This window comes from Onychostruthus taczanowskii, unplaced genomic scaffold (genome assembly GCF_017590055.1).
Source record: "Onychostruthus taczanowskii isolate IOZ18803 unplaced genomic scaffold, ASM1759005v1 scaffold6, whole genome shotgun sequence".
NCBI lineage: Eukaryota > Metazoa > Chordata > Aves > Passeriformes > Passeridae > Onychostruthus > Onychostruthus taczanowskii.
This window is the reverse complement of record NW_024503679.1, coordinates 11,079,087-11,212,864: the sequence shown is the minus strand read 5'-3', so window position 1 is coordinate 11,212,864 and position 133,778 is coordinate 11,079,087. Positions and strand designations below refer to the sequence as shown.

The following is a 133,778-nucleotide window of genomic DNA, read 5'->3' as shown; positions in this document are numbered from 1 at the left end:
GCCAAGGGGACACTGGAGATCAGGCAGCAAATGGGGCTGTGCTGTTCTCAGGGAGAAAGGAGGTGCAGAGTGATGGAGAGCCCATTTTATCCTTTTGGCCTTGAGTTGCCCTGGCCTCTCCTTGGCGAGAGGGATGGGGGAGGCCCATGGCAAAGGCATCACAGCAGGAGTGTCTAAAGAGCCATTCCATTTGTCCAGACGTATTCCCCATGTCCTGCTGTGCAAGGAGCAGGAATGTCTTTGGCAAGCCCCAGAACACAGCCCCTGGGGCAAAGGGCAGCAGGAGCAGCCCTGGAGCTGGCAGCACAGCATAGCTTCTGCAGGGCACCACAGCTGGTTAAAACAGCAGCCACTGCTGGCATGGGAAGAAGAGAACATCACCAGAGGGGGGTTTGCTGCCCCACAGCAGAGACCCTCCCTCTGTCCAGGGAACCTCAGCTACAAACCTCAGCTAGAAAATGGGACGAAAAAATGGAAGTATGAAACTATGGCATGAATCGCAGGGAGATTTCAGACTGATAAATATTTCAGGCTGACAACTATTCCTGTCCTTGAAAGTTCATCCATCAAACTCTCAGCAAGGCCTTCACATCCCAGGACCATAAATACTAAGACCTATTTTAACAGCTGCTTTCATCATGGCCAATACCAAAGGATTGAAACCAGTTACAGATCAACTTACATCCTCATGTACTGTGGTATAATTTACTGCACCTATAAAGACTATATTCAAATATACTTCTTTTTTAATTATAGTCCCTGGCTGTGCAGGATCCATTTCTGAGTTGATTTTACCTTGTTTAAGTCTGACTCCACACCATGATGACAATTCAGAAACAATAGCAGCATCAGTGATGTAAACAGCCTTGGTCTTATGTGCAGAAAGAGTTTTACTGTCTGTCTGTGGAAGGAAAATTTGATCAAAAACTAAGAAAACCTGTTTGCTGTCAGGAGAATAGAAATGCTGGCAATTTGGAGCTGTGATACTCTCCCTTTCTTGGCCCTGACATAGCTTCTAAGTGATGCTGCAGCTGCATCTGGCCCCTGAAATGGGTATCACAAATTCCAGCAGGCAGGCATAGGTCCTACTATGTTTTTTCTAGAAATTCCAGACCCACAAGAGACTAGAGGGACTAGTTTTGGAAGGGATATTTGACAGTCTTCTCCTCAAAAGCATGGGAATTTTAGGTTGCCCAGATGTTCCCCAGGATGGAGCAGAACCAGGAGCCTCTTGCTCACACTACGAGGGAAGCACGCAGCCCTCCACTGTGCCACATCCCTGTTAGCAATGGCCTGCAAGGATAAAGGGGGGAACTTGCTCTGCTCCTTTCAGCCCCAAAGAGAAATTTCTTCCCCAGATCCTTACAGCAGCCCCAGATTTGGACATCCCAGAGCTGAGAAGCTGCTGGGACTCTCAGTTCCCAGCCCCAAGCACCATCTTGACGAGGAGCTCTTTGAGCAGAGCCGTTGCCTACTGGGTGCTCTGAAGCCCATTTCATTCATGAATTAAGTCCCTGACAGGCCATATCTCTATGATCAATATGTTTGTTTATTAGCAGCAGCTGCTGTGTTTTAGCAAAACTGGAGGACTCCAGCAGGAGCAGCGCGCTCTAACCGCAGAGCAGGGCTTGGGACGGGGAGGAGAAGGACCTCCTGCTGGCAAATGGGAGCTGGGCTGGATAAGATTTCACACTAATGACCCTTTAATTGAAATCAGTGCTCAGGACAGATTGCTCTGCTCAGGGATAGCTGCACTGATGGCTCCTGGTTTGGCCACTCCCGGGATGAGTCCATTAACTCGGCAGTGGTGAACAAAAGCAAGAGAAAGGGACAGCCAGGGGTCATCCATCTCCAGCAGAGCTGATCTGCACATCCAAGGAAGCCCAAATCAGCAGCTGGTAAAAATGGAGACCTGCACAAAGGGAGGAGAGGGTGTGCACTCATTAGACCTTGTGCTTCTGCTGCTCTGTGTCTGCTGACCCCAGGTGGATACGGCCCCGTCTCTGCTGGACAGGATTGTCCCTCTGTTGGTCTGGTGCCTAGCAAGGGAAATCAGAACATTAGGATGCCATCTCCAGCTCATGGTGTGACCTCAGCCCTCACTTGGCATCTGCTCCACCTTCTCTCTCAGCCTCACTGCGTGGATGTTGCAAGGCAATAATATCTGCCTGCCCCAACACATGATAGGCAGGAAGATGGACACAGCAGAGCAGAACAGGAGCTGGAGAAAAGGGAAAATCCTGATCTCCTGTCTCCCTGTGCAAGTGGCAAAGTACCCTGAGATTCCCTTTCATTTTGCCTTCCTCTGCTGTAGCCTCAAGGCCAGCACTGCCCAAGAGCACAGGCACAGGTAGGGCTGGCAGCACAATCCAGCAGCTCAGGACAAGGTGAGCTGTCCCCATGATCACCCCACCCATCTGAGCATGGATCTATGCCCTGTAAAACTGGAGACTCTTCCCCACTCCCAGAGAAAGAGCAGAGCACTGCTTTCCTCCACACAGATCCTGGGGAGCCATGATATAAAATTCAGAATTGGCAGAAAGTCCTGGAGAGACACAGAGATGCTGCACAGGCACGGCTCCTGCTCTATACATCAGCCTCATTCCCAATCAGGAGGGAACATCCCTGTCCATGGGGAACCTTTGTATCACAAGGTTTATCACGGGACAGAGAGTGCTAATGAAGCCCAGGCTCGTTAGACGTAGGCAGATCTTTTGGGCCCGTTTTGTAAGTGGAAATGTTGATGTGTGTCTCTTGCAATGTGAAGAGATGTCTGAGTGCACAGAAAGGAGGGTTATGAACCTGCTTTGAATGCATTTATTATTCCCATTAATTACTATGCCTGCTAAAGAGGACCAGCTGTTCTAGGAGGCTGTGGTACCAATTTATCAGGAGAAGATTTCAACAGAAGTCGTAGAGAGTTTTCCTCTGAACTTGGGAGGATGGAAGATGGAGGGTTTTTAATTAGAACTTGTTATTAATGGGAACGTAGCAAATTAAAAATAGTCTCCCTCCCCCCATTCCTATTATATGAAGCTCTGATCTCAATTAGAAAGATCAGGGACTAACCATTGAATGGGAATTACTGAGATGAAAACTGATTGAAAGACAAAAAGTCACAGACAGACACATCACAGGGAGAGAATGGAGATGGGGAGAGGACCAGGGAACAATGAGCAGAGGCTGGCGGAGGCTGCCTGCAGCTGCCGGGCACCAGGACAAGAGCTGCGGGCTGTCTGCCTTCCCCTGCAGCGAGGACACCCTGCCAGGGCTGCTGCCAGCAGGGGCTGTCCCTTCTAGAGCTATGGCAGCTCATCTCTCTTTGAGTTGAGCCTTGAATGCTGGGCATCAATGGTATCTTGGTTTTATGGGCTTGGCAGAGTGGGACCGCAGGGTCTTTTCTATATGGGCACCACTGCAGGAAGGGCAGGACACCTGAGGCCATCTGGGGTGTTTCTGGTGGCTGCAGGCTCCTGTCTGCTTGTCACTGCACCTGCAAAAGTTTCCCATCTCATCTTGCCTCGTTTCCTTACCCCTCATCCTCTCTCACCCCGCCATCCCCACACACTCCCAGCACACGGCTCTTGGCCACAGGCTCTGCCCTCATGCAGGTTGTGAACAAGGCTACATCCCAGCCCCAGCTCTCTGGTCTTCTCCTGCTGGTCCCCAAATCCAGCAGTATTGAGGATGTCCTGAAGCTGCTGAGTTCTCAGCAAGGTAAGATAAAATTGTCCCAAGGGCTCCCCGCACCGGGAGCTGTAGCCCCACTATGCAGGCATGGAGTGCAGGCTCAGTCCCTGCCACCTCTGGGTGGGCAAAACCAGGTGGGTTGGGAAGAGGCTTTGTGCTCCATTTTGGCTTTACCAGTCAGGTTGGGGAACAGGAGATCAGGACTAAAACCTGGGGTGATGCAAAGGGATGTCTGGGTCTGACCAAACCCATCTCCTGCATCCCAGTGTTGATAAAACTTGGTTCATGACTACTTAATGAGATTCTCATCTGCTCCTTTCTCTGGTCACCTGTGGATCAGGGCCCTTGTCTTCTATCCAGTAGATAATCCATGCCATATTCCAGGGTAGACAGGGACCTTGGGCTGAAATTACAGCCTTGCTTACTAATTGCTGCATGTTCTCTCTCCGTAGGTATATCATTGCCAGCAATTAGCACAAAATCCTTTCCCACTCTTGTTAAGTTCCTGTGCTGCAGTTAAATACTCCCAGATCCCATTTAAATGATTTCAAATGCAATTCATTCTGGCTCGTTAAATAATTCCACAGCAGTGTTTGTCGTTTTCTCTCTCTGTTTTCCAACAGACACTTTCTCCCAAGAAGAATACGACTGAAGAAGGGAGAAGGAGGGGGAAGGGGAAGTGATATGAAAGCTGAGAAATTTGGGGTCCATCATCTATGCCCATATTTTCTCTTCTTTTTTCCCTTCCTCTTAGGCTGAGACTTCTCCTGGTAGCTGGATTTGAGATCTAATGGCCCAGGGAGAACAGGACTCTGCCCTTGGCATGCTGCAGCACATAACCAAGCACAGGGAGCTGCTTTGTGTTTCCTGATGTATTTCCCCAAGTCCAGGACATTGGATCAGCAGGAATGATGGTCAGTGAGACAACAAGCAGGTGCTCAGGTCCAACTCAGGCTGTCTTGGGGACAACCTGCCTGTTCCACATGTGCTTCTCCCACTTCCAAGCCTTATCCCTTCTTCCCTCATCTTCTTTTCCTTCCTGCACTCACCTTCTGTCCTACACCTCCTTGCTGCTGGTCCAGCACCCTGCAGCACTGCCCATCTCTCCTAGAAGATGTGATCTGTACCTCGACTCCCGTGGTAGGGGCAGGGGTAGTGGAGGGGGGAGGCCAGCATGGGCTGAACCTGCACCCCAAACACAATCCCCATGTTGTCCTTCCCACCGTGGCTGGATGACATCATCTTTGGGTTTTGTCTCCTGGTGGCATTGCTAAGTTTCCCACATACACTGCACACTTCCCAATACTGGATACTTCCCTTCAAGCCCCAGTTCATGGAGACAAGTGATTCAGCAAGACTCTCAGCTTTTGGCTTACACTGAGAAAAAAAAAAAAAATTAAAAAAGAAAAGTCCTAGTTCTTGTGGTTGGGGAAAAATAAATAAAAGCTGTGAGTGCTATTTGAGTGCAACCTAATGGTTACAGAGCCAGAAGGCAAGTGAAAAGAAAACAGCACTTAATATCTTTGTTTGAATTCGGAGACTGGGCTGGCAAACTCTGAGTGTCTGGGGTCAGCAGTGCAGCATCTCTTGAGCCTCTGTGCTGGAGAGCAGGTGAAGGACTCAGGCCCATCTCCTCAGGCAGATCTTTGTGTCTCCCAGCCAGGACTCTGCTTACTACAAGGATGGACACTGTAGCAGCACAGAGTCCATCAGGAATATCCAAAGTCCCACTGCAATTTTAGTAGCTTTCTTATTCCCTCCTGTATCTGCATGAAATGCTGCTGCCTGCTAAATTTGATGGCCAGCCCATTCCCACCTGGAGACATTACCTGATGTGAACTCCATGTGCTGCCTAGTAAGTCAGAGGCTTTCAATCCATGATCCTTGAGACCCAGAGGTCCAGTGACTGCAGGGATTTGTGAAAAGGTTGCAAAGAAAAGTAATTTCCTCTCTGACATTCAACAGTCCACGTCTGTGTTGCTGCCAGAAAACTTGTAGTGGCCCTTAAGCTAACGAAGCTGAAAGCCACGGTGCTAAATGCATTAGGGATCCTGTGGGATGGAAGGTGGAAGAACAAGAGAGAGCCCTGTCAACAGGCTGGGAGCTGCCAGACTGCCTGTCAGGGAAGGAGGAGAAGGATACGTGAAGCACGGATCCACAGGGTTCAAAACTTGACTTTGTGTTTATTCCTGTGGGCTTTTGTTTGTTTATGCCAGAATGAGTTTCAGGAGAGGTGCGTGGATGATCTCAAGCCTTTCCAGGGTGGGAGCAGGAAACAAGGAGTGCTCACATTTAACAGTCCTCCTGAAAGGCTTGGATGGAAAATGTGAGTTTGGTCAGAAGGGAATTACACTGAAAGGGGTGAAAGCAAACCAAAAATGTCACAGCAGTGTTCATGCAGCAAAGTTTCCTCCTGAAAATCAATTTGGCTAGCCACAAGCCTTGGACTGGGATGCCAGCATATTCCCAGGCAGGCATGGCATTGCAAGGATGGTACTGAAAAACTCCCTCTGAAATAAATGGGGCAATGTAAGGGAAATCTCTGCTTGAAAAATGTGTGTCCCCATCTGTTAAACAATATTCAGGTGCTCCTGCATTTACGCTTCCTCCAGATTTATGCAGCGATGGCTTTAAAGGCAGATTGTCAATGAGAAGAACAGATGGAGAGAACAATCCTCCCATCCAAGCTTTGCACCAGAACTGAAGAAGTTTGTAATCTGGTTCTTGTTTACAGAGCCAAGGCTTCAAATTAAGCCCCCTCTGGTCTGACTGAGTAGCTCAGGGAGCCGTGGAGCTGAGATACTCCTGGTTTTACTTACTTTTTTCTGCTGGTTTCCCATTAAGGGATATTTTTTAAAAGCAGCAGTGGTGTCAGGGATTTTTTCTTCATAGGCATGCACTGAACATGGGCCAAAGATTATAGGGCAGCAGACCCAAAATTTCCTTCTTTCCCATAGATATGGCAGGAAATTTACCAGATGTCTGAGCCAGCTTCCCTAGCTTCAAGGCCAACTGGTGAGCAAAGTCTTTCCACTACCCTGAATCTTTCATCAGCACAAAATTTGCTGTAAAATGAGAAAAGTTATTTCATGGAAGCAAAATAATACTCAGTCATATCGGCACCTCAGCTCCAAATCTCTGCTTTCTGTATCTCCATCGATATTCAAAGGAAAACAATGTGATTGTTAATTACAAACTGTTTTGAATGCATGAAAGAAACTGTTTCAGAGCCAGAGCCTGCCGGAGGCAGGAAAACTGAGAATATGATGTGTGCTGAGCTGCTTTAAAGGGCAGAAAGTCCCTTTGTAATTAAAGCTGATGCAATCATTGTAACAGACACAAGGTGGAAACATTACCTTGCTCAGCTTTCCACTTGTCTCCTCTCTGCCTGTTGGGTTTTGCTTTGGACTAGGTGGAAAATGCTGAAATATCAAGGGAGTGCTTTGCATTTCAAAGAAGTAAATGCATAAGTGATGTTGTGATTCATTAATCATCTATGGATGTATTGGTGTTCCAGGGTCCACAGCCCTTATTGAAAGCCAGCGTTGCCCTCTGTTCATCTGTCCTGGCAAGCTGGAGGTGCTCAGGAAGAAAAAGTCCAGCTGGAACCTGGAAACTAAACCCTGGTGGGAAATAAAACAGAGCTGGAGTTTGGTGCAACAGCTAATCCTCAAAACATAAGTTTCTTTCCCCCACTCTAGATGATCTTTTTAATCCCACCATGGTCCTGCCCACCACAGGGAAAGTAATCCCAACAACCTGATGATGTATAGGATGAAAGCAAAGCTCACAGCTGTAAGCAGAGAAGTCCAGATGTAGTGCATGACTAAGGTAAAATATAAATAGGCACAGAGCGAGGTGTGCAGAGTGTCCCAGTGAACAGTGGGCGAGGCAGGAACAGGTTCTGATGCAGACACACACAGAGTTCTTAGATTCCTAAGCAAAGCAACTGCCTTGCTTTGCCCCTGCCCTGCTTTCTCACCACATCACTAAGCCAAACCCCACTGGGGTGCTCTGCTTTTCCCTTTCCAGTGCATCTCCTCCAGTTTTATCCATCTGTCCTCATGATCACTCAAACCTAGCTCCTCCTCCCCAAAAAGGAATGCCCAGAAATGTGTTGGTGCCATTGCAGGGAAACACTTGTGCGAATCTACCCCTCTCTGGACCTAATTCCAGACACACATCAGCAACTCCATGCACGACCTAGCCCTTCCCTCCTGGCCAGCTGCAATGCTCCCAGGGTGCTTTTTCTACTCCACAGGAGCCGTGTCAGCATCGGTGCCCGATAACAGCCTACTCAGAGTCCCCAGCCAGGCAGCTCCTGTCCCCTCCGGCTCTGACACGGGGAGCAGGACAGCCAGCAGCGACAGGTGCCAGGCCAGTGGCTGTCGCTAGGACCGTGGTCCCGCTGCACGTTGTGGCTCTCTGCTCCTCCTCCTGCGCTCGCAGCCTCCTCCCACGGGCGGGTGAGTAATGCTGGCAGCGCCGCTCCCGCAGCATCACCGCGGCTGTGGGAGGGCGAGGGAGCGGAGAGCGCTCCGAGCGGGGGGAGCCGGGCTGTGAGACGGGCTGCAGGAGCCTGCCTGTGGCACTGGGAGGCAGGGACAGCCCGGGGACCTTCAGGGCATCCAGGTCTCCTCTCCGGGCGCAGTAAGAGCTGGGGATGCAAAGGGATGTGCAGGTGGGACGTTGCTCATCCAGAGCCAGTGAGGGCACAGACCGGGAGGAGCTGGAAGCACCAGGCACACTGGGAAGATGGGGAGTCTCTTACATGAGAAAACAGCAGCAGGCCAGGCAGAACAGCTGAGACACTTCTGGGATCTGCTCTCCCCTCGGGCTGGTACCTCGTATCATTTCTGGCAGCCGTGAACGGGTCCCGGGGGCCCGTGCCACATCTGCCCGCTTTTGCCCATCCTGCCTTCCCCTGCCACCCGCACGTGGCCAGGACAGTCCTTGTCCCCTCCTGTCACTCCCACTCACCTCCTTGTCACCCAGCCGGCTGCCGGGAGGCTGTCCCGAGGGGGGCAGGCAGTCCCTTAACCAGCCCGGTGAAGCATTCCTCTATTTTCCAGGCAGATTTTCACAAACCCACTACAGAGCGGAGGAAGGGGCGAGCTGCCGGGAGCCGTGCCCGTCCCAGCGGGCTCCGGCGCCCCGCGCTGCCAGCCGCATCCCGGCCAGCCCGCGGGAATGGGCTGGGAGCGGCGGGGAGAGCCGGGGCAGCCCGGCAAGGCGAGCCGAGAGAGCTGCAGTGCTCCTCCCCTCGCCAGAGCCGAGCCCACACGGGAGCCCGGAGGGTCTGTTTTCTCTCTTCCCCAAGGAGACCACACTCCCTGAGACCCCGATGGGGATGGAGGGGGCACAGGACCAGGATCAGGCCAGGGAAAGGCTGTCCCACCCTGCGTGCCGCCGGTGGTCGCTCCAGCAGAGCTGTTCACTTCCCTGCGCTTGCCCTGCTGGCTGCACCAGAGCCGCGCTCAGGGACACAATGTCCCGCAGTAGTGAGGAGAGCAGCAGGATCAGGCCTCCTCAGCCAGCTTGGAGGCTGGGAGCCACTTCATTGACTGAGGATTTTAATTACCTGTGCACTGGATAGAGCCCATGGGGGAAAGAGTGATAGGCAGGTGGCTGGACCGAGCAGGTACAGAGCAGGGAAGGTCATTGCTAAAGGTTTTGGGAGCAATATTATAGAGCAAGTGTCACTGAAAGACACCTAACAGGGCCCATGCTGCACACTGTGCATCCACAGGCAGGTATGAGCCATCCAGTGGGACCCTCTAGCCCCTTTCCTTCTGCAAACCTCACCAAGCACATCCTACAAGGGGCTGGAAGCACCACCTCATCCTGGCAAGTTTCCTGAGCCTGTAAAGACTGAATGGGGATGCTGGAAGGCACAGCTCACTGACAGGTAACTTGGGATGGAGAGGAGGAATGACTTCTGATTGTTTGGAAGGGAATGAGAGTGGCAGCTGTTGGCAACTGAGGGCAGGAAGATGTGTAGGTGTAGTGTTTAGGGACATGGTTTACTGGTGACCTTGGCAGTGCGTCTTGAAGGTCTTGGAGGCCTTTTTCAACCTAAACAGTTCTATAATTCAAGTTCATGCTACGAGGAAGGTGGGTTCAGTGATAGCAGCCCTCTCATTTATTAGAGAAGCCTTGTCTTCACAGGGAATGGTGATGGGGAGGGATCCAGAGTACAGAGGGAAGGGACAGAGATCCCTCACCCAAATCCTGCCAAGATCTCACTAGAAATGTGTTATGGGACAACAGGGACAAATTTAGGGATGCTAAAGGTGTTCAAGCCTTTGTTTGCAAAGATTCGAGGTGTAACAGTCAGCAAATGTCAAGACTGCAGAGCGGCATCTGTGTTGACTAAGAGGATTTCTTGAGGCCTAAAGAATCCCCTCAAAAGCCCCCAGACCTCAAACCCCATCACTGACACCATGACCAGCAGTGGCATGTGTCACTGCCTAGCAGCAGTGCTGATTTGTCACATAAACCTTGTCCATTAGCAGCAGGAAGGAGTCCCAAACAGGAGTTTTTACAGGGGTCTGTAAGCAGATTTTGTGGGGTACCTACTTTCTGGATCAGAAACACAGTCCTCACAGGCAGCTCCAACCATAAAAATGGATGGGAGAAGCAATCAGTGTTGCTCAGTCTTTGCCATAAAAGCACAGATAGAGGCAGAATCCAGAGGAAGAATTCCCCAGCCCAGCTGGCAAGGACACAGCATCGCCTGAATCGTCCAGCGCAGGTCCCTGGGCTCAGCACAATCCGTGCCCTGAGCCTCATCCCCCACCCCACACACCCACCCATCTCAGCAGGGACACATTCCCCAGGCAGCCCTCATCTGCAAGGACCTCCAGCTGCTTTTTTGCAGCCGCTGCACCACGGAGCATTCTCCTTCTATGTGAAGTCTCCATTGCAGGAGAGCCCACAAAGAGCGGCAGCGGTTTCGGCGGCGGGGCAGACGCGCGCTGGAAGGCGCTGCCTGCCAATTCAGCAGTGTGAGAGCCTCAGAGGGGGCTGCTGCAGGCACAGGGCTGGCCAAGTCCTGCTTATCTGATGGGATCTACCAACATCCCTGCTCGCAGCAGTACGACTTCAGGTTTTTTTGTCAGCTGACGACATGAGGCTGAAATGAAGATAAATGAGAGTAAAAGAAGAGAAATCTCTCCTCAAGAAACATTTGAATGCAAGATAAAAAGCAACCCAGTGACAAGGACTTATTTTTTTCTTTTCCCCAAACTTTGGGAACTCGGATGTGGGTGTGAATATCACTTTAAGGATTTATAAAATGACACATGGCCTCACCTGTCAGCATGCCAAAATCTGAATGTCGGTTTTAATTACACCGAATATTTTACTTTCTTATGCAGAGGCATAATCAATTATCTTATTTAAAGGCATTACGATAATGTGTGTGTAAAATGGAGCCATTCCCTGTATTGCATTAGATTCTCTAATTATAGGAGAATGTTTGGAGCTAAAATGTCAGCCTGTCATCTGGCGGGTGTGTAATTCATGATCTGCATTTGCCGGCACGGATGGAGCTGACAAAAAATTGTATTCATTCTCTTCCACTGCTTTGGCCTCAAATTTGCCTGGCCTGGAGGTGACAAATCCCACCCTGTCTCCCTTCTGGAGCACAGCAAGTCCATCCCACCCTGTGCCGGGGGATGATGCCGTGAGGAGCTGAGTTTGACAAAGTGTTTTCTGTCTGTGGGTGTTCCTTAGTTAGACCTTGCTGAGCCTGGAGAGCGAGTGTGGGGTTACATACCAAGCTCTTGGGCAGTGGGGAGCTGTTTTGATGTGACCATGAGCTCAGCAAATGCTTCCTCATGTCCCACATGGCGGGAGGAGACCGAGGCGTGAGCAGAGCTGGAGGCAGAAGACAGAACCCACCAGGGACTTTTCAAAACAGCCTCATCTGAATTACGAATAATGAAAGCCCTCCAACTCTCAGTTATTAAAGCAGAGGGATTAGATAAAAATAGTGTGCTTGTTTCTTGGGATCTTAGTCCTTTCTCTAAGCATTACCCAAGTGAAAGCAGCCTGGATGATTTCAGTGCCTGTTTTGCAGGACAGTTCCTGATCACATCCACGATGGCACTTCTAGGTGGGCAAGCGCACAGAGAAACCTCTTTGTCTTGGGGCAGGGGCAAGGAGGAGATTGTGGTTTGGGAAATTATGAAACTTTACCAGTAAATCAGAAACACTGCAGTGAGATTACTGTAAGAGCACTGAAACAGAGACCACGATCCCCGGGGGTGAGGGCAGCAAGAAGCGTCACCTGGAGGTGACACCCTAGCAGCAGCATCCCAAAAGGAAGAGCCTGATGCAGGAAATGCAGCTGGTGGCTGTGGCATCAGCCAAAGGGACAAATCACAAGAGGGCAGTGCCATTGCTGTGTCCAGCTCCAGGCAATGCTGCTTGACCTCCTAGTCACCCAAAAGCAATTGCTGTAGGACCAAACACGCCACCCTTTGCTGTGCCACGGGCTGTGGGCACTGCAATCTCCCTGTGCCCCAGATTTCAGACCAGATCCACCCTCTGGATTTCCTGAAGTGGCCTGGATCGATGCAGCAGAGCAGGACATGGGTCACCCCAGTGCTGCCCATGTCACTCACTCCTCCCCAGCCCTCAGCTCCCAGCACTGCCTTCCCTGCATGCAGGTATCCTAACACAGCCTCATCCCCAGGCTGCCAAAGATGTGCACGATGCCATTAAGAGGCTTATTAAAAAGTGATGCTCCAATTTAACACCTATTAGCCAGCACGGTGCCCTTTAACGGCACGGGGGAACCTGCAAATGGAAGCCCCAGCTCCCAGCAGAACCCTAAGAGGCTGAGTTTAATTTTATGGCTCCAATTAGAGCAACACTAAAGCAGCACCGGCGCTGTGGATTTATTAACACGGAGCCCATCCCAGACAGCTGCTGGCCAATGCCAACAGCAGGCACGAATGCTGTTTTGCCAGCTGTGTCCAGGCCATCACAATGCCCCATGCCCCCCAAAGGGGAGATTTTGGGGAGCTTCTAGGGAAAGGATGGTGTCAAACAAAGGGAGATGAGGGAGAGAACAGGCTGAACCCATCCCTGGTCATTGCTGCAATTTGAGTTTCCTATTTCAGGGGATGTCACCAGCTGGTAGGATGCTAAGGCAAAGCAGGGGAATGTCTCTCTGGGTGTCAAATCTTCCTTTGGTCTGGATGAGCAGGGCCAGAGTGGGAGGGAGAGCAGCTGCCTGCACACACGGCTTGAAGATGTTTGAAGCACTTGGTTGTTCCGGGAGGTTTACAGGCTGCCTTTTCCTAATAAAGTCATTTTTTAGCATCTTGCGTCACCCTAATTACTTGTCACAATAACGAGACACAGCCCTCGTGTGGTGTGCTCCCTGGGCCAGGCAGGGGCAGCAGAGCCGGCAGGACAGACAGCAGGACAGGCAGCAGGACACACGAGCCTGCAGGGAGAATGGAGACTCACGCATCCCCACCCCTCAGCCCGTGAGGTCATTTCCCCACGCACCTGCTGGTTCCCATTTCCTCATCCCGCTCCCCAAAAACCCTCTTGCTGGGGTTGTGTTGCTGGTGGGAGCCTTTGCCAGCTGCGGGGATGGGAACAGTGTTTCAGCAGTGCTTCAGGATCATAAATATCCCCTCCCTGGGACAGAGAGATGTCCCCAGCCCTGAGCCACTAGTGCTTATTAAGGACAGCTGGGGAAAGGCAGGACAGCAGGAGCAGGTCCTATTTTGGATCCTCCAGGATTTTTCTGTGTGCAAACCACCCATGTAGCTGCAGTCATGCCACAGCAGCTACCACATGCCCCAGGGAGCAGCCACTGCCCACATCCCTGCCTGCACTGGCAGAGGAGGCAGCACAGCTCCCTCTGAAACTTTCTCCCACCCTGCTCAGGCTGCTGTGAAAGCCCAGGAAGGATCTCATTGCTGCAGTTTTCTCCCCGTGCCCATCACTGTCTCAGCACCCAGCATGCCCCCACCAGCACAGGCTGTCATTTCCTCACCATGAACCTCTAACAGCTCTTTTTTACTCTTCATTCAGACAAACAAACAAACAAACAAATCATTCCAGGCCTTTGTAATGAGAGGAAAATTAGTAGCAGGTGAAAGCAGATTTTAATGAGACAAAACAGTTCCCAGCATAGCCTAGGAACAGCAATTCCTTCCCCGCCCTTTTGCTCTTCTCTGGTTTGAGTGGGTAAAAAGCAAATTAGCATGGGGAAGGCACAAGGTTTTCCTGGGTAAATTACAGGTCTGACAGAGAGCTTGCCCCAGGTATCTGTGACCCCACTTGCTCCCTGCATGGATTGCCCCATCATCCATCCTCTGTCTGTTCTCCAGGGACTGAATCCAGTCCTTATTCGTGTGCAATGCTCACAATGTGGGAACTTCTCAGGCTGAAAACCAAACAAACTCATTCTCATTCAACATGAAATGTTTGATTTCATTCTCACATTACTTAACTTGTTTTGTATGCTAAAGGAAAAAAAAAAAAAAGAAAGAAAGAGAAAAGGAAGAACAATGGCAAGCACCAAAACCCCAGCACTTGGGAACAAAGAGTCTCAAGTTTGGGTTCCAGAGAGGCTAATGACTGCCTGGATGTGGTCACAGGCTGCCCAAGAAATGCCTCAACTTTGAGCCAAAGCAGGGTGTTTAACTTGAATTCATTAGTTCTTTTTGTTCCTCTTGCCACTATTTTCTCTGCATTTGTTTACATGAAGAAAATCCCCCCTTCCCATTCCCCAGCTCTCCTCACATATTAGAGGAACATTATAGGATATTTATAGCTCAGCTGAGCTTGCTAAATGCCTTCTTCTAGGAAAATAGTTAATCAAACTGTCTATTTTGACTCTCTGTTTATTCTCCCTTTCCCATCTGCTCCTACTTCCGTTGCTGGAAGCTGGGCACCACCTGAGTGAGAACAGGCATAGCTCACTTTGGGGAGGTCACCTGGCTTAGGAAGGAGCAGCAAGTGTGAGCACCACTCTGCCACTGCCTTTTGGACATCCTTCAGTGCCACAGCAAAATGTCCTCGGTGCCACCTCACACCTGGGTACAGCAGGGAGCTAAGCCAGGCTCCAGCAAGCCAGGACTAGCTGAGCTGAACACCCCACCATGGGGCAGCTCAGACGGGAATAAAGGGACTTGCAAAGAGGTTTGCCTCACTCCAAGGGAAATCCCAGTCACATGGAGCAGGCCTGGCTGGAGGTCAGACAATGCACTCTCCCTGCAAGAGGGACAGCAATGTTCCAGCTGACTGCACCCATTCATCACACACTGGGCAGTGCAGAGAGGGGAGCCCCTGGGCACACAGGGCAACGTGCTGCTGCCACCCTGCCTGGGAAAGAGCATCCCCCGGCACAGAGCACTTCACTGCATGGCTCTGCTTTCATGGAAAGGCTGGCAAACTTGACAAACTTTGAAGAAAAATCCTCATGCCCTCAGGCTGCAGAGACAGCTGTAGTGTTTGCAAAGCAGGAAGGGGGATGCCTCTGAGAATCCCACGGAGACACAGTAGGAAAAACACTGTTATGGGAAGACTCCACTTTTTACCACCTGAGATTATTCAGACAATTTCAGAAAGGTGACAGAAGTGCCAGCCTGCTCCCAGCTCCTTGCTGTTCCCAGGGTAGCTCTGGAGCCACATCTGTACCAGCACATCTGGCAGGTGTCCCTCAGAGCAAAAGCTGTGCTCATCACCTGAGCACAGACTGAGGCATCCCACAGTCCCTCTGCACCCTCACCTATGGCCACATGGCCAAAATCTCCTCTGCTCCCCTTTCTCTTAATATATGGAAGGAAAACATCTGAGATCACTGCAGTTTTATTGTCAGATTTGGCAGCCTTTTCATATTTGCTTGGATTGAGATATAAATTGAATTTGGTTTTCTCCCGCTGACTCAGTTATTTGTTATAGGAATAAGCGTGTGGTAATGGATTAGACAGGGGAAAGAGATTTCTCTTTCAGGCGTGTGCACAAGGTGGGATTTGCCATGCCCTGTCCCACGTTTTCCTGGTGTGCCTTTGCATCATCAATGACTTTGCAAGCACCTTCCCCTCATCGTCTGGCCACAGCTGGACATAGGACTCTTTTCATGGCAGATTTGTGCTTCTTTCCCCAAATTTTGCAATGTTTTAGTGTGGAAGAAATTTATCCAGCAGTGAAGTCATTTGCTAAGTCTGCTCCCCACCCATATCCTTCCCTCTTCCCTAGTCCCCATCAGTCACTTTGCTGGAAACAGTGCAAAGCATTTCTGCAGCTCCTCAGTTGTACCTGCACAACCTCCCTGCCTGAGGAGCTGTCAAGCTCCCTTTGCCCTTCCATCTTCCATTTGTGCAGGCCAGGAATGGCACAGGATGCTCCCTGCATCCCAGCCACATCCTTCCCACCTCCCTGCTCGCAGCAGGGCTGAGCTGCACCCCCAGGAGCCCTGCAGGGACAGTGGCAAGGAGAAGGGCAGCATGTGTGGCATTAACCCCTGGATTTGCTCACCAGCTTTGGCATTTCTACAATTCCCATCCCAATATTGCTGCTTCATCCATGGTGTGGCACCCCTGGTTTTCCTCCAGTGCCACCTGGGGGCAAACAGAGCTCTCCAAATCCCAAGCATGTTGCAGGCAGCAGAGCCCAGCTCTGGCTCCTCAGCATCCCTCCTTCATGGCACCTGTGGGAAGCTGTCATGGAAAACACACAGGAACTGCTGTCCCTGGCACTTGACAGGGACGCAGGTCATTGCAGCATCCCTGAAGCCACAGCACACTCTGCAGGCACTCACACCACAGCACCGACCCCAACCCCTCCGCCTGGTCCCTCCCCACAAGCACCACAGCGTCGAGCCCCCAACACTCCAGGTGTCCCCAGGATGGTGACACTGGGCTGCAGAGGAGTCTGGGCCCACAGCCCAGCAGGTGCTGGGAACTGGGGCCATGAGGAGCCCATGTCCACAGATACCAGCAGAAAAAGGCACCAAACAGAGCCCATTGCATCATCCTCCCACCTTCCCCAAAAGCCCTGCTGCCCACTGCACCCCCTCTCTACAAACCACCAGGATCCACTGCCTGCAGCCCAGCCTCACCCCCAGTGGGATTTGGCAGCTGAGGGCAGCTGCTGCAGGGCTTTGCCCCTTCTGATGCTCATTCCAGCTGCAGGGCTCCAGCACAGCACGGCCACGGCTCCGCTAATTCTATCAGCATAAACATGGTTTATAGGGCTGCCACTGCTGCCTGTCAGCTTTTCTAAATCACCCTGTGCTATGGTCTCCAGCCCTCACCAGAGCATCAGCCCCTCTCCTGAGGTCAGAGGCGCCCAGAGATCCCCCTCAGCAGCAAAGAGCACCAAAGGAAAGCTGGCATCTGGCGGGGATGTGACAGGCTGGAGGCATCAAGAGCAGCTTCCAGCAAGGAAACCTCCACACCAGCCAGAGAGCAGGTCAGCCTCTGCACACCCCTGGAGCACACCCTGCAGGGAGGCATTAAGGGGAAAATAAAGTCAAACAAGCAAGCAAACAAAGCCCTCAGAGGAAAGAAAATACAAGCTACACAGCTCTATGAAGTAAAAAAGCACAATGGCCACAGAGCAAGCTCCCCATCCATCAACCCAACTGTTGCCAGTACCTCCCACCCCTGAGCATTTTGGTGCTGGTGGTGGTTTTGATTTTTTTGGTGTTGTTGTTGTTAATATTCTGCCAGATCACCTAGGACATGCCCAGTACTTGGACTGAGCTATAAACTAGGACAAACATTTTTTGAGCTTGATGAGTCCACATCAAGCTGGATATGAAACACCAGTGGCTCCTGACCCCCACACCAGGCCCAAAAAGCTTTCACATCAGTGGTTTCAACTGCAGTGGTTTTCATCTGGCCCCAGCTCGTAGGCATCTCCCTGTCCCAGTGCCACACATCCTGGGGCAGGGAAGGAGGCCAGAGCTTGCCAGCAAGCAGCAGCATTTCTGAGCAGAGCTCTTGCAACATTCCCGTCCTTTCCCACATGCTGGGCAGCAGAAGCAGCCACAGCATCCCCACCTCGGAGGAAAGGAGCCACGAGGCAGACAGAGTCTCTGGGAAGTGAAGCTCTGCAGTGCAGGCTGCCAGGAGCCAGGCAGGATGCTCCTGAAGAGCATCCAGAAAACCTCAATAATGTGAAGCCTGGTGTGGCAGCAAAGCCTTGGCTGGGATTCCCACTGGGAATCTTCTGATGGCCAGGAGAGACGCTGGACTGGACCAGTCACATCAGTAGCTGCTCTGGGGTGACTCTTGATCTCTAAGGAAGCCACCCCCCCCCCAATAAATGTGAGGGGTCCCAGGAGAGAGTGAGGATGATGGGGGCTCTGGGGAGCTGAGCGCTGGGGAAATGTGGCTGGAACGAATCCACATGGGGAAGCGTGGGATGCCAGCTCTCTGCCTGAGGCTCTGAGCCTCCAGAGACTGTGTGGGGGTTAAAACCCACTGCACTTGCTGAAGTGAAGTCCTCAGTGAAGTCCCCCGGGCTCCTGCGTCCTCCCTGCTGGAGTCACACACTGATGGAGCTCAGCATCCTCCTGAGGTCCTCTGTGCTGCTCCCATCACAGCCTGCATTGCCCAGAGCCTGCCACCTTCACTCCCAAAACCTGTCCCAGATGTGGCAAACTAAACAGCAAAGCCAGCAAAGGGACTTTGTTGCTGCAGCAAGGCCTCTCAGCTGGCCTTGTCCACCCCTCGTGTCTTACCTGAGCTGAGTCTCTGCTCAAGCACATGTGCCTCTCACAGATATTTAAAAATAGAAATAATAATGACCTCTTCTCTTTCCTGCCTGGCTGGAGAAATAGCTTAATTAGTTAATAAGGGGTATAATTTGTTGTGTAGCTGTGTGAAGAACTTGCAGAGGGCAAGCTAAGTCACAAAGTCCAAGCAAGGAGCCTCAGAGGTAGGCTGGGGAGGGGAAAGTGCCCCAGCTGTGACCAACCATGTCCTGGGGAGACCCAGCTCTGCCTCCAGCATCACAAGAATTTCCAGGCCAGGCTTGAGGATCTTCTCTTGGTGGTGAAATAGCTGTGTCCAGGGGGAAAGTTGTGGCAAATCAATGTATTTTGTGTCTTAGAACAATTTCTGCCCGTGTTAGCAGTGCAGCTGGATCTTAAGCAGGAGGCTGCTGTGCCCATACACGGGGGGGCCTCCCTTCTCTGCACTGAGGTGTGAGGTTCAGCATCCCCCTGGGATTTCCCCTCTTCTCTTTCCTGGGGAAAGGCAGGAAGGTGACCAGAGGATGGTTCTTTATTCCCACACACTCAAACCCAACAGCAATGAAGATGCTGGCTCCTGAACATGGATTCCAAAGCCTCTCTCTCCAAATGCCCTGGGCTTGTACACCTGGGGACAGTGCCCTTATCTCCTGTGCCCCTGTCCCAGCTGCAGGGGCAGGACCTGGCCACCCAACACCCAGAATAGAGGGGAGCTCCTGCCTGATCCAAAACAACCTGGCAATTGTTTATCCACAGCAACATTTGCAAAGGCACAAAATTGATCTTTCTATGGAGTCACAGCCATGCTGCAGAAAAGGATTCGGTGCTCCTCATCCCCAAACCTGGGGACAAGGGCCCTGTGGTGGCAGCCAGGATGCTGCAGCAGTTACAGCCCTCAGGAATGTCCTTACAGCCCTGGTTTCTGCTGGATCTCTTGAGGGTGAGCTCTTACACTCTCTCAGCCCCACTGAGCACCAGCTGATATCCTACCAAGGGCAAGGGCCAGTGCTGAGTTGCTGGTGGAGTCAGAGACAGGGAAGGCTCGACCAAGAGCCACACTGGGAGATACTGGAGGAGCCAAAGGATTTTCTCCAGCTATCAAAGGCAAAGACACAGCAAATTTGTCTTTCTTCCCCCATGGCAGCTCTCTGCATTGCGTTTGGGTATCATTATAGGTAATTCCCTGCTTGATGTCTCGTCAGAGGTGGGGGAGGGAGGCACCATTTCAAGAAAAGACAAAAGGGCTCTTTCTTCATCAGCATTAACCTCAGGCAGCTCTTGAGAAAAATTCTGGGCAATTAGTGGAGCATAAGAAGATTTATAATTGAAATCTAGTTTGTAGCACTACAGGCAGCTCCCTCGAAAGATATTTCTCAGAGACCAAAAAAAAAAGGGGGGGGGGGGGGGGGGGAGGGGGGGGGGGGGGGGGAAGAAAATAATAGAGAGAGACAGAGGGGGAGAGGGAACTAGTTAAAGAGTTTTAAAATCTAGCTGAAAACTCCATTTAGTTTAACATTGCATGATAGCTTTCATAATTCAGAACAAAGTGCAAAGCTCTTTAATGAGGCCATTAATGACCCTTTAATTTACTCCACCAGGGCTGAATTCATAAAACATTTATGTTCCACTTACACAGGATTTTCCTGAGACTGTTCGGGGCAAGTCACCATCATAGAGCAGGTGGGATGAAACAGAGGATTCTTCTTTTCTGTTCCCACTCTTCTTCACCCCAGCACTGAAGCTCCACATGTGCCTTTTAATTCTGCCAGAGAAGCTGCAGGAACCCAGGAGGGAGGAGAGCCATTTTTGACTCTTCTGGATGGTAAACAGATGCAGAGTGCTCTCTTGGATTCTGCTCTAGGAACAGTGAAATCCTTTTAAAGATTGAGCTGTGGCATCGACAGCCAGCCTTAGAAAATGTTTTTAGAAATCATTACAGCCCAGCTCCATTTCGTTACTGACTTGTGATACCAGATTTGCTCTTGTGGTAGCACTGTTGAGAGCACCTAGGGAGACACGACCCCCAGCTTTCCAGGCTGCTTTCCATGCTTTGGGGGGTGATGGGGGAAGGCTCAAAGAATGCAGGTACAGAGATGAGTGCTGAGGGTGCTGCTGCTGACTGCTCTGCTTGCTGCTGAGGGTGGGCTGGACTGGGAGCTGCTGCCAGACTGCTGCTAGGGATTGTCACTGGGATTGTCTTCTGACATCTCAGTATCTCCTGTCCTGCAGCTGTGGGAAGCTCAGAGAGCTGTCAAGGACACACAGGGTGAGGATGGGCTGGTTCATCGCCCCCATTCAGCACTTTCTGAAAGCCATGTGAGCTGCAGGTCATGCTACAGTCTGGTTGTCCCATGATCCAAACTAAGCTATTTGTCTCTCCATGTTTTTTCTTCTGTAACAGACTGCAAGCAGGGAGAAGCACCTAGGAATGCTTAATTACTTGTATTGGCTGAAACACCTCTTTTTATTAAAAAAACCTAAACAACTCTGCCTAGTTTATTCCAAAGACCTCACTCTCATTTCTTCAGTAAATGTCACTTTCTGAACATCTTCATATAAAAAGAGCCATTAATCATTGCAACGAGGTTCACAGCATCTTAATTTTGCTTTGACCAGCCTTCTCAGCTGCTTGCTCAGCTTCAGGACTGTTAAACAATTCTCATCTGCTTCCCTCTGCAGTTTTAACCTAGGGAGGGTTTGTTGCACCAGCAAACAAAATATTCATGGCAAAACCGGAGATCAAAGGTGCCAATCCAGAAGAATCAGCCCCTCAAAAGCCTCTGCAGAGAGAGGTGAGGAAGATGCTCCAAGGCTCTCAGCATGGTAAGAAAGTTGGAGAACATGTCCAGAGTCAATGTTTCCAGCATCTAAACATAACAGCAGCACTTCACACCTCACAGTCTGGAGCTGGGCCCACCTGCACCTTGTGCCTGGTGAGGTGTGGGGACTGTGGGGACGCGGGCTCAGAGGGAGATGCACTTTCCATCTCACTCGCTCCCTGCCCCTCAGATTCAGGTTCGGTTGTCACTCTCATTTCCTTTCTTCACCCCTTATTTTGCTGACGCAGGTTGGAAACCTGATGGCCCTGACACTGCTTGTGTCAGTGCAGGCCATGAGTCACCCTCCTCGTCTCACAGCTAACAGGGCTGCTGACGCTGATGGCCCCAGAAAGGACACACCAGCAGCAGCATCACCTCTGAAACCATAACAGCAGGCTGTGTGCACTCTGGTTTGTTACTGTAGGGTCTCTGGGTGCACTGGGTTCTACACACGGGGTTTGTGGTTGTAGGGTCATTTCTAACTTCAGGGGAAAGAAGCAGAGAGGAAGATTGCTTGACCTACTTGGATCATTCATGCAGAACTGCTTTGCAGCATAGGGTCAAGTTTGTCAGAACACTTACATCACAAGAAGAAATTATGGCCAAAAGAAACTTTAAACATGTTCAAGGAAAAAACAACAAAACCCCCACAGACATACACTCCGATGGAGAGAAAAAAAATGCGCACTGTTTTTCAAGTATTTCAAAGTATTTTGGAATACTTTGAAAAGTGAACTGAGCTCTAAAGGCACCAGTACCGTGACAGGGCAAAGAGGAAACTGGTCCCAGTTCAAGCCTAAAGTGTCAGCAAGGTGACACTTGCAGGAGATCAGTGAATGAGAGGGGAGGGAACCTGCAGCAAGAAAAGGAGGCAAAGTGGAAGTGGCTGCCCCAGGGACCAGCACATCTGGCAGCAGCAGGTCACTCACCCTGAAGGGATGTTCTCACTCACTCTGAAAGGATGCTCTACACCCTAGCTCAGAGGTAGGATGCCTCTAGGTGGATGCATTTTGTGGACCACAGAGGTAGGAAAAGTCAAATTTTCTTGCTGAAATCACCCTCAAAGGGAGAGGCAGGAGTGCTAAGGGGAGTCCATGGATGGAGCTGTCTGCCTCCAGCACTGGGATCATTCCTGGGATGCTGTGACAGCTGACTGACAGCAGGGAAAGGACAACATCAGGGCAGAACAGAGACATCCTGCTGTCCCACAGAGCTTCCTGCAGACCCAGGTGCTCCAGGGGCTCTTCACTGCCTTTGGCCCAATAAACAAACAGCTCTGGGCAGCTCCAGGAACAAGCTGCCTTATTCAGCTGTTATTTGATTTCCAGAAACATCAATGCAGGGATCCCATCCAAACTGGACCCTGGGTTGTTTGCTAAGCACAGGCTGTCATTTAGTTAGAAACACATGGGGTCTTATTACATTTCCCTGGAAAAAAAACACAATGGTTTAAACTAAAGGGGAAAATATTTAGTAAAAATCAAAACTTGTACTCATACACACAGAGGCTCTGAAATCTCATAACCACTCAATTCCTGCTCCTCCATCCATGCTTCTTGCTCAGCACAACTCTACTCAAAAAGACCACCTCTAGGGAAGCTCACAGCCAAGGGCTTGGGTTTGCTGAGGTTACCCACACACTGACAGTCATGGGGGGTCAGGACTTGCAGGCTATGAAGTACAGGCAGGCTCTTGCAGCTTTCCACATGTGCATCAGGTTCCTTACACCTCCAGGTAGCTCACACACCTCTGGGGCTCCCAGAGCTAAGACCTGGCAGATACTGTCCTTGAGGACATGAAGTGCTCAAAGCCAGCAGACACAGCACCTTTATGAGGATCCTTTTGTATTCCAGCTAAAACCAGAAATGCAGTTTCTGAAAGAAAGTGAAAGACCCCCGCACATATATCCATGAGTGATCCAGCCTCTTCTGAGCAATCCAAGATCTCTCTCCACCATTACAGATGAGTGCAGACACTTGAGGATCCTCATGCATCCACTTTCCTGCTGCTACTTTAAAACCCACAGGACAGGGCAGCTGAAACACTAAAAGCCTCAATGTGGTCACTTTGGCAGGCCCAGGAGGTGGGCCAGTGCTCTCAGGCTGTCTGTCCTGCTGGTGGTGTTGGTGCTGTCTGAAAAGCAACATGTTTTTGAGGCAAACCAAGAGGTACAAACAGGAGAGGATCAGCAGGCTTGCAGGAATGCCCTGTTTTCCTTTGTACAGCTGCTGGGTCTTCTAATCAAGACTATCTGATACACTGATGTCATGCTGGTAATGGTATAACTCTATATCAGCCTAATGGCACAATGGGTTTACAAAAGGAGCAGGATATGCAGAAATATGCATTCATGCTTGCTAATCCTTCATAAGCCTGTAATCCTGATTTTCTTTTCCAAATAATAAGTGCAGATCTATTAAGATCTATCCCTATCACTAGCTGCATGCTAAATTCCCCTTTTCCTGCCTGGGATCTGCAGTGTCCCCTGCCCATGGTGGGGCAGGGGGTGACATGCCATCCCCAATAGCTCACAGCCCCTTGGGGTTTTTCCTTCACCTGTACCAGGGGCAGCAGAAGCAGCCACAGCTTCACTGCCATTCACCTTTCTGGAGGGTCTGAGGATGCCTTCTAGAGGGCATTTCTGCATCAAAATGAAATATATTTATTTACAAACATGCAAATAAGCAAGGGGATAACCAGCAGTGCTTGACAGCTTCCTCCATCCAGCCCTAGCATCCCCTTCTTGCCATTTGTGCCCCAGTACTGGCAAATCCCCACCTCCACCAGCATCTCCAGCCACAGACAGGTATTTCTCAGGAGTCTCGGTATCAAACTACATTTCACAACCATTCTCCAGCCCCTTCATAAAAACAACCTGGAAATAACCCTTTCAGGAGTGATAAAGTAAAAGTCACTAATTACACAATTAATTTATTCTGTGGCACTAATAAAAAAAATTAGTTTGTGTTACAAAGGAGGAGAAAAAAAGAAGAATCTAAGGATTTATTTAATTAAAGCTACAATGTATTGAAAAACCAAGTAATTGTAATGATACAGACAATGCTGAGATTGTATAATTAGTAATTCATTACCTACAGAAATGACACTTCTTTAGAGCTATAAATTTTCCTTTTTCTTGTTTTCCTTTTGTTTTTATTTGCATGCAGCTGTCTTCAGGGCACACAAATCATGGCAGCAAATTGCTGCATGGCACAGCAGCTGCCAGCCTGGTTCTGTGTGCATTTTTACCTGTGGGCAGAGGTGCTGTATTCTCACCTTCCTCATCCTGATCCCCACCGAGCAGCAGTCACAGAACTCCCTGCCTGTAACAACTGCTCACCACACCAAAAGCCCTGCAAAAAATGGGCAGCAGGGCAAATTTTGACTCTAGTTATGAAGAGTCACTGGGCCAGAGCTGACAGGCAGAACAGCTACAGCCTTCTGTGGAGGGAGTCGAGGCACAGACTGTTAGCCCAGTGCTATATATATATATTATGCTTATAAGTCCTGATGTTAACCAATGTTATATATATATTTTAAGTATTCATGTATTCACAGCCATAAAGGCCTTTTCTCTACTTGAGCTAAATTGTATAACCGTGACCTATTGTCCCAGAAGGCTTTTTATTCATGTTGAATGGGTACTGAGATTAGAGCGCTCCTTGGTAGTAGGTACAGAAGTGTTCTGGAGGAGACAGGAGAAGATGGATGGTTGTATTGAAGCTCAGCACAGAAACCAAAAACAGGAGAACCAAGCAGCTCTGCAGTCCAGCTGGCTTGGCATCTGAAAAATCAGATGTGGAGCTGGAGTGGGGACGACAGTGCCCAGCACACACCCCTCACTCACTCACATATCCCAGTTCTGGTAGCTCAAACTTCCCACAGGGATCCCTCACCACCCTCCAGTCCCATCTGTTCCTTGACCTGTGAGCCAGGGAGAGGGAGCCAGGTTGGGCTCTGTGGTGCTGTCCATGGCAATGCCTCACAAGTGCTCCACGCTGCACCTCTGATGGGCTGTCCCACCCTGCCCTGCCCCTCGGAGACAGCATTCCTGCTTGTACTGCCCCTGTTTATCAAACAGCACAAGTGCTCCGTGCCTCTCTGGTAGCCATGGAGCCTCCAGCCCACCACTGAGCACAGATGCACCCTGGCAGCTCCCAGTAAATATTCACAGGGAAACAAAACCTCCCTGGGAAAAACTCTGTGTCAGCATCCTGCACCCTCATCCCTCCCTGCCCAGCCAGGAGATCACAGCAAATCACATCAGTGAGACTGGCAGTTCCCTTGCTCTGATCTTAACCTTTATCCAAGGCCAGGGAACCCCTCTGGCTTTGAGTCTCATGGTCACACAGGCACAAGCAGTGAAATGCTCCCCGTCTGTCTGTTCATTCCCAGTGCGTGCCAAGGCCTCCCTCCAGTTCCTCAGAGACACGTTACTTCCACGTTCTCTTGGGAAGAAATCAGGGCAAGGCAGGCCTGGGTGCTGGTGCCAGGATGCAGGGTGACAGCCAGGGACGCTGGTGTCCCCTCGCTGGCTGTGACACTTCAGTCACTCCGACACAGTCAGGGTGGAAGCGGCAGCGAGCTGGCTGCTGGCTGCTACGCTGGTGCCAGATGGTGGATGAGATTAAAAGAATTTGATTTTCAAATAATCCATAAACCTGGCTGAGCTAATGTCGTTTCATATGCATTATCTTGTAATCCCAAGGAAGAGAACGTTTCAGAGCAAAGAGCCTTATTCTCCCTCCCTGCAAGGACTCTAACAAGCTAAAGATAATCCCCCTTTTGTTGGAAGGTGCTTACAGAGGACCTACAACACCCAGAGTGTGGCACAGCGGCTGTGGCTCTGGGAACAGTACAGCCAGGCACCTGGTACCATGGGTGCTGTCTTGTCTTGAGCTTCACAGAGGTGGGAGCAGCACCCAGCAGGGTCCAGGGACATGCTGAATACAGACCCCTGGCCACTAAAGAAGGGATTTTGCCACTCCTGCCTCCTAACTGTGCATGGGAGCACATGCTGCTGCATCCCTGGGGTAGAGTAGGGTGTATATATATTCTTCTAGGTGAGTCCACTTCTGTGTGTACTTTTGGGGATAAACCCCCCAGCCCAAGCCAAGTAAATCAAAAGCATGCTATGCCAGTCTGGAGAGAGGATCAGGCCCTCCCTAGTGACTAAGCCCACAGACAGAGTCTGGTGGCCACCCTCCCCCTCGCAAGGTGAGGGGCAGCATGTGGCTGAAACCCCCACACTGCCCTCTCCAAAGCAGCTGCTGCACAGCTAGGCTTATAAGAAATTCATCCGTAGGGATTTCTTGACTTCCCCTTGTTTGCATCAAGCACACACAATCAATTTTTGCCTCTATCCTTATTCCACATGGATGCACCCCTATCCCTCCCTAACCCCTGCACAGTGCCCTGGGCAGACCTGCCCTCCATCCACCCTCTCTCCTCAGATGCTGCTTGCCTGTCTCTGCCTCTTTCCCTGCACTAGAAGCTCCTTGGACTCTCCTGCTTCTTGTCAAGCCTCAGTGGAGCAAAACAACCATCTGCCAATCACTTGGGATTCTTCAACATAAGAGGTACAAGCTTGAACACAGCAGTTAAAAACTGTTGATCCTTATTCCATGCTCCAGGTTCCCACGCTGGAGTGAGCGAGAGCTAGAGCAGGAGGTTATTTTAAGGGGAAAGGGAAATAAAACTCCACTGGAAGGATTTCCCAGTCAGTGCCTGCCATCTAGTGCCTAGCACTGAGCTGTTTCACGGGCAGCAAGCAGCATCCACCTCCATCCTCAGGGGAATTTAGCTCTGAGATTAGAGCCAGCGACATTTGAGCATCAAGCTCCCAGCACTGATAATTCCCCACCATGCTCCTCACTCTGGGCCAGAGCTAGAGAATGGGTTTGGAGTCAAACAGCCCAAGTCCTGGTGGGAACTATCAGGGAAAACAGCATGGGAGTGAGAAGAGGTGATGCTGTGTGCCTGCCTGGGTTGTGACACCATGCCCAGCTACAAGAAGCTAACTAAATACAACACAGCTTGACTTGCTGCAAGCTGCTGCCTTCAAGGTCATGTCATCATCGTCAGCAGCTCCGATCAAAGCCCTGCACACAGGCATTGTGTGAAGAGTGGCACAGACAGGCTAAAAATAGGGAGGCAAATGGAAGCATGAGGGAAAAGGGTGAAGGGTGAGGCTTATCAGCTGTGCAGGAGAATGAAAACTTAGAGAAAATCAGTAAACAAACAAAAGAAATCAAGAAACAGTGATATTGTGACTTGGAATATTCTGGTGCTTGGACAAACCTCTGAAGATTCCCACCCAGTTCAATCCATGGACAATCACTGCAGCAGGAACACAGTCCCTGTCAAGTCCCTGTAGCTGGTGATTTTAACTTTGTTTTCAGTCAATCTCAGGAGCTGATGCTCTCCCTTCCTTCCTTCAGCAGGGATGTACCTGGAATCACCTTAGGGGGTGTCTGGCAGCTTTGTGTTCCTCTGAAAGGGTTCAGATAACTACCTACCCACCAGGGCAGGAGAGAACAGGCAAGACAGGTACAGCTCACCATAATCCTGTTAGCAGGCAGAGAAAATTAAGGGATATGAAATCCAGAAAGGTCTGGGACAGGTAATGCCCATCTTGCTCACTGCCTCCTGCCCCTGCTAGCCTCGGAGCCTCCGCCACTCTGGTGGAAGGCATAGTCTGCTGCACCACATTCCCTAAGGAGGGACAAGACTCGGTGTTGAGCTGCGAGTGCTGATGGAGCAGAGGCTGAAAAGTGGGTCCCCACGGGTCCTACCCCCTAAAATGTGGGACTCACTGCCCCTCCACACAGGGCACTGGTGGGATCAGACACCCTGAATGCCCAATTTCCCTCCTCTCCAAACCCCTTCATCTTGGCTGCCCACTCCCCACCAGACCCCTCTTTCCTCAAGCTCATCCAACATTTGCAGCCTGTGCCGCTTGGTAGCAGCCCAGTTTGGGAAGCAGCTGCGGTTCTGCAGAGGGGAGCTTTGGGTCTGACACAAACGGGCTGCACCGGGCATTTGGAAAGGGCAGGCGGGGCAGGGCAGCAGCTTCCGAACCCGCAGAACCAGATTTACTGATTAGCACATGGCTCCGATTTTCCTCCAATGCTTCCAGAAAAGCAATAGGCAACATTAACAAAGGGATTACTCAGAATTCAAAAGTAAATGGGATTTGTGACCCATTATATTAACTGGGGGTTGGGGAAAGCTCTACAGAGAGAGAATACTGCCAGCAGGTCACCAAACCAATTATTAAGAGCTCACAGATCACGAAACTAGATATATACACACATCAAGATAAATTTCTATTTGCCTGCAGAAGCAGGACGCTGGCTGAGCCACCCTCCAAACCCAGTGTGTTTTTTTCTATGTGCCCATTAAACCTGGATTATACCTAGTTTTTTTTCCCCAATAATTCACTCACCCCACAGGTTTACTGCTGAGAAATAACATTTGGGAGGGTAAAACCTGAAAGGAGAAATGTAATGGGTATAATTACTTTGATAGATGAGAGAGAGCAGAAAGCAGGCAGGCAGCAGCAGTGCTGGCCCATGCCTCATGTCATGATGTCCCCAATCTCCCTCTGCCCAGATGCCTGAGAGGAAGAGCAGCCCCTCAGAAGACAATCTGCCTTCAATATCAACTATCATCTTAAGCTCCAACAGAGTTCAGCTTAAAATTCAAACTGTTAGCTGAAAAAACTTTTCCTCACTTTTGCATCAGTTAATTATGAAATTGGATGCTCAGCAGCCAGGTAAAGAGCCAGTTGCTGGTAGTGCACAGTCCTGCTCCTGGAGTGGGCTGTGATGGTGAGTCCTAAAGCCCCACATTCTCTCCCTGAAGGCTTCATTGCTGTGCCTCAGTTTTGAAGCTTCATTTTAATATTGCTGAAAGACCCTTCATAATTCAATTGAGAAATGCCCCTGGGTCTTCAAGCATTGCTTATGAAGTCCTGACAAAGGATTTTATATCCCACAAGATCTGTTAGGGAAAAGCCTTGACAGCAAAGCTGGAAGGTAGCTGGAACTACCTAAAGGGGGTTCCTGCTGTCAGCATTTCACACTGACCTCAAAAATTCCTGGCTTTCCTTTTTGAGGGATTGATGTCAAGGATTGGGTAGTATCAACAAAGCTTCTGGGGAAATTTTACCCTGAGTACAAGTTTCCCAGCAGCATCCCTTATTTTATTTCCATTGTTATTTTTGCAGAGATTCACTCAAGCCTTCCCTCCTGACTGCCCCACTCTGGGTCTTTCCAACATGCTGGTTATACCAACCCACAGGAGTTTCACAAGAAAAGGGAGGAAAAAGGTATCCTCAAAAACAAAAGTATGGGATCTAGTCCACTCATGCCACTGGGGACCTCAAGCAGATTTCCCACCCAACTTTCTGCTGGGTTTCTGGGCTGCCAAGAGCAGAGCAGCCCATGCTGCATCCCCTGCAGGCAGCAGAGCACAGCAGGAAAGGGAAGCACCTGCACAAAAATTCCTTCCAAAGAGAGATATCCCTTCCAACACAAGAATGGGAGCTTGAACATAAAGGCAAAGGGACTGATGCTGCTGGAGATGATTCATCCTCCAGGACAGGGAGTGAGCCCAAAGGCTGCAGCAGCTGGGACAGCACAATTCCCACTGTCCCTGAGTCAGCTCACTCTGGCCTGGCAGTCAGGGATGCCTCAGGATGCTACCTGCACCCCCAGCATGCATCCCTGCTCATGATTGTATTTGGGAGAACAGCATCTCTCCTCCTACAGGTTTTCAGAGAGCAGGAAGAGGTGTAACCTGCGGCTCCAAAGACCTCTCCCAGCTCCACATGTATTTATCTTCCCAGTTTTGAAGTCTTTCATTGCTTGGGGCAATGAAGGAGCCAGAAAGAGCAACAGACAGCAGCTTCCCATTACGTGTGAAAGTGTGAGGTTCTGAACAGTTCAAACTATCACAAAACATATGAGCAAGGCTCTGCTTAGAGAGCACCAACCCCCAAAACTTACACAGACAAGGACAGATATCAGCTATGGAACAATTTTGTAAAAGTAAAGGCTGTATCTGTGAAGCTGAGAAGTGTTTTTATTAGGACTTGTTATTTCTTCTCCACTGGAGGGGAGTGCTAGTGTCAACATGCCACAAAGAAAACCCTCAGCTCTCTCTTCTAACACGGTGGCTTAAGCAATGGTTTAGATGCCAGTGCTTTAGAATGCAACTGCTCCTTCCATTTGTGTCTGCTACTGGACTGCATCACACCAGGATCAGGATATCTTGAGATGCTTCCTTCCCCTTGGAGATAAAAAGGATGAGGCGTTTTGTGTATGATCCTGAAGAATGGAAGCATCCTATGCCAAAAATGGCTTTGAGGAGCAGAAAGCCTCTGCCACTTGAGCAGTCAGGAGCCTCCTCTCTGGTGTGCACAGTCAGGAGCGGGTAACAGCAGCACAGATCTTACCTGGGACTGCTTAGATAACCTCCCATTGTGCTCTCAAAGCGAGGAGTTACGGGTCCTTTCCAAAACTCCTCTCTGCAGTACACACTTCACAGGAGAGCTCTTCAACTGATCTCACCCTGCCTTGCACTGAAGAGCCACAACAAACTCAGTTTCTTTCCCAGGCACGTGCTGCAGCCACAGGTTCTGGCAGAGATCTCATGGGAGGGAATTTTGCTACTGGACTGCATCACACCAGGGTCAGGATATCTTGAGATGCTTCCTTCCCCTTGGAGATAGAAAGGATGTCAAGGTGAGAAAAACCCTCTGGGGTTTGGGTGCACACATGATCCAGCCTCCCTCAACACCCAGACAAACACTCTGGTGGCTCTCCATCACATTTGCAAGGGGAGTTTTGTGTTTCACGTTCAACAGAAGTAAAATGCTCCCCTTGATCTGTGCTGGACTGCAGCAGCTCTCTCACAGTCCCAACTCCACAGGTTTCTTCTGCTCTCTCAAGCTTTGTGCTGCCCTTTCAGCAGTTACCAGCAAAATATATCCCACCAGCCTGCTCAGACTTCTGCACCTCCGAGTATGGGAATAGGTTCACGCTGAGTAGGAAGACAGCCTGCAGCCACCAAGTTCCCAAAGGAAAAGAACAGCCTCAGTGACCTACTGCAGGAGTCTGGGAGTAGGGGAAATGAGAAGATTCAAACCATCCTCAAGGATGCTCCAGCTTCCCTCTCCCCAAGGCTGGGGAAGAAAAGAGAGCACACAGGAGAACTGAGCAAAAGCCTCTGAGTGCAGGATCTGTGATTGTTTGCAGCAACTGGCTGAGTGGCTTTAAATAAAATCAACTACAAGAAAAATAAAAATAATTTAAATAAATAAATAGATGGTGCTGTTCCTACAAAGACTGCAAGAAGGAATTTTTGTTTCAGGTGGTGAGAAAACACTTTCAGCTTTCAAAAAAGACCAAACTTCTCACACACATGCTACGTGTAAGAAGGTCTGAGGACAAGGGAAAAACATTAAAAAATGAAGGATGCTGTTGATTCTGACCTTTCCACTGCTGAAGGAGCTACACATCTCTCAGCACAGACAATGCCAAAAGATTTGCAGCTTGAGTAATCCAGAAATAGGAAGTGCCTGGGTCTGAAGATCAGCAAGGTTTCAGTACAGCCTTTTCTTTCATTTGTGCTGTCTTTTGGGAACAAGCACAGGTTAAACAGCATTTTCTGTGCTTTGAAAGTTTTGTCCCAGCAATAAAAAACTTGCCTTAGTGTGGGAAACAGGGCAGACTCTTTAGCTAAGGGCATGTGTTAAGCCTGTGGCCACAAGGTCTCCACTGCATCTTCTGGAGCCAGTGACAGCCTGAAACAAGAGTGGCAGAGAAAACTTGTACTGGCTGCACCCATGATCCTGCACAGGAGGGGCACAGCCTGAGGGGAAGGACTCACCTCCCCCTGCTTCAGGAGCTCCCAGTCCTGGAGAAGGCAACGGGCCTCCCTTCAGCAGTGCTGACCTCAAAAGGCAGCCAAAAATCTGCAGTCTTTCAGGCACATGTTCTGCTCCACATTTATTTCCTCTTTGCCACTGCTCTCTGCTGCAGACTCAGTCTCCTTGCCAGGCCTGTGAGGATGCTTCCAGGAGCCAAGTTTTGTTGGTAATTTATGGCAAACCTGCAGCTCCCAAACTGTCCAGCATTGGAAAATAGAAGGTTGCTGTGCTACCCTTCACCCCAATGGCTTGCAGAGTGATTAAGGATAACTTTAATTTGAAGCCTAGAGCTCAACAGCTCCCAAAGGATTGTTAAAGTACACACAGCAATCTTCAGTTCCACCTCTGGAGTCCAAACTCTCTCTGGATGATTTATGGCAGTTATTTCCTCCCTCTCTCCCTGCTGTTGGAGGAAGCTCATTCCCTGCGAAGTCCAGCAGCACTCTTGACTACTGAACAGCAACATTTACAACCAGAAAAAACCTCCAACAACAGAACTAGCCCCAGAGGGCCAAGACAGCACCACATAAGCCCAGAATAGATCTTCTAATAAAGAAACTGGGCTAATAGGGTCAGGCTACCTGAGGCAGACCCAGCTGTGTTGGTTAGCAGTGCTGGCCTGATGCAGTGGGAATGGGAGCCAAGAACTCCCTAGAGACACCTTTGAGGCTGCTCCCATCACCTTTGAGGCTGCTCCCATGAGACAGCAATGCTAAAGCACCTTCCCCTCCCAGGAAAAATGAGCCTCCCAGCCCAGAGAGCAGCTGCTGTAGCTGTTATCCTCCCTCACTGTCTGCTGCTGTAACCTGAGGCTCACAGGGAGGCAGTGTGAGCGGGAAGGCAGATGCCTATTCCTCATGGATCCGTGTCCTCCATGGCCACTGTGCATCACAGACTCCCGGCAGAGGCAGCTAACACTAGAAGTTAACAAGCTGTGAATATCCCTGCTTACATCTCTCCAGAAACCCATCCTGTCCTGTCTGGTGTTCAGGAGAGCCTGTTCCCACCTGGACACACAGATAACCCCCCAGTGCTGCCCTTATCAGAGAGCAGGTACCAGTGATAAGCATTAGCTACAGCAAGGAGAAACCCTCTGAGGCTGAGCCTGTGGCAGGAGTCTGGAGAGGAAAGCAAACCTTCTGGGTACCACAGCCCCAGGGAAACACACTCTTGGGAGAGGAAAGGATCACAACGTGCATTTCCAGAAGAGGTGGAGGAGGAGAATTTAACAAGAGCAAAGAACTCCCTCAGGAAAGCTTCACTTCCAAGTATAGATTTTAATATTTATTCAGTACAGGGCCAGCGAAGAGAACTGGGAAATAAAGCAAAGGCAAATTATCCTCCAGAGCCCAAGTGAACATCTCATACACCCAGACCATGCAAAGCAGCAGCTGTGCTCCTCCCTGGAGCCACGTCCCACGCCTTCCCCATCTGCTGGAGCACAGGCCATTGCTCACAAGTCCAGGAGGAATCGATTGACTTTTTTCAGGTATTCTGACTTCAGGTAATCTCCCAGCTCCTTCTTTGTGACCCACAGGCAATCTGCCTTCGGCTCTGCCTGGGACAAATCACTGCTTTGGAGGAAGGCTTTGTAGAAGAAGACTTTGGCTCCCACGTTATTCTCAGTTCTGATGGCCCTGGGGAATTTATACTTGTAAATCCCATATGGTGCATTCCCCAGGACTTTGGCTTGAATGTGATCTCCTGCAAGAAGGCAGCAATCAAGAGAAAGAGAGTAAGACATAAGAACACAGAGTAACAATAACTGCTCCCCGGTATAACAACAACACAGCATAAGCCCTTCCTTGTATGTGGCTCAGACTGACTGTTTCCTCTTTGGCAGAAATACTGACAACTGTGAAAAAAATGGTTTTTTCTCGAGTAACAATAACTGCTCCCCGGTATAACAACAACACAGCTTAGGCTATTCCTTGTATGGTTCAGACTGACTGCTCCCTCTTTGGCAGAAACACTGACAACTGTGAAAAAACTGTTTTTTTCTTATGAGAAAACCAGCTCATTTAGAGACCAGAAAGTCCTCTCAGTGGGAGAGGGAGAAGGGAAGGAGAAGGTATCCAGCTTTGCCAATCTTGAGTGAAAAGCAAGGACACGTGTTTGCCATCATCACCCATCTGCCACAAAAGCTACTACAGGGCAACAAGAGGGAAAAAGAAGCCCAAAGCAATCCCAGACATACAGGGGTGTCTGGTGATACCCCAAAAGGGACCATGATGGGCAGACATGGCACTGCTGCTGCTGGCAGCCAGAGATCCCAACTCCCAGTGTGCCAGCCCTCTGCCACGACATGCTTTTTCCCAGCAGATGGGAGAAGATTTCACTACAGCAGATGGCAAATTTCGCTCAGACAGGGCACTGGAAGAAAACCAGTGGGACAAACAAGAGGGAGGGTCAAGCTACACACCCAAAAACGTAGCCATGGCTCGCTCAGCTGTGCTCCGTAGCGTCTCTCCAGGCTGCCACTCCACTTGAGGCAGGAGCCACAGCTCCTGGTTACCAATTTTCTGTTTCACCAGAAGCATCAGGTTGCTGTCCAGCTTCCTGTTCAACGATGTTCGATCGTTGCTTTTATCAGCATCTGCCAAAAACCAACACGTGCTGGAAACAAAGTCTCCTGGCAGCATGCTCTGACCCCCTTGGTTATCAACCCTCTGTGTCTCACACTCAGAAACAATACACAAATGTGGATACATGGAATAAGACAAAAATCTAGACAGGAATGCGCTCAGTCACTCTAGAAGTCATTGCAGGATTCAGCTGCTGTTTTCCTTTACAGAAGGACTGTATAATAAGCAGCCTGGATCTCCACCTTCACAAAACTCAACAAGAGCACTAAGCAGAGCTTGGGAACCAAATGACCAAACATTTCTCTTGTCTGGAAACAACATCTATTTTCATCGCTTTGCCCTGGTGTACATACACATTTTTGCAGCACAGGGACACTAATTTCCCTGTCAGACTGTTAATTGCACATGTGCTGCCACAGAGTCAAGACTCTATTTAAAACAAGCCAAAAAAAGAGACCCAAAATTGGCTTCCTTTTACTAAATTGCATTCTGGCAAACCATCTGGGTAGCCTCACCCACCATGGACTCCAGGCTGTACCTGTTATCCGCGGGGCAGCTTTGAACTGCAGAAACTTCTGCTCCCACTTCTCCTCCAGGTCTTGAGCCATGATGACCGTCTTGCCACGAGCCTCATCCTCATCATACAAGCTTTCCATCTTCCTCTTGAGCTGCTCCTCCTCCTCCAGCTTACGCATTTCATGATCTGAATACAGGCTCTTCTCCAGCTCTATCTAGAAAAGCAACATAAAGTATTCTTAAGCCACAAGCACTGTAGGTATTAGCAAGCAGAATTAAATTATTTCCAACGCAGCAAAAGCAAGGCAATAGGAATTTCCTGAGGTCCAGCAGCGCTTCTCTGCTTGCAGCAGGAGCGTGTGACAGGGACAGCAACACCACGGAGGTGACCATGGGGACACCACCAACACCCCCGAGAGGCGCTGCAAATCGCACGCAGAGCACTCGGGGAGCAACACCACAGACGGTGCGTGCAAGGCCACCAGCCCTGATGCTCCTCTCCCCTCATGCCTGAGGGCGCCATTTCTCCATCAACACCCCCACAGCCTCCTCTACCTGCTCCATGAGCGCCGCCACTTCTTCCTCCTCCTTTTCCAGAGGCTGCGTGATTCGGGGAAGCCTCAACAAGCACATCGCCCCGAAAAGCTTCCACGGGCGCCGCGCTGCAGCGCTACAAACCCAGCGAGCGCTGCCCGCCGCCCTCGGCCGCAGGGGCGCCGCCATGGCGCGCGCCCCACAATGCCCCGCCATGTCCCCTCCTCGCTCCCGGCGTGCTCCGCGGCCGCCGCTCCCCGCCGCGGGTCGGAGCCGCCGCCATGAGCGCGGCCGTGGCGCTGGCCGGGCAACGCGTGCTGGGCTGGGGGTGAGCGGACAGGGCGGGACGGGCTGTGGGGAGCGGGGGGACAGCGAGGGGATAGCGGGGAGGCCCCCCTGTCGCAGCGAGGTGGCCGCTGGGGGCTTCCCGCTGTCGCTAGAGCCGATCCCCCCAGCGCTCACCGGCGGTTGTCTCCTCAGGGGCCGCGCCGCCGCCCTGTGCCGCGGGCTCCGCACCGGCCCCCCGAGGCTGCGGGACGTGGCGGGGGCGGCTGCCAAGGAGACGGAGAAGCAGAGCGCGACCGAGCCGAGGTGAGAGCCGAGGCCAGGCCGCGCCGGGAGGGCGCTGCCATCTGCCTCTTGCTGCGAGGTTTTATCGCTTTCCGTGGGTTTTCAGCCGAGGGAGGGGAGGGAGCCACTTGACTCAATCAGAAACGCAGCTTGTGTTTTTCGGAGGCTTGATCGCTTCTTTCTTTATTTCCCGATATGAAATGAAACTTTGTAATATTTAAAGAGTGAGGCCTGATAACTCTTACTTTGCTCCTCAGCTCTTTAATCCTGCAGAGGAACTCCATGAGATGGGATGGCAAGGTTTATGAAGAGGTCCCGATAGCTCACATCAAAGCAACGTACAACAAGTAAGCAAATGAGCTGCTCCATTCCTGCTCTCGTGTGAAATCAAAGCTTAGAACCCGGGGTTTGGCCTGTCATCATTTTGATCTAAAGGCTCAGAGAAAAACAGCCAAGGGAGTGGTGTTCATGGCTGGGAAGATGATACTGACTTAAACTTCAGTGATGTTCAGGGAGCATACCTGTTCTTGGAGTGTCTTAAAGCAGTGAGATTGTTTTTATATATTTTGATTACATCCTGATATGAATAATCAGATGCTGATAGTTTTAACAGCAGGTTACTTCCAGCCCACTGCTCTACCACTATTTCTGTGCAGGTGTTGAAAAAATTACCATATTCTCCATGAGACAGTTGTGTTTCATCAGTGATTGCTCCTGTGATATGTTACTGCTTAAGGCTCTTTCAAGTTCTAGAAGTGTTTTGTGCATTTTTTTTAAATAGAAGAGATAAAATGCAGTGAGAGGTGGATCTGGAAGGGCTGAGTGAGATAAAGGACACCTTCTCTAGGAAGGTTCTGCCAGGGTCTGTAAGATGACCAGGTCACTGCTGGGTGGTCTCTGCAGTGGGTTTGAGTGGGATACTTTGAGAGAAGTCCTGCAGTTATGCCAGTAAGGTGAGTGACAAACTGGAGAATACAGCTTTGTTCCAGCTTGCTTCTTCCCTTTGCCCCTGTCCCTCCGCAGCACGCACATCCAGGTGGTGAGCTTTGACAACCAGCCGTTCTCCCGCACGTCCTGCGGCACAGAGGGCTTCCAGAACGCCAAGAAGGGCACTGCCATCGCAGCACAGACCGCGGCCATGGCAGCGGCAGTGGTGAGTGCCCACCCCCATCCCCTCTCCAGAGGGGAGCTCTGGCTGCCTGCCCCTGCACCTGGGCACAGCCCTGGCTCGCAGGCAGCACTGTGGTGCTGGAAAAACATCCCAAGTTTCGTTTGCGTGCAGACAAAGTGTGTTTGAAAGAAGTGTTAGAAATACCCCAAGTGGGAGCTGAGCTGTGCAGGTTGTGATTGGAAATGTATGATTGTAACTTGGAGCCTGTCCTTTCCTAGCACCGCTCTGCATAGCCTCCTAAGTGAACATTTCTCAGTCATTTGGGGAATGTAGACCTTGAATCAGCAGCAGTTCAAGTTTTGCACCGTAGGGGACTGAGAAGTAGCTGCAGTTATTGTCTGGATATTTTATATCTGCTCTCTGCCACAGAACTGAGCTCCAGCCAGCAGTTCCAGTCAGAGAGAGTGATGTTCTTGCACCTGTTCATTCCAGCTGCATATCGTTTATTATAACTCTTTCTGAAAAAAATCATGTGGGTGTCCAGGTGGAGGAGACAAGGCTGGCTGTGTCACGATCCTCATTACAGCAGAATGAGGCAAGGTTAAACTGAAAATCCTTACCCTAAATTAGGTGGAACTCACTTCAGCCTTTCATGCCGGAGGAGTTTGGTGCCACTACTGGCCAATAGCTTATTGTGGTTGACTCAGAGGGATATAAGAACATCTTCACTATTAATCTGTGCTCGTTGGAGCCTCATAATAGCTGTGTAGCTGTGCTTGGACAGATTTATTCTGTCACTGTTGAAGTAGTTAGTACGTTAATTGCATCAGAGCACAATGAGAAAGAGAGCCAGAGGATCTCCCTCCACGTGGTGGCAGCAGGGCTGTGCTGTACAGCAGTTCTTCATTTCCAGTTTGAAAGCCCCTAGAATTTTTGCCCTGGAGGTGCAGACTCCTGCACAGCAAATCTAAAGCTTGCCTGCTCTTCTCATTTGCCCTCCAGAAAGAATCCACTGCTCACAGGAGAGAAGTCGCCACATTAGAGAAGGGCAAACAACTTAGAATTAGTCATTGTTAGTCCCTTGCCACTTCAGTCGCGTATCCATGGATATGTCCTTTTTTGCTCCGGCTTTAGGTCACAGATAGTTTGATTTGAGAGCTCTCTCTGTGTGCAGAGCTCACGGTCTAGCACAGAAGTTCTCTTGAACTGCCATGGCCATACCCTGTACCTCCTTTGCTCTTAGCATCTCTGCAGTAATCCCCATATATGTCTTCTGTATCCATTACCTAATCTTTATTTTTACTTAAGTACTATTATGAAAATGAAAGACACCAGGGGAGCCAGAATTTTTGTCAGAGAGAACATTTACCAGTTGTTCTTTTCACAGAAAGCACGTGGGAAGGGTGTGTTGCATGTGCGAGTCATGGTGAAAGGACTGGGACCAGGACGCAAAGTAGGTGTTGGAGTTTCTTTTCCATACATTATTTTCTCAGCTGTCATGGATGTTTTCTAAATTCAGGCTCGTTTCAATTAACTTGTTTTTTCTGAAGCTGATATAAAGGATTCCTCACCCAAGTGCCCAGTAATGAATTTTTAGAGTCATTATAATTTTAGAGTAATACCATGTTGGAGGTAGAATAAAAGCTGTATTTGGGGTTTCTTATGGCCAAAGTAGGAAAATCAGTAGGAACACTCAAGAAAGGACTAGAGCAGATAAGTTTAAACTGGGTTTTCTGATATGAGTTACTTACTTTTAAGAATTAAGAAGTGAGAAGCATTGGAGCAAGTTGATTTTCAGATGGGGGATGAAACTGTTTTGCCCTGAGCTTTTCCCTTCTCTGCTGTCCTGTGTGTTGATAGCTGTCATCTGCTGTCTCCTTGCAGGCTGCCATCAAGGGGCTGACGATGGGAGGTTTGGAGATCATCTCCATCACCGACAATAGCCCGGTCCCCCACAACGGCTGCCGCCCCCGGAAAGCCAGGAGAGTGTGAGGGGCAGTGCAAGGGACACACAGCTTTCAGTTCATCAGGGACTGAGTTGAATGTTGCTTCTGTGACTGATTCTGGAAGGCCACCCTCCCTGGAAATACTTGTTGAGGGAAGCTTGGAGAGACCATGCTGAGCCTTGAAAATGCAGGAGGCGGAAGCTGCTGGTGAAAGCAGGAATCCGTGTATTCCCTTAGTGGGAAGCCTGTTGTCTACAAAGTTTGTTGATTAAAATGTTGGTCTTTTGACAGCCATTCCTGCTGTGTTCCCAGAAGTATTTTGGCTTATTACTGCCTTTCAACTGCTCTCTTCCTCTTACCACCATATGTGGCTCTTGTCTAGCCCTCCATGCCATTAGTGCTCTTGTCAGGCAGAAGGAGAGCCTGAGATCTCAATCTCCTTGTAGTCATTTGTAGTAAACAACTGCACAGGGTCAGGTCATCTTCCTTCCCTCTTTGTCTCACTGCTCACATTGGGAAAAAACGCATGGGGTAACTCTTTCCTTCCCCCTGGCTCACAGAGCTACATCTGAGTGGCAGCTCTCCCTGTTCACAGAGCACCAGCCTGGATCCATTCCTGGCACATCTGTTGCAGTGCTTTGTTTCACCCAAGCTGTACTGACCTGCCACTGCTCTTGGCAAAGGAAAGCACCTCACTTTCTAAAGGGGCTGCTGGGATGTTGCCAGGTTTGATGCTTGCAGTCTCTTTGGCGCTGCCGTGTGCACCACAAACTGGATTTTCCAGGGTCCTGGGGAAAGCAAGCAGGGGTTAGTAGGCCCAAGGAATAATGAAATGTTGCCAAGGAGATACAAAGCACTTAAGTCTTGAACTGTACCTCTGTGTATCCACAAGCAGCAGGAGCTTGTTGTGGGTCTGTGATGTATTATTGGTGTCCCAGCTCCATCCAGAATTTCTGCCAAGGAAATATTTCAGGAGCATTAAGCAGGGAAGGTAAAAGCAGTAACTGACTACAGGATTGATCTGCTGGACGGCAGAGGCACAGTGCCTAGCAATGGGCATCTCACTGAAATCCCTGCTGCCAGAGAAGCCCTGGCACTATACATGGTGCTCTGGGCAAGTATTTCACCTGTAAACATGGTGTATTTCAACAGCAACCAGCAGTTCTATTGCAAATGCAGAATCTTCCTTTCTATTATTTCTCATTCTGTCATTCCTCTATAGTTTCTTAAATTGCATAGTTAACTATTTTCTTCCTCTTTAGAGAAAGGGTACCATAGCAACAAGGCAGTGAACCTCCTTCATGAGGCTGAATGGCATACAGCAGGTTTTGAAAGAAATCACTGCTTAGAAAAGCCTGTTGAGTTGCATTTGACAGGAGAAAACAAGATTCAGACAAATCTGCTTTAGTCCAACTCTGAATTTGAAGGGAGGATAGGTGATCTTAAAGGGAACTTCCTTGAACTGTCACAGATTTGACAGTGAGGAAGAGAGGCTCTTCCATAGATGTTTGCCACACTAGAAGCCTTTCCTCCTCACTCCAGAAATACGGCTGAACTAGGGACTTAATATTCTGCTTTTTAAGAAGATGGCAGGTCAGCCATAAACTGGCAAGATGAACTCTGAGTATGCAGTCAGCTGGCTGGGGAAGGGGTGTGTGCTGTGGATACAGCAAGGCTGGGCTGCTGTCTGCCCAGCACAGCAACCAGACTGACAAACAAGGGGCACCAGGCTGTGCTAGCAGGTTTGTCTAACACACAGAAGACCAAACAGTGCTGTTCTCTACCACAGCCTGTTCATTGCATCAATGCAGAAGTGCCCAAGTCACATGAAGATGGTAGAACAAATAGAAAAGTAAAGTTGTGAAGAGATCTGGAATTCAGGAAAGTGTTTGTGTAAAAAGTGAATCCAGAGTCAGAAAACAACAAGAATAAATCTTCATCTTATCCACACTTCAAATCAAGGCTGTGTCCTTCTAGACAGTCTTGGTTTCTGGGTTTGTGAAGGTTTTAGGAGGTCTGCCAGTGCATCACCACTGCCTGTACAGTGGGAAGCTTTATGTCCCTCCCTGCCCTGCCTATTTCTGGTAGCTAACCCCCACTTCTTCCTTTGACTGGCAGTCCTGTAGCACCCTCTGAGCTGGACAGAAGAGGCTGACGCTGTTCTCCATGGCTCAGTGGCTGGGATCTGTACAGTATGATGCAGATCTTCCAGACCACCAGCTCCCTGTACTCTGAATTCCCCAGCACAGTACTTCAGTTGTACAGCTTTATACCGAAATCACGTTTTCCATCCACCTTCTCTCCTGCCCTGATGGAGCACTCCCAAAACCATGTCCTAACTTTGTGCACAGTCTGAGCTGTTTATCCTGCAACACATTCTGGATCTCTGGGGCAGTGAGGTGAGAGAGCACAGCTGCACAAAGCAAGGGCTGGGGTTCTCCTTTCTGAACACACTGTACAGTGGAAGGCTTAAAATTCTATTGTGGTTTGTGTTGCAGGGAATTAATAGACACCAATAGTGCTTAACGATTTCCTTACCCGTCAAATGAAACTATTAATTAAGGGCCTGGTTTTAGTCAGCCACTGGTGTTTACGAGTTCTAATTGCTTTTCTTGGCATCTGGGAGGAAAGCTGTTTTCTACTGGCTCACATTCCTCCTGAGCAGCAATTACTTTATTTGTCAGTAGCATGGCCACAGCATTAGCACTCTCATTAGGGTCATATCCTCTCCCTCTGGGCTTCCCTGTTGCTTTTGGACATTTTGCTCTCCATTCCCTCCTAACTTTTGATTCCTTACACTCAAAGATGACTTTTTCTGAGAAACAATCTCAGAAATTGCTGCTGACTGCAAAGCTTCATCCTGGTTCATCCCTGGCCTTTCCTGAGATTCTGCCTTCCGTTCTAAATAAACGGTCACATGGACCTCTCTCCATTATATCCCTCTAAATCCCTGTGTAAAACACAGAACAGTCTCCTGACTTACAGATAAAATGCTGCCTCAGGTCTGTTTACCCCTTACTGAGTGCTACACTACCTTGGGGAGTTAGTCTAACTCAGTTACCCTTCCTTTGGACCTGGGATGGCACCTGGTGGCCTAGAAAAATAGCCCTCATCCATCTCCCTAATAGTGTATTATTCTGCAAAGAGAATACTTCCCTATCCCCAGCAACAAGGACCTTCTGCCCAGAGCTGCAGCTTTATCTGCTGAATTGGTGATTTACTATTTCTTCCATGAGCATCTCAGTGACAAGAGTCAGGCAGCCAATTTGGATCCCTTTGTGAGATTCAATTAAACCATAAAGTGATGTCAGTGTCCTTTAACAGCTGACTGTACACACAAGCAGGCAAGGAGGAGGGGGAGAAGGGGACAGACCCTGCAGTGCTAATAAACTGTAGCAGCAGGGGTGGCTTATGGCAGCCCGGCTGCAGCTGTTAAAGACATCTGTGCAGGTTTTGCTGGCTTTCCCTCTGGTGTGGGAATACCTGGCTCGAGATGTGCACAAAGAAGGTCACTGAGTAGGTGTTTATAACCCTAAAGAACCCCCGGGAGTTTTGAAGCAGTAGCAGTTCAAATCAGGTTATGTTTTTGCACTCAGACTTCGGCAGATAATCACGGTGCTGCTTTCATGCCTAGCATCCCCACCTGGCCCCTCTTCCCCTCCAACCTCAGCCCATGACCTCTCAGACCAAAAAGAGATAAAGGGCCCTCGGATTGGTTTTGTGCTTTCCCAATGTTCTCCTCTCCCTGAAGAGGCATTAATGGGTACTCGATGGCAGCAGGAACTGCTCAGAGGTTTTACTAATGAACAGCCTAAGAGCATCCAAGTCCCCACACTGATGGTGAAGCGGGACTGCGGGGTCCTCTTGGGGACATGTAGAGGGGAGCCAGGTTTCGATGTTATTTGTTTTTTTGAAACCACTCACACCTCCTCTGCTGAGTTCTCCAAGCTTCCCCTGCACTAGTGCCACTTGGCAGGGTCCTTTAATTTCTCCAGAGTCTATAACCCTCCTCCTGTGCCCACATCTACTGAGAGTGGAGGCTGTGCACCTGGACCCAAACATCTGGGCAGCTCTGGAGCCCTAACAGCCATTGCTTGGGAAAGCTGCTTCCAGCAGCAACCTCACCACTTGTTTTTCTAAAAACAAAGTAAGCAAAAGGGAGAAAGGATTGGGCACAAGGGGCTCCTATGCACAGCAGCAGGCCAGGCTTCCTACCCACACAGGGCTCCAGGTAACAAATAAAACTTGGGGCGCCAGGCAGAAGAACGACATATTTCACCCACCAGTCTCACATCCTCTGCCCCCTCTGCAGGTCCCAAGGTGAGGGGAAATAGGACTCATCTCCTCATGCACCAGCCTGCAGGCACAGGCTAATTGCCAGCCAGGCTCTCACACAGCCCCTTGGCAGGATCTGGGCACTGCCTTTCATTTTGCTCCCGCCAAATCCACAGGAATAGCAATTTCCTGACCTGGTCAAACTGACCAAGAAATGCAAATTACTGTAGACTGGTCAGCCCTGTGGAGTTCTTAGTAAGGTCGATGGCTGGAAAGCAGCTTTCTCCAGCACTGGAAGATGCTCTGGGACAATCTTTCCCTGGACATAGTTGTCAAACCAGCCCTGTTGACCAAAATCTGTCCAAAGAACTGATGCTGCCTGGGGAGATCCCCTTCCAAGTGATCCTGCAGCCAAGAGACACAGTCACCAAAGGGCCACTGTAAATCTGGAACAAACCCTGCTTGGCCACAAGCAGCTGCACAGCAGAGCTGCTCTCCCCAGCCCTTATCAGAGCCAGCAGATCAGCACCAACATCACCTTCAAACCTGAGCCCTCTCTGGGGAAGCAGCCGATGGGGGATTTAAGGTGTAGGAGGCAGGATGAGGAGAGATTAACTCAGACTTTGCTGCCCAAAGCCAGAGAGGCTGCACTGCACAATCATGCTGTCGAGATGACATTTGCCTGTCCTATGTTACAGGAGACCCTGTTTAGCTGCCAGTTGCTCCTTTTTCCTTACAAAGAGGGATTTTACAAGCATTAAGTACTAACCAGTCAGGGGTGAACCAGTGATCTACCTACGCTGCTGCAGGTATCAGCACAGATAATCTGGACCTTACCCTGACTTCAGGACCAGCCCTAAAAAAATAGGGCAGCAGCAATGAAAATTATCCATCACGGTCAGAGACAAGGGAGCACCTGCTGGCTCTGCACTGGGGGCAGTGCCAGCACTTTGGGAAGGGAGTCCCACACGCAGGGACAGTGCCAGCACTGCAGTAACCCACAGGATGTGCGCGCAGCCCCGCAGCTCGGGCCAAGGCTGCCTGCTGGTCGCCACAGAGGTGCTGGTGCCCCTCACCTTTCCGAGCTGGCCATTTGAACAGCTCTCCGCAGGCGGCTGGCGGGCACAGCAAGGCCGTTTCCATGCGGATGGGCTGCTTCTCCCCGTTGCTGTGGCGACGGCACTGGGCGCCAGCAGGTCGGAGGCGGGAGGGCGAGGATCGTATCTCCGCGGAGCTCACCAAGGGCACTGGGTACATCTAATCCGGCACTGCTCCATTTTAGGTCTCCCAGGAGCACCGAGGAGCTATCAAATGACCAGCTCAGCGGCAGCGAGCAGGCACTCACAGGGATGCAGCGCTGCCCACCGCTCTTAACAACACCCTAAAATCACATCCAACAGCAGCCAGATGGCCCTGGCAGGGCTTCCCTGCCACCTGCCTGGTTCTCACCCTTCCAAGCCCCTTAAGCAAGTGGTCCCACACATCCCAGCTCCAGCAGCCCCAGGGTTCCAGCCCAGGGCTGATGTCAGCGCTGCCAGGGCACCCTCACCTGCCCTATCCAAGGTGACCAGAAGCTGCTGCCCAGTCGGGCACTGGGACAGTTCCCAAGGGGAACTGCCAAAACATGGATTCCTCCATAGCTTTCTCCTTTCAACCAGGCTTAGTCCAAGGCTGCTTTTACTGTCTGGGGTTAGGGTTGCAAAAACCACAAAGCCCAGAGCTCCAAGCTCACTGCAGCCTTGGGCTAAGGTTGGGTCAAAGGAGAAAGCTGTGGAGGAAGCCATGTTTTGGCAGTTCTGTGTTCCCCTTGGCACGCCTTTTGTAGCTGCAGTGTGCCTGGAGCTCTGGGCTTTGTGGTTTTTGGAACCCCAACCCTAGGCTGAACCCTTACCCTGGGTGAGGGAGTAAAAGGTGCATCGGGGTGAGGCTGGTGCCAAACAGAAAGGTGGGGAGCAAGGAAAACAATTAAAAATAATAACCCATTTCACCATTCCCTCCTCCACAGGATTATTTTACCATAAAAGCTTTTATAACCATCTAATAAAACAAGGAAGCACAAGATTCAGGCACACCAAGGACACAGACTCTGAAACTTGCATAGCAAGGATGAAGTAAACCCACAAAATCCTGTTCCATTGTCCATAGGACATCCATTTGCTCTGCAGCATGTACCTATCTGATAAAGGCTCCCAGTAGGACAACAGCTGTGAGAGGGTCACATGTCTCATTGCTGTGCCTTTACCATCTCTCTGCCCACTGCCCTAAGAGATCCTTGCAGGAAAAGCTGGTAGAAAAGCAGCAAGACAAATTATAAAGAAGAAAAACAAAGGGATTTATTAAAACATCAGAAATCTGATTCTTCTAGCTGGGTCAAAATGACCAAGGGAAGAGCTTAATAGATGCAGCACCTGAGGAAAAGGAAGGTCTTTTCAGTATACACAGGCAGCTAAATCAGGGCCAGCCATGAGCACTGGAAGATTAATTGATAGGAGTCTTTAGTAGGGACACATCTTAAACCCATACATACCTTTGACTGTAATGGGATTTCTGTGCCTTGCAGTCTAATGCCTTTTATACAAGAAATAATGCAGCTGTCCTGCTATCGCTACTTTTATTTTCTTAAAGCAAAGGCAGCACAAAAAATAACAAAAGATGGGATTTCGCTGCCAGTCAAACACGGTTTCCAGCTCAAGCATCTCCTCCTCACTTAGTGCCTATCTGAAAAGCCATGGGCTCAAGAGCTTTCTGATGTGCTCAAGGTCTTCACAGGAAAGCATCTGAGAAATGGAGGAAAGGTTCAAAGGAAAATCACTTTCATGCTCAAGATGCAGATGGTTAGAGGAACTAACACAAACAGGGATGCTGCAGAGTTCTCAGCCAGACTGTTCTGCAGAGGCAGGGAGCAGCACATCGAAAATCTGAGTGCCTCAGCACAACCTAAAAGCAGTGGACAGGCTGCTCTGCCAAGCAAGGTGTGTTCAGCTTTGTGCTGGTTTTGGCTGGGGCAGCTACAGAGAATGGGGCCCTGCTTTCCTGGAGATAGCTAAACACCTGCCAGACCATGTGAAGTGGGAATTAATTCCTTGTTTTGCTTTGCTTGCATGTGGCTTTTGCTTTACCCATTAATCAGTGTTTATCTCAACCCACCAGTCTTCTCACTTTTACTCTCCCGATTCCCTCCCCAATCCCACTGGTGAGGGAGTGAACTGCCAGCTGGGGTTAAACCACCCCCACAGCTGGGGTTTCATCCCTTGATCGTGCAGAAAATGACCAAAAGATTGGATAAATGCTGAAAATGGAATAAAGGAAGAGTCCCTGAATACAAGCTGGGCTAGTACTAATATGCAAAGGGAAAAATGTAACCAAGAATTCCTCTCCCAGCATTAGTTCATGTAGACAAGAATTTGAGAAATCTGCAGGAACTACAGAAATGCCTCAGGTGGGAACAGTCCTAAGGACACTTGTACTCCAAGTGCCAGGAAGACACAGCAAGCTCCCATGGCATATGTCTGCACAGTCCAAGGCATACCCCCGACATCTCTTCTTAGCAAAGGAATTCCCATCTCTACCATTCAGATTTTTAGAAGACAAAGACAATAAATCAGACTTTTAAAGCAAATTCTGTTTATTATGTTTTTGTCTTGTGTTGCTAACAAATGTTTACCCTAACCTAGGAAAAATATCAGGTAGAAAATATCTCCCCTTTTCTCCCACCCTCCCCACCACACACAGTTTTTGTTTCTTAAATAAAAGCATCAAAATTTCAAGCATGAGAGACTTTTCTTTCCATACATTTCTGTAACAAAATTAACTCTGTTGTTGATATAAAATGCAGCAGCCAAGACCAGAGGATCTGCTATGCTACTCCAAGGCAATTAGTACCCAGTATGATCAGTTTGTCTGCAAACATAATAAGAAAATATTTAGCACTTATCCAGCACTTTTTATCCATGAATCTCAAAGTGTTTTACAAAAGCTGAAAATATGTTTTTGGCCTCATTTACAGAGAAGAAAACACCAGCTGGAGAAGGAAGAGATTTGCCCCCAGCCTCAGAATTTAATAGCAGAGCTAAGAACAGATCTCTTTCTCAGCCCCAAGTCCAGCAATCCATGCCACACTCTCTGCTTCACACAGAGAAGCCTGAATTTGGCAAAAGCCCCTACTACAGAAATGCTGAAGTTTATATTTTTGCCACTGAAAAAAGAGTCTCAATGGAGATCTGACAGCTAATTTAGTAAGCACTGACTTCCTGAGGCTGTGACACCAAGGAGTAAACAGAGTCTCAGATGGAGCAGCTGGAAGCTTGGGGGGGGAAAAAAAAGTCTCATACTGAAGTGTGAACAGCTGTGAGAGTGGTGCAGAGGGAGGTAAATCCATGATCTACAGTGTGCAAACGATTCTCCACTTGGAGCTTTAATTGAATGTTTGAGGAACAGATCACAGGATAAAACCCTAAAACCTTGACAAATAGTGTTATTAGATGAGAGGAACCTGCAGCTAAAGCACTGACATCTCCTCTGTTAGCAGTCTCCTGACCCGCCGGCACTCCTGACAGACCTGAGACACCAACAGTGCAAACACCAGGAAAAGAGCAGTAAAATGCAATGTCTTGCCTAGAAATAATGTTTAGCAAGGCCAGGAGAGAAGTACAGTGAGGCAGAGAGCAAAGGCTGATTCAAGGACCCCAGGACACCCTTAACTTTGAGGTCCACCACTCATACCATGAGCAGGCACCCCCACCCACGCAGCTCTTCTCCAGTGCATCACCAGCAAAATGAATGCATGACTCCAACACTCCTCTTCACACGCATGTGGCCACAGCACATCACCCACAGCTCATTTTGGTCCAGTTGAGACACCCACAGGGTCCTTTAACGGAGAGGGTCTCCTGTGTATTAGCACCAATTTTCTATTGCCCCCACTGTACCTCCTAAAGGAATGGGACAAGAACAGGCTCCAGCTTCTGATGGAGCACATCGTGATGCTGGGATGGTTGTGCTGCCTGGCAGCAGTCATAAACCAGCCCTCGTATAAAAACTCCCAAATGCTGGCCTACAACCAAAACCTCCATTTTTGAGAGAGAAGGGCAGGCCAGAATTCTCACCAGCCCACAGTGGCAGGTAATTACACCCAGGAGCTTAATTTATCAGCAGCATGGTCCAGCCAACACTGCCACACTGGCCAGCTGTGCTCTGAAGCCTGGAAACAGCATCTGGGTTCTCACAGAGAACAGTGTATCAAACAGACAGAGGTAAGCAACCTAAGTCAACAAGCTCATCTCTAGACTGCCCACCCACAGCAGTGAACATGAATTCAGCTCTCCACCCTTCTTCCTGGGCAAATCCTACTCATTTTCTACGCTGGTACTCCAACACACACAGGAGGGTGCCAGCAGCTGGGTGTCCCTCTTTTGAGCAGCAGAACCTGCAGATGGCCATGAGGATTAACTCCCATGCTGCAGAAGAGTCCTTCTGACACAACCAAGGAGCTGCTCTTGCTCCCCACACCCTTCCCAGACACCCATCTTCCTCCTGCACCCACCTCCTCGTGCGTTACAGACACAACCAGCTGCCTGGCCTGCTGGTGTAGCACCACCTCTCACTTAGGAGCTTTTACTAAGGCACAAAGATTAAGTGACTTGCATAAGGATCAGGAACACACCTCATGTCCCTCAACTGTAGTGATTTCTCACACCTTTTTTTTTTCCTGACCTCTTGCATATTAAAACATGAGTTGATTGTGTGGATGAGAGCAGGGTCTCATTTTCCTACCAATTCTGAAGAAACAAACAGGGGTAGCTGTATCCAAGCCCTCCCCATGGCTCCCATCCCTTCCCTCTGTGACAGGTCATTTGTCCAACACAGTAGGACAGCACCAGTGCAGAAGGGAGTGCTCCACAAGTGTGATGCAAAGCTCCATCTCTGCCATCCTAAGACCCACAGCAGGACAGAAAACAGCCATGCCTCTGAGAAATCAGGAAATTAACCTCAGCTATGCTTTGTTCATCAACAGGAGCAGGGAAGGACAGAAGGGGGATCTCTGCAGTACAAACAGGGTCAGAAGAAGCCTCCGACCCCCCCCCATAACTGGGGTGGATCAGCTTTCCACAGCTGAGCCTGAGGGCCCTGTGAGATGCTGCTGGTAGGAGCTCCCAGGTGAGGCTTCTTTCCACGAGCAATGGTTTGGTTTCCCAGAGGGTTGAGTGCCTGGCTTTGGTGCACCCGTGGCAGAGACCCAGCACCAAGGAGAGCAGCCCCGAGTGCCTCTAGGTGCAGCTGTGCCTCATGTGGAAGTTGACCACGTACTCGGCGTTGGTGCGCTGCACCGAGATGGCGAAGGGCTCGAAGGGGTGGAAGGTGAAGGCCACCAGGCGCCGCACCGTGTGATTGATGGGGCGCCCCAGGAGGCCCGCCTGGATCTCAAACTTCAGCAGGCCAGAGTCACGAGCGTAAAATCTGAAAGGAAGAGAAAGTCAATTACGGCTGTTCCCGACTATTGACTTTGCCATCTGGGCTCTTTGCACGCAGAGACAAGCGCCTTGTTCGAGCTCTGGTGCTCCCTGAGGAGCAGAAGGTCCTTAGCTGGGTGCCTGGCTCTTGGCTTCGCAGGGAAGTCCCTCTCAGGGCAGTTGTTTTCCACTGTCTAGAAAAACATCACTTTTATTTTATTATTAGCAATGAGAGAACTCTACCTGTCACTTTGAGGGACAAAGCTGACTTCACAAGAGGGAGTCAGTTTGGTTCAGGTGCCACCTGTGCTGGCTCTCCATCCTCTCTTAATGCAAGCTGCTCCCCTTGATCCCTAAGGCTGTACAGAACTGAGCTCCCTTCCCTTAGCAATGGGGACACTCCCTGACACTGAGAGTGTCAGGCCACCCTTTCCTCCTCGTGGTACTGCCAGTGAAGGCTTTACACTGCTGTCCTTGTGCCTGTTCAGTCAAGGAAGTCGCTGCAATCCTGCTCAAGGGTGCCACGTTGTAGTGTACAGCTGAAGCAAGGCTTTGCAATTCATTTTAGATTGCCACCAATAAAACATTAATGAGATAGGCTGTGCAGGAGGTACCTGATGAATTGAATTCAACAACCACAGCAAGGACAGAGGTCAAGAAAAACCTTATGACTTCCTGCTGTCACCCACACACCTGCCTGTGGGTCAAGCTCATATGCATCTCCAAACAGATGAGCTCTGGAACACAGCTCCAGCACAGAGGGAACATTTTCAGGGGGATGACACAAACAGCACTGAAGAGACAGGCGAGTCCAGGGAAGCTCTTTGCTTCCTGAACCTCCCCTGCACACTCGGTGCAACTGACATAAATCCAGGTAACACCACTGTCCTCTGCTGCTGTCAGAACACAGGACTCTCTGTGAGGATCCCACCCTCCCTGAGACTTTGGAGAAGGCTTCTGGGATGTAGTGGTGGAGACTTCTGGATGTGATACCTTCACCAAGTAACTGGGCTCTAACTCAAGTCGTCCCCCTGAAGTTGTCTCTGTTTGTTAGACCATTTTCATTAGACCTCTTCCATCTTCAGGCACAGAATTGCCATTATGCCTCCCAGCTGTTTTCTTTTCCACCAACACTTAGTGCATGCGGGTATTTTGCATTTTCCTCTGATTTTAACTCCAAGAATGCTTTTAACGTCTGAGCACATCTCCCCCCCGCCAGCAATACGATGCACTCAGCTCTCAGCCTGGAAGAACGGATGATGACAGATACCAGCAATGCTGTTTCAGGAGCAGACATACTCCACATTTTAACAACACAGCCTATTGAGAACCTCATGTTCTTCCTGGAGGGCCACTCTCCTCTCCCTTCCTCTGAATCAAAGTGCCAGCCAGCCAGCCCTGCCTGAAAATTGCACACAAGAACCCAGCAAGAGAGTCACAATCTTGGTATTTGGCTTTTCAAAAAGCCCTTTCCCTCCTACACAAGGCTGAGTATGCAGAGGGTCATTCTTTAAATAAAGCACAGTCCCCCATCTGTTCCTCTCTCCCCCAATTCACAACAATTTACTACTCAAGATGAAGCTCCCTGTAATCTCAAAGATGTGCTCAGTTTGGTATTTTTAAATGTATTTTTAAAAGTGCTCTGCAATCAGAGGCCATTTCCATGGGCTCTCATTCTGGGGATAAATTAGGCACTGCAATATAAAATTGTATATCAACAGAAACAGCAAGACCAGCCTTTTCAAACCGTAGGGAAATGGAAGATTTATCTGCAGACCAATTCTTTGGTTAAATGGCTCCTTATTAGCCATCTAGATGGATTTTAGAGACCCCCTGCTATAGGTAGAGCTGTGTTAGAGCCTCTTCCCTCAAGTGCCATCATTTCACCCACTGAATATCTCTTCAGGCCTCCTGAAAAGAGACTGGAAGGCGGTGGTGATGGGGAACCTAAAGTCCTTCCCACCTAACAGCAAACAACCACTGGTATCTTAAGTAGGCAGAATTGAACCTTCTGGGATGCAGAAAAGCACTAAGGGTTAAAACAACGCAGTGCACAGAAATATTGAATTGATGTGGAAAAGGTCTGGAAGCCTTCCTAGCTCACACATTGTGCCAGGAAACTGCACACAGACTATAACAACCTAAGCTACTGAAGGGTTTTCCATTCCAGACAATTACAGGACTTACATTACAAATCCTATGGTTCCTCATTTCCAAGCCCTCTAACCCCAACAGGCAGCTGGCATTATTTTATTAATCCCTTTGTTTTGCATGTGAGAACCACAGCAGCACTATTTCAGCTACTGAATGGTTAAGGTTAGCGCCTCATCTTCTGCTTACTTTCCAAAAACCAGGAGCCCCACTGCTCCGAGGCTCTATTCAAGTCCTAATTGACTGTGCACAGCTTTGAGCTTTAAAAGCTCTGGCTCTGAAACGCTGGTTTGCTCAGGGGAGGGAGGGAAGGTGGCACTTGGCTTTGTTTACTACAAAGGCTCCACCGCGGCACATGACTGCGGTTCTGCTGCCTTTTGTCCGCGGGAGCCCGGCACAGGTTGGCGCTGGCAGACAACTGCCACCCTGCAAGTTTTCCCAACGTCAAGCATGACAAGGGGGAAAAGGGCAGGCTTTCTTTGCAGATAACATGGAAGCTGGAGATCAAACCAAATCATACAGGCAGAAGAATCAATTAAATATACATAATTTGGGAATTGAGAGCACAGGAATAATCAGAAGTTCTTTGCCACCTGAGTCAGGGCCAGGGGAGATATGAAACCACTTTTTGAGAATGCATTGATGAAAATAAAGTTGGGAAGCGATCCAGAATGATGTCCCTAGGCTGCCTGAGCCCCCGTCATGTGTGCAGTCACTAAACAAAGCACTCAGGCACTGAAGGCTCTCTTTGTTTCCAGAGTATAGGTTTGCTTCTGCAGTACTAGGAGCAGAAAGACTATTCTGCCTGGATAACTCAGGCTCTTTGAGCCTGACAAGCTGCAGATGTTGATTTTTAACCACTACCTCTTGCAGCCATGGTTGCAGCCAACAAAAAGAAATAAACAATCCTGATATTTCTTTAAGAAGCATCGCAAGCCTCCTTATTCTCAAGCTCAGACTTACTCCCTCTGGCAGCATTGGAGACTCAGATGGAAGAGACACAGAATGGCCCTGACACCTGGCTAAAATTCCTACTACAAACAGACATTTCCTGCAGATCTCAGAGAGAAGGGAGTATGACAAGGAGTACAGCTCCCAGGGTGAGAACAGTAAACAAGGGAAGCCTGAAAACAGCTCAGTCAATACCACAAGCTTTCTGAGTAACACCTAGCCCAGATACTATTTTATTCACAGGACAAACCAGACAATCCTTGCCAACTAAACCCACATGCTCAGACAGGATCCTTCCAGCACAGGAAGGCAGACATCAGAGCTGACTCTGCAACCCAAACACAACGGCAGCACTGCAAGAAGAGGAGGAGGAACAAGACCATTCATATGGAAAAGGCTGAGACTTCACCACCCAAACCTTCCCCAGAGCAGAGCAGCTCAGTGAGGAAACATGAAGAGCCCTCCCACACATCCACATTACTGTAAAGGAGAGAGGCCAAGTTTTGTGAAATAAAGCCCCTGGCGAAAGGATTTCCTAAGACAAAGGCTTCCATCTACTCCCTCTTCTGCACACTCGATCCCCCGTGGCAGAGGTGATTTACAGTGACTCCTTGCACCCTCTCCTCACATACAGCTAGCTCCCCGTACCTTATGGGGTGATCACCACAGGTCTTGGGCCGCTCCATGACTGACACCCACTTGTCATCGTAGCTGAAAAGGGACAGGTCGAGGTAGGGGCTGCCGCTGTAGGACTGGGCGCTGATGGGGAGCTGCCCCAGCAGCCGCCGCACGGCCTCCGTGTGCCCTCCGTACTTGGCGTTCACAATCGTGTCTTTGAACCTGCAGCAAACCAAGAGACACCTTTTGTTCACAAAGGCCACAGCTGAACAGCACATCTTAAATAAACTAAGCAGGTCAACTGACAGGGAAAGAAAACAGCTGCAGTGTAAGAACTAAAACAGCTCATTTCCAAAGATGTATCACAGTGATTCAAACATCAACCAGTTCTGCTAACCTTTCCATCCTCCCTTATCATCACTGTCTCACTCAGAATGTCCAGAGTGACAGAAGAAGAAGAATGTGCCACAACATCTAGACCCAGCTGCTCTGCAGTACAGGAATGAACAGGATCAGAAACAGGGAGAGATGGATTAGCAGTTTATCAGTCAATCCAAGCTTTACCACAAAGCCTGGAAACAGCATGAGCAAAAGCCAGGGGGCTTCCACAGTAACAGTTGAGCCCTTAACATTGACTTGACAATCCTCCTCTCTCCACCCATTGTTTTAAATGCATAAAGGGAGAAACCTTAGATGAAGAAGAACCTTGATGAGGAGCATAAAGCTCTCCAGAAACTACAGTGAGCTGAAAGTTCTTCCTGGTGGAGAGATTAACACAAGCTGGATTTCTCCTTCCAAGTAAAATTTGAAACTTACTTGTGCAAGAACAGTCAGATCAACTGCAGGGACAATAAGGAGGATAAACACTCATCCAGAAGCCAGCTCACTGTGGACTATGCTCTGTGGTACTTTGCTGTGGAAGTTACAACACTCCTGTTACAGGCCCTTGTAGCAAGGGGATGGAAAGACTCTCCTTTTTACTTTAACAAAAGGCAGAAGTTGTTCTTCATGAGTCTTCAATAAGTTCTCTCATTCTCTCTCCTATTAAGCATTACGGATTTCCTGACAGGTTGGTCTAGAAAGTTACAGACATAGTCAATTTCATCAGACTTATGTGACATCAGCCTAAAGTCAACAGAAGCTTGATGCCCATAAGTGGATGGCAAGTACTTTGGAAGATGAGAAACAAGTCACTGGAAGAACAAAACAACCTGAGTCACAACAAAATTTTCCTAGAGAAATAACACACTCTGCCTCATTAAAACCACATCTGACTATTAAAGCATATTCTAGAAACCCATGTTATTTCGGTATTTTGTTCAGCTTTCACAACAGATCTAAGCAGATGAGTTTCCCTTCTCCAAGTACAGTGATGAGAACCACGAGCTGGTGACTGATGTTGAGGAAATGCTACAGAACACAGTTTGGTGCACGCTAAATTCAGAGAATGTCACTTGGCAAAACGCACACAACTGGATGATGCCAGCTTCTTGACAAATCATATCTTCAGGAACCAAAGCTACTGGGCAGTAACACTTTAATAATCTCCAAAACAGTTACTGCTCAAGGAGAGACAGAAACATCTTTCTCTCAAAATTCCTTTCCTTTCTTCTAAGCAGCAGTTTGCAACTGCTTTGTTTCTTCCTCTAACAAGGTAAGTGCTGTGGAATACAAAATCAGATGCAACAGGCTGCAAGATGAACCATGTATAGTCCTGACCCTTGCACCACCTGGCAAAGGGGGCCAAAGGAACTGGTTTTCTCAGGGTTAGTATTTGATACTGGCCTTCAGCGGACGGGGCTGAGCGTGTGTCTATACGGAATAAAGCATGCTCCGAATGGCTCACCGGCGCTGGATCTGCCTCGCAAAGTTGTTGCTGGAAGCTGAGCAGGGGAACTGGACAGCTTCACTGTGCAGAGTGGCATTCCTGAAGAGGTCACAGAAGTTCTCAAACAGCTCCAGCAGCTCATCAGATGTGTTCTCAAACACAGCAATGACCTCCGTGGTCACCATGTTGTACACGACGAAGAACGAGGGCTGGGGAGAGAGGCAGAGGTTACCCAGAGATGGGGAAGCTGTCCCTTCCTTCTCCCCACATCACATCACAGACCCTAACCAAATTTATCCACAGTACAGGAGAGTCCTACATCCTCACACTAATCCATTCTTCTATTGGAATGCCTCAACATGTACCAAATTATCCACCTCTCAGCTGCAATTATTTAAGAAAACTTAATGGGCTTCCAATTTTTCAACTCAAACTAGATGCATCCATATTATTTTCCTCTTCTTCTCTGTCCTCCACCAAACCCAAAACACTTACTCAAGTGCCAAATTTAATTTTCATTCCCGCTGAAAAAATTACTTCAGATCCAATGCTAGCTGGCCTTAAATTATTTTTACTTCTGCATAGATATATTATTTTCTTCCCCTTCTTAATATCTGTATCACACAGAGATGAGCCTTTTTATCTACTGTGCACTACATCACTGCCCACAAAAAGCTGTGCCCTCCAGGTACCCTGCAAACACAGAAATTAAAATCTGAAAGACACTGATGACTTCTTAACGCTGACATTCTCATGCAAGATGGCCCTTGTACCATGCTGTGGACTAGCAATGGCAATGAATCCTGGCACGAATGAGCAAGAAATTGGGAAAAAAGGTGACATTGTGTCAGCGCAGCTACATCAAAGGGAGATGACATTCCCATCCCATTGGGAAAGGGCAGATTTAATTATTGGTTATTAAAAGTAGCTTTCATTAGAGACAGGAGTGATGGCACCCCAAAGTAAGAACCTCTCCCCTTCTTAAAAGGGAAATAATTCCCATGACATCTGATTAAATCTTCTGTCAATAGAGGCAATTCCTAAATGCTTCACCTCCTGCTCCCAAACAATGCTCAGGGATGATGGCAGGCACTCTGCCCACCCCACCCACCTGCAAATATCACAAGGTTTGTTTGTTTTACAGCCCCAAAATAAACTATGATAATACAATCCAGCCCCCACATGTCCAAACGAAACACACAAGATGAGGTCACTGACTAGACTACTGCCTGAGGAAAGGGAAGCCCTTCTGAAATAAAGGGTTGGAGCAGAGAGAAAATAAGAGAAGACAGCAGAAGGAAAAACTATTCAAATCACTGAAGACTGCAGGCAGTATCCTCCAGTTTTAAATAAAAAAGTTCCCTTGCCAGGTTTACACAGAGACACATCTACAGGATGTCCCTGAGCAGGGAATCCCTCACTGCTTTTGCTGCACCTGTAACACCACCAAAAGATCATCACAGCATGGGAGGCAGCAGCTGAGTGCCACAAAAACCACACAGCAATGCTGTCAAGCCTATCAACACAAGCCTACAGCAGCAACAACCCCCCAAGCTACCTATGCAGAGCACTGTTAAAGAGCTCAAAGGATACAGTGCAGACCCAGACAAAAACCACACAACCCACAACCATGAACAGCAACTCCTCAACCTTCTTGGCAGAGAAGCCAGAGAGGAGAAAGGATCCTGAAACTGGATGAAACCTCATGTTCCTTGTCTGACAGCCTGAAGGAAAATGGGAGCTGTAGTTATTTTGTGAGCCAAGTTTTATTCAGGAAGCCCTAACACAATGCCTACCTTCACACAGGTCTGTGGAGACTGCTCCACACCTGGAATTATCTCTGGAAGAACTGAGAAATGAGACACTTTTCCCCCAGCACAAAACTCAGTGCCTGAGGCACATTGCAAACAAACCACAAACTGCATCTTAAAGTAACCCTGGGCTGAAGAGAGTTGAGAGCTCCCTGCAGCAAACCAGGCACTAAACCCTACTAACCACAGCAGAGTGCGGAGCTGAGCCAGCCACAAACATTTACATCAGGGCCAGGAGCTCATTCCAGACACCAGCAACGAGCAGAACCCTGCAGACCACTTCCACAGAGCCTTCGTATTTCTGAGACAGACATTCAGCTTTACACCAATCAACATGGATTAGATAAAGCCTTACCTATTTCCTCCCAAAGCAACTCCCCCAGACAAACACCAGAGAAGAGGAAAATAAAATAAAGCAAAACAGAGTCATCTCCCAGGAAGAACCAGACAAAGGCAACACAAGAAGAGCTACTGTTTATTTCTTCTAGGACCTAAGTCCTGGCAAAGATGTGGGGAAGAGAAGTGCATGAGAGAAAATAAACCTCTGAGGAACAATCAGACCTACAGGCTGCACTGGAGATTTATCACAAATTCTTGCTAAATACTTTCAACAGAATAAAACCAAGCTGATTAAAGGAATAAAAATTAACTAAAAAAATCTCTTAGTTTCACAGGGCTCAAAACGTGACCAACCACTCTAAAAGCAGTAAAAGGAGATGATCAACATGCAGGGTTGTGAAAGATCTGGAGGGACCCAGCACTGACTGAGCTACATTTGCTCTAATTCCACTTCTTCAGTAATAAATTGAAAAGAGAAGCAATTGGCCCATTAGCCTGATCTAAAAGCTGCTACTCCAATTTGGAGAGATCATAAATACTACCTCTTACTGAAGCCTGAAAGACTGAGTATGTAGGCAGAACAGAAATGGTAATTGTACCAGGGAAAATGAAGACTACTATATTTGAAAAACATGCTTGAAGACACATGAGAAAAGGGAGAGACTACCTCTACAATTTAAATGGACTATATAAAATATCAGCTAAAATTAAATTCATTTGGGGATTTGGGGAGGGAAAGAAGATTGAGGAGGATCTGTGAGCATGGGGAACAATCCTTGGAGAAAGGAACTTGCTAACACATCAGATCTTTCTCATTTTGCAGATGAGAAGGAAATAAGAAATGAAATTAAGAAAAGAGAAGATACAGGAGGTATTCACTATCAGAAGCATCAAAAAAACCACAGGTACTAGGGATCCTAAATAACCATTACAGGCTCATTAAGGAGCAGCTCACAGCATTGTAATGCTTGAGCACTTGTCAGCAATAAGCAGCCTGAAGAGGGAGGCAGCATCTGAGCCACCTGGTCCAGTAGACCCCTAGCAGGGCAGCTGGAATTAGATGATGTTTAAGGCCCCTTCCAGCCCAAACCATTCTGTGATTCTATACCTGGGAAGGATCTGTCACCCGCAGCGTGACCACGTCCTCACTTGTGTACTTGATAAACAGATGGTTCTCATCCAAGAGCTGCATCTTCCACATGCGGAGCTGCCTCAGCTGGTCAAAGTACTGGAAGAACCTCCTTTTTGCTATAGCACTTCCATCCTGCTCAGCCCTCCTCCACAGGTACACCAGCAGCCTGTGCTTCAGGGAGTTGATGAAGGGCTCCTTGTAAGGGTTGGCCATTCCCGTCTGCGTGTCCCGCTGCACCTCGGGGTACACGGCAGACAGGGTCAGCAGATCATCCTCGTAGCAGAAGCGGCCGATGGTCCTCACGTCGATGAACGTCCCCTCGGGAGTCACCTGGAAGACGTGAATGGTCTGCTGCTGCACAGAGAGGATGGCCAGGATGTTCTTGTACAGGTACAGCCCCTGGTTGTGAGACAGGATGACTTTGTCGCACTTGAAGGCGCGCGTGTCGCACAGCCTGCCCGTGTGCAGGTCGATGATGTGCAGGGAGTAGTCCTCCAGCGGGGAGCGGGGGTTGGGGGTCACGGACTCGCTGTTGCGGTACACCTCGAAGAAGGGCGGGTGCGGCTCCTCGGGCAGGTAGGCGGCCGAGCCCACGATCACGTAGCGGCAGTCGTCCGTGAACAGGCTGCACTCCCGGTTCAGGTGCTCCCCGTTGGAGGCCACGTTGGTGATGTGCAGCAGCACGAAGAAGCGCTCGAAGAGCCGCCCGCGGATGTTGACGGACCTCTGGTCGTTGCCGTTGGCCAGGATCTCCCCCTCGTAGCCCTGCAGGAGGTCCTCGGCCGCCTGGCAGCCCTGGTACTCGTAGATCTCCAGCGAGGTCTGGTCGGAGGAGAAGGCGATGAAGTAGCGGCCGTCGGGGGAGAACTTGCGCAGGAAGCAGGGCGGCTTCTCCACGTTGACCACGGTGAAGTTGGGGAAGACGTTCTGGTGGAAGACGCGCACTTGGTGCCAGTGGGTGCCCGCCTTGCCCGAGCTGATGCGGCGGCGCTCCAGGCGGTGGATGACGTTCTGGTTCTGGATGCGCCGGGGCCTGATCGTGGGGGCCTCATGGTCCATGGTCAGAGCTCTACTTCATCCTCATCCTGCGGGGACAGCACACGTGCCCTGGGATGGGGGGGAGTTCAGGGTACGGGGAACCTGCTCACATGGACCCACAGCACCCAGCAGAAGGGGCTGTCTAAAAGGGACACGGGAGGACACGGGGAGCAGGGAGAAAGATCTCAGGGCGAGGCACCAGGAAAACGAGGGCAGTCCAGAGGTGCCTCCAGGGCACTCCTGCCTGCTGAACAGAGACACAGCGGGGAACAAGGAGGTGAAGGAGGGAGCCAGGAAAGGGCACAGGCACAGCTGGACACCAAGGGAATAAAGGGAGCCTCCATACACCGGGAAGGGAGCCCAGGAAGCCAGGGATAAATGCAGATATGACAAGCAGCAGGCATAGAGCACAGCTTGGAAATAACGGAGGGAGCTGGGCGAGGGGGCACAGGAGGGATCACCCGCGATGTGTCCGGGCCCACCTGCCGAGAGGGAAGCGAGGAGCTTCAGTCCCCTGGGCTGAGGAGGGACTGAGCTCCAGGGAAGCCCGGGGCAGCTGAGGGCCCGCCCTCCAAAGGTATCGGGGATCCCAGATACTCTCCCGCTGGCCCCTGGGGTAAAGGGACAGGGGGGACCGGGGGCCTCCGTGGTCTCCGCGCTGGTTTAGGACCGGGGAGAGGTCTCGGCCGCTCTCACCGCTGGGGCCGCGCCGGGTCCCGTTCATGCCATGGCCGCCGCCATCTTTCGGCCACGGCACAGCGGCGGCAGGGCGTCACCGCACTTCCGCTTCCGGCTTCCGCACCAGCGAGATGGGACCTGCCGGACCAGAGTGCCAACGACGGTGTGGCGCGCCTCCTGGCGGCGGGAAGGACCCCTGCACGGGGCACCCCCCGCGCCCATCCTGCACCCCAGCACCACCCTGACCCCTCTGCACCTCAGCACCCATCCTGCATCCATCCTGCACCCCAGCACCACCCTGAGCCCCCTGGACTCACCCTGCACACATCCTGCATCCATCCTGCACTCCAGCACCTACCCTGAGCCCCCTGGACCTACCCTGCACCCATCCTGCACCCCAAAACCCACCCTGCATCCATCCTGCACCCCAGCACCCACCCTGACCCCTCTGCACCCCAGAACCCATCCTGCATCCATCCTGCCCCCCCTGCACCCACCCTGCATCCATACTGAACCCCGGAACCCGTTCTGCCTCCCCTGTAACCAAAGATCCACCCTGACCCCCCTGCACCCATCCTGTATCCCCCTAGACCCGTCCTGCACCCCTCCTCCACCCCGGCCACGTCATCCCAGCACGCTCTGCAAACCCATCCAACCATCCCCAAGTCCCCTCCGTTAACCTTCACCCCCTCCCTGCCCCTGAACCCCCCGAACCCCTCCATGTCTGGAGCATCCCGGGCTCCTCCATCCCCAGGAAGGGTCTGGCACGGCCCCACCACTCCCTGCACCCCCTGTACCCCGAGTCCCAGCACGGGGACACCACACATTTTGGGGTACACCCCAACACCGACAGCAGAGATTGGGGTCACCCCCGGGCACCTCTTTTTGGCCTTTCCAAGGGTCTGAAAGCCTTCTGCTAGCCTTGGCTTTTAGCAGCGCCCCTCCGCCCCGTGCATTAGCGTGGAGGGCAGCTCTGAGGGGCTCTTCTCCTTCAAAGGGAGGGAAGGAGGAATGTCAGGGGGCCCTTGAGATCCATTTGCCGGCCTCTTGCCGAGGCTGAGCCCACGCACGGGCTCTTGGAGCCACTCCAGCGGCAGGCGTGGGAGCCGGGAGCGGGCCGCGGGGCAGGGCCCTCAGCGCCGGGAGCCCGGCGGTGGGACAGCTTAACCTGGGGTGTGGGGAGCCCGGGGGTTGGGCAGCTTAACCCGGGATGTGAGGAGCCCGGCGGTGGGACAGCTTAACCCAGGGTGTGAGGAACCCGGGGCTGTTCCCTGTGCTATGGGGTGTGACAGCTCAGCCCGGGGTGCTGGGGAGCCCGGGGGTGTTCCCTGGGCTGTGGGACAGCTTAACCCGGGGTGTGAGGAGCCTGGGGGTGAGACAGGTTAACCTGGGATGTGGGGAGCCCGGGGGTTGGGCAGCTTAACCCGGGATGTGAGGAGCCCGGCGGTGGGACAGCTTAACCCGGGGTGCGGGGAGCCCGGCGGTGGGACAGCTTAACCCAGGGTGTGAGGAGCCCGGGGGTGTTCCCTGTGCTGTGGGACAGCTTAACCCGGGGTGTGGGGAGCCCGGCAGTGGGACAGGTTAACCTGGGATGTGGGGAGCCCGGGGGTTGGGCAGCTTAACCCGGGATGTGAGGAGCCCGGCGGTGGGACAGCTTAACCCAGGGTGTGAGGAACCCGGGGCTGTTCCCTGTGCTATGGGGTGTGACAGCTCAGCCCGGGGTGCTGGGGAGCCCGGGGGTGTTCCCTCTGCTCCCACAGGGGTCTGGCAGCTCAACCCGCGGTGCTGAGGGGCCCAGGGGTGTTCCCTGTGCTGTGGGACAGCTCAGCCCGGGGTGCTGGGGAGCCCGGGGGTGTTCCCTCTGCTCCCACAGGGGTCTGGCAGCTCAACCCGCGGAGCTGAGGGGCCCAGGGGTGTTCCCTGTGCTGTGGGACAGCTCAGCCCGGGGTGCTGGGGAGCCCGGGGGTGTTCCCAGTGCTGTGGGACAGCTGGACCCCCAGGGGTGTGACAGCAGCACCCGGCCGGTGTCACCTGGATGGATGGGGGATGCTCTTTCTGCGGCAAAGCTCACACCGCTGAGTCCCCGTGTGTTTTATGGGGTGCTTTAGGGTCTCAGCAGCGGTGGGACACTGTCCCAGTGGGACACTGTCCCACTGTCCCAGGGGATAAGAGCCGTGTGGCTCCAGCTGCCTTCCTGTGGGGATGGGGGGTGTCAGCCTGCCTGACATCCCTGAGCAGCGGGGAAGGGATGCTGGGGGACCCTCGGGTGACCCCAGTGCACCCCACCTGCCTGCCCCGCTCCCATCCCGGGAGCAGCGGTTTGGTGCCCAGCAGCCTCACCCCGTCCCTGCCCGCTGTCCCCCTGCCTGCCGGTGGCAGAGGGCGCGATGACAAGACTAAAATGAACGGCCCCGGTGTCCCTCTTTGTCTCTCTGCCTCCTGCCTAATTAATTGAGATCCACCTTAATAGGATCAAGCTAAATACCGGAGAACATCCAACCGCACAGCAGCTGGCAGGAAAAGAAGAGGCACAGGCACCACCGAAAGGCAGCTCCTCGCCGGACAAAAGAGCCGCCAATGCAGCAGCAATCGCTGCTCCCAGAGCTGAGAACTTCATCCACAGCCTGCTCACAGCTCAGCCCCCTCCCCGCTGCTGGGGAGGGGTCCGAAGACCCTCGCTGGGGCGGTTCCAGCCAGTGGCAGGGATTGGAATCTTGTGCAATCAATCTCAGTGCAGGCACAAAGCTGGGTACAAAGTTACTGCTGGTTTATCTCGGCCTGGGGGTAGGCAGGAGATGTGGGGTCATAGTGCCAGATCCCCAGCCAGGGGGTTGCTGAGGGTTCAGGACTCCTGGGACATTTCTCACCTCCCACAGCATTTTGTGGGACTCTTTGGGGTCCAGCAACAGGGGTCACACGGCTGTCCCCATCCTCCTGTGCTGGGACACAGGTGGGGTGTCCCTCTGCACATCCCCAGCCAGAGGAATGGGGCAAGCCCCAGCCTAATGCCCAGAGCTCTGATATTGGGGCTGGTGTGGATGCTGCTGGGGGGTGGAGGGTCACTGAGTACTCACATTGCTGGGGGCTGGCTCAGGGGGCTGCAGGGCTCCTCCAGCCCTGCAGGGCCACTGTGGGTCCATGGCTTTGGATGTTACTGGGCTGCGTTTGGGGGAAGTCCCTTCAGCAGTGTGCCAAGGAAAGAGATGCTCCGTGCCTGTGTGGCATCACCAGCCCCACCAGCAGCCTGCCAGTGCCACATCCACCTCCAGCTGATTTCTCCAGAGTCAACAGATGGGTTAAAAATTAAATTAAAAAAAAAAAAAAAAAAAAAAAAAAAAAAAAAAAAAAAAAAAAAGGAAAAAGAAAGAAAGAAAGAAAGAAAGAAAGAAAGAAAGAAAGAAAGAAAGAAAGAAAGAAAGAAAGAAAGAAAGAAAGAAAGAAAGAAAGGGACCCTTCTGCTGTTGTTGCTTTGGCTGTTTCTCAAGAGTTTCTCATCCTTGGATCCTGTGGCTGCTTTCCCAGGCGTGGAGAGGGCGTGTGAGGAGAACAGAGCTGGGGAGGTCGCAGGGATGGGCTGCTCCCATCCTGGCTGCCCCCAGCCAGATACAAACCCCAGCATGAAATCCCTGTGGGAAAATGTGGACCTCACAGGGATGCTTGTGGAGGAAGAAAACCCTCCAGGTCCTGAGCCAACCCCCTCTCATGGCCACTGGGCTTGGTGGCTGTTGACTTCTTCATCGAGCTGAGGGCAGGGGAAAAGAAAATGACCCCTATTTTTTTATTTTTCTTAATATGTAAAATAAGATTATGAAGTTTGCACAGGATCCTGATGTGGGGAAGGAATGCTGCAGCCCTGAGGTGCTCCCCAAACCCCAGGGTATGCAGGGATAAGTGAGGCTGTTCTGTGGGAACTGGCTGCCTCCATGGAGTCCTTTATAGGGTGAAGCATCCTAAAGATCATTACTGAAACCAGCTGGGGGAAAACTCTTGTTGGTGTGAGAAAAGACCAAAGGAAACAGAGGGAGTCATTGGGTGTATCTCATCTCTCCAAAAACACAAGGGTGTAATTAAATATTTGATTCTTCCCCACACCTGAGGAGTGACTTTATTCACATTTGCAGAGTTTGGGGCTCCCATTGCAGGGGGATTCATGTTCACATTTGCACATTTTCATAAAGGGATGAACGGGTCCTGTCCAGCACAGCCAGGACTTGAGCCCCCCTCTCCCCACGCTGGGTAGGTCTCTCTGGGATGAGGCTCCATCAAAGCCAAGTTTGCAGGATGGAGCACTGGTGGACCTTCACAGCTCCAAAATCTTTCTTTGTCACCAAAATGTCCCTTGCTCTAGATTTAACTGGTGTCAGAGGCTCATTTTGGAGTGGAACTGGACAAATTTTAGAGGCTGTTAATGGAATCACCACCACTGGGATGTGGTCGACATCCAGTCTGGGGCCTGTGGGTTCAGGGCTGAGCCCCCTTTTCTTGCGCCACAACACCAGTTGTCTCTGCTTGAAGCCAAAATCTGCTTTAAACACCCTCCAAAATTTTCCTGGCTTTTGCAAAAGAGCCCCTTGTAGGGGCAGAGCACAGGCAGGACCAGAGGGGCCGGAGATGGGGCTCACTGGGGTGCCTGCTCCTCTCGGGGTGCCCACGGGATGGCTGGGGGTGGCTGCCACTGCAGGGATCAGGGATCAGGATCACAGGGGACATGGGGACAAGCCGTGACAGCACCTCCTGGGCAGAACACAGCATCATCCCTCCTGCAGTGTCCGGGCTGGGGAGACCCCCGAGGGCTCCACACCCCGTGGTGCGAGCTGGAGCTGCCTCTCTGCTTAACCCGTGCGGGTGACAGCCCTGTCCCCACCCATGCACCAGCCACGGGAGAACCATCCTGTCCCCGCCGTGCCACCGCGGGGTGACAACTCTGTCCCCTACAACACACCCATGGCAGGGTGACGGCTCTGCCCACCCCCGTGCCATCCGCGGGGCTGACAGCCCCGTGTCCCCCGTGCCACCCATGGCGTGACAGCCCCGTCCCCCCGCCGTGCCGCCCGTGGGGGGCAGCCCGGCAGCCTCCTCCCGGTGATGCGCAGTGACATTTGCAATCTGTTGCCATGGGCGCTCGGGGACTTTTGCTGTGGAGGGGGATCGCGTTTCTCCCCCCTCCTCCTCCTCCTCCTCCCCTTCCCTCCCTCCCGATGACGTCATGGATGACCACGGTGGTGACAGGGCCACCTGTGGGCTGATGAGGGGTTTAAAGAGACAGTCTGCAGCTGCAACAGGAGCCCTGGCTATTGTCTCCGCACCTGAGAGCGGGGAAACCTGCAGCCCCCAAACCATCCATCCACCCACCCAGCGCATCCCATCCCGCCCGTGTCACCTCATCCCTGCATCCCCTGCCTCCACCACTGCAGCTCTCCCGGGACCGGGGCGTCCCGAGCTGGGTCCCGTATCCCTTCCCTGTAGCGGCTCCTTCCAAGGTAAGGCTGCGCTCCGTGCCCCCCCGTCCCACTGGGGACCCCGGTGGGCTGCAGCCCCAAATGCCGCTGGCAGTATTCGGGGCTGCAGCCTGAAGGGACCCCTGGGAATCCAAAGCCTGGATGGGTGCCCCCAGCTGGGACAGAACAAGAGAACCACCCCTGGGACAACAAACCCCCCGAGGTGGCAGGTCCCTCCCTGCGTGAAGGAGCTGGGATGCTCCTGCCTGGGAGGTGTGGGGTTCTGCAGCATCTTCATCCCTTGCCAGCCGGCATTCCCAGACCTCCTCAGAAGATGCCCACCACTGGGCATCTGCCTTCCTTCTATGCCAACTCCCTGGAATAAACCTTGTCCCTGCTGTGGTCCTCATCAAGGGGATGCTGAGAGCTGGTGCCATGCCGTGCACCCAAAATCCACCATGGCCAAGCCCTGAGGGGCCCTGGGTGATGCCAGGAGCCACAGTGCATGCTGAGGGAGCAGGCAAGAGAAGGAGAGGAGCTGGTGGGGGAAGAAGGACCAACTCTGCCCTGTCCTAAGGGCTTTGTCCCACTGTCCTTCCAGTTCCAATGGGGCAAGCAGCAGGTAAGTGCCTCTGTTTGGTGTCACTTGGATGTGCAGGCAGTGAACAAGGTAGAAATAGGGTCTGGGACCTGTGAGAGGTTTGGAAAAGATCAGGGTGGAGATGTGCATGCAGGGATTGGTGTGTGTATTCCCAGAGAGAGGAAGCCTTCCCACCGGACATACTCCACTGGTGACCCTGCAAGTCACCAAACTCCTCAGTAGCTCCCACCAAGCAGTCCTGGAAGGTCTTTCCAAACCCACAGCTGCCTGCAGATCCAGATCCACTGGAGCCTGCATGGACCCCCAGCAGCTACAGGGCCACTGGTCCCACAGGGGTGGCTGTGATGGGAGAAAAACAACCAGGACAAAGCCCACAGCAAGCTGCTTCTGCAGCCTTCCTGTGGACATGGGGCAGGAGGGGAAGTGATCCATGCTCCAGTGACTCTGTGGTCCATCCTTGAGGACCTGAGCAAGTCCAGTGATGCAGCTGCCCCTGGAATCCCGCTGGAGCCAGGCTGTCCATGTCCTGCTCCTGCTGGGAGCTGAAGGAATAAGCAGTGGCGTGTTTCTGCCATCCATCCCTCAAAAGATGCAGAGGGCTCAGGCTGGGCCTGGTTTTTGGGTGGAAGAAGCAAAATATGAATTGTCTGACAGGTGGAAATTTCTGCCTGGGAGGTCTTGGCATTTGCCCACCTGGCAGCAGCAGAAGTGCAGGGACACAGCCTGGACCTCTTGGCACATGTTCTGGGAGATTTGGGGGGAACACCCACAGCCCACTGTGATGTTCTGTCACTTCTGTCCCCCCTGCTGACATGGGTGCACAGCCACAGGGGAGCTGTGGCTGTGCTCAGCACCCCAGTGTGGCACAGGGCAGCCCTGGGTGCACCCCCCTGCCTTTGGAGAGCTCTGGGGAAGCTGAGCCTGCTGCTCTGTGGGCAGCTCCCTGGAGGATGCTCGGTGCAGGGTCTGTAGCAGAGAGCTGTTGGGGGGCTGGCTCCCAAGGTCAGGCTCACCCCCTTCCTGCAGGTTGTGTGGGCAGGGGCTGCTGGAGCAGCAGCCACGGAAAGCAGGAGCTAATTTAATATTAGATGGGTTTGTGAGGGCTGTCTGTTGTTCCAGTGTCTCTAAAAGGTGCAAGCAGAACTGAAGAGGCTCGGGGCGGGGGGTCTGGTTCACGCCGATGAGCACACGGAGCGGGCGGGGGTTGTACGACGCACGGGAGGAGTTGTGGAGTAGCTGCCGGCTGTGCCCGATGATCCAGGGATGTGCCATGCAGCCAACGCTCTTTTACTGCTTCAAAATCCTGCGAGAGCAGCATGTAACCAGGAGGGAACTCTTGCCTGTGTGCGAGGGCACCCAAATATACACATACACACACGTGTCCTACCCCAATACGTCGCGGAACGGGGGAATGCCAGCACATGAGCTGGTTACGCTCCCAGCTCCCCCCGGCAAGCGCTTCCACCTCCCCCATTCCCTCAGGGAAAACTCTTCCAACGCTGCTGCTGATGGATATCGCTGCCGGAGCGCGGGCTTCTTTCTTGACCCTCCTTCTGGCATCATCCAAATTCCCTCAGCCAGCTTTGTAAGCTTCAGCTGGAGATGGTGCAGGAGGTTGAAGCTAAATGTCTGTTTGCCAGGGTCTTAAACAAGGATGGGATCTCCAACAGGGATTTTTCTGGGTGGGGAATGAAGCTGGGACCTTGCTCAGCCCAACCCTTTGGGCATGGGAGAGAGAGTTAGGATGAAGTGACCCATTCCACCTTCGAGGTTTCTCGCTGGTCTGTGTTCCCTGTCAGGGTCTGAGCCCACCCAAAGCTCAGGATGTCGCTGTGTGCTGGAGTGACAAACACAGTGTGTGTCCCGCTGGTCAAACACAGAGCGGGGATGAAGGTGCCAGCTTTCATCAAACCCTTGGCATGCTTTAGGCTGAACTCTGCCCAAGCCACAGGGAGGAAAGGTGAGGAACTGTTGCCACCAGGGAGTAGCCAACATCCCTCACCTCCCAACCTGGCTCAGCTTGTGCAAGCAGCAGACACTGGCTCCTTGGCACCGAGGCTTTTCCAGCACAGCCTCTTAACCCTGCTAATTCCCTTGTGTTCTCCTGCCAGACCTGCTGTCCCTCTGCCAGGGGATGGCCCAGAGCCTGCTAATTGCACCAGCAAGTGGCCACGTGTCTCCATCACTGCGGCTGTTATTCTCTGGTGTTATTTTGGGGACTGCTGGCCCTTGTCTGGCAGTGTGGGACAGGATGGTGACTGGCAGCATCCCTTGCCCCTTCCCCTTCACCATCACCTGCTAAATTATCTCAGTGATGGGTTGATGCCCCTGCTCCCAGTCTGACCAGGGATCAGGGCAATCCTCAGCACAGCACTTCTTCCCTGTTGGAAATGCAACAAAGGCACAGTGAGAGGAAGATCTGCCTGAGCTTGCCTAAGCCACTCTCAACCCAAAAGTCCACAACTCCAAGGCTGGTTTGGAAGTCCCAGAGTTGATTTTGAGGTGCCACAGGTCATCCCCACAACAATCCTCCCCTTCTCATCCAGGGGAGGCTCGGGGTGCCAGCAGCACCTCCCACCTCTCCATCCCTCCTCCTGTCCCCAGGCCATCTGGCCACACTCATCCATGTTAAACAAATGCTGGAGTCTATTATCAGGCCCTTCCTCCCCCTTCCCCCCCGGACAGATGGAGGCTGAGCGCACCCGGAGTCCCGGCCCGCAGCATTCATGTGTGTGAATGAGAAAATTGAATTATTTATGGCCATGTGAATAAGGCTGGCGGCTGCGGAGGCCGAGCGGAAAGGACTCCATTACGTGGAGAGTACCTGTTGCTATGGAGCTGGGGCATCTTCCCCATGGCCCCCCATGCACAGCTGTATCCCTGCCTGCCCCCCATCCTACCCTGATCCTCATGGAGCTGGATGGAGAGCAGAGCCGAGTGCTGGACTGGCCACAGTGTGCCCAGTATGGGCGCTTTCCTCCCTGCACTGTGCCTGCTGCTCCTGCAGGGGCTGGTTTGGAGGTCACCCCAAATCCCCCCACATTTTGAAGCAGGACCCACAGTGCAATGTGGGGATGGTGTGGTGCTGGTGGCCAGTGGCTCCCTTACCCCCAGCCACCATGATCTGCAGCCAGAAAACAGTGGGAAATACTGGGGTGGGAAGTGTTGGGGTGGGCACTACCAGGATCTCATGGCTAGGGCTGGGCAAAGCAAGTCTGACCCTGGCACAGCACAGGCCAATGGGTGACTCTCAGCTCAGACTCCTCAACTCCTCTTAAAACTCCCATCCTGGAGGCAGCAGGAGCTGTGACTTGGGGCCCCCCACTCTCCCCATGCCCAGGCAGAAAATCAGCTTTGCAAGAGGAGGGACTCCTTCCAGAGCTACCTGCATTGCAGCCTCTCCTTCAGGGATGCCAAATCCTGCAGTGATGCTGAGGGAGGTGCTGGGGCTTCCCTCCCTCCCACTGTCTTCCCTACTCCTCTTTGGCTAAAAAGTAGGACTTTGTCCCTGTTGGGACATCCCTTCCTGCCTCGATGCCACACTGGGGTCAGGCCAGGCACCTGGGGACCACGAGGGGATGGGACGTGGCAGTCCCCAACCCTGCACGACAGCAGCGCAGGGACTCCTGCTCCCTTCCCTGCAGAGCTAAGAATAGACTCCAGCTCCTCTCCTGGTGCTGAGTGGGCTCTGCTGGGCTCAGAGGAATAAAAAGCAGGAAAATGCTTATTTTAGTTGCTGCAGTCGACAGCTGTGACTCGTATGTACCTAAGGAGCGGCTTTGCACCGTGTTTACCCTCCCGCTGCCGGGAGCAGAGGCACCATTGCAGACCTCTCATTCAGGCTGTGGATGCCCCTGCCATGCTCCCAGCCCCAAAATCCCAGCTGGCTCCCAATCCTCTCCAGCACAACCGGCTGCCTCCCACCCTTCTTTTCCCCACGCTTTTAGAGTGAGCCCAGGCAATGCAGATGCTCCCACCATTCCCGTGCCTTGGGAGGTGCTCCCCACCATCTCCCTGCACCAGCTACTGCTGGAGGCCAGCACAGCCTTGCTGAGATTTTTAGGGCTCCTGTAGGGTCCCAGGGTGCATCCAGCTACAGAGGGATTGTCCCCAGCACCAGAGATAAAGGCAGACTGCAGACACCCCTGTGTCCGAGTGATGAACCTGCCTGGGATGCTGCAGCAATGAGCAGGCACTTGCCAGCCCTGGCTCTGGGTGCAAGGCCAGGGGAAGCACCTGCTGCAGGAGAGCAGCTCTGGGTCCTTCTCCCCAGCATCACCCCCGAGGTAAAACCAAGAGAAAGCTAATTGTTACCATAGTTACGTGAAGTGGCCTTTCTTAGGGAGCCGCGTCATCACTGCTGTCACAAGGTTAAGGCGGTGGGGAGTGGTGGTGGGGAAGGGGGGGGGATGTGTTTTCTTTGGGAAAACCATGGCAACAGCTATTTCTAAGGGAACAGCTGTGCACAGCGAGGCCATGGGGAAGAGGAAGGGGCTGGGGCATCTCAGTGCCAGCCATGCTCTGAAGGCAGCAGTGCCAGGTCCAGCAGCTCTCCATGGCAGTCTGCATCTCCAGAGTCCCCTTCCCACCTGTGCCAGGGCTTGCTGGGTGTCTCCCATGGTGCTGGCACATTTCCATGGGCTCCAGCATGCCCAGCAAAGCAACATGAGGCCACTCCAGTTTGCTTGGTATGTGCAACCCCTCCTGGCATGTTCCCATTGGCAGGGCTTGAAGGGCTGCCAGATGTGTGGGATGGTTGGGACTACCCACCATGGGGAGTGGGGATGGAATTGCTTGTCCAGAGTCAATTCACACAGAAAGAGCCCCAGTGGAAAGCTCAAGGTTGGTTAATGAGTGACATGAAGCTTGAACAATCATAATATAAATACTGGTGGAAGTCATAGGGATGGTGTCGACCCCTCTGGAGTCAGTACAGGATGGGCTGGTAAAATGGGAAGGTGCTTTTGTGGCTAAGGAACACTAGTGGAGGTGCAAAAGCCATGGGAATGTCCTGCAGGTCCAGGCAGGGCTGGCTGAGCCCTGGAGAAACAGAGGTCTGAGGAATCCACAGGTGTGCAATGGCCAAGCAGACCCAGCAAGGAGAAGATGCACCCTCCACCCCAGCTCCTGTTTCAACACGTAGCTGGGAATTATCTCTGTTTGCAAGACACTTAATTAAGACCATTTCCCTGAAGGAAACCAAGATGGAGAGCTTCACTTCTCGGTATTCCAGCGCTTTCTGGCATTCATTTCCACACCAATTAGGGTGTAAATTAGTCACCTGGAGAGCAATCCAGTGGCTGTGCTCAAGGGAAGCTCTTCAGCACATGTGCCATCTTCTTCCAGGAAGGCAGGTGGCAGGTACAGGTGGGGTGGCCACTGCAGGGACAGGGAAGGGGTCCTTGGGGTGCTGGGGCCTGCCTTTTGGGATAACAGCTTGGGACTGGGCTGAGGCTCTGGGATTGGACACAGAGCAGAGTCAGCAAGAGGGTTTAGGGTGTCTCCATGTGCTGTGTGTGCTTCTCCTAGGCCCCTCAGTTCAGGTGACTTGGTGAGCCACTGGGCTCTGAGATTAAGCTCCCTGTTGGCTCTGACAAGAGAGGGAGATGAATCTGGGGATGAGGTGCTCAGGTCTGTGCCTTGCTGTGATGGGATCCAACAGAGGGTGCATCAGAGGGTTGGCACAGAAATGTGGTCCAAAGGTGGTTGACATCTTGAGGTTGTTGGGTCTGGACAGGCTCCTGCTCAGGTCTTCAGATGGACATGTGGAGGCACTTCTGTCACTGTTGTGGCTGTGCATCCATCCCTCTGCAGGTTCACTTCATCCCTCTGTCCTTGTTCACTTTAGCTGAGAGGTTTTTGTAGAAGATGCAGCTGAAATGTGGGATGAGAGTTCAGGAGGAGGAGAGTCCAAAGAGGAATAAACAAATCCCCCCTGGGCTCCCAGGGTGCTGCAGTTGTAGGAATTCACTGAACATGACCAAGGGCACCTGCTGGGAGCAGTGGCACAGCCAGACAGCACTCAAGCGAAATTCTGGTTCATTGATTGATGGGAGATTGTGGTGGCAGACAGGCAGAAGAGGAGCTGGCAGAGAGGTGGCTGGGAGGAGGCATCTGAAAGTCACAGCTGGCTGTGCACATGTCCCCATGTCACTCAGGGAGTGGGGTCCCACTGCAGCACCAGGTATCATCCCTGGTTTCCTTCCTCACCCTCTTCAGGGGGTGGAATATATCCACAGCCCTGCAGAAATACTGCACTGTGCTGTGCTGATTGTCAGTGAGTCAGGATGGGAAGGTTTCAGCTAAAATACCAATTTCTTGGTGATCTCAGTGGTGAGGTTCAGCTTCCCCATTGCTTTTGATCTCCTTTTGCTGCACTTATGGGGTGGTCTTGGCTGGTGCCTCCTTCTCCATCAGAACACTCCTGTCTGTCCCTGCCTTCATGGGACAAACTGAGGGTCAACTGCCTGTTGCTACTTTCCCCAAATATTCCAACCTTCTCATTTCCCATGGGCACAGCCACCATGCAGGGACCAGGCAGCTTCCTCATCTTCTGGCCAGCCTGCCTACTGCCTGCTCCATCTCCTTCCAAACAGAACCAGAACTCCTGTGAGGAACCACCTACCCACAGGACGTGCCCTCCAAGCCCCCATTAGTTAGCACTTGTCTTAAGCACTGCAACATTTGATGCCTTATTCCTCCTAATCCCGCCTGATGTAACCGTGCCTGTCCTCATTAGCCACATAATTGTCTGGCAAACACAAAACAGGCCCTGACACAGTCTAAGGAAATTGGCTTAAAAATATGGAGCCACATTCTCAGATGTTGTTGAAGGGGTCTCATTTGTTTATTTGCATTCACACGGCACCCTGTGGATAATAAGAGACAGACTGCTGCAAAAACACCTATTTTTCTTAAGGATCATCTGAGGTGGTAAATGCCAGCTGGGATATCCAGCCCAGCATCTGCACTCCTGGAGGACAGCTACCTTTCTACTTGGTCCAAACTGCTGCACCAAGGGATTTCCAAGAAGAGAAGGTGGCATGTGCTACCCATGTCCACACTGGTAAGGTTGCCTGGGGAGAGACTTAGCCATCCACATCTCCCAGTGATAATGCCTGGAATATGAATTTTGAAGGGCCTCTGACAGCAGATGACAGGGCTAGGTTAATGGAGGCAGCGGTAAGAAATCTAATTAACCCACAGTATGTTGTTTAATTTGTGCAAAGTTGTTGTGGTTACTCAACTATAAACTCCATCCCCAGCTGTAATGACAGTCACTTGCATGGCAGCAGTGGAGAGCATCCTGGAGGTGGGCAGCCACCCTGTGCTCACCCTTGAAGGTGCCCTCAATTACGTGCAGAGCGTTCCAGTGGTTGCCTCCATCTGGTTCCTCCATGGCATTTGAGACCCTTTTCTAGCTCTGCTCTTTGGAACGGGCACCTGTGCTGCTTCGCTGCCTGCTCTGGCATTCAACCCTGGTGCATGGCTTCCAAAAACCAGCCTTCAGGACCCAGCAGTGTCAATCTGTTGATTGCACTCAAGTCCAGGAGATGGCTTCAGGTCATTGAGTTCCCATCACAGCTCTTAAGCTGTAATTATGTTCAAGGCTCTTTGCCTCGCTTATGTCTTTTTACTAATGCTTGGAGCCGCTATACTGATCTTTTCTTCAAGGCTGACCTCCATGCAGCTTCCCAGGAGAGAGCCAGGACTGTTATTTATGCCAATTCACAAACCAAAGGCCAGTTGTCCATTATACGATCTTTTGAACAGCAGGAGACATCGGCAGGGCTGATGGTGGCTGAGCTCTTTGTGTTGGTTCAGGAAGGAGCACAGGAAAAGGGGTGGATGTCACAGGTCAGGTTCTCTTCCCAGCTTAACTTCCCCCAAAAGTCTTTGACCACACAGCAGCTCCTCTGAAGAGGTGCTCTGGAGCCTGTGGTGCCCACAGAAGGGTGATGCTGCACCTCAGCACCTCCATCTCTCACCAAAGCTCCATGGTCCCCCCCGACTGCTACAGGAGACACAGACACACACATACTGCGCAGGGACATCCTTCCTGGGGAACAAAAAGCTTTAACCAGGTGCCAGAAGACTCCCAGTTGCCCAGTGAGGTGAAATTTGACAAGACAGGAATCGAGAGGGGAGGTGATTCACCTCTGGGGTCCATTAAAGCCAAGCAGGCTGATCCCACACTGCTGCAGGGTTTGTAGGAGAAGAGACTTCCATCACTGAGCACACTGAGGTCCTGCTGTTACCCTAAGAGTGTTGGGGGTGTGGAATACAAACACACACTTGGCAGCAACGTACACTTGTTACACTGACCCCTGCAAGGTCCACAGCCTCCCCTGCAGCAGCTCCCAATCCCATTCCAAGGGGAATTCAGACCCCTCTGTCTGATGGGAGGTTAGGAGGGAGACTTCGGCTCACTCCTGTTCCTCCAAGCCAGTGGAGGTGCCTGGTGGTAATGCCAGGGCACTGCTCACTGCCCAGGATGGGATTCCTATCAAACAGTACACCCAGCAAGCCAGCCTGCATCCACAAATCGGGTTCCCAGCGGAGTCCCATGTGCAGGGACACAGCATTACCCTCGGAGCAGGGGCAGCTCTGTCACCACCAGTTTGAGTGTGTCCCCAAGCAAATCTCTTGGCATCCTTTTCCCACACTGCTGAGCTCCACAGCCCTTCCCCTTCAGACTGGGGATGAAACCAGGTCCCTGGGCAGCCAAGGGAGGGAAGCAGCAGAGGAGCTCGATTTGGGTTTTCCTTTCTTTTCTTTCTTTTTTTTTTTTTTTTTTTTTTTTTTTTTTTTTTTTTTTTTTTTTTTTTTTTTTTTTTTTTTTTTTTTTTTTTTTTTTTTTTTTTTTTTTAAGAATTTAAAAGTGGCAGTGCTAGCAAAGGGTAATTATCCCTCTGTTCCAGCTGAAATACAATTAAGGCGGCTCTCAATGAGCCCCCGGGATATTGTGGTTTACTAATTAACAAGCGGATATGCTGTGGCCCCTGTCATGGCAATTACAGCATGAGACAGGCTTCAGGAGCTCTAATTACACGTCAGCCCGCAACACACGCTGCAATACAAATTAATGAGGGTCTGAGCTGGCAGTGGAGGGAGTTTGCCCAGCAAGAGGCTGAGATGGGCAGCAGGGATGGGGATGGATGCAGGAGATAGGGATGTGAGTCCAAGCCTGGGGATACCATTGCACACTGCAGGATCAGGAGGATGAAGGGAGGAAATTTGGGATGAAAAGCCCCATGGTTACCCAAAAATGGTGCATTGAAGAAAAGGAGAGGGGCTTTTGCTTTGTGGAGCCGTGGCCTGATGAGATGAGTGGCATTTAGGATGACTGCAATGAATAGCAAGTATCACATCTTCAGCTGTTAATTCCCAGACCAATAAAGATGCTGTTAAGAAAAGAAGTCAGATGGGAAATACCCAACAGGGTTTTGACTGCTGACAAATAACAAACAGATCTCCCAGAGCCAGGAGGAATTTTTCTGACAAATTGTTTATTGGGGAAAGTTATGCACTTTCAGCTTGAGTTGAACTAATAGCTTTGGCCAGGTCTGGAAAATAAAAAAAAAGGCAATCAGGATTTTTGTAAATGCAGTTCTGACACCTTGCATTTTAAAAAGCTGCTTCCTTTCAAAATGTATTTAAAAGATGTAATTAAACAAAAAAACAGACCGCACACCTAATGAGGACACTTTGTTTCTGACAAAATGAAACGATATTTATCAGCTTTGCTGATATTTATCAGTTTTGCTGCTCCAAGCTCAGCAGTGACACATGTTTTCTGTGGCATTAGTGTGCCTGTTGAATTTACTGTCTCCTCTCCAGCACCTGTCTGCTGCCAAGGAGGGACAGTGGGAGGTGACATGATGCTCCACGGTGATGCTTTGGCCACCAGCATCACCTGTAAAATGCCGCTGCAGACAGAGAGGTTCTTGGGCAGATGGGAGGATCTGGGGAAGATGAAGTGAAGCTCCCAGGTTTTGGAGCTCCCTCCAGCCTCCTGCAGGGGTGGAATCCGTGGAGCTGAGGCGCAGCCCTTGCAGGGGATGGAGTCTCACACCTGGGGGGTGCACAGCAGGTCCCTCATTTGCTCAGGCTGTGACCAAGGACTGAGAGGAGGCAGGTGAGGAGCTTTCAGACTAATCCTTCTTGTTCCCATGCACTGTGGGGAGGAGACCCTGCACAGTCCCCACTGCCAACACCCAGAGCACAAAACTGCTGGAGAGCACCTCTGCCACAGAACGTGGCAGGGGAAGGGCACGCACCTCCTCACACGTAGCTCCCAGTATAGATCCCATTAACCATCGCAATTAACACGAGCCAGGCCCTCTCCCTTCCTTGTCACCCCAGCCAGAGCTGTACATAAAAATAACTGTTTATTACACAGCGGGCAGAGCCCGGCTTATCGCGGCAGACAGGAAATTGCTGCGCAGAAACCGCACGTTTCACTTTTAATAAGTTTGGCAATAAAACATCTCATCAAACGAGGCCACGACAGGGCAATAATGAAGCTTCCGCGTGGACCATAATTGCTCACTGCTCTCCTGGGGGTGAGCCAGAAAATGGGGAGTGAGGGGGGAGATGGATGGCAGCATCATCCTCCCTCACCTCCTGCTCTGGGAGCATCCATCCCTCCTTATCCCCAGCAGCATTCCTGGAGCACTGATACCCCCCAGGACATGACTGAAGAGGAGATCTGTCCATGCTGGAGGGATACAGGCAATTCCCATGGAGTGTTGGAGGAGTGTCAGAGGAATAGAGAGGTTCTTGATGCTCTGAGGGAAAGGTTTTCTGCCTTCCAAGCACAGCTTTACATCACTGAATAGTTTTCATGGCTGAGCAGGTGCTCTCACACACAGACCATCCCCATCCTTAGCCAGGAGGGACAGAGTCTCCTGGAGGTTCTGCACAGGTGGGCTCAGGATGGGGATCTCAGCATGGCAATGGAGGGGTCCTGCAGGACTCCCTGTGCTGGGCCTCTGCTATGGACCAGGAAGGCTGCAGTGCTCCCAGTCCCATCACAGCAAAGGCCAGGGGGTGACACGGTGCCTGTCTGTTCTGACACCCTCGTGCTGGTGGCCTCAGACTGCTGGCTGGTGACACCTCAGCCACACGGCACTGGCTGCCCCAGATGGTCCCTTGCACCAAAGGATGGGGCTGGTATTTTCTCCATATTATTACCTCCAGGTGCTCCATCATGGTGAGACCTTCTTCCTCTAAAGGAAATCAGGTCCAGCAATTGGTCACTACCCCAAACTATTTCCGAGCTTCCCAGCTTCTGTTTGATCTTCTGGATGCTGGTGGCCACAAGCCAGCTCTGCCATAAGCCTACTCAGGGTGATGGGAGCAGCTCAGGGAGCCCTGGTGAGGTTCCCCAACCACAGGTGGGTGATGGGGAGGCACCAGGCAGCCTGCAGAGCCCCGGATGATGAAGTGATCCCTCATCACCCCTGGAGGCAAAGCTGGGTCCTTGCTGCCTTCTCTTGAGTTACCCTACCCCATTCCCACCAATCATCCCCCTTGGAAGGGAGGGAACAGAGAGGTCCAGGAGGACATGGTGCAACCAACACTGCAAAGAGGAGCTCTGGCATCGAGGTAATAGGAGACAAAACAATGCATGTTGAGGCTGGCACGAGGAAATGAAGCAGTTTAGAGTCACAGCAGGAATGTGCTGGCACTGGCAGGGCCTGCTGGCAGGCTCCTGGGTGGGCAGGAGGCTTTGTTCGCCTGCAGCACTGCTCTTGGGGAGTTTACCTGGAATTACTGATCCGCATTCATAAACATGATCACGTTAATTGCTTGCTGAGGCTGCAGTCACCGTCTCCTCTCAGCACTGGGATTTCATCTCCCTTCCCACCCCAAATGTCAAGATGTGTCTGTTCTTCCATCCGCTCTGCACCATGCCTGAGGACAGGGAAGTGGTTGGAGGAGGGAGAGAGGCAGAGGATGGGTGAGTGCACAAGCCTGGAGCCAGAGACTCACTTCCACCACCTCCGCTCTGCAAAGCAGCACCTTGAAAATAAGAGCAGACACCTTCTGGAGGGCTCCAGGAGCTCTGCAGGAATCCCTGCAGCCTTGGGCAGCGACGACCTGGGGAAAGGCATCCTGTCTAGAGACCAGCTTTAATGGCAGAGCAATGACCAGGCAGCAGGAGAGGGACCAGCTCCCAGCTGAGGACAGAGACACCCAGGCTGCTCAGCCTGGAACCAGCCTGGTGCTCATCTCACTTGGAGCACGGCCAATCACTTCTAGTAAATTATTCATCTGACAAATTTAGCCTGTTATTCTAGTCGTGCTCTACCCAGAGTTTTACAGATTTCGTTATTATTTCAAATTGTGCAAACACCGCAGAAACCTCTCCCGGGCTCTGGCGCGCTCTGCCTTCATCTCAGCTCATCTGCCACATCTGAAATGCGATTTCTACCATCTGGTGCCCAACCCTCCACCCCCAGCATGGCCCCAGGACCTTGGGGAGGTGAGTAGCATCCCTGTTCAACACAAGGCTCTTACCAAAGGGAGAAATATCTACTGTGGGAGAACCATCTGCTGAGGATCCAGGGGTCAGTGGGATCACAGGAGGTCACAGCATACTTTCAAAGTTATGTTCACTCACCTTTCAAAGATATTTTGACTTTTTCTCACCTCCATCTTTGTATATGGGGCAGGGAGAAAAAATGATAGCACTGTTGCCTTGCATCCTGGACTATCTGGTTTCCCAAGCCTGGTCACTTTGGAAAACAGGGAAAAGCTTTTCCCTTCCTCCCCACATGCCATAATTTCTTCTGTTGAGGTTTCTTTGTAGCCATGCGGGTACAGCTAAAACTTTGCACTCTCAAAGAGAATGCAAACTATACATCCTGGGAAGAGCAGAAGGAACATGGATGGGTTTGTTGTGGACAAGCCAAGAGTGACCAAAACCATGAGTGGAACACCAATGTGTCCAGGGAGAAGCTCTCAGCCAGGCACTTGAGTCTTTCATCATTTAATGCAGGGTGTGAGGGAGAAGAGCAGGCAGTGACACCACCTCCTGATCCACTCAGAGCTGGAGGAGAAATGGAAGCCCATGTCCCTCACAGCAAGGCTCAAGCTTGCTCCCACTTGGGTGTTCATAGTGAGCTCACACCTCGTTTACAGGGAGAAAAACACAGTGGAGGCCCAGGAATATGAAATTAACTGTCTCCAAGAGCTGTAATGCACAGTTTCACCAAAATAACCAGAAAAGAGTATAAATTTTTACACAGAGACCTGAGAGGACTCCCTAGCAAGATATTGTGAGACACTTGAATGACTCTCATTCAAGGGAGATTAATTAGCTGAACAGCAGGGATGGAAGAAAGAAATGCAAAACATGGAGCAACTGATTTAAGGAAGAGGTTTACTGACCAAAACAGAAAATAAATATGAAAAAAATAAGTCACAGGGCAATCTAAATCTTTCCTTTCTTACCAGGCTAGAGAAGATAATGGGGGGTGGAAAGGGAGAACGGTGGAGTGTGAAAACACTTGTCCTGCATCCCTGTGAGCCCCATCGGTAGCAGGGAAAGGGAACACTCCCAGCAAGGCCCAGAGGGATGAGGATGGACACAGTGCCTGGTTCCCTGTGGAAGACTAGTGATTTTGTTGTTGTATGGCTCATCCCACCACAACAAGTCACAGTCTGCCCTAGGGCACACGGCCTCTGCAGCGATGCTGAACACACGGGGACAAGCCTGTGGCTGGGGCTGCTTGTGGTCCTTCTCCTCTTCTGACCACCTCGGACATTGCTTTTGTGAGCTTTGAGAGTGAAGCAACGAGAGGCCGGTCTGAAACCCCCCCTTCAACCATGCCCCAGCCGGAGCTGCCCCCCCACAACTCCGGGGAGCATCCTGGGAGAGCCCGGAGGATGCAAACCCCAAGCTGCCGAGCTCCAGCCCACCTGCAGGACGAAGGGACGCGCACACAGGGAACACCCAGGAAAAGCGAAGCGCACCCGTGCCAGGCGCTCCGGGGCGTGCAGCCGGGCACCGCAGCGTGCATCCCAGCCCCACGGAGAGCCCCTTCTGCCAGGGACACAGGTGGGACACGCGTGAAACATCACCCAGTATCACTCCGGGACTCCCCCAAAAAAAATCCCAAAAATCCCAAAACCGCGACGGCCCCGCCCCCGGGGATGACAGAAGCCCCGCCTTAGTATGCAAATTAGACGCTCGGCTCAACCAATGGGGAAGGAGGGGGTGTGGCCACGGCGGGACTTGCCCGGGCATGTGCGCGCGGCGGCTTCCGGGCCGGACACGTGTGAGCCGCGCCGGGAGCGGTCAGCAGCGGGGACACCGGGGGGACACCGGGGGGACACCGGGGACACAGGGGCCGGGTGCGGCCGGCAGGGGTCTGCGGATGGGTAACGGGGCGGGCAGGGAGCTGGGGCCTGGAGCGAGGTGGAGAGGGCCCGGGCAATGGGCAGACAGGGCCCTAGGGAGTACGGAACGGGGGGCACAGAGGGGGCAGTGGGGTGGGCAGGGGGCTGCGGGTCGGAGAGGGGGTGGGCAGGGCCCTGGGGCGGTGTGGGACCGGGTAATGCGGGGGCAGAGGCGTGGTGTGTCAAAGGGTGCGACAGTGTGTCCGTGTCCCCTTCCCCCTCCCTTGCCCCGTGGCTCCTGCCTGTGCCACCCCCGCAGGGGGCTTTGCCGTGGGGTCTGTGCGTCCTTTCTGACAGGGCAGCATGGGGCCTGCATGGCACTCATGGCCCCCTGTGCGCCCTCCAGCAGGAATGCCACCAGGCAAAGGACAGATGACCGCGCTGCTGCCCGCCCCGAAGGTCTCCGTGCCCGCCCTGCAGGCCACCCATGGGGGCTGCGCTCAGGTCCCCAAGGGTGCCAGCTCGCCGCAGGGTCGCAGCAAGAAGAAGAGCCGTAAGCACCAGCGGTTCCTGGCGCGCCGGGCCGTGCTGGAGCAGAAGGGGCTGCTGAGCCCCCGAAGGCAGACCCCCGAGGCGGGGCTGGAGGCGCACGCTGAACTCACCGAGGAACGTGGCACCACGGCACCGCGCTGTGACAACGTCCCCAAGCCCAAGCAGACCGTGTCCTCGTCCCTGCCTCCATCTGCCTCTCCAGACAGCATAGCCAGGCACCACTCCGTGCTGCTGTCCCAGGGGAAAGGCAGCTCCTGCAGGGTGCGGACGTCCTCCCTGGTCCTGCGCCCGGGCAAGTACGTGGCCATCGACTGTGAGATGGTGGGCACCGGCCCTCAGGGCAAGCTGAGCGAGCTGGCACGCTGCTCCGTGGTGAACTACGAGGGGGACGTCATCTATGACAAGTACGTGCGGCCCGAGCTCCCCATCGTGGACTACCGGACGCGCTGGAGCGGCATCACCGAGCAGCACATGAAGAATGCAATTCCCTTCAAGGCTGCCCAGGCTGAGGTCAGGGGAAAAAAAGAAATTAAAAAAAATAATCTAAAAGCCGCTGTGTTGTATGTCAGGCACAAATTGGGATTCTTGGTGGCCTGTGCTAGGCTGCTCTGAGGCAGAGGCACAACACAGGAGTGGGAGCCTGAAGCTGTGCAGTGGGTTGGATTGCTTGCTTGTTATTCTTTCTGGGAACCTAAGAACTAGAAGCCAAGGAGCTGAATTTAATACAAAATGGCTTATTTTTTGCTTGGTATTTCTTTTGCTGCAGTGTCAGTCTAACCCTCTGTGACTCTTCCAGATCCTGAAGATCTTGAAAGACAAGATTGTGGTAGGACATGCCATCCATAATGACTTCCAAGCCCTGAAGTACTTCCACCCAAAAGACAGGACTCGAGACACCAGCCAGAGCCCTGCGCTGAAGAAGAGGGCAGGGCTGCCCATCAGAGCCAATGTCTCCCTCAAGAACTTGGCCAGATACCTGCTCCATAAAAAGATCCAGGTAAGCACCAGGAGCCCTGAGATGGGAAACAACCTTGGGTTAGCTATGGACCTCTGTGGTCAGCTTGGTTGTCGCACCTTCTTGTGTGTTCTGTGTGGAGATGAGCCTTGTTCACCCCGTGCTCCTGGCTATAAGTAAGCTGGGAGAGCCAAGGACCTCCCAAGCTGACCATTAAGTATCTCAGTAAAACAGGGACAGGATCTTTGCCCTCCAAAAGGGTAGAAAAGATACCTGTATGGCCTTGGCTACATCAAACCTCTGCTGTCTCCAAAACCCACAGCACTTATGTCCTTCCAAGCAAGCATTTGACACGACCTGTGAGATTTTTGCTGCCCCTTTTATCTAACGAGGCTTTTCCCCCTTTCCTCAGGTGGGCTGCAAAGGACACTCATCGGTGGAGGACGCCCAGACAGCCATGGAGCTGTACAGACTGGTGGAGGTGCAGTGGGAGAAGGAGCTGGCCCACAGCCTGCCCCCCCGGCCCCCCAGCCCCATCACAGACCCTGCTGCAGACAGCAGCCAGTACCTGCAGGACCAGTACTGGCCCACAGAGCTGATGGCAAGCAGCCTGTGATGGGGGAAAGTGTCTCCTCTGTGTGTTTTGGGCCATCGTGGTGCCTTCAGCTGCTAAAGGTGGATGTGACTGCTGACTCCCTCCCCTGGGGCTTGTGCCCAGCACTGCTCTGCTCAGGGATGGAGACACGGTGACACCTGGACACAAGCAATCTCCCAGAAATGCTGTCTGCAGCCTTGAGCTGTCACACAGAAATCAGGGCCGTGACCGTGCTGTGTTCATCTGTCACTTGGGGGTGAGCAGGGTCCTGTGTCAGCCTGGAGGAGCCTCTGTGGGCATGCAGTGGGGGCTGCCAGCACCCTCCATGCCTTCTGTGGGGCTGTCCTCCCAGACACCAAGCGGCAAGTTTTCCTGTGCAGGGACTGAGGTGTTTTGCTGATGTCTAAAGGCTGAAAACCATCTGGGCCATTAAACAACCAGTTTTCTCCTCACTTTCTTTTATAGAATCATAGAATATGCTGAGTTGGAAGGGATCCATCAGGATCATTGAGTCCAACACCTGGCCCTGCACAGGACACCCAAAGAATCCCATCATGTGCCTGAGAGCTTTATCCAAACACTCCTTGAACTCAGACATGCTTGGTGCTGAGATCACTTCCCTGGGGAGCCTGTTCCAGTGCTCAGCTCCAGCTGTGTGCTGAATATTTTGTCCAGAAGGATACTGTGATATGGTATCAAAAGCTTTGCTTAAGTCCAAAAAGATTTCATCACCTGGTGTCCCTTGATTAGCTAGGTGGGAGCCCTGTAGTAGAAGGAAATCAGGTTCCACGAGCAGCACTTTGCCCTGATGAAGCCATGCTGGCTGTGACCAATGACTGCATTGTGCTCCAGGTGGTTTTCAATACCTCCCAGAAAAATACTTCCCATGATTTTAGCTGTCAGTGACGTGAGACTGACAGGCTGTAGTTCCCAGTGTCCTTCTTGCCCTTCAAAACTGGGGCAACATTTGCCAGCTTTCAGTCAGCTGGGGCCTCTCTGGATTCCTAAGACTGCTCAAAAATAGTTGAGCAGCTCTGTAATGACATCAGCAGCTCTTTGAGGATTCTTGGATGAATCCCATCAGGCCCTATAGATTTACAGGGATCCAACTGCACAATGAAGTTCAAGAGGAAAGTCTGGGTCTAATCAATGTCCAGCCTGGACAAGAGCACAGAATGCACTTCATTTTAAATAAATTATACACATGATTGTCCAATTCTGAATTAAAAACTTCTGGCTAAACCCCTTGTGTATATTCTGCATGATTTGATCTGGCAGTTCTCCAGGAGTGAGAGGGCAGGGATGAGGTTGGCAAACAGGTGCCCGAGCACCATGCCATGCTCTAGTGTTTCAAACCCACCTGCAGCTGGAAGAGGTGCTTTGAGAGGCTGGGGTAGGTAGTTCCTTGGGGTGCAGGCTTGTCCCCTGTGCTCTGGGGACACCCCTGTGAAGGCAGGGGGAGCAGGGATGGGCTCAGCCAGAGCCCAGGGTCTGGGAACAAGATCTGTGGGAATGTTGTGAGCTGTGGCATGGGCTGCTGTCACAATGTGGGGACAGGGGACTGCTCATCTGCAGTGACTCTGCCTGTAGGTGACATGTGGCTGCAGAATTGTGCCCAGCTGGGTGTGTGAGCACCAGGGAGGAGTTGGGGCTGGAGACAGGGAGTTCCTGATTCACCAGGGAACTGAACAGCCATGGTTATAGAAAATTGCTATTTTTTTCACAAAGTGCCTTAACAGTACCCCTTGGGGGCATCCCCTGAGCACAGTCCCGCTGTCTGGGCTGTGAGAGGGAGGTGGCGGAGAGCTGCCAGCACCCTGGGGACTTGGGGGACCCTGCTGCAGCACAGTGGGTACAACAGCCAGCACTGGAATGGGGTCCATGACCCCATCAGCCAGGCTAGACTGTCCCAGGCTTTTCCCAGCAGCCAGGGGAAGGTAAGGAGAGCTCAGCCCCAGCCTTGGGAAGCGGCCAAGGCAGCTGGGTGACGCAGACACACCTGACGCACACATCAGTGCCATTACCAGACACATCTTGCACTTCCCGTCTTAACTCCTCCCTGCCTGGCAGAGGAAGCCAAGAACAGCTCAGAAATGCTTTGAAACGTGTCAGACACGTCTAAAAATCTTTGTCCTCACAGTGGCCCAAACACAGCCTTCCTTCAACAGATATAATAACCTGGGCTCTGCTGTGAGCTCGTGGTCTGGACAGGAAAGGAAATGTGGCCCTGTGGTAGGCATTTAAATCCTGCTATTTCCAGTTTGTCCCAGGTGTGTTCCTGATGCTGCAGGGTGTAAAATGGGGCCAGCAGCCCCCTCTGTGCCAGTTCAGGGTGCAGCTCAGCTGAACTGTGCAATGTCAGCAGGACCTGAACCCCACGGGGCACACAGAGGGCTGCAGGAGGAGCACAGGTCTGTTTCCTCCTCTCTGCCATCTCCACCTCCCCCGGGACAGCAGGAGGGAGGCAAAGCTGTAGGAGAGGTGAAAGCTCTGCATCCCACTGTCAGTAGATGGTGGCATTCCAAAAGTGATGCAGCAGTGCTGTCTTTGCTCCTGGGAAAGCAGACCTGGAGGAAGGACAGAGCAGAGCTTTGCTCATGGCCGTATAACCTGGCCTGTGTAACCACATCCCTGCAGGGTGTACAGGAGTTTGTGGAGAGCTTATATGGGGCACTCCATGGCTCCCAAATTATTTGTCCAGCTGAGCCACAGCCTGTTGCCCCTCCAGCCCCCTCTCACTGCCCTGCACTAAGCCCAGTAGTGGACGATGTGAGACACAGGTGTGTTGAACCTGGAGAAGGCTTTATCAGCCTGTGACTCAGCCTGCCTTGCCATCAGCCTGAGGCATAATTAAGGAAAAGAAAGCATTTCCGAAATCTTGACCATCTACTGATTTAACCCTCCTGCTGAAATAGCTTCCCTGCTTTGGAGGTAAATTTGGAGGCAGCCAGGCAGCCAAAGGCCAGCTGCCCTTTGGTGCTGTCATGCCCTGCAAGCATGACATTTGCTTCTATGCCATGATCTCCACCTCTTGGGGAAGGTGAGAAATAAATTTGAGGGTTAATCCATATTTCCATCAGATCTGAAGGGCTTGGAAAACCCCAGCACTGTGTACTGCAGCTCCCCAAAACAGGGCTGCTGGTGAGCAGACTCACATGGATGATTAGAGGTGGTGGCAATCTGCTCCCTGCCAACAATGTTTGCTCTGAATAATCTAAGTGGCAACACTCGCCCTATTTCCAGCCCCTCAGAGCTAATGGGGATTTTCACAGGTGTTTGTGAATATTCACCTCCGTGCCAGCTCCGAGTTGCCATGGCTGAACAAACCCCAGCTCATCACACGCTCGGGCTCATCTCACGAGCAGCCTGCTGGAGCTCATGTTGGGAGGCTGAGCATCTTTAGGCGGGAGAAGGAGAGCTGGGCTGGCTCACCATTTACGCTAAAATTTGTGATAATTGAGGAATCTGCAGAGAACTCAGCTGTTATCTCAACAACCCCTGAACGATGATTAACCCAAACCCATGAATCCAGCACTGGGCTTTTTTATCAGAGGGAAAACATTGTCAAATGAGTTTTTCCCAGCCAGCTGCGAGTGCAGGTAACCGATAAGGCCGTCATTGGAGTGGGGCTGAGCCAATGGGAGCTGATGGCGACAGCTTTTACTTCTGTCTAGCAACAGCTTCTCCTCGAGCAGCAGGCACAATTCATTGCTTTCTCTTGCTTTTATTGGGCTTTCCTCCTGCTACGTGCGGGTTTTCATGGGGGGCACTCAAAAACTGAGGCTCGAGTGGATTGTGCACCTTTTCCTGCATGTTTTGGTGTTTCTTTCCTGCCATGGTGAGAGATTTGCAGCTGTGAAATGCTCCACCCTGCTCACATCCTGGGCTCGCTCCCTCCCTTGTCCATGCACCAGGGATTCTGCTGGGTGGGCTCTGGACACACAGAGTTCTTGGAACTGCACCATGGCAGAGCAGCAGCTGTACCAGGAGCAGGGATGTGTCTGACCTCCTGCCCTGCATCCCAAGTGCCTGACCACGGTCCAGCTCCTCTCCCAGCTGCCAGGGGCTGTTTGCACATGGGGAGCACTGCTGGGAGCAGCATCCCCTGATCATCCCCTGGCTTGCTTTGCTTTGGCTCTGCTTATCATGGGACACACGTCTGAAATGCCACGTAAAGCCCAAATCACAGAGTTAGAAGGAGCTCACCAACACCTGGTGTTGGACAGGACATCCCTGAAAATCACACCAGGAATGTCTTGGGGTGGAGCAATGCTGGTACCTAATAACAGCCCTGAGCAAGCCCCTAAGCTGAGGCAGTCTGTCCCCTCACTGTGGGGACACAGAGGGACGATTCACCCTGTTTGCAGTCAGAGGGCTTCACTCGGGCACTGCACCAGACACCAAAGCAGAGGGAGAACCCATGCTCCCTGCACCCCCACCCACCCCTCTCCTCTACTCCCCGAGGGTAAATTAGAAGGCAGAAAACTCTCAGCCAACTCTAAATTAAAATCTCAGGAGCCTTAATAGGCGGCTTGGCCGGAAGAAGCGGATAGGTGTGATGTGGAAATGAATAGGCACATCTGGCAGCCGCTTAGCACCTGGGCTGCAGGAGGGGTGTGCGTGATGTGTGCGTGTGCAAACCCCAGCACAGCCTCCCGGATTGGCTGCAAAACCCCTTCCCGACCAACGCCGGGGAACAGGGTGGCCTAGCAACAGTCTTTTCCTAATGAAAAACAAGCCACTTAACTAACCATCGTGACTGTGTGCATATGGGAGGGAAAGGCACGATTGCCAGCAGCTCCGTCCTCCCCAGGGAGCTGGCCCCAAGGGGGGCTGCAAAGGGTCAGCTGCACAGGGGGGGGTGGCCCGACCTGAGCACCCCTGTACCCCTCAGTGCCTGCTGCACAAATCCTTTGGGTGCTTGGCAAGGATTGCTGCAGCAGAACACAAAGAAGCCCCCAAGGATAACCTCCCTCCGTTCTCTGTGCAGGCTGCCACCCCCAGAATGGCTCACCCCCACTCACGGGGGGCTGGATGTCAGCAGGTCATGGGGACCATGAGCTGCTGAAGGTGCCACCTTTAGATCAGGAGGGATTTGTGGGGTGCAGCACTAGGAGAATGGGGGTGTTCCCCAGCATCACCAGGAAAAGGAGGAGCTGCGGGGTTGGTCACTGCTGTGGTCTTGCTTGGGGATGTCACCTTTCCTTGTTGCTGCCCTGGATTCTCTCCTCCAGCATCTCCAAGGACAGTGAGGTTGAATGCATGAGCATAAGCCTTTAACCACAGCCTCTCAAAAGGCAGATCACAAAATGACCACGGATCTTATGGATGGGGGGACTCGGGCTGGCCTGCAATCAGAGGGAGCAGGGACACGAGCAGGAGTCAGGCTGGCAACAATGGCAATAGATATCAGAGAAGAGAATTGCTCTTGGGCTGCAGAAACTCATCTTCCTTGGGGAGCAGCAGGTTATAGGACAGCTTTCTTCTGGCAAGGTGTGCAATTCCCAGTAAGGCAACGTGGGGAGAGGACCAGCTCAGCCCGCTGGCACTGGGGGCAGCAGGAGAGCGGCGTGGTGTTTCCTTCATCCCCAGGTGCTGCATCATTTCAGGAACCTTGAAGCTGTGAAAATCTGTGGTCTTTCAGCCTCTCCTTTTGTCCTCTCAGCTCACCCTGGGGATAATGGGGGGAATGCTGGAGCTCTTTTAAATTTTCCTCTTAAAGGGTCATTTCACCTCAGCTGAAAGAACAGCCCATGCCTCCAGCTCAGACCTGCCCCACAACAGAGCTGCCTCCCTCACTCCACTCCTGAACACCTGCATCCCCTCACAAACCATTAGAAATAACCCTTTTTTTTTTCCCTACCAAACAAGAAAACATAATGCCATCATCTTTCCAGCACCACTGGCCAGGGCAGAGCAGCAAGTGTGGTGTGCTCCAGGCCAATCTCCCTGCCACAAAGGTGCAGTGTGGTGAAGGCTCTTCTCTGGGGGAGCCTGATGGATAAAATTAAAAAATAACAGGAGTAGAGGGAAAGCACAAAGCATGACTCCCCAGTCCCCTGAACTGACCCCCGGGGAGCCCCCAGTTCCAATTTTCACTCAATTTCTGCCCATTTCAGGTTTTTGCAGTCCCGGCTGTTCACTAGATGGTGCCCTAGGGCTGCTGGTTCCTGAATTATCCCCTCACGGGATGGGATGGGATGGGATGGGATGGGATGGGATGGGATGGGATGGGATGGGGCCCGGCTCTGCCCCGGCTTCCCAGGATGTATTTAGGAAGCTCAAAAGCATGAAAGCAGCACGAAGACCACTTATAACACTCAGTTAAATCCCTGCGTGTTTTGGGGTCTTTGAGGTCTGATAATGCTCTGCAAGCACTGGCCTCTCTCCCATAACCCAGGGCTTCCTGAATCCATTAGGATTTTTAAATTCTACTGCTATTATGGTGACAGCCCCAAAACAGGAGGAGAAAATGGACAAAGAGGCAATTCCATCGTGAATGCATTTGAGTAAAACAGCGACTAACCATCCATTAACTGTCACCAAAAAGCATGTACAGCTGTAGTTCCTGAGCACCAGACAGGAGGAAGACAAGCTAACACCCATTAGTGTTACTCAGAGGGTAGGAATTCGTTTAGGAATGCAAAACCAGGGGCATAAAGTACCATTAGCTGTGTCTGTCAGGGAAGAGCACTGCCATGGGCAGGGGGATGTGGTGGGACAGGGATGCAGGGCATCCTGTGGGTGCAGGACCACCCATGGACCCAGGACAGGCACAGCCAGGGATGCTCCAGGGCAGCACTGGGGTCTGGTTGCTTTTCTTCACCAGGCCAGGATGGAGACCCCTTTTTTCCCTTTTATTGGAAACCACCCCTGCCTTTATAAGATGGGGATCCCAGCTATGAGTGGCAACTTCCAGGGGCCAAGTCACACAAGGCCACTCTGTGGGGGCACTGTGGGACATGCTGGAGTCCCTGTTAATCTTCTGGTCTCTTAAAACAGCAGAGTGATGGAAACCATCAAAGCCAGAGCTACACAGAGCAGCAGCTGTCATTTTAAGATGGCATTAACCTGCAGTTTAGGGTGAAACATTTTCTCCAAAAATGGTTTCTCGTCTCTGCTCATCTCTGCCCTGCCCCAGGCAAGCCCTGAGTGCTGTCCATTCCTAGGGACTCAGACTGCTGCACGTCCTGCAGAGCCATCCAGACATCAGGGATGGAGCAGCAAAGGCCAGGAGCTGTGCCAAGTTTTTATAGTTATTTTTATATTATTGTTTTTTAGGGTTAGGGGGTTTTGGTAGTGGGCAGATCAAGCTGGAAATAATGGAGAAGAAATTGTGTTTGCCTTCAGCATCAGCAGCCTAAATGTCCTGGAGGAGACACCTTGCCAATGAGTCTTGAGGTGCTAATGCCAGCAGGAGGCAGGGATGGTCCTCTTGGCCTCTGGCGTCACTGACTGCTATAAAACCAGGGCAAAACAGAACTAAGAAACCTCCTTAGCATCTCTCATTTTGGGGATCAACATAGAGAACAAGCACATGAACAAAACAACTGCCTACAGAGCCTTCTTTTGATCTTTTAGGGCCCCTCAGTGGAGGAAAGCTTGTCTGAACCAACCCATTAAATTGGGAATTCAGTCCCAGGCACCTCCATGGGGGCTGCCCCCATCAAATGACGCTCCTGCCTTGGACAGATGTAGGTTCATGTCACACCTAGGATTGACACCTTCCTCACTGGTAAATCCCACCCTCAGAAACCTTCACCCTTTCTGCCTGGGGACCTGACAACTCACTGCCTCCAACCCTGCAAATAAAACCCCACATGTTGCAGTTATGTCCAGTGTCAGGAAAAACACCTCAGTACAGCTGCACCCCCCTGTCATGTGCATCATTTACCTTTGTGCTAGCTCAGGATACCCCTTGTGAGGGAAGTGCTTTGAATCCCATGCTGCATTGAACATAGATGCATTTTCCACATTTACTCCTCAACCAGGAGAGAAAATTTCCTGCAGAGAGCTAAGTCTCAGGTGGGCTCTGTCTCCTCTCAAACCTCCTTTGGTGGCACCAGGCAAGCACTGGGCTTTGAGGGGACAACCAGGAGGGGACAGGGCCGGTAGCTGTGGGGAGAGAGGAAGATGGAGCAGCTGATGGGAATTTGAGGGGAGGGAGTTTTTCCCCTTGGACTTGCCTCTCAGGCCACTGTTACCTCCCCTAGAGGGCTCATTTCACTTCCCAAAAGCTCTGTTCATGGGAATTGCTGCACTGGGAGCCTGTGGGGCTCGGCCAGCCTCCAGCAAGGATTCTGGGCACTTGTGGCAGTCATATTTTCTGGAAAAATCCCATTGCTCAGGATTCTTCTCCTGGGAAGCTGAGAAGCCTCAGAGAAAAAGGAAAACAATATTATCTCATGTGCTTCTCCTGTGTTTTGCTGCTTTGGAATGTGGTTGGAGATTGTTTATGATTGTGATTGTTTCATTGGTTTCATGTGAATTGTTTTGACTTATTGGCCAACTGGGGCCGAGCTGTGTTGGGGCTCTGGAGAGAGTCAAGGGTTTTTCATTAGTATCTTTAGCCTTCTGTCTGTATCCTTTCTGTACTCTTTAGTATAGTTTAGTTTAGTATTCTTTAATATAATAAAGATCATAAAATAATAAACTAGCCTTCTAAGAACATGGGGTCAGATTCATCATTTCCTTCCTTCATCTGGGAGCACAAAAGGCACTTCCAATTCCCTCACCAGGAGCAGGCACGGGGCGTGAAGGCAGAGAGAACTGAGCTGCCTGCACCTCCAGCCCCCCACCAGGACCAGCCCTGGCTGCCTGGACCCCCGAAAGCAGGAGAGCAGCAGTGCCAGAGCCAGGCACTGCGTGTCTCGGGCCGTGCCTCTGTCCCCAGAGCGGGCTCGGCAGCTCCCAATAAGGGGACGTTTTGAGAGGAGCCTTATGAAGCTGCCTTTCACGGGCAGCACAGAGCACAGTTGTTCCCAGGGCCAAGCCTCCTTCTCCCCTGCTCCTGCTGCGGGATGCTCGGCTGCCCAAAACCCGCAGAGCCCGCGGCGGAGGAGGAGGAGAGGAGGGAAAGGGGATTTACGGCAAGAGGGGCAGCGGGAGGAGCCGGGGAAAGCTCCGGGGACAAGGAGGCATCGAAGCAGGGCTGAGCCGGGCCGGGAAAAGCTCTGTGGACAGGCAGGCATCGAAGCAGGGCTGAGCCGAGCCGGGAAAAGCTCTGGGGACAGGCAGGCATCAAGGCCGGGCTGAGCCGAGCCGGGAAAAGCTCCGGGGACAGGCAGGCATCAAGGCAGGGCTGAGCCGAGCCGGGAAAAGCTCTGGGGACAGGCAGGCATCGAGACAGGGCTGAGCCGAGCCGGGAAAAGCTCTGGGGAGAGGGAGGCATCAAGGCAGGGCTGAGCCGGCTGACGCCAGCCCCGCTCTGCGGCCTGAGACCCTTCCAAGGCGCCAGCCGAGGTACAGATGTTCCCATTGTGCATCTTGGGAGCCTTCTCGGAAAACTCCAGCAGCTCCGTTCCTCAAGCTGCCTTTTTAGCTCCAGCTTTTAGGGTTTTTTCCTATTTTTATTTTTTTTTTAATAATAATATATATAAGTTTGGAAGAGAGCCTTCCCCCTGCTGTATTCCTCTGCCTGATGCCAAGCCCTGCAGCGTTTTAAAAGCTCCTTCTCCACCTCATGGCCCCCCCACCTGAACCATCATCAGCATCCCAGGGCTGGCACTGTTGGACTCCAGCACAAAGCAACCACTGCCAGCCTGTTTTATACCACAGGGGCTGGCTAGGGGGTGAGGAGAGCAGTGGCAACCAGGGATCCTACAAACTGCTTCTGCTCTGCTGCTCCCATGCCTGAAATACACATGACCCCATCCCTGGCTCAGTTTTCCCACCACCAGAACAAGCAGCATCACAGAAGGGACAGAAGAGCTTTGCAAACCACTCTGAGGTTCTCAGATACAGGGGTTTTTTCCCCCTACCCCTGCTTCCTATGGGCAGAAGCAGCTAAGCTGGGGCAAGAAGTGAGATGTGCAAGGAAGATGTTAGATGAGCCCTCGCGTGCAGTGGGAGAGGCAGGTTTGAAAACTCAAGCTGAGAACGGAGCTGGAAGTTTGTGGAATCATTTGGAGAAGAATCAGCCTTTTAGGGCAGGATGAGGACAAGGAGTCAGAGCTGCAAGGTGCCTGCCCCTGCCTGAAGCTCCATCTTTATGGCGTGCTTGGCTCTTGCAGGGAGAAGGACTGAGCAGTTCCTCAGATTCAGTCTAGATGTGAGGAGGGAGAATTATAAAATCCTGCTTTGGGACCTGCTTTTCTCCTCCCTCTCACCCTGCCCTTGCTTAGAAATCATTTGGGCCAAGCCACAGACCACTGTGGATTCCCCACAGCTGAGTTCCCGATAGCCTCCAGGTACAAGCACAACAAGAGGGCAAGGAGAAAGCCCTGAAGCTCTCTCAAACCCTCATCTTGGCCTGAATCCTCTCTCAAGTACAGCATCCTTAATGTTAGTGGTAGATCCAGTGTAATTTAGCTAGGAAGTGGAGCTCAGAAGAGGGGAAATTACCTCATCTCTACTTGCCCGCCTTAGCAGCTTATGGATAAGAGGGTAATAAACGAGAATCAGCCTACAAAAAGAAAAACAGCACTTCTTAGAGCCAGAGAGCAACTTAAAGGGCACGTTTGTAACAGGAAAGATGTTTGCAGCCCACTAGAAGCAAGAAAAGCCATGCCTTTTAACGGGAGCAGGAGCAGAGGGCATCTGTCTTTCAAAACAATCAGGAAAGGGAATGTGAAAAGCAAACACAGTTCCCTGAGACATTAAAGAAAAAGGCAGCAGCTGGTGGAAGTCAGCCTCAGATCAGAAGGACAGCCAGAGCAGGGATCACGTCAGGAGGCACAGCGGTGGCAGGGTGACAGGCAGGGCTGGCGACAGGAGGGGAGGCAGGGCTCCCTGGAGCCCCGTGCTGGAGTCAGTCTGCCTTGGGAAACTCCATGCTGAGGCTTTAACATCCTGCTCTGCAGATAGGCTCTCCCATATCAGCTTCCTTCTCCAGGCACCAGGCCCCTGGGGCTTGTGAGCCAGCATGGCCCCACTCTGTTGGTGGCAGGGGGCAGCTGGGGGTGGCACCAGCATGGTGCCGATCTCACACTGATTTGTCTCCTAAGCTCCTAAAAACAGAGCAAAACTGTGGCTAACTCCCAGCCAGGCCCTGCAGCAAAGCCTGACCCTAAAGCCATGAGCACAACCCAGACCAGTGTCTGCTATCCCTCAGCATAAAAACTTGGGTTTTACAGAGACTCCAAGTTCCATTTAAATCACCCCAAGTGTAACCTCCACCTTCCACTTCCATCCTTGAGCTCCCTGTGCCTGCCAGGAGCTCTGGCCCATGCACTCTGTCTGAGCACCCCAGACAGAGCACGGGCACCATGAGCTGCAGAGGACAGCAGCTTCAAAGGCTGCCTTGCTAAACAGGGACTCACTCCAGCAAGGCAGGGAGAGCCCCACACCTTTGAGTTATCAGATCTGAGAAGCTGAGAAGCACCTGTAGGATTAAGGAGCAGAGCAGAAGCTTTGAGAGCACCTTCAACCCCGAAAAGATGAATAGGAGCTATCTCCCTTCCTCTGACACCCACACCCCATTTGAAGTCCTGGCTCGTATGCTAAGAAGCTAATAGTTATAAAGAAAAACAGAGAGAGGGGAAAGGATCTTCCAGCAAAGAGTAGTGTACACACACATCCTACTGCTGTTCATTAAAAGTAGCTAATAATCTCATTTTTTTTCCCGCCCAGATAAAGCACTGTGTGTAAGTAGATAAGAGGCTTACATACCCAGGAGGCTCAATTAATGTTCTTAGTTCACACAGCCTCAGGTAGGCAGCGTTGCTGACCCCCAGCTGCAGCTACTAAGTGTTTAAAAAAAAAATCTTTCTTTTAAGTTCTTAGAATCCAAAGGTTTTTATTTTTAGTTATTCCTATTACCCTCCTCATCTCCTTCAGCACAATGTTCCCTGGCTCTCCAGGTACTGCTGGCTGCACACCAGCAGCTTGACAAAAATTCTCTTCCCTCCCCTGTCACCTAAATCCTCACACAAAAGGAAGAGGCACCTGGTGAGCCTGTTCCTTCAGAACCCCGGTGCTGGGATGGGCAGCTGCGGGCTCAGGGTGAGGGATGCTCTGTGTCCTCTGTCCTGTGGGAAGCTGGAGCTGCCTCTCTTGCTGTTTGAAGTGAACATGGAACAGAAGCATCTCCCTGTTTTTCCCAGTTGTATCCTGACCCACCTCCCTTCTGGCATCACTGGTGAGCACATGTGAGGGTGACCTTCAGATGCTTTCAATTCACAACTTCACGCTCTCCCCAGCACCCCACCTCGTAGCTAATGTCTCTCACAGGAGGGTGAACCTGAAATAAACTCTGTGTTTCATCCCAAGGTGAGGTACATGCTATCCTGGTTTCATCCTGCATGGATAAACTGGTGCCTGTTTCTCCAGCCAGCACACACCCTTCCCCTCCTGCTCCTCTCTGCCAGCTCAGCCCTCCCCAGGACTGTCAAAAGACAATATGGGTGAGCTCTGCTGGCTATCATGCCAGGGAGGCTTCAACAGCATCTGCACTCAATGGGCTGGAGAAGATTTAAGTGCTCTCTTTGCTTCTGAAAGGCCCATTTAATTCACTTTCACCCTCTCTTCCCCCTCCCCCAGACCTCTCTGGCATCCAGGACACAGGGACTTTTATTGCACCACTGAAAATCTTGAAGAGGACTGATCTAAATTTTTTTATTTGCCTGTTCCACCCCTTAGAGAAACATCTCCTGTGATGGGCCACTAAGCTTTCATGCCTGCTGTCACACACAGGTGGCTCCAGCCCCAGGACAGTCTGCCAGGGGGTCTCAGCCAGCGTCTGCCTTGGGCTCAGATGGCCCCAAGTGCAAAATTTAAAGCTTGGCTATGGGGAGGTCTCTGGGAAATGCTGTGTTATCAGCCAGGGACCAAAAGGTTTTCTCTTCCTACTTGGTCCCCTCCAGTGTTTCAGAGGGACTTGGCAGAAGCCCTGGGATGCTGGCAGGGTGGCAGTAAGATGGGCAGGAGGCTGCAGCTGGCACCAGGATGGGACCAGCCTGCCTTTGGCCTTTCCACCTCTGTTCTCCCTGTGCTGAGCTCTCAGCTTCCTTCCTGCCAGCCCTCAGTACTGAGCACCTGTGGCAGGCCACAGCTGCTTGATGAAGCAGCTGAAATTCCAGAAATGTCTGAAATTCATTCCATTTCCTCAGCTTGTGCTGGGGCTGCTGAAACCCACTCCACTCCACATTTGTCCTGCTGGATATGGGCTTTCCTCAGCGTTGCACAGGCAGGAAGCTGGGCTGGGTTTATGCTCAGTGGGGGAAAGCAGGCTTCAGGAACGAGAGCAATCACAGGCTTTGCATGCATGTGCCTTCCTGTGGCTCACCCAGCAAGTTTGCTGCATCCTTGGGGCCAAGCCCTGCCTGGTGGAACAGCCCAGGGCAGCAAGAACACGGGTGGGAAGGTGGGAATGCTTCTGCTGACAAAGCAGCAGCTGTAGCTCAGCATCCCTTGACCTGCCAGGTGTGGGTGTCTGAGTTTAGCTGGCAGGAGGCTGGATCCCCACCAGGGCAGGCAGCTGCAAGATGTACTGGTGCTTCATGTGGGCCTCTCTGGACACACCTCATTACAGCAAACTGGGAATCCAGAGATTTCTGTTAGGAGGTACGTGAGCAGGGAAAGGCACATCTGCCTGTTTGGTGAGCTCCCATCCCAGAGTGGCTTCTCTCTCTCCACTGCCCTTTAGCAGGAGGGTTTTTGGGTTAATCCTGCATCCCGTGCCTGCCTTTAAAGTCCGTACCCCTCCAGCCCTCTCATGACAGATGCCAATGCCTGGTGTAAGTGTGACAGTGACCCTGCACTGCTCTAATCACAGCTGCTGCAATGGAGAAGATGCAGAGAGAGATGCTGCTGCCTTCAGCCCTTTGGGTTACACCAAGACTGAGTCCTTGTAGAAGACCACGGCAAAACTCCAGCCGAGCTTGAAGGTCTCCAGTTTCTGCTTAGGAAAACTCGCTGAAAGAATAGTGATAAAAACAGTATTTCTGAAAGAAAATCAAATGCCAAGCAAGAATAGTATTTTCTCCTAAAGATGAGCCAATAATGAGAAAATCCTGAGTCAATAAACTGCAAGAGAAATGCTAAGCTGCTAGAAATCAGGTGGGGCTGCCTCCAACTAGCCTGTTACCATGCAAATGCAAATGCAGCACATCTGGATTTTCTTTTGTTGTTCTGACATTTCTTTTCCAAAAGCCATAAATGCCCAACATGGCTTTTATTATTTTTTTTTTCCCTCCAAGACAGTCCTGCCTCTCCCAGTCCTCAGTCCTCTGGCAGTTGTGCTTTCCTACTGTAAGCTGGTGTGGTGCCAGCTTGCACCATTGCAGGACTCTGGAGAGATTGTCATTTGTCCCAGGGAAGCTGTGGCAGGTGAATCTGAGCTGTATAAGGAAATCTGAACCTGGCACAGCAATGCCAACATGCCCTAAATCAAGTCTTGCAGCTCTGATGGGGAGGGGGTTCAGTATGGCACATCTGACCTCCACTGTGTGGGAAAGGCAAAGATGTGAGTAAGACAGGGTGGAATGAGGCTTTCTGTCTCAAACTTCAGGATTTGAAGGTCAAGGATTCTTCCATAAAGTCCCTGCCAGGGCTTACCCAAAGGCTCCTGTCACTCAGCTCTGCCGTGGAGGTTGCAGACAGGGCACTTTCCACCCAGCAGGCTCTTGCAGGATGAGTCAGGCTATGAATGTGGGCAGAACTTCAGAACGTCCTGGCACACCCACAGTTTGGATAATGTTGGCCAATATCTTCCCTTCACTCAGTCAAAATGGGCAGAAGCCTGTCAGCCTGTGGGTTGCTGAAGTCTTTTGCCTTTTTGCTTGCCCACTGCTTGAGAAGAAAGCACAGATTTCTGCACAGTGTGTGTTTATTCAAAATGAGTTCTTGAATTCCTTCTCTGCCCATGTTGGGGGCTGCAGGACCTCTGTGGTGACAAAGCTGCATTGGTTGCTCTGGTGGGACACAGGTCAAATTCCTTTCTCAGTCCCTCACTCCAAACACCCTCTCCAATATCTGCTTTAAAAATAACACCCTTTCCATGTCCATTCTGCCAGTAATTGCTCTTACTGGAATCTCTCACAGTTCAAGTGCTGTCAAAAAAAGAAAAATAGCCCAAATAATCTTATTCCCTTAGTGTTACCACACTCTGGCTGCTCCATCCAAAATGTGTCTGCAGTAAGGTAGAGCTGGAGTCCCCATAATAATTTCTATAATGGCACAGCTGAAGGTCTTTAAGGGCACAGTGGTTATGGGCAGGAAAACCTGCAGCTAGCAACGAGGTCCAGTTTATGCAAACACAACCTGACTCACAAAAACCGTAGTCAGAGGAAGAGTTGAGAACTCCTTCTGTCATCCCAGGGCTCTTCCCAGCTTTCACTGGGCTGGCCCAGCTTTGGGATGAGCCACAGCCTGGGCTGTACTCCGTCCCAAAGCATTCTGTGTGTGTCCCAGCAATGCCCCTCTGTCCCTTCCCCAGGCCATCCTGAGCTTGTCTGCACAGAGCAGGCTCCTCTCACCACCCAGCAACCTGCATGGCAGCACACAGGGCTGAAACCTGGGCACTGAATCCTGTCACTGCTGCTAGGAGAGCAGCAAGAGAGCCCTGAAGGGTTGCTCTTCAAGTAGCATAAGCATTTTCCAAGCCTCAGTACAAGTGGAGAGGATGTTTCTGTTTCCAGCCCTGTCCCATCCTGTCAGGCTGGGGAGAGCTGGGCTATTCTTGACCTTCCCTGGGCACAGTCCCTCAAGCCCACACCTCACCTGTTCACACTGTCTGGAGCAACAACTATCTCAGTGCTCTGGCCATTCAGAAACAGCTGTCTCATCATGCTTTTTTAAGAAATAAACTCCAGAAGGTGCTGAAAAGAGGACCCTGGGCTGCCTTTACAGCGCAGCATGTGCTGATATTCCCTGAGCAGCAGCCCTGCCTTGAGACACTGGACACCACATCCAGCACCCGCTGGGTGATGGGTGATTAGTGCAGGATATGTGCTTGTCTCCTGGCCAGCCTATTCTTCATTCTTGAAGATCAAGTACAATCTCCTCCTGGTCCTCTCTTTTGTTAGGTTTTTTGGGATGTTTTGTTGGTTTGGGGTTTTTTTTTTTTTTTTTGGGGGGGGGGGGGGGGCAGGGGTGTGGTCCCAGAGGGAAGCAGAGGAAAAGCCAGATGAGCTTGTTCAATTCTCATGGCAGAGATGTGACTCCTGGGTGCCTGCAACCTATGTCTGCAGGAGGGGTGATCCTGCTGGGCTCCCTTCCTCCAGAGATCCCTGTAGCTTTGATTATTATCCTTGCAGCCAGGCACACTGACCTGACAGGACCTTGTTCCTACCTCTTGTGCACATCCCTCTGTCTTCCCTTCCTCTGGGGACAGAGCTCTTGGCTGGAGGGTCAAGGTAGATTCTGCCCCATGGAAGTCTGGGGCTGGGATATTTAGATGAGTATTTAATGTACACGAGTTTCAGAGCCATTATTAACCAGGAGAGCAGGAAGGGTTTGATATCAAAATCACCTACTTCTGCTTTTGTCCTGCTGCTTCACTGCCCAGGCCAGGCAGCCAGGAGAGGGATGAAGTGCTCACTGTGTGTGTGCAGCTGTCAGAAGCTGCTGGCTGGTCACAGAGGTGTTTCTGCTGGTGAACTCTGTGAGCAGGGGTGAAAGGTGATGCTGAAGGCAGCACTGCACCCAGGGCTGAACCAGCCATGACTCGGGGGCAGACAGTCTTGGCAGGGTCTCTGGTGTTTCCCTGTGTGCTGCATCATTCCAGAGACTCCCTGTCCACGAGCGAGGGGACAGCTACCAGGAGTCTAAAACCCACCACTGCCATCTTTCTCCCCAGACATCCTGGCTCCAACCTCCTCAGGTTACCATGGAAGCCAAAAAGCGCTGCCAAAATTTGCACCTTATAAGAACTTCAGAGTGGAAACTCCAAATCTGTGCAATTTCCACACTTCCAGTGGCAACCTCTCCATCCTTCTCCACACCACTCCCTCCTCCCTCCCAGTACTTTGTCATCCTGCAGATCCACAGGCTGGGCAGGACCCCTCATTTCAGCATCCGTGCCCTGCAGCTGTGTGTTCTGCCTGCCCCAGCCCTCAATGGAGTCATTGATAGCAAACCCTGGTTTGCTTTGGCCTCTGGTTCAGCTCCTCAGGAACTCTGAAAAAGAGACAGCAGCATTGCCCCAATGAATATCTAGGAATTAAGCATTTCAGGAGGGACACACAGTCCCAGGCCTAGAAGTGCAGCAGGACCCAGAGGATTTGACTTCATCTCCTCCCTGCTCCTCCTCAGAGCTCCTCAGGGATGAAGAGCCATTGCTTTCCTGAAGCAGGCATCCCTTTCTCAACACTGTGGGTACAGAGATCTCACAGATACTGATCTCCAGCCCAGGCTCTCCCCCATTTCTTGGCCAGCTCAGGAGCTGTTTTAATTTAGGGACTACCTGCATGTGTTGTGGGACACCCCAAGTCCCCTCCTTCTTGCCCCCAAGGTGCCCTGCTGTAAAGGCACATCCAGCTGGTTCACTGGCTGGTGTTTTTGGCTTTATGCTAATGGAAAGTTTTCCTTCACAAGGCATTTTTTTTTCCTCCAAGTCACAACTGAAGTCCAGTCCTCAACTTAGCAAGGACAGAGCAAAGGTCTCTGTATATGACTTGTGGGTTCTGGCTGGCAAATATTAACATCATATATGGTTGTTGACTTTCCAGGTTTACAAATGTACAAGTCACACACTTTGTAGACCAGCTGGTGGGAGATATTTTCTTTAAGCTCTTTGAGAGCACCAGTGAAGAACAGTGAACATTTCTTATCCCCAGGCTACATACTTATTTTATCCTTAAATGTTCTTAGTAACTATTCACAAATTAACCCTTTAATTTTCTTGAGGAGGAAAGGCCAATAGATTATAGATAGCAAGGGCTATCAGCAAAGATAGGGCAGCACAGAGGAGAGCCTTTTTTATTGCTACAGGGTGATGCAGAGAATTTAACAAGCTGCATGTTGCAAGGTGAAAATTACACAGACCAACATTTTCATGAGTTAGGTAAAGATGTATATATCCATAGTACATATGTATAAAAGCACACAGACATGAAGAAAATGAGTTTAGCTAATGGTTGAGCCTGGCATTTACATTGCCTTTGTCATATAAGGAGCCAAGCGTGTTTTATCGTGCTGCACGAGAGCAGTTTTCCCTCACCACTGAAAAATGGGGGGAGTTGTTTCAGATTTTCATGGCAACAAGTCAAAAGGGAAAGCAAAGTGTCCAAGCAGAGCTGCTGGCTGGATTGGTGAGGCAGCTTTATTGGAGGCTGCTAGTGTAGAGTTAGTGCCCTTCTTCCATCAAGTACCAGGGGAAACCTGAAAGTTGTTCATCCCATGTGTCTGCAGTGTGTTAGAGTCCAGTCATCCCAATCCTGGCACTGCCCCACTGTGCTGTGTCCTTACACAGTCAGCAAAACCCCCCTGGATTTTACTCCTCATTGTGCCATTCCTGATGAAGGATGTTGATTGATGGAGTTTTGGTGCTGGATGCTCAGCCTAAGCTGTTGTTACCTTGGCACACCATCGTGCACCACCACACATGGACCAGGGTTCTCCTAACCCTGGGGTTACTGCTCCATCCCAGGGAGCAGCTGGAGAACCCTGTGGTGCCCACAGAATGGGAACATACCATTGGTTCTGCCTTCATCCTTACTGCTGCCCTCTTCTCAATTCTAACAGTTGCTCTTTTTTCCCCCCTTGGTTCCCCTTCCCTGCCTGTCTCTTCTCCCCATGCCTGCTCCAATCCATCTCTTCTTACTTGCCTACCTGTATTTTTTAAAATGAAAGGACTATACAAACAGAACCTTGTGAGTGCCAGGCTAAATTCCTAAAACAAGCTTTCTCTTCCGGGAGGAGACCCAAACACATTCACTCATTGATTGGGCCGCTAGCTGATACCCAGCCTACCCCCCTCCTCCTGTATTTTAGATAGGTTTTCTTTTTTTATTAAATGTCTCTAAAAAGACCAACAGATTGCCCGTGAATGACCACACAGTAGAATCCTACAAAGCTCCCATTCATGGCCAAGAAACTTGTACAATCCCAGTGGTGCAACAGAAAGACAGCTCTTTATAAACCTACCTGAGTTAAAAGGTCAATGGCCATAAACTCCCCCTCCCTGCTTTCCTGCAGGGTTTGGGTTTTAAATAGCAATCAGTGCTTTTTTACTATCACAAGGAATAGGTCTTTCGATGGAAGGGGGAGAAGGTTTGTTGTTTTTGTTTGTTTTTTTTTTTTTTTTTTTGTTTGTTTGGGTTTTTTTTAGGAGGGATGCAGGGAAAGAGTTGTATTGTGAGATGTGCCCCAGGAACCCCTCCACTGCTGTCCCCTTTATCCAGGAAGGGATGGATGGATTAAACCTGGCTTGATTTGATTTTTGCTGCTGGGTTTGGAAAGCAGGAAAGTGCTTTAGCTTGAACACAATCTGAAGCTGAAAAAACCTCCTGTAGATGATGACCATGGACATGGTCTCTGAGAGAAGACAGGAAATGGAGTTATGTGATCAAGAATCCAAAAATCAGGCCAAATGCTTTGACCAAGAACAGGCAACTGTTGACAGTGTCAAAAGTACTTCCAGCAGCATCCTTTCCTCTCAATCATCTGACCATGAAAAAGCTGTTCTGGGTGCCTGAGACCCCTTTTAGCCTTCTGTTGCTTTGTTAAAATGTACAGACCACACATAGGTCTCTGCACTTTCATGTGCACTAACAAGAGGCTAAAAAAGGATGCCTGCAAAAGAAAAAAAAAAAACCAGAAAGAAAAAGGTCATCATGGACAGAACATTCAGGTGTGTGGCCAGCTAACTCTGGTATGTCTCTCCACAATGGCAAGGCTGTGATAGAATTAGGCGCTTCTGAGAGATGCTCATGGAGAGGCAGGTACAGCAGGTTAGCTTTGCTACATCTCTGTGAAGGCAAACTCTGCCTTCTCTGAGCAGATTCCTCAGTCAGCAGGTTAAGAAGAGCCTGGGAACACTGCTCATTAAAACCTGGGGTGCACTGCCAAGGAAGAAAGCCTGTGAGTACTCTCTGCTCTGCTAAGTCAGAGCCGGTGAGACCCATTAGCAGACAACACTCAAAGGTTTGTCCAACAAGGAATATTTGCACCCTCTTGGACTTACAGGAATTGGTCTGGTTATTTTTATATCTCTGATAGCTGTAACAAATGTAGGTGATTATTCTGAAAATGTTAAGTAATTTTTATAGAAATTATAAAATCTCTTTCCTAAACATCTCTGAGGAGAGAGAATCCTCCACTGCAATAAACAACTCATGGGACCGAAAATAAGAGGATTTGCAGGTGAAGTGTTTATGATTGTAGCATGTATTTCCTGTCTGAGAAACACATTTTTTTTTCAGGAATTATTGGGAAAGGACTACAGTTCCCTGTGGCGGTAGGAATAAAAGAATGGGTGGGTCTGGATGAAGGCAGGTGCATGTTTGTTTGAGGAAATTCAAAGGCATCAGCACACAAACATACACACTCGTTGTGGTGGGAATAAAAGGCTATTTCAGTTCTTCCATTAAAAAATATCATTCTCCAATTGTTTTAGCATGTTTAAGATGTTTAAGCCCTTATTAATATCCTTTAAAGCTCCCTTTCACACACAGTGTAAAGCCTTTCAACGAAGGACTCATTTTAATGGACTTAAATGTAATCTTGTTGTTTAGCAAATAAAATAAAGGTTTCACTAATTAAAAATGTTACAACATTTCAACTGGTCTTTTCTTTCCAGTGCTTTAATTAAAAGGCATCTTGGGGGAATGTTTCAAGAGCTGTATCCAAGTTTGATTTATTAATTCTAATACCAAGGCCAAAAAGGAACAGGCTGTTCTTGAAAGAATTTCATCCTGGAGATGTAGAGGGTGGGAAATAAGAAATGTAGAGGGTGGGAAACAGGAAATGTAGAGGATGGGAAATAGGAAATGTAGAGGGTGGGAAAGGCTTGGCTCAGCTATGAGCCACTGGTTCAGGTGGTCAGCTCTGAGCAAACCCTTCACAAGAACAACAAGGGGGTACGAGGCAGAGATGGCATTGCTTAGTGTCTGTTGCCATGGAGAGTGGGGTTAAAATAGACACACTTTGGAGTTCAAGGATGAGGAATGTGCTCTTTGGGTCCCTGAAGAGCAGCCATAGTGACGGCAGCTCCGGCCCAATGTCGCTGGCTCCGCATCCCACCAGCTACCCATGGGCTCTGCAGGGCATCATCAGGCATGAGAACTGCATCCCTCCAGCTGGCAATGGAAGGACACCAGCCCTTGCTTTGCAGGCTCCTTTGACCACCCACCCCACCCTGGCAGGGGTTCAGGCACAAGGTGCAGGAGCAGGGCTGAGATTTGGTGATCCCCGCGTGTTTGCTGAGAAAAGGTGGGTTACCTGTTAGTGGGATTAGCTTCCTGCTAATCCTAGGCAACATGAGTGCTCTCCCCAGAGACCCTGCTGACTGGGTTTGAATCTATATTTTGGTGGAAAACTAGCCAAGAGAGGTTCTACCCCTTCTGCTTTCTCCTTCCCTCACTCAAACTCCTGTTGATGAGCACCTGCTCTGTGCTCAAGAGAAGTGAAATTTTCAAGGTTCATAAGAACGCTTGTGTTTGATCTCAAAGGCTATTTTTAAACACAGATCCCTGACCCAGTTAGACACAAGCTGGCACAATGGAGCAGGGTGGCCAGCTGCCTCACTTCAGAGAGGAAGGAATAGCTGGAGGATGTGAACTTCCACTGGCTTTGCCTCTAGGAAAATTGTAGTGGTACCACACCCTGCACCTCCTCTCCCTTCCCCTCCTCCTAGCAGTGTTTGAACAAAGACCAAATTCCAGCTTAGTTTGCCATGGACATCCTACTGCACAGTGCCACTCTGTGCTTGACTCCAAATCCCACTACCTTGGCTCTGAGATTGTGTGAGGCGTTGGGTCAGTGTTAAATGGCAGGCAGGCAGACAGATCCTGGAGTCCCTGTAGTGCACAAGCTTATGAGAAATGATATCCTAAGGGCTGCAGATGTTGTCCCTTTCAGAGAATGGCAAAGGGATAGGGGCTTGCTTTTCCCTATGGAAGGAATTTAGGCTAGATGGTAATTTTAGGCACATTTCAACTGAAATAATCTATTCTATTCTATTCCATTCCATTCCATTCCATTCCAATCATCTAAGCCTGTTTCCTTTGGTAAGATAATTGCACTCATGGCTCCTGCCTTATTCTGAGGAGCAGGAATGGGTGAAGCAGGTGATGAAGATGACACTTCTCTAGCACTGTCCCAAGCAGACACCCACAGCTCTGCCCATGGCAGAGGCATGGCTCTTCCACCTCTCAGCACTGAGTGTGTTTTCCATCCCTGGGTGGGGGGAATCCTGAAGAACTCTTTCAATCTTCTGCTTGTTTTACAACCTTCACCTCACTCAGTACCTGAGCTGTGAAAACATAAAGGATGAGATGGTGGGAGTCTGAGCCTCAGACTCAGCATGGCACCTTGCCACTGACTAACACAGAACATCTCTAGGTTCACTCCCTCATCCTTCCTAGACTATAAAAGCTATTTTCGAAGCTTAGCCTCATGTGTCTTTACTGCTGTTGAGCAATGTCACCACTTTCCAGCTCAGTCACTTGCATCTCTCCTACACATCTGTTAAAGGACCAGCAACAACTGTTAAAGGGAGCATGAGACATCATCCACTTCTGGAAAATGTTAATGGTTTCCTGCCTGATATGCTCAGCTAGGCTGGAATTATTTTAAAAAAAAAAACAAAAGGACTTTTCCACAAGATTTCTGGGAGGGGTCTGTAAAGAGGAACTTGTTGTCAGCCACAGTTCATGACTAATGTAATATAAAAAGCAACTGTTTGGCAGGACTTGTGGCAAGGGACTGTTTCAGAAATGAGGGTATTATTTTATGCACAAAGTTATATTTAGAATTTGTAGACTGCAGAGTCGCAAGGAAATAATTGCATCAAGGAAATCTGGTGGAATCGCAAACCATGAGAATGCAAAGCCTGAATCACCCTAGCCCTCAGGAGCCTGGGATTCATTCCACCAGTGCTCACAGCAGCTCATCCAGTTGTTGGAATTTCCTTGACTTTAAAGCAGTTTATGCTTCCCAGTTGATATTTTTACTAAGGCAATTACTGCAGCATGTGAGAATGACGGAAGCTGTAAAATGGTTTCTAGACCCTTAGAGGACAGACTTCAAACTGTCTCGTTTTGAATTATACTTCCTCCTCCATGGGTGCATCTGAGAGGTCTGAAGATAGGAATCCTCAGGAATTTGATTATTGTTCAGATGTGGCTTTCCACAGGATGATTCACACACTCCTCATTTGGGCATCCTGATGTCACTTCTTCCTAAAGATGTGCCTAGAAGATGAGAATGCAAAGCACTGGGCTGTGACACCCTCACCCTCTCCACCCCACAAGATCCTCTCATGGCAGCTAAAACTCCCCCAGGCAGCTGTGGGCAGTGTTGATAGTAGAGGCCACAAGGAAAGCTGAGAGATATTTCCTTCCATGTTCTTATGCTGGATGAGAAAAGTGGTCTGATCTGATGTGCAGTATTTAAGACACCTCAACAGCTTGCCGTTGGCTAAATGGATGCCTGATTTTGTTTTTAAATTAAATAGGTATTTTGTTGAGGTTTCAGTCTGGTTGTACAGTGATGGGTCAGGTATGATCCTGACAGTCACTGATCTCTCCTTTTCTAACTAAAAGTATGTGTTTATCTCAGGGAGGGGACACGAGAATAGTGCCAAGGGTTGGCTCAGGTTAACTGGCCTTGCAAAAAAGCCATAATGCCTCCTCTTCACTCCTGAATCTGAGCTGAAGAGTATAATGGCTTTCAGTTATTTTTATTTGGTCAGGGAAGACAAGACCCTTGTCACAGCATCCCGAGGGGCAGATGAATACAAACTGTCCATGGCTCCCAACCTCCCTCCTGCTGAAGGGCACGTATGGAACCTAAAGAAGAGTCTCTTTCTTCACAAGTCAATACACAGCCATAGTGTCCTCAGTGAGCAGGAAGGAGGAATGGGGCAAAAGAGCGCTTCAGAGAAAGAGATGAGAGTGGTGGTGACATTTATTTCAAGACCTTCATGATGAAAGTTTCCCCATGCTGTGAGGAGTCATTCATGCCATTTCAGAGCTGGCATTCAACCAGGGCTTAATCCGGTGCAGAATGAAATCAGGCATTATGAAGAGATGGATGGTTCTAATTGAAATAATAACATAAATATAATTGAAATATAAATATATATATATGGATGGACACATGCACACTGTGTGAAACCCCTGTGGAAACAACAATAACCTTTTAGCTCTGCAAGCCAACCAACCTATTCCTGTAACCACCTCTAATCTGTATGTTTGCATCTGGGGTTCTTTAAGGAAATGCAGAGTTGTAATTAGCTGGGGGTGTGGAGAAGTCAGATGAGTGGGATATTCACACTCTGAGACCAGAGCATGAATGTGCACTAGGTCACAGGCAGAAGGAGCCAGCGTGCCAGCCTCGTCCCAAGAGGACGTTTTACGTGCTCCCCATCATCAAACAGCCACACACTACAACTCAAAAATTTCCTCCAGTGACCATAAAGCTTTTCAAAAAACCTTCCTTCTGAGCTACTCATTCAAAAAGTTGCTCTGTGACATTAAAAAAAGACCCTTGGATTTTGCTGGGCTGCTGCACAGCTTTAGCAGCAGTGAAGCTGGTACCAAGCTGCCATGAGGCCTCACAGTGCCTGCATTGTTGGTGGGAACCTTAGGGAAAGACGTTTCTGGACATGCCCTAGCGTCCACTTTCAGGTGATAACTTCTTGGCTAATAAACACATTTAAAACACAAAATATGAATTTCCCTTATTGCTCATGACGGAGTGGCTGCCAAGCATTGGCAATTAGGATTATGTCTGGAGAGGGAAGGGGCTTAGCCAGCACCTTTGGACGTTCAGCACAGGAGACTTGGCTCACAGCTGAGACTGCTGCCACATCTGGCTGGATGTGACACTTAGGTGAAGCTTTAAACTGGGCCTAGGTCTAGCAAGGTAAGGCACAGCTTGCCCCAGGTTCCTATGGGCCAGCTCCTGGGCAAGCAGTTCTTTCTTTTCCCTGTTCACTGTTTCTTTGCTGGTTTTATCTTGGGGATTAAAGTTGTCTGCAGAGTCTCCAGATCCACACCAGCAGTGTCAAAAGTGGCTGAGAGGTTCCATGAACAAAACTGAGGAGTTTAGAAATCCCAATCTCCAATAGCACAGCCCACAAATGGGCTCTTGTCTGTTCCTCTCCTGGACACTGCAGGCCACAGAGAGACTTTTGGAAGCAGAAGATGTTTGTATTTTTTTGTGAGAAGGATGCTCTGTAAACAACTGAGACCTGAAGCTACCCCAAGGTAACATTGTGGTGTGACTAGTGGGGCAAACAGAGAATTTGACAGAGTGAATGTTGGAGCTGAGAGTAATGTGGAGACTTCACTTTGTCGAGGCAGATGTTGCCATTGGGTGGAGTGTCTGGTGTGTGTTCTTGTCAGTGACAAGTCTGAAAAACGCCAAAAAATTGTCATCAGTGATTAAGCTCCTTCACGCGGGGTGGCTTTGGGAATAGCAGTCAATGGCTTTATAATTAGCAAAATTACTGAGAAAAGTGTCATTTGGATGCTTCTTTTCTCTCATCAAAGACTTTCCGTCTCTAAGTCCCCTTCTGAGCTGGTCTGTCTCCCAGCCCATCTTTCCTGTGATGACAGGGGACAGCAGACTGCCTCAGATCACACAAGGCAGGACGGATTCACAGTTGCCAATGTGTGAATCATGCAATGACTAAAGAATCTCTGCTGGAGTCTGCTCCTCTGAATGCCAGTCAGCATTTGCATTGCACCTGATCCTGGCTGGGTGGTCAGTCCCAGGCATGGTGTTCCCTGCTGGGCTCACGCCTGCCAGCTAAAGCAGTGGATCACTCAGTAGGCTTGGAGCTGACTAACACAGCCAGAAGTCTGTGCTCTTGAAACTCTTTGTTCCTCCCTGCCTGCAGCCCAAAGATCCAAACTGGAACTAGGACCACATCAGGGCCTTCATGTCTGAGCTGGTCCTGCTGGATGGATCACAGCTTCTGCTCTCAGTGCCATTAAAGCCTCTTCCCTAGCTGGATCACATATGTGTGGCTGGAGGAACAGGAGTCTGGCAATGTTTAGAGCAAGGTTAATGACTTTTTAGGCACTAATTACAATCAGGAAATATATCTGGTGTTTGCCTTCTTAGCTCCCCACCATACGTGTATGAAGCTTGGCCAGCACAGCCCAGCTGTTGCACAGAGCGTGCAGAAGCCTGAACTTTTCCTTCTGGAGATGATGAGCTCAGATGAGCTCCAGGGAGCTGTGACAGATTCACACCCATGCTGGATGAGGCCCCAAGAGGACGCACAACACCCCTTCCACAGGCAGATTGCATACATTAGTGTAGGAATTTCTCAGGAAAACCCATTCTTAGAGAGAGCTGGCTTCTATTTAGCAAATGCCACATGAAACAAGCTGTTATGAGGCTGCTCTCTTTTATAGTATGATGAAGCCTCCTTTTTCTTGACCTCTTTTTTTCTTGAAGGGGTCCTCTTGAATATACAGATTTTACCTCCTCCTTAGAAAGAAATTCACCATCTTTGTATCTGAGGCTATATTCTCCTTCCCAGGAGGCTGGACAAGCCTGCCTGTGAACCTGCTCCTACTCGTCGGAACCCAGGGAGTGTCACCAAAAAAAATGTGATTGGCGTTCAATGGAGCTGAGGGCACTGTGGTTGTGTGCTGGCCCCAGTGACAGCCAGAAGTGACACGCAGAAGCCACATGCCAGTCACATGTCAGTGTGTAAAGAATGTGTTTAAACACCCACAGGTGGGTTGGCTCCTTAGATGTGACTCCATTGATTGCAGGGGAACCACAATGGATGAGGACACAACACCATGTGAAGTGGCAGATACTGCTTCTGCTGCATTCAACAGCTGATCCTGTAGAACACACCACTGCAAACACCAAATATCTGGACTACAAAAATCCCTGCTCACTGCTTCAGAGAGACAGTTGGGAGAGGTCTCCAGAGGCATCAGTGGAGTCTGGGGCTCCCACTGGAGCCAGTGCTTAGCCTCCCCAAGTCCCACAGCCTCCGGCGAGCTCTGAGCAGCATCCTGCCAACTCCTTCTTAAGGCTGGAAGACTGGAAGTGTTGTTCCAGGCACAAGGCAGCAGTGTTTAAGCTGCCAGTCCCCAGGGCTTTCTCTCTGGAGCTCTGTGATTGCGTCATGTCTCCAGTGAGGTCAGCGCTCAGGTATCACACGGAGTTTCTGCCACTCCTGGCTTGCAGGCACGCTCTCCCGAGCAGGATGTGGCCAAGCCATCACCAGGAGGGTGCAATGGGATTGTTCCTCCTCAGTAGTCCTTTCTTCAGGGGCTGGCTTCTCCCTGCACACCCATGTGAGTCCTGTGGTGGGAAGAATGAGGCACTTGTTTCTTGCCCACCGTTAATAGAAAGGGCTGGAAGTGTAACCAGAAATGACAACCTGAGTGAAATGTGATGCCTCTGGAGGGGCCCAGAAGGCAGCAAAGTGGTGCCTTCCAGCCACACCAGAGACCCTTTTCTCCCCCTCTCCAAAGAAGCAGTCAGCTTGGGAAATCTTGTGCTCACAAACGAATATTTTTCCCTCTAAAAACAATAAATGGTGTTATAGATGGGCAAAGCTGAGGTCCAATGTGGCCACACACTGTGAGGCTTGGCAGGCTTCCTATGCTGTCAGTAGGCTCTTCATTTCCCAAGGAGACTTTAGATACTTCCTTCTGCTGCAAGGGCCACACATAGAGATGGAACAATCTCTTGGAGGATGCTCCATACCCCATCCCAGGATCTGGGCAGAGGATGAAACACCAGTGCCTGACTGGAATTTGTGCCTCCAACTCCATCTGCCACTGCTGACCTGCAAAAGCAGAGCCTGCCTGATGTGTAAAGGTCCAGTCCAAGCTGCCCAACCCATTTCTCAATGATAAATTTCAGTGGACAAGGCTAAAAATTAATGCATACACAGAAAATAACCATTATGTGGAGAAACAGCTCTAAGCATCAGCTTCTCTTTCAATCTCACAGACTGCCTGGGTTGGACTGATTTAGAGTCATCCTTATCTCTCAGGTACAAGTGTTTTGGGAGCTTTTTTAGGTGCAGATGTTCAGGCAAAGGTCCAATTTAATCTGAAGAAGGTGTAAGCAAGAAAACACTATTTAGTGTCTGTCTTTGACAATGTGTAATTCTTAAGAGCTATCTTCACAATTTTCCCCCAACACTGTCTTTGACCAGCAGTTGCCAAAATTAAAAGAAAAAGGTCAGTCCCTAGACAGATGTTAGAAAAGTTAGAGCAAATAAATGGTACCTGACTCCATATCAGGAATCCAAACTATGAACAAAACTCAACATCCAGTTGCCATTCAAGCAAACATAGGGCAAGAAAGCAGAAACTGACCAAGACCTTGATTGCTTCCACATATCAGCAACACAAATCTGCTTCCCTGATTCACATCCCCTCCCGGCCCTCCCAGCTCCAGGCACCACATCCCCTAGTTAATTCAAAAGAAAGCAATCACAGATACTACTGAGAAAAAAAAATGGACTGCAGATCAGCGCAAGCCGACCTCAGTGCAAGGATAGGCACACTCACACTCACACTCACACTCACGCACATCAGGCACACTCAGACACAATCTCACACACTCAGACACACTCTGACACACTCGTGCTCCCTTCCCTCCTTGCCAGCCAGCCCTCTGCGCTCATTCCTGGCTGCCGTGGCAGGGATGCTGCTGATTCACGCCTCGTCACGGGCGGCTGCCCTCCCGCATCCCCTGGCTCTGCCGCGCCGCACGTCGCTGGCCACGGCGGGGCCAGGAGCATTTCGGGTGTGAAGTAGGGTACTGGGGCAAATGCCCGCTGCATAGCAATGAGGAGAGAGCCGCCCGTGAGCAGACACGGAGCAAAGGCTGCCCATTCTCTTTTCTTGGCTGCCGGCACATGCGGGGCAGCGGGATGTGGGAGAGCGGGGAAGGAGCGGCGAGAGCCAGAGACAGCAGCGGGAGCTCTGTCGCGCTTTGGGATGAATGCTAAGCAGACCCCACCGGGCGGGAGTGCCCAGATGAATGGGATCCTTTCACATCAGCCTGACAGAGAAGGGATTTCATAGTTCTCCGAGCAGCACAGAGCTGCCTTAATCCAGCAGATACAATGCCCTGCTCATACGGCTCAGGAAACAAAATAAATATGTTCTTGCAAAGACATCACAATGAAGCTTTTAAGGACTCAACACAAGAAGGCTCTACCTGGTTCTCGGGTCTCCTCGCATGTGTGGGAGCTAAGAGCTAGGCTTTTTATTTTCTCCTCTCCTGCTGATTCACGCCTCGTCACGGGCGGCTGCCCTCCCGCATCCCCTGGCTCTGCCGCGCCGCACGTCGCTGGCCACGGCGGGGCCAGGAGCATTTCGGGTGTGAAGTAGGGTACTGGGGCAAATGCCCGCTGCATAGCAATGAGGAGAGAGCCGCCCGTGAGCAGACACGGAGCAAAGGCTGCCCATTCTCTTTTCTTGGCTGCCGGCACATGCGGGGCAGCGGGATGTGGGAGAGCGGGGAAGGAGCGGCGAGAGCCAGAGACAGCAGCGGGAGCTCTGTCGCGCTTTGGGATGAATGCTAAGCAGACCCCACCGGGCGGGAGTGCCCAGATGAATGGGATCCTTTCACATCAGCCTGACAGAGAAGGGATTTCATAGTTCTCCGAGCAGCACAGAGCTGCCTTAATCCAGCAGATACAATGCCCTGCTCATACGGCTCAGGAAACAAAATAAATATGTTCTTGCAAAGACATCACAATGAAGCTTTTAAGGACTCAACACAAGAAGGCTCTACCTGGTTCTCGGGTCTCCTCGCATGTGTGAGAGCTAAGAGCTAGGCTTTTTATTTTCTCCTTCTCTTTGCCCCTCTCAACATTTTCCCCTGTCACTGAACCTGGCCCTGGGATGGAGGAGGAAAAGAAGATTTCCATATAGGCTGTCCTCTAAAAACAAACAGAAGCAGTCACCCCCAGGTTAATTAAAAATAAAGCAATCACAGATACCACTGAGAAAAGAAAAATTACTCTGCAGATCAAGTGAAAATAAGCAAAGAAAACAGGAGCTGAAGGGAGTACAAAGAAGGTGTTTGCTCCCCATGACTACCATCTTTGCCATCCCTAACAAACAGCCATCACAGCACCAGCAGGATGCAGCAGTTGTGACTACAGGTTAACCATGGAGTGAAGCTCGCTGTCAAGGATCTGTGGCTGTTCCTTCCACTTTCCCATTAATCCCACGTGCAGGGATTCAGCCAAACAGTCCAACAGGGTCAGTGTAGTGATACCAGAGCCAGTTTATTTCAAAAACAGCTGTGGAGCTGGAGATGAGTCCTTTGCATCATGGCTCAGTCCTTCAGCATGTACCCTGGCCTGCAGGACTGCACACTGCTGCTGCTCAGCAGAGTCTGGTACCCAGCAAGCTCCAAATGGCTTTGAAACTCCTTCTGCTCTTACATCCAGCCGTGGGTGGAGAGAAGTCTTTAGCAGTGATGGCCAGCCCAGCAGTCCTACTCTGGACACACACTTGGATTTTGATATTCTGGCTTTTTATGTGTGATGCTGCTGCAGCAAAGAGCATTTACTCCACTGTAGAGGGGATCTCGCCGTGGCAGCCCCGCCGTGCTCATGGGGTTGTTTATGGTGCTGCCATCAGTGATGCTTGTGTGCATCCTTCTCTTCTAAGACTTTTCTTCTCCATGTGGCATGCAGCATTGAGAAGGGGCTGGGTGACTTCAGCACACTTAAAGTATATGTGGTTAATTTCTTATTTCTGTGCTGGTCTGGGTTCCCAGTTCAAGGTGACCCTTGTTGTGCTGGGAGAGGATATATTAATATCTCTGCTAAGAGGTCATGAAGGCTCTTTGAAGCACTGCTGCTGGAACCTTTCTGAGGAGATGGGCTTGTAGCAACCAGAGGTTGCAACAGAATTATACTACATATATGGACATGTGACTGCCTTCACTGGCCATCTGTGCTGTCCCTGGTGTGGAGGACCAGGTACGTTGGGTTATTGGAGCAACCTTTGGCACCCATCTGGAACAAATTTCAGCCTGCAGGTCTCTGCTGTCACACATCAGCTCAGGAGGCTTCCTGACTGTTCTGCACATGGCAGGTACCCCACAGCAGCGTAAAACTGCCAAATCCACCCTGACATAAAGAGCTCGTGTCAAATGAATTGAAGCATAAAGACATTAAAAAACAAAGAAGCAAAGGTTTTATATGACCAGAACTGGTGTCTTCCCCACCAGACCTCCCTGAATAGACTAAGCCCATAAAATGTCAAGTGACAAGGGCAGAAATTGTTTTATCAATGAGCAGAGACGTACCTTTTGGAAACAAAGCTCTGCTTTCCACAACCCTAGCAGCCTGTTAGCCCACTGCAATGCTTCTGGCCACATTTTGCTTTCCCAAAATGTTAAGCCCTGTTGAGAACCATTGCTGATACGGAAACAAGCTCTTCCCAAAATTAGCCTAACTGTGGCTCTTGCTGTTGGATGTGTGTTCGCTCCCATGCTCTGCAGCCTGTCTGGATGCAGAGTAAAATGCCCATTTTCCTGCCAGTTTCCCGTGCCCCTCGATGTGTGAGCACTGCCATTCCCATGCCAGAGCTGCCGAGATGAGGCGGTGGGCTTGGCTGGGGTAGCAGCAGCTCCACAATTCCCCAGGCCCACAAGGTACCGGCAGTGCCAGACTCTGTCAAACAACGTGTGAGTCACCAATCAGCTTCTGCTCAGCAGCAGGGCAGAAATCCACAATTCTGGCAAAATTCAGGCCCTTTTATTATTCTTTCTAGCAGCCTTACCGAGCTGGCTTTTTTAGCGTCCCAAACCAGAGTTGAATAGAGCTGCCAAGGGCAGTCATCCCAAGTTTCTGTTTCTAATTTCCTTGCAGTGGAGATGCTGAGATGGCTGAGAATATTTCATTTTACCACCTGGCCGCCAAAAGGCTGGGTCTGCATTTTGGGTGATGTCACATTTCCTGAGCTTTGGAGAATGGTTGTCTCTCCTTTCTCTTTTGGCGCAATATGAGCTCAATCATTCAAAAAAAGAAATCCCTCATGAGCTGCCAAGGAAATACCAATGAGAGAGACAGGAACAAAAGCAGAACTGTAAAATCAGAGGAGACAAAAGGATTCAATAAATCTGATTTTTTTTTTCCCACACAGACTGTAGCATCCATGTCAACTAATGACAAGAATTATTTGGTGGCATCGGAAGGAGCTGGAACAAATCTGTTCTTCCTTAAGAGCCTTGTGTCTAAGTCACCCATCCCAGTGGGTTTGTGGTTAATCTGGTTAAGGTCTATGCCCTCTTGGACACAAGGTGTAGCTCCCATACAGCCCTTCCTAGCAGGATTCATCTCGGAGATGTCAGGGAGATGACTAATAACCAAATGTGCTCTCAAGCCCGGGGACTGAATTCATTTGTGTGGCCAAAAGCCCCATTAATAGTCTGTACACACAATATATATAGTTACCTTTTAAATATAGAGGCTTTGTCCAGAGGTATTTCCATTAGCCCTGTTTACTCCCAAACCACTTGGGCTCAGACATCTTGATGTCCTGAACCTAAATGTGGATAAAGTGTGAGGCAGCTGTCCAAAGGGTGAGACAGAAGGGAAATCACTGTGCCAAGCAGTTTCAATGGAAAAAAACATTTGGAGTTGCCACAGTACAGTAGTTGTTTTTTTTTTAAACCTTGGTAGCCCAAAATGTGCAATGACTGGGTTACATCAGAGGTAGGGATTACCACCACATCAGGTGCTCATGGAAAAAGAAGATATATCAGTCACAAAGGGAAAGCTAGATTTGGTTATTTGAATATCTCACTACTGGAAAAGTTTGGAGTCTGATTTGCTGGGAATTACCACAGCAGCAACAATCTCCTCTTTATGTCGGCATTTGCCAGAGCATGGCATTTTTATCAGTTTGCTGGTGAAGTGACCCCAACTTCTTTAAGAACACTTGCAACTCCAAATCTCCTACAATAGAACCACTCTTCAGTGATTTTGGGTTAAAAAGTATCCAATGGCTCCTTCCTGTTTGCTCCTTATGCTGTGCCACTCCAGAGCTGAATAGCAGCACCAAGTTTTGATTTTGGTTTGGGTTTGGTTTTGTTCTTGAGGGTGTTGACTTTGGTTTTTTCCCCTTTCTGAATTAAGAACAGGAAATCAGTTTGAAAGAGCAACAGCAAAAAATAGCACCTCTATGGTGAGGACATGTGATCAGAAGACTGGTAGTTCTTAATGAATACAGGGGTTTGCAAATATTTTCACCCAGAAACAACGTTCCACCACCTGTAAATAGCAGCAATTCAAACAGAGAGCTCAAGCACAGAAATAAATACGTGAATCACTGTTTTTATTCCTTAGTCACATTAGTTACTAAATCCTCAGGAACTCCAATTCTTCCACTCTCCTTGTTGGGCTGGGAAAAGCAGAAGTGTAAGGCCAAATGCTGACTCAGAGTGGCAAAGTAAAGAATATATGTGACAAAAGGGCTTTCAAGAGCCATTCTCCATGCAGTCTGCTTTGTTCCTGCTAGAACTTTTCTGAGGATCTTGTTGAGGACTCACAGCTTGAGACATGAGGTTTGGTTTGATCAAAATAAAAATGAAGATTTCCAGGTAAAGGAAAGCCTGAGAGCCTGGCTCTGGGGTGGTTCTGCTGGCTGGTGTGGGAAAGGATGCAGTAGGGGTCTGATCCCAGCCATGGATGGCTGTGGGCTGCACTCTTCTGTGCTGCCATCACTGCCTTGGACAGTCCTTTTGGCTGGCTGCAGGAGATCAGTGCAGGTCCCAGCTCACCAGGGAGGCTTCTGGAGCATCTCCCAACATGCCAGGAATGGCAACCACAGCACAAGCTTTTATTCCCACATTTAGCCCCATAGAGAAGCACTGTTGGTGTTTTTGGCAACAATGAAAACACATGAAAGGAAAAGGGTTCTTGGGAAAGGAAATGGGGAGAAATGAAAAGGAAGATCCTGAGACTGCATCTCTGTCACAAGGGACAAAGAGAAACAGGCATTGCTAATTAATGGGTGTTTTTCAACATTGTGTAAAATGTTCTGTGAAGTCTCCTTTGAGCACAAGCTGCCCCGATGTGCTGGGCTGTGGATGCCATGGGACGCAGAGAGAGAAACGGCAAGCCTTTCTCACAGTGGCTTGTGAGAAATTTTAGGGAGTTGGAAAGATGTGATAACTTGTTACAAACAATTTGCAGCTGGTGCTTTTCTGCTTTGTTTTCCTGTTCTTTTCAAGGACAGTGTGCGAGGAAGATGTTTTTGTTAGTTAGCCAAACAAATAGAACCTATCGTATCACTCTGTAAAAACCACGCGGTTCTCTTGAACAAAGCCTTCTTTACCTTTTCTACAGTCCTGCCTCTCGCCTGTTCCTGTGTCATTCTCGGCACAGGAGCCACACCAGGGGATGTTTGAGCCTTTTCAGGTCCCAGCTGGCTCGCTCACACCTCGGCCCTGCCGAGCCCGCCGGCTGCTGCTGCAGAAGTGGGGCATTCATGCCGCCGGAGTGTTAATGACTTCACCCGCCGTAAACCCGGCCACTGGACCGCGCTCCCTGGACACACACCGAGATGAAATGCTCCCTTTGAGGGCCATGAGGACAGGAGTGAAGTTTCTTCCTGGGAGAGTTTCATCTCCATCCCCAAGGAGGTACCCATGGGAAGCATTGTTTCATTCCTACCAGCCATGAAAAATCTATCCCTCTTAGCCTCACTGGTATTAACATATTTTAGCATACTTAGACAGCCCTGGGCTCAGGAGGTTGTTAATGCCTGACCTAGAGCATTTTGTTGGCTCCTGCACTGAGAAAGAGGCATGAGGACTCTGTACAACACCGAGGGGCAGAAGACCTTCTCCTTGCTGAGCTCTCCACCCCAGACACACACAGTTAATTTCTTCCTCAAGCACTCTGTTGACAAATTTTACAGGAGCCTGGGAAAGTAATGAAAATAGTCTGCACTGCATGTTTATTTGAAAAATGTTATAAAACCCCCTGAATAATTTTTACACTGAGGTGATCTGACCAGCCTGACATGGAATTCTTAAGTGGGTAACAGCCCCAGGCCTGCCTGCATCACCCATCTGGGTACGATGCTCTTTGCTGCTGGTGCTGCTCCAGCCATGCCTGGGGGTGAGATAGAGTCTGCTGCTGGCTCTGGGCTGCTCCCATTTGCATCCAGCTGTGGGATTTACCATGTCACTGTCAGGAGGACTGGTGCACTGCAGAGCTCCGTGATCCACTCCCCTCACCCAGAGCTGGGATACAGGGAATGAACCTGAACCAGGAATGCTCCTGCACTGGGAGATTCTCATGTGGTGACTTAGGGCAGCAAAGCATCATCCCAAGGTGAGGTGAGTCAAGGGGAAAGGAGGAAGGATTTTCTTTCTCTTTTCAAGGAAAGAAAATTATGCAACCATCCAGATGTGGTGAATTAAATGCAATCCTATCTTGGGAGCCATCCCTTCAGATGAAACTTCACACGTTCCTCTCCTTGAAGACTGGACATTTGCAGTTTAAAGAAACTACAGATTCCAGTGTGCAATGCTCCCTCTCCTTCTGGAAGGTCTGAAGGAATTGTGGATACTGCTGGACTGAAATGTTTTCACCAGTAAGGCTCCATGCCAGTGCAGATGTTTCTATGGCTTTTATCCTCGCTCCATCCAGTGACCTCAGAAGTATTTCCCTCTGTGATACACTAATGCTTTTCCCACAGGTGTTCACGGCAGGAAGACCCAAACCCACCATTGCTGTTGGGTGAAACAACTTTACAGGATGGTGCCCTGCCAGCAGATCCTTCTTGGATATGCTGGGGCAGTGGGAGGGGGGACTGAGAACTGGTGAAAAGAAAGGGTCTTCTCAAACAAGGGCGTGGACCACTGTGGATTATGAAGATTCATGATCCACAGTGGAAAAGCAGGAGGGGAGCAACACCTCCATAAAACGACATGGTTCTTTTGGAGGGAGGGATTTCTTTCATGAGGTAGCTGAGGTCAGAGTTTGGACCAGTGTGTAAGACACAACTCAAGTTTTCCTGTGCTTCAAAAGGACCCAGCAATGTTTCTTCCAATGACCAAAGCTTTTTCTACCTCTTCTGTAGCAAGAAATGGCAGTGCACTGCCCTCCCACGTCAGCACCTCTGTCCCCCAGCGAGGCAAGGAGCAGCCTCAGGAGGGTGGGTGAAATCCCTTAGCTGCTGGCATCGTGAACAGGACATGTCATTTCAGTGCAGGAAGGGGACACACACTGCACACTTCCTGAGCAAGCGGGGAACTCCATTCTGTGCCTGACACAGCCCCTCCAGCCTCCTGTGCTGAGCCACCCGCTCCCCTCCACGAGACTGACCATCTGCCTGCCCTCCTGCCCCTCCTGTCCCCTCCTTCCTGCCTGCCCAGATAGGCTCTCCCACTGAGGGAAAGCAGACAGCTTCTGTTTATTCCCTTTCCTCCATCTGCTAGTGCATAATACGAGCCCACTCCACCATTTTTCCCCTTCTTTTCCCCCTTTTGCCTTGCTGAAGGAGCCATTCTCCACTGAGCCAAGGGACAGTCACCTGCACTGCTCCACTGCCCATGTCCACACTGAGAAAAAGGTTGTCCTTGGTCCAAAGAAGAAGTTTAAAAGCAAACAAAATCCTTCATGTGGCTTCAGTACTTTTAAGTATTTGTCACAGGAGCATAGACTCAGAATACTGACACAACATGAAAAATATCTCTTCTATTATTAACCTTCCAAGGTTTTTTTTTCTTTTTTTAAATTATACCTGTCACCTAAATGAATTAAGAATGGACCTTTCAACATGAGGAAAATTTTTAAAAACCCTAATACTAATAGCAAACTCTACTGAGCTGGACAGCCTCACACTAGACACTGCAAAGCTCTGTGGGATTTTGGGTTGGGGCTGCAGTGGGAAAACGTCATAACTCCCTTGCACAGCTCCTCCAGCACACAACACCACTCTTATGGACTCATAACATGGCACTCATGGTGTTTGCTCTGTTTCTGCACAATTCCCTGTGACTTTCTGTGGAGCTTAAGCATGTAAATCCTGCCTAAATACAAAAATTGATTATTTCATAATGAAGCACCCTGCTCATAATTTTTCTAGGAAGAAATGGCTCAAGAATAGCTGGGGATGGGGAGGGTTGAAGGTTCATTCTTTTTTCCTTCTATTCACCCAAGTCATATTCTCTGTACACAACATCAGATTAAGATGTCCCTTGCAAGACTAGAGCAGGTCCCCAGCAGGGACTTGCAGCAGAGCCACATTCAGCACGACAGTATTTCTGTGACAGGGTGACAGATCCCTGGCTGGATGTCCTTGCTACGCTGTACGTGAGCCCCACCTCACATATTTCATTAATTCTCCCTGCAATGCTCCCCCATGGGAATTTGGGAGTGTGTTCCTCACCTCTAGATGTGGCAAAACCCACCCCAGTGTCTGGGAGCAAAAGGAGCTGCTGGAAGCATTTCTGCACTGCACAGGCAGTTCCAAAAGCCTCCTAAAACCATTTTTTTTTTGGTAGTGGGTGGAGGTGGGAGGAGTTCTCCCGCCCCCACTGCGAGTTATCCAAGGTGAGTCTCAACGATATTGCTCTGCTTCCAAATAAAAAATATCATTGCTTACACATAGTATTTATATGTTCCTCCACCCTGGTTTTGGCTCCTTCCCACTTTTCTTCAGAAAGTGCAGGCTGAAAAGGGCCATTCAGGGAGGCTCAGCAACACGAACACGGCTCCAGCCCCTCTGCCAGCTCCCTGCTCCAGAGAGAACACAACAGATTTTCAGCAGGAGAAAAAGCTTTCTTGGCCTGTGTTAACATTTTCACTTCTCACACTCAGACTATGCTCCCTTGGGCTTTTTTTTTTTTTTTTTTTGTCTCTCCTTTCCTCTTTTGATACTAACCATTGTAATAGAGGCCATTGCAGCAACCAGGCAGCAGAGCTGCAGCCCATATAAACTCCAGCTGAATTCTGTATGTCCACATAAGCCTGCGGAAGCAGCATCTTCTTCCCACCACCCTTCTTCTGAGACTACACTAAACTGATGTAGGTGGCCTTTGGTTTCTGCTCCTGAAACATATTTGTAGCTGGTTGGCTACCAATAAGTGCAAAATGGAAAATAAACACGAATATGCATTTCCCTGTTGTGGATTTGGGCATATGATTCCATTGTGGGGTTTTTTTTTCCTTGTTGGAAACTGAATTTCTTGCTCTCTACAGTATATTAGCTGTGTCCTAGTGATCAGATCTTCAGCCAGGACAAAACAGTGTGGCTCCACTTACTCACTGGAGCATGGCTGATTTGCATTTCACAGCCAATTCACCTCTCAATTCCAGTGCCCTACAGGCTTGCATGAACACACTTCCAGTGTCCCTGTAATTGCTATGAAGCTGATATTCGGGGGAAATTTGAAATCTCTTCACTGTATGTCAGGTCTCTGAAGACATTCTCAGACTCTTGGACTGATACCTCTAGTTATCAGGGCAGATAGTCTGGGCAGAATTGGCACAGAAATTTTCCATTGGTCACTAAGGTCAAAGTAGTCAGTATTGGTCAAAGATAAGCTGAACCTGGTGGGAGAAGCACATGGAGAACTCTGGAGCACACAGAGTGACCTTGATCCTTTTGCCAAATCACCAAGCCAGGCAGCACCAAACTCCACAGTGGCTGTTTTTTAAGCGTGTTGTCACTGGGATAAAACTGGGAATTCCCAACTCCTGCAACCAAAAATACTACCAAATTGTAATGGCTTTTGGACATAGCCAGTGTGAAAATGCTGCTCTAGAGAAAAGCTGTGTTCCTCTCCCAGTACTTCTGCTGGCTGTGCAGAAGACAACTCTTTCCCTGCCTCCTGAAGGCACCAGGGTCCACTTGTTGTGATTCAGGGTCATGTTTGTTGTACACAAACACTCCTCCAGCCTTTGGGAACCTGCAAAAATATTTGTGAGAGCAGTGCACACAGCATCACAAAGATCTAACTGCGAAGGAAACATTTATGGAGAAGCATATCATTATTGTCTTGGTTTTGAAAATATGCTTTATACAACCAGGGTGCTGGACACTGGTGGCCAATTTCCAAATGTGGATGCCAAGTGAGTGAAGGATGCATCACACAGATTGCCCATGGGCTGGCTGGGTGATTCAATAACTCCTTAAAAACATGAAGGAGAACATGCTGAGGGCCTGGTCCCATGCCAGGGTTTGTGGTGGGGATGCCAGGATTCTGAACAGCCATTCCCATCATTTCAATCCCAAGCTGCATCTCCTCTCCAGGTGGACTGAGACAAAGAAAAAGAAGCTGGGCTTGTGCAAGATTTTGCACAGGAAACAGGGAGTAATGGCAAGCTGGGGGGAAGCTCTGCAATAAACCAAATTATGGGAAAGACACAATGCTCTTTGCTCCCACAGCAGCACCAGAGCTACACCATCCCCTGCTCACAAATCCCAGCCTGTCTTCAGTCTCCAAAACAACCCTGGACCAAAGAGTGCTGCTACCTGCCCTGATGTAGCCAGACCTTGTCCTGGTGACTTGGCAGAACAGCCCCCCAAGAGCAAAACCAGGCCACAGTGTCTCCCTGGCATCTACCACAGCACTCCAAGTGCTGCCCAGTTCCAGGGATCCTACAAGCTTTTCTTCTCCCCATGCGCTTGCCATGTGTGTTTTCTTTGGCCGCCTCGCCCCAATCTCCTTTTCATTTCTAATTTTTGTATTGAATCCCTTCACACACAGCAGTCTGCTTGCAGCAGTTGGAGCAGACACAGGTCCTCACTTGTTCCAGTCAGAGCCATAGACCACAGAGTGCTCTGAGTGGTGAAGAGGAGGAAAATGGTGACAGAGCAGGAGTGACTGACAGACCCAGGCGGATAAAGGATAGGGCGAGTGGAGGGGTCTGGGTCATGGGGTTGCTAGCCCAAGGGGTTTGTGGAGCTGAGTGAGCTCCACTTTCCCCAAACAGCTTTCTGTTGTCCACCCAAAGGAACATCTTGTTTTTTAAAAACCCCAGCAAATCACAAGTGCCAGCGGAATACAAAACACAGTGTTGTTCATGGTTGGATTTTTCGTCCAGGACTGGTTTTGACTGTATTTTTCCTGTTGTTTATTGTCACTTGTGTTGTGTGTGTGTAAGCTGGTGTCGGCGTGCTCTGGTGAAAAGAGACACTGGTGGTTTGGTTTGCTTGCTTTTCTCCAGGAAATGTGGCTCCCTTGTGGCAGCCTGGTCCTGTCGCTCTCTTCTGCCTCATCATGTAAATGCAGAGGTTGTGATGGTGTCTGTGCTAAAAGCCGTTACTGAACTGCATGGGAGGGATGGACCCAAGACCATATGGAGGACTGTGGTGGAGGTGGGCACAGGATCCAGCTTTTTGCCTCAAGCACAGGCTTTATCCTCACACAGGGACAAGAAACTCTGCCATGCAAGCCACTGAGGGAACTTTGAAGAGGTGAAGCCCTGAAGTCGTGGCCATCCATACACCACACCCTGCACCTGCACTGGGACAAACCTCATAACCCAATGGCAATTAACAGGTGCACTGAAGTTGGCTAAAGCATTAGATAACACCTTCTCTCCTCCTTGAAGAGCTTATTGCTTGTGAAGTGTCTGCAATGGGACCTGCCAACGTGGTCAAGCAGGGTTCTATAAGGATCTTCACAAACGTCAGCACTCCCATCTATAATGTCACCAATGTCCTTAGGACTAGGTTAAAAATCTCCAGGTCTTAAGGCTAACATGGTTTCTCAAGACCTCTTTTCAATTTTGCTTTGACAGGTGACTCTTTGCTTCTATTGATTTTACAGCATGGAAGGGTCCCATTGTGAAATAAAACACCTCTGACCAAAGACACATATTGCTTCTGAAATGCTGCCCAAACACAGGCCAAAAACTGTCCCAACCACTCAGGCTCGGAAGTGAGCCACAGAGCTTGTCCCTTCCCTTGGGGAGCTTCCTAATCTCCTACTTTATCATGATCTTTCTAAACCTTGTGAGCCGAGCAGATGAAAGGAGATCCTTTTGAGAGGGAAAAGACCACGGTCACCCCTGTGACTGTGGTAGCCTGGCACTGGTGGAGTTAAACCAGCAGCCCCTCTGAGGGGCTGGAATCCACAAAGGTGTGCAAATGGCAGCCAGCCTGTCAGAAGTGCTGAGTTTGCCCAGGGACTGCTAAATTCCTGCCTCTCCCCATGCAGTTGACATCTCCATCTTGCTGGCTGCCTTCCCTTCCCTGCAGAGCTGGGAGAGAGAAATGAAAACACAGATGACTATGAGGAGAAAACGCTCCCAAAAGGTGGTTTCTGGCACAGGAGGGTTTGCCACGTCACGGGCACTTCTTGGCTCCAGCCGTACAAGCAGCTTCCACCGAGGCAGCCAGCAGCCTGCGAGGAGGAGGATGGAAAAGTACCAGGGAGTGCTCGCTCCCAGCCCTCCTCCTCCTCCCGTGGGGGCTCTGCAGACACCCTGCACACACACACTGCCCTGCTGTGGTATTTAACACGGGGCTGTGGGCACCCTGCTGCTCTCAGAGGGCCTCGAGGGGTCACTGACCCCTGCAGTGGGAGCAGGGAGAGCGCAGGGAAGGCATGACCTGGTCCTTGCAAAACTGCATCGGGAAAAGGTCTCCAGCTGGCCCTATTCCCACAGCTGATCCAGTACATTACAAGGACAATGGAGGGGTCACTTGGACAGCCTCAGGATTTCCAAGCCTGTCTGCAGGAAAAGGTGTTAAATCTTTAGACAACTCTTACCAAACTCCAAGCCCAAGAAGCAGTAGATGCCCCAGAGAGGACAGACAGCCTGTTTTGAGAGCTGGATGAATATTTTGCAGTCACTATTTAAAAACGGGACATGAGCAATTTATAATGAAGCAGTGTCACCAGCTGGCATCTGAAAAGCATTTCCTCTCCGTCAGTAAGCAGGAGTGAAACTGGACGGAATTGTGTGAAACCAAATTTCATTTGCCTTTATTTATGAAATTATTCCCCAGTTCAGCAGCTGAGCAGCCTCAGAATCAGTTTTGGGATCAGGGTTCAGCTCAGGGTGCTGACCCACCAGCAGCAAGTGCCTTAAGCCCTGTTTGTGGTGTGATATAGTGCAAAAGCTTGCCAAGAGAGCTCCTGTGTTTGAATATTGGCAGTGGAGTAATGCCCATATTTTCTTAAGCTGATGCTGTGTAGGAGATAAGAAAATTCAAATCTCATGTTTGTGGGTTTCATGCAACCATGCAGAGAAAGAGAAACAGCTTCTCTCTACCTCTGAATCTGATTTGCCCATTATCTCCCAGCTCCTGTCCTCCAGCCTGGGGAATAATTGGGAATACAGATCTCTTTATAATTCTTCTCCATAAGCACATGAGTCAGAGCTGCTGCCTTCATTTGCAGGTAATCACACTAGTGAATGCAGCCACACTAGTTCCTTGCTTTTTAGCATCTTTAGAGGGGGTCTTTGAAGTTTTAATGCTTTGTATCTGAATTAGCTCTTTCAGCTCATTATTTATGGCCATTTCTCCCAACCTGAAATGGGTCCCACAAACTCTCTGGTAAGCTGGATGAGAGATCATCTAACTCCGAGGGAGTTACTGGAAGTGTCACTGCCCTCTACTCAAAACAGCATCATCAAGAACATTTAGCTTCATGATTTTCCTGTCATTTAATGCCACAACTACCCCTTCCATGCCTCTGCAGCTATCAAGGAGTCCAGGGGCCTGGGCAAGTCACCCTTCTCTGTCACAGAAACACACTGTGCAATGCGTGTCCCCTGTCTGGGCAAGGGGAGGGGAAAGGTAACGTGCTGCTTTGCTGCACAAGTGATAAATCATTGACCTGGTTCCCTCTTCAGCTTCACTGGGCAGTAGGTAGTCAGTTCTGAATTCATTCCTCAGTTTTCTTTACTCCTGTGGCTCTGCTCTTCAAAGGCATTACCATCACATACCTGTGCTAGGGCAGTGCTGCCACTCCTCTTTTGCAATAGGAAATCCAGTTCCTGAGAGGACAAAGGCCACAATGTCCACTCAGAGGCAATGCAGGGAACTGAACAGGTCAACACTGCATGACACAGACATCCTTCCTCCTACCAGGGTGGAGGAAACCCATGGAGGGAGCAGCACTGCAATTTATAACTGCCCTTAAGTACAAAGCACTTAATGCAACTTGCAATCTGACTCACACCACTCCTTGGAGTCATTTATTGCTGTATAATGTCATTTATTGACAGCTATCTTCTGTCAGCCAGGTTCCTGGTGTTGCATAGCAGGAAAAATTTCTTCACCAAAAGGACTTTGAAGTGTTGGAAGAGGCTGCCCAGGGAAGTGGTTAATTCACATCCCTGGGGGTAGTTAAAAGCTGTGTGGATGGGGCACTGAGGGACTTGGCTTAGTGGTGGACTTGTCATTGCTGGGTTAATGGCTGGGTTTGATCATCACAGAGGTCTTTCCAACCTTAGTGATTCTGTGATTCTGTGATCTCCCAATGCCATCAGTGATCCTGCTCTGAGGATCCTGGTGTTATAACATGGGAGGGGAGGGAGCTGGAGAGCAGCACTCCTCACACCTCCAACCACCTCACCAAGCTTTCAGCTCTGCTAGAGCAGGAGAAGCAGTGGTGTCTCCATTAGATGCCGTGGGTGGCTGTAGCCTGACTTCTGCACTGCCCAAGCTCAAGGCTGCCCTCAGACTTCACAAATAACCATTTAACCCCAGATAACAGTTTAACTCCCACTGAATTCCATTAAAGGATTGAACAGCATGTGTCTGTTGAGTTTTACGGGGAAAAATACAAAAGCAGCAAGCAAAGGAGCCTGTTGATTTAGGAAGGGTGACAGGTAGAAAACAGCTGTCCAGCTAAGCTGAGGAGCATGCAGCAAAGTGCAGGGCCCACTCTGTGCCTTGCTAGACAAGAGTGCTCTGTGCACAGAGAGCTGCAGGACTTCCAGTTCTTCCAGAAGTTCAGGTCTTCAGTCTCTGTTCCCTGCCAGATGCCTGTGGTCACCAGCTCCAGGGCACTGGCAGCCAGGACAAGATGACCAGAGTTGCCTCTTCTCTCCTCAAATCACAGAGTTATGCAAATTGATCACTGGCTTAACAAACTGTTTTAAATTAAACATAGATGTCTCTTCTTTTTTTCCTTTTTTTTTCCTTTTTTTTTTTTTTTTTTCTTTACCTGAAGGTTGCAGTGCTATCTGTGCTACCACTAAGACCGAGAGGGTATGTTAAATTCTTGCCCAGGGCCTGAAAGAAAATCATGAATCAAATCATGGCCAACAGGCAGAGCTAATCCAGTTTGTACTCTAAGCCTACACAGTCCTCAGTGTTTTTGTTTTATCACCCAGAAACCCATCTCCATGGACTTTCATGCTCTTTTTCTGATGAATCTTAACCTTCTCCCAAAGGACTTCATCCTGCCATCACTGGCAGGAGCCCTGGGTTTATGTCCTTGTTGGTACCTTCAAGACCTAAGCATGAGTGCTGTCTTAGGGCCACTTCTTGCATTCCCATCATATTTCTGCTGCTTTCCCCACACAGGCACTGTTTAAGGAGACTGCCCTAAAACCTCCATAGATTTCTGGTTAAGAGCTTCAGAAACTGTGGCCATTTTCACACCAGAGCACCCTACTGCTTTAAGTTCTGCTCCTGACTTTTCTGAAGTTGGGGAGTTTATCTCCTCTCCAGCCAGGACACCTCATGATACCTATTATAACAGACTCAGTGATGTTTTTAGGGAGATTCACTGGTGAGTTGCTGGAACAAATGCCTAGCAGCTGGAGCAGGGCCTGGTGAAAAGACATCCTCCATAAAATCCTCCTCTACAGCTGATTAGAGCTCAGCAGGCTTTTCTGCTGAGACACTAACACAATCCTTGGTCTCAAAGAGGGGCTTTTCAATAGTCTGAAATGGATTGTTTAGTGAACTAAGCACTGGACTGGGAAGAAGACTCCTACTTTTCAGCCCCAGGGTTATCTGCAGCTTTGGTCCCATCCTTAAAAGCCATTCAGTCAGTTTTTCATGAGTCTGTGAAGAGGCTGCTCTCAGGCCATGTGTGCACAGCCAAGCACAGTTATCCAGATATCTCTAAATGAGTTACCACTGGAAGGAGCCCAGACTTAGCTGTGCAGCTTTCAGTGCTGTGGGCTCATCCCTGTCCCCCCAGTAAGGAGCTACGATGCAGGCTCACCCCAGGGAGCTGGGAGGCTCCCATTGTCACCAGTGTTACCAGGAGAGACACCCCAGCACACCACTGAGCCCACAGTTACATCACTGCAGTCTGGGGCTTTGACAGTCAGGGCCACCTGAATTAAGGACCACCTTAATTTAATGTGTAAGTAATGCAGTAATTTAATGCAGTAATACAGACCTGCCCAAACTCTGCTGCCTGCTGCACCTCCAGCCCTTCACCCCAGACATACACCTGGCCAGGCAGGTGCTTCTCCAGCCAGGGGAAATGCATCTCTGATCAAACCTCAAAATCTTTTTTTCTCTTACTCTTGCTTTCTCTCTGCTGGTATTTGTTGGTCCCGCTGAGTGCTGGAGCTTGTGCAGAGGTGTCTGATGTGTGAAGTGAAATATGAAGGCAGCCACAGGCCCTGCAGTCAGAATCTGTGAGTCTCCAGCAGCAGCAGGTTGGCAACTTCTCAGCAGACAGCACTAGCAATCACCCCAGGACAGAAGATTCTGTCTGAGTGTGTTTGAGGTCAGTCTGCTCTGAGCTCTGTCAAGCCTCTCCTTGAGGCTTCAGCTCTTATTAACCAGTTCCTTCACTGCCCTGCAGCTCATGCTCATGCCTAGAAAGGAAACCTCCTTCTCCACCTTTACCCCCTGAATTCCCTGAGCAGGAGCTCCCTGCAGTGCAGACTGAGGCCCCGCGGAGAGGTTGGACCCAGGATGGGGGAGGCAAATGTATTGCTGTCCAGAAAGCCAGAAGCTGTTACACCAGACCAATCTCTTCTTCCTCCAGCCTCATAAATCTCATGTGATTTCTTCTGCTGTACTGAAAAGTGACCATTTTTATGCCAATCTGGATTCTGATCCTGGATCTCTGATTTTGATCTTGAGGTTGAAGTTTCCCATCAACTCTTTCCAGGCTTGCTGCTTTGAAGGACCTTAAAATAATTGAATTGTTGTTTCATATCATATGCTTGTATTCATTTGCCAGGTGTTTTTCAAAGGAGATTCCTGCTCAAAGTTGGGTTTCAGAAGGGGTCCTTGTGTCACTCCTTGTCACACAGAAAGGAGGCAGCTTTCCTCCCGTGCTCAAGCTGCCTTTAAGGTTAAAGTGATGCAAGCAAGATAAAGTTAAGGTGCCTTTGTTAGGAGAGTGTCAGAGAGGACAAAAGTGAGAGAGTTTGGCAGGGCCAGCAGCAGGGAGGCGATGCTCTCAGCATCCACTTGAATAAATGGCGGGGAGGGTGCTGTACTCTTATTCTGAGTGGTTGGGGACTACCAGCCTTGAGCTGGGGCAGGATCATGCACCTGGCCCAGGTATTCCTGAGAGGAAATTCCTGAGAGCAGCACTGTGGTTTGTGGGGTCTGTGGGAAGGACCCCTGGGACGTGAGCAGCAGTTCCCAGGCAGGGAAGGGAGGATGCTTTGGGGCACTCGGTTTCCAGCTCCCCCTTTCCCAGCACTCGTGCTTCCCTGTTTTGCTCTGGTGCCCGCTCTCTTCTGCGTGTGGTGTGCCACACTCTGCATGGCTGTGGCAGAAGTGCTGGACCACTGGCTTTCCTAAATCAGAGACACACCAGTAGCTTATTTGCCCACGTCAGCAGAGGAGGAATTAATGTCACAAACCAACCTCAGCAATAACGGACATGGAAAATTGGCAAGGAAGAGAGGGCCATAATTGCAGAGGCTGCAGCAGCGTGGAACAGTGCTGCCAGAGACACACATCAAAGGAAATTCCCTGCCGACCTGGCTGCCTCTGCCATCAGCCCTGCTTCCCTCCTCCATCTTTTGTCTCCTGCCCCGAGGCCACCATGAGCCAGCCTTCACCTCTGCAGCCAGACTGGGGTGTAAACAGTGTGGGTTTAAATGAGGGAAGAGTGGCAGTGAAGGGACAGACTGAACCTGAGTGTCTCTGCGGATCCCAGAGGTGGGTGCTGTCCTTCCTCCCACCCCTGCCACCTCCCCACAACCTGAGCAGTGTTAAATAGAGAAGCCTCTTTGGGGACAACTGGAGCCGGGGCTTTTCCAGGGCTGGCATGATTCAGGGGACAATGATGAGAGCCACACACAGGGCAGATGGAAAAATCCAACCAGCACACCTTGCTGGTGGCTAACAGAGGGTTATTCTTGGCCACCTTCACCCTGTGCCAAGGAAGAGTGCTGTAAACACTGTCCCAGGGCCTGCCCTGCCTCCAGGAACTGCTTCCCAATTAATCAGCATCCTGAGTTACAGGCAACAGCTTAGTAATGGGAATAAACACTCATTTGCTTAATCATGTTCCCAGTGCCCAGTTCCCCTTGGCCAGCAGGGGTTTGATGCATGCCATGTTCCTCAGGTCCATCCTCCACCAGTGCAGCGCCTTCACCTGCGACAGGAGGGTTCCCTGGGCAGATCCTCCTGCCTGAGCCCGGGTACCTTTCCAGTCCCTGCACTAACCACCAGGCACTGCTCCTCCCCAATGGCTAATAGCAACCACCACAAACAGGCTCACTCCTCTCCTAAGCACAGCAGGAAATAAACAGCCTCTGTGTATTTTTGCCCTCTGCTGTAAAGCTGGCACATGGAAAAGCAGAGGGAACATGAGCTGGGAGTCAGGGATGGGCACAAAAAAATGACCTTTCAGACTGGAGAGAGGTCTGAAGCTTCAGGAGAGTCTAAGAGATATTTCAGCAGGGAATATTGTACAGGGGAAGGTATAAAGTCCAAAAGGAGAAGAGGACAGATGAGCTCCCAAGAAAAAGGGACAGGCAGAACTTGAATGTAGTGTAGAGTGGCTTTTTGCACTGCTTTACTTCCACAGCCCTCCCTGCTCAGCACCCCTGAGTGTGTGTGCTGTGCCAAGCACCACCACACAGCCAGAGAACAGCCAGTGGCAGCTGAGGTGACACACAAACAATTGAGCTGCTGTTGAATTACTGAACCATCCAGGTGCTGCCAGCTCACTTGTGGAATAGTTAAATATACTGATGTCCCTGTCGGGGATGAGGAGCCCAGGTCGTGTCATTTTGCCCCTCAAAGTCAGTGGCATTGCTGTGAATGTAACCCAGGAGCCCCTGCCCATCCCTCTGCCAACCACCAGGCACTGCTCCTCCCTGATGTCTAATAGCAACCACCACAAATATGCCTCACTCCTCTCCTAAGCACAGCAGGAAATAAATGGCCACAGTATTCTCGTGCCTTCTGTAGAGCTGCTGTTCAGCCCTGGCATTGCCCTCAGGTAACCTGGGGAAGAGTGGCTCTTGTATGACACCCAAGACACTGCTGGCCACGGAGTGATGTAAGCTTTAAAAACCAAACAAGCAGAAACAATAAGGAAGACAAACCAGCCAGCCTCAAGCACATTATTTTCATAGGAAACAGCAGAATTTGTGAGCAGGAGAGTCTAAATGCTGCTTCCCCTGCCTGGAACAATTGTACCGGGGCACTGTAGGTTGATTTGTGGGCAGCTAAATATGTGTGAAGCAGAGATTTTTAACATGGCCTCGGGCAGGGCTGTGCACTTCACGTCTCTGCTTTTAAATAATGGTACTCCTGTGTGTCTGAAGTTAAAGTGACACCTCAGTGTGGGTGGAGAGCTCAGTCAGTTCAGCAGAAGGTGCCAAGCAGTAAGGTACCAGTGTGGGTCTCATGGACACATCAGTCCTCTGCTCCTGTATCAGTATCCCTCAAACAGAAAACTTCATTTTCAGGTATCTCACTGAGCCCAATGGATCAAAAAATGCCACCTGAATAAGATCATACATCACTCACATAAATCTCTTTTTGGACATAAGCAAGGTCCACCAGGAAACTCAGAACTCCAGGGAATGCAGAGCCCCCAGTGATTGGTTTCAAGGAAACAGGGAGAGAGAGGCCTGTATTGGGCTTTTCACTAGAATATGGACAAGCCTGAGCAAATTGGGTTTGTCTTGGAAGTTTTTGCATTGAAAGAACTCCTTCTCTCTTTGGAGTGGGTTCAGCAGATGCAGGAAGCAGGCAAGAGCTCGTATATTATGTTGAAGAGGTCTTCAGCATAGAAGGATTGGCTAGTTTATACACTGGCACGGGGGTAAAACTGACACTGTGTGGCTTTAGCTGAAGGAGGCACCAAGGATTTTGATACAGAGCAGTTAGCTGGGCTCTTGGCCCTTGCTGTCCCCATCCATGGCAGTGGAGTGTCCCCCAGAGCTGACCACCCAGGCTGGCAGCCCTGGCGGGGCTGGGGAGGCAAGCAGGAGCATCGTGGCCTGCAGTAGCTTAGTTTAATCCCAGCCCCTGATGCACATGCTGCCCTCCTGAACAGTTTCTTTCTTGCAGCTTGAACACTCCACATTGTCCTTCCCCACGGTTTTGCAGGCAAGGTCCTTCTCCTGGCTGCTAGTGTTAACACAGGTTTCCCTTGTTCTGCCCCTTGAAATTTCCAGTAAAGCGCCCTTAATACAATCTCTCTGTGGCTGTGCTAATTATGTGTGAAATATTTTTTTCCCCCATAAACCAAAGAAAACAAATCAACACAGTAAGATCCTTTCTCTCAGGCTGTTTGGCAGGTCTCACAGTCGTCAAAAAAGTTACCAAAGGTCCACACAGTCTCTGCTGTCTTTTCAAAACAGCTACTTTTGGGTTCCTGTAAAAGGACCCAACAAAGGAAAGGGTGAAACAAATCAAAAGCCCTGAAAGACTATTTCCCACCTGAGCAGTCCCAAGCCAAAGGACAGGCTGTCTGCTGAATGTTTGTGCTACGTGTGGGGGCTGAAGAAAGCAGAGGAGAGGGGCAGAGAAGCACATCCCCCAGCCCTGGCTCCCTAGTGTGGGGATTTCCTTGGTCTGACTCTGCTTCCACCTTTGCAGCCTCAGCTGCTGCTCAGCTCCACTTTCCCATGCCATGGATCTGGCTTTTCCTCACCACGCAGGACATGTATCCAGCTTTTCTAACAGTGCTTGGGAAAAGAAGACACCGAAGGTAAAGCACAGCATGAAGCATGGATGGATGCCACTCCTTCCATACAAGAAAATATTCCAATATCTTTTTTTTTTCCCCAACACCAATACCAAGCACTTACCACTTAAGGGAACACTATTCCCATATGAAAGGAGGGAAGGGAAAGGAGGGAGGGAGGGAGGGAGGGAGGGAGGAAGGAAGGAAGGAAGGAAGGAAGGAAGGAAGGAAGGA

At 50.7% G+C, this 133,778-nt stretch overlaps 4 protein-coding genes across 14 annotated transcripts; 2 read left to right on the top strand and 2 right to left on the bottom strand.

Moving 5' to 3' along the window:
• Positions 1 to 33,450: 33,450 nt before the first annotated feature.
• On the bottom strand, positions 33,451 to 36,030 carry MRPL46 (mitochondrial ribosomal protein L46). The gene is made up of 4 exons (XM_041418442.1): positions 35,836 to 36,030; positions 35,303 to 35,495; positions 34,602 to 34,775; positions 33,451 to 33,883 (listed from the first exon to the last, which is right to left on the bottom strand). The coding sequence occupies exons 1-4, from the start codon at positions 36,028 to 36,030 to the stop codon at positions 33,633 to 33,635; spliced, it is 813 nt and encodes a 270-aa protein (XP_041274376.1). The 3' UTR covers positions 33,451 to 33,632.
• A 32-nt stretch (positions 36,031 to 36,062) lies between these two features.
• Positions 36,063 to 39,735, top strand: MRPS11 (mitochondrial ribosomal protein S11). Its single transcript, XM_041418443.1, has 6 exons — positions 36,063 to 36,142; positions 36,295 to 36,405; positions 36,642 to 36,731; positions 37,408 to 37,537; positions 38,883 to 38,948; positions 39,380 to 39,735. The coding sequence occupies exons 1-6, from the start codon at positions 36,096 to 36,098 to the stop codon at positions 39,485 to 39,487; spliced, it is 552 nt and encodes a 183-aa protein (XP_041274377.1). The 5' UTR covers positions 36,063 to 36,095; the 3' UTR covers positions 39,488 to 39,735.
• Positions 39,736 to 39,866: 131 nt separating this feature from the next.
• DET1 (DET1 partner of COP1 E3 ubiquitin ligase) lies at positions 39,867 to 60,813 on the bottom strand. 7 transcript variants are annotated; one of them, XM_041418438.1, is made up of 6 exons: positions 60,730 to 60,813; positions 58,972 to 60,080; positions 55,732 to 55,922; positions 53,916 to 54,107; positions 40,317 to 40,394; positions 39,867 to 40,229 (listed from the first exon to the last, which is right to left on the bottom strand). In XM_041418438.1, the coding sequence occupies exons 2-6, from the start codon at positions 60,052 to 60,054 to the stop codon at positions 40,085 to 40,087; spliced, it is 1,689 nt and encodes a 562-aa protein (XP_041274372.1). In that variant the 5' UTR covers positions 60,055 to 60,080; positions 60,730 to 60,813; the 3' UTR covers positions 39,867 to 40,084. The 7 variants fall into 7 exon arrangements, with proteins under 7 accessions (XP_041274372.1, XP_041274369.1, XP_041274371.1 ...); XM_041418435.1 differs by having other exon boundaries at positions 60,516 to 60,804; XM_041418437.1 differs by having other exon boundaries at positions 58,972 to 60,102; positions 60,516 to 60,798.
• A 20,179-nt stretch (positions 60,814 to 80,992) lies between these two features.
• AEN (apoptosis enhancing nuclease) lies at positions 80,993 to 84,443 on the top strand. 5 transcript variants are annotated; one of them, XM_041418964.1, is made up of 4 exons: positions 80,993 to 81,057; positions 81,506 to 82,161; positions 82,448 to 82,648; positions 83,019 to 84,443. In XM_041418964.1, the coding sequence occupies exons 1-4, from the start codon at positions 81,006 to 81,008 to the stop codon at positions 83,220 to 83,222; spliced, it is 1,113 nt and encodes a 370-aa protein (XP_041274898.1). In that variant the 5' UTR covers positions 80,993 to 81,005; the 3' UTR covers positions 83,223 to 84,443. The 5 variants fall into 5 exon arrangements, with proteins under 5 accessions (XP_041274898.1, XP_041274899.1, XP_041274901.1 ...); XM_041418965.1 differs by having other exon boundaries at positions 81,005 to 81,057; positions 81,509 to 82,161; XM_041418967.1 differs by lacking the exon at positions 80,993 to 81,057 and adding an exon at positions 81,086 to 81,129 and having other exon boundaries at positions 81,509 to 82,161.
• The last annotated feature ends 49,335 nt before the right edge of the window (positions 84,444 to 133,778 follow it).

Bases quoted from the DNA above. Each gene is read 5' to 3' on its own strand.
- MRPS11 (XM_041418443.1), top strand. From the start codon at position 36,096: ATGAGCGCGGCCGTGGCGCTGGCCGGGCAACGCGTGCTGGGCTGGGG. The intron at 36,406-36,641 runs GTGAGAGCCGAG...TTTGCTCCTCAG, and splicing joins CAGAGCGCGACCGAGCCGAG to CTCTTTAATCCTGCAGAGGA. The intron at 37,538-38,882 runs GTGAGTGCCCAC...TTCTTTTCACAG, and splicing joins CGGCCATGGCAGCGGCAGTG to AAAGCACGTGGGAAGGGTGT.
- DET1 (XM_041418438.1), bottom strand. From the start codon at position 60,054: ATGGACCATGAGGCCCCCACGATCAGGCCCCGGCGCATCCAGAACCAG. The intron at 54,108-55,731 runs GTGAGCCATTCG...GGTTTGCTGCAG, and splicing joins GCGAGGCAGATCCAGCGCCG to GTTCAAAGACACGATTGTGA. The intron at 40,230-40,316 runs GTACAGTTCAAG...TGCTTTCCCCAG, and splicing joins CTGCTTGTGGATACACAGAG to GACCCTGGAAAATCCAGTTT.
- MRPL46 (XM_041418442.1), bottom strand. From the start codon at position 36,030: ATGGCGGGGCATTGTGGGGCGCGCGCCATGGCGGCGCCCCTGCGGCCG. The intron at 35,496-35,835 runs GTAGAGGAGGCT...TTGCTTTTCTAG, and splicing joins TGGCGGCGCTCATGGAGCAG to ATAGAGCTGGAGAAGAGCCT. The intron at 33,884-34,601 runs GTGTGTAGCTTG...GCCTTCTTGCAG, and splicing joins AGCCATGGCTACGTTTTTGG to GAGATCACATTCAAGCCAAA.
- AEN (XM_041418964.1), top strand. From the start codon at position 81,006: ATGTGCGCGCGGCGGCTTCCGGGCCGGACACGTGTGAGCCGCGCCGGG. The intron at 81,058-81,505 runs GTCAGCAGCGGG...TGCGCCCTCCAG, and splicing joins TGTGAGCCGCGCCGGGAGCG to CAGGAATGCCACCAGGCAAA. The intron at 82,649-83,018 runs GTAAGCACCAGG...CCCTTTCCTCAG, and splicing joins TGCTCCATAAAAAGATCCAG to GTGGGCTGCAAAGGACACTC.